The sequence below is a fragment of the Heterodontus francisci genome, chromosome 47 (genome assembly GCF_036365525.1).
Source record: "Heterodontus francisci isolate sHetFra1 chromosome 47, sHetFra1.hap1, whole genome shotgun sequence".
In the NCBI taxonomy this organism is placed as follows: Eukaryota; Metazoa; Chordata; class Chondrichthyes; order Heterodontiformes; family Heterodontidae; genus Heterodontus; species Heterodontus francisci.
In genome coordinates, this window is record NC_090417.1 from 6,279,393 (window position 1) to 6,423,571 (window position 144,179).

The following is a 144,179-nucleotide window of genomic DNA, read 5'->3' on the forward strand; positions in this document are numbered from 1 at the left end:
TTTAATGATTATCTTGCGGCACCCTAATTTGAAAAATCAGCAAGGAAATTACAAGGGAGAGAGGATGTGATGAACAATTGGTAGTTCCTCCTTTGATTGCTTCATATGTAAATAGATTGCACAGTTTGCTACTGAACAGCAAAGTCTTATGTTTGAATTAAACAATGATGCCAGATCAAACATCACAAGGGGAACAAGCATTGAACTCAGCATCCTTGTGAGGCGAAAGGAAATCAGAACGGTTCTTATTTCTCTGCAAGAAACTATATCTATGGGCTTTGGCTGATGACTGGATCAAGCTTGGTTGTGATGCACATCATGATTGAATTACCTGTAGACAGTCACATCCAGTTTGACACATTGGAGCATTTGATTGAGGTCTAGGTGTTTTTCCTTCTTGTGAGCTGTACTCAAGGCTTCAGGGATAAGAGCCATCTGAATACACACACAAAAATAAAAAGACAGCAAAAAGATGCTTTTACCCCAGGAAGCAATTCCCGTTAGGAGAGAAAAGCAGCAAACTGGGAACAATGATTTACCAGTGAACTTTAGCAGAAGATGACAAGGGACTGTGACTTCCAGGGATCTGGTGAAACCAATTGCATTGGCATGGATCATTGCAATTGACCGACTACGTGGCTGTTCAGTCCCTGTTGCACAAGTCAAGATATCATTTGTGGTCTTGCAAATGAGGGTGGGATTGTACAACAGATGTTGAACGAAGGTTACATTTTTTGAATCTGAGCAACAGTGGGGTGACAGTGATACACCCAAACAAAACAATTCTTTCCTTCTTTGTGGCAGTAATAGAAAGCCATCAGCTTCCCCTGCATGCACACAGACCCAAAGGAGTACAAACTGCTGTACACAAAACTCCTCCTTAAAATGAGTACAAAAGCTGTATCTACATACCAATATTCATAGAGACACCAGCAGTGTTCCGTACCTCAATTACAAATGCAGTCACTGAGCTGCGTGAAGGTGTCAGGTTTTGTTCCTAACCTCAGCTGGGATAGAAATAGGGGCATACCAGACCTGGTTAGTAATGGGAAGATAGCAACATGCCCACACAGGGGGTGCCAGATAATAAGCCCTACCGCAAGCGTATGTGTTAATGTCAGATCCAGTTCGCATTAGTCTTGGCCATGAAGCACTGTGCAGTCAAACAGTCTGCTAACACTAAGAGTGGCCTCATAAGCGAGGTTACTGGAGGCCACTCAATGCCTGTGGGACGGCACCCTGGCTGAAGAGTCTCAGAAAGGAAGGGAGGGAGAGACAAGTGGCAGAGAAAATCAGAAGAGAATTATCTGCAGTGTCAATTAAAAAAATAAATAAATGAGCTTGGGAGCAAGACTTTAGAGCATGAACCTGCAAAATTAAAGGGAATTGATTATATATAAGAAATGCTAAATATTTCCTTCCTGACTGTCATCCTTAGCAGGGCCTTGACATCCTTCCTAAAATGTAATGCCCAGAATTCGACACAATACACCAGCTGAGGCCTAACCAGTGATATATAAAGGCGTAGCAAAACTTTTGTGCTTTGTACTCTCTGCCTCTATTTATAAAGGCAGGAAAATGGTAAATTGAATATGGCAATTGATATGAAAGTGTTGCATTTTCATATAAAAATGAACCACAAACTCTGGAGAATGTTTGAAGGCAGAATGCATTCTCAGGCTTGACATCATCTCAATGCATCAATGTATTACTGCCTTATCACACACCCTGCAGACTCTGCTATCTTGTAATGGCAGGGAGAAGGAAAATGAGGCAGGGTTCCTACTGCTTATCACCCGCCTTCATGAACAGACTCACTGTCTGGACCACTTGAATGAGGAGTGTTGCCAACTGAGCCAAGCTGATGGGGGGAGAGATAAGGATATATTATGCATTTAGAGGATTGTCTGCACCTGGAAAAGAGTCAAATGCTGCAAATCACTCCTGATAGCGATTTCCTGCTGGCAATTAAGAGTATGTGTGTATGGATATCGGATCATGATAGGATTGTGCTTAGCTGTGATAGCCTGCTTGGTTGAATAGCCTGTCAACATACACTTTACATGAATGATGGTCACATGCATGAGGTATGAGAGCCTGGAGGACTGATGATGCAGAGGCCACAGTAGCCCCAGCTTGTGTCAGGACCTGCAGGAACACAGGCGAGCAAGGAGGTACAAAAGTGGAAATTTAAAAAAGGTCTTAACATCTGGCAGCTGAATTCAAAACTCTGAGGGATTTTCAGGATAAATAAAGAGAAACTGTTTCCACTGGCAGTAGGGGCAGTAACTAGAGAAGTCAAATTTACAATAATTTGCAAAATAAGTAGAAGGTGAGATGAGGAAGATTTTTTTTTCAATACAGCATGTTGTGATCTGGATTGCACTGCCTGAAAATATGGTGGAAGCAGATTCAAATGTAACTTTCAAAAGGGAATTGGATAAATACTTGAAAATGAAAAAAAAATTGCAGGGTGAATGGGGAAAGAGTAGGGGAAATGGGGATTAATTGGACAGCTCTTTTAAAGAGCCAGCAGAGGTATAATGGGTCAAAGACCCTCCTGCTGTGTTGTATGATTTTATGCAGCTTGTCTGAAAGGGATGTTTGGAGTTCTGATCTCAGTAATGTACTATTTCACTATTCCATGTCTCAACATTTAGCTACCAAAAAGGTCACAAAGGCAGGAATAAGAACACACATAAAGAAAACAGAATATATTCGAATTAATTTTCATGTCATGTGAATTCCATTTGCAATAATCATCAGACAATCTATTCTGCAGTCTACTTCCAGACTCCTTAATTAGTACAACAGGCAGATGAATAGGAAGGCTTGGTGCACTTTGCTATGACCAGGATAACAAAGGTGCCATTTTCTCTGCTAATGTGGCTAGACAAGCCTGGCGAAGCTGTCTTAGAAAAAAACATGTGCAGACTTGCTGAAAAGGGTCAGTGTTGACTGACAGACAATCGAAGTGACAAATTGTTTAATTGTCTTTTGCCAAGAGGGCAGTATTCGACAATTATAGTAAGCAGTGAAGCAAAAGGTTAAAGGTCAGAAGACATGTCTGACCCCCCACCCCCCCCCCCCCCCCCTCCTTGTTCGCTGAGAATCTAGATTTAGCAGGGTAGAATGAAACATACTGACGTTCGCTAACCCTCCACCAACTGCTAAGTTGGAACCTTGGAATAAAATACAATCAATCCTTTCTTTGTAGCTCGGTATCACTACAATTCATGTGAAGTGCCTTCGGACGCTTTCCTAAATTAAAGATGCTATATAAATGCAAGTTGTTGTTGGTGATGAGAGTTCCACATCACCTCACTCCTTCAGCGGCTCTTGTCAATTTACAAGGAACCACTGTTAGTGCGGCTGCATCAGACAAGACAACATTCTCAGCCACATGTGGGGCACTGGGTGTAAACAATCCAGAAAGGGGGAGGAGAAGAAAGTGTTTTGAAAAGGAGTCTCGGACCTCAATAAAAAGATCATGTCATGTTCCCTCATGGCTCACTGAGTTCATCCAATGGGGCACTGAGCTACACAAATCATAGAAAGTCCCCTGGTCAGTGCTGAGATTGCCGATGAGGCGAGACCATGTAGTGTGCAAACCAGTTGCTAGTAACTGTATCTTGCAAGTAATCTACCAGTTCTGAAGTGTTTTGGGACGTCCTAAGGATGTGCTAAGGTGCTATATAAATGCAAGCATTCTCTTGGCAGAAATTGCCTAGAATTGAAATGATATTGAATTCCAATATGTTTGAAGTGCAACATTTTTCTATGCAGGTCAGATCTGTGGCTGTGCATTGGTCCATAAGAGTGAGCTCAATAGGGGATTTGCACTGTGCTATTTTTACAGAAATCATGAAATACTACTTTTAAAAGAACTTGTTCAGAATTTTCCCACAAATAGAGGAAATCTTCCCCACAGATTGTTTAGCACACGGTGTTACATTGTCCAAGGTGTTGTCTTTTGGTTGAGATATCAACCAAAGCCCCATCTGCCCTTTCAGGCGGACATAACAGATATTATGATACTATTTCAAAGAATAGCATGGGTGTTCTCCCCAGTGCCCTGGCCAATATTTATCCCTCAACCAACATCATTAAAAACAGATTATCTGGTCAGTATCACGTTGTTTGTGGGAGTTTGCTGTGCGCAAATTGTCTGCTGTGTTTCCTAAATTACAACAGTGACGACATTTCAAAAGTATTTGATTGGCTGTGAAGCACTTTGGGGCGTCCTGAGGTCGTGAACAATGCTATATAAATACAAGTGTTTCATTTTTTTCTTTTCAATAAAAATTGTAATAACAGCAGGCTGGATTCTCTGATTCAAGGAATGTAACAAGTGCTTGGAACCTCCCGTCTATCATGTCTGTCAAAAAAAACTCAAGAAAGATGTAATAAAATCCTCCACCCTTTGCATGTGCAGTTATTTCCCCATTGCTGGCTGTGTTGTGATTTCTGCTTGCAATATATAGATGGTGAACTCAGAGCAGCAATTCATGACACCTTCAACAGTACAGCATTCCCTCAGTATTGCACTAGAGTGTCAGCCTAGATTTTGTGCTCAAGTCTCTGGAGTGGGGCTTGAATCCACAACCTTCTAACTCAAAGGCAAGAGTGCTCCTACGGCTGAAGAGAAAAATTCCATTTTTAATCTTGTTTAAAATGCAAAAAAAAATTGTTGCAGAACTCTATCCGTGGGAAATTAACTGCAAATTTTCTCTCTCATACTGCTGTATGTTGTCTGAACACCTCAATTCAATAAGTTTGTTCATTTCAAAGGCGAGTTCTGTGTGTTGCAGCATGGTGACAGGCAATTTCAATTGTGAAAACAATCTGATTCCTCACTTCCCTGTGTTTTTTTTAACATAATTAGTTTGTAGGTAGATAATGACTTCCAAAAGCTTTTTAAAAATATAGAAGTGTACAGTGTGATTTCCTGCTCTGAACAAGACTGTTTATTTGACAAATTTGTCACGTCAGAAATCTCATTCGCAAACACTGGTGGGTTATTATTTATACACTGGAAACCACCAGGTCCCGAACTGTTCCTTATCATCTCAGCTGGGTCAGTCACCATGTTGCTCTGTAGATGAACAATTAGGGAGTGGTTACAGAATTCTCTCAACTTGCCATATCTTTGAAAGATCCTTGTGCCATGCCCTTGTACCGTACCATTGTACCATGCCATTGGGTCTCAGTCAATTTGGGGAGAGACAGCCTGATTTTAGTCTCCATTGAAGTCACTGGAGAGTAATTTGGAGCAGGATGTAAAACCAGCATTCCGACCAATCCCATGGCTTTACCACTTGGCGAGTTAAGTGAAAATTGCTCCCTATAGTTTGTGTCTGAATTCTACCTCCTTTGCAAGTGTCCACCTAGGTCTGGCACTTCAGTACAATACTGACCGAGTACCATTCTTCAGATGAGATCTCAAACTTAGGCCCTGTCTGCCTGTTCAGGTGAATGTATAATTATTGGTCGCATGAACAATGCATTTCTAGTAAGTGAGACTCCAAAGTGAAAATACACAATTAGAAAATGTATCCCTCCATGTCTGAAGAAGGCAACATTCATCCTATGGTTCTTAGAGTATTGATAAATAAAATTGTTTCTTGCCAAAACAAAGATTGTTCTTTATTAAAAACAAAGATGCTATGGATCCCCTTTATGGATTAGCCTGGTACCAGGTTTCTGTTAAAAATGAAATCCTCTAATCCCAGCAAGTAGGGACACTACAATTGCCTTAGCCACTCTGGGTTATGGAACACAAAACTAAACTGAGTCACTATCATTACCCAGTGATCCCATTTGGAAAGTGTGCTGGTATGGCCAGTCAAGGGCAGGATGGGGCACAGTGATAAACTCCAGCAGATCCAAATCGCCTGTCACAGTCTGGAGTCACAAATAGATTTTCCAATCGATTAAGTCCCTGTACGAACACTTAATATACTCATACTTAGGGTTGCCAAGAGGATTGTCCTTGAATTTCTTGTATTTAAAGATTAGCTGCAAGGCACCCATGAGAAAATAATAGGGGCATTAAAGAAAAATTGTGTCCCCATTTCCTATGGAAACATTTGATCAAAGTTATAAGAATATTGAAGCTGGGAAAATAGTTGTTTGACTGACGGTCAAGAATCATCCAATCAGGTAATGAACAGTCTGTTTGCTTTCTAATTGATCTGGGAAGGCAGGATGCTGCGAGGTCAGACTTGCCCAGTGACCAATGGTGGGAGTGTGTGGGGGACAGGGGCAGAGCATTTGGAGATGGGAGGTCATATAATGAAACCTCCAGGAATATATCCAGCCCTACACATCCAGCATTCCTGAGTGTACATTTTAGAGAAGAAGTAGCCTATTTGAAATAAACAGGACCATGCCTGGAGACAAGAGAAAAGAACCAGAGTTTTTTTTAAATTCACTTAGATCAGTTTGTTATTTAGCTGCTGCGCATTTTGATGGTCTCATCAGTGACCTTACACCATAACATCCAGGACAATGCATCCTATTAATCACCAATAGTCACACAATCAGAGTGTGTTAATAACCTATTATTAAGGAGACAATCCAGTCAAGTTTCACCTTGCTTCGGTGGCAAAGGTTATTTTTCAAATCAGGGCCAATTTATCAGATGCAGCATCCACGACTAGACAGAAATGAATAATGTAGCAGCTTAAATTGAGTATAGTTTTGTCCATCCTGAGTTACATTTTAATTTGTTATAACTTAATTAACAAATTGTTTAAAAATGGCTCTGCTTTTTAAAAAATACTTCTGCTTATTTTTTCAGTGGATTTACAAGCATTTTTATCATCACATTGACAATGGTGCAACCTTGACATGTTTTATACATGAACACAGAAGTTGTATGCCATTTAGACAGATGAACACTATTTACACATGGACACTATTAGGCATGCTATCACATACCTCATGGGACACAGCTCATCTAGCCTTTATCTGCTAAGCTGCAGCCCCTCTAACCCTAACATGGGATATGGCCATTGAGCATGTGTGGTTTGTCATTTCACCACAAAATGGAAAGCATGGTGGACCCATATGTTTACAACTGTCTCTCCCAGGATGCTGATTGTGCTACTACAATGTCAGCCATAGGCCAAATGACACAACACTGGTATCCACTCAGAACATGGTTTCTCCCTCCACATCCTGTTCGGCAGAGCTGCTGCCAAATGAGACCCAAGGAATTGGAACAAATAATTTTCCTAGCACAGGGGCGGCACAGTGGCGCAGTGGTTAGCACCGCAGCCTCACAGCTCCAGCGACCCGGGTTCAATTCCGGGTACTGCCTGTGTGGAGTTTGCAAGTTCTCCCTGTGTCTGCGGGGGTTTCCTCCGGGTGCTCCGGTTTCCTCCCACAAGCCAAAAGACTTGCAGGTTGATAGGTAAATTGGCCATTAGCAATTGCCCCTAATATAGGTAGGTGGTAGGGGAAAATAGGGACAGGTGAGGATGTAGTAGGAATATGGGATTAGTGTAGGATTAGTATAAATGGGTGGTTAATGGTCGGCACAGACTCGGTGGGCCGAAGGGCCTGTTTCAGTGCTGTATCTCTAAATCTAAAAAAAAAATCTAAATCATAAGAGAAATTTGCAGCTATTTTTCTTCCCTTCTCAGCTCCATTGGGTACTCCATTATCTGTAATACCTTGAATATTCTTTGTGTGTTAGAACATTAGAACATTAGAACATTACAGCGCAGTACAGGCCCTTCGGCCCTCGATGTTGCGCCGACCTGTGAAACCATGTGACCTACACTATTCCATTTTCATCCATATGTCTATCCAATAACCACTTAAATGCCCTTAAAGTTGGCGAGTCTACTACTGTTGCAGGCAGGGCGTTCCACGCCCCGACTACTCTCTGAGTAAAGAAACTACCTCTGACATCTGTCCTATATCTATCACCCCTCAACTTAAAGCTATGTCCCCTCGTGTTTGCCATCACCATCCGAGGAAAAAGACTCTCACTATCCACCCTATCTAACCCTCTGATTATCTTATATGTCTCTATTAAGTCACCTCTCCTCCTCCTTCTCTCCAACGAAAACAACCTCAAGTCCCTCAGCCTTTCCTCGTAAGACCTTCCCTCCATACCAGGCAACATCCTAGTAAATCTCCTCTGCACCCTTTCCATAGCTTCCACATCCTTCCTATAATGCGGTGACCAGAACTGCACGCAATACTCCAGGTGCGGTCTCACCAGAGTTTTGTACAGCTGCAGCATGACCTCGTGGCTCCGAAACTCGATCCCCCTACTAATAAAAGCTAACACACCATATGCCTTCTTAACAGCCCTATTAACCTGGGTAGCAACTTTCAGGGATTTATGTACCTGGACACCAAGATCTCTCTGTTCATCTACACTACCAAGAATCTTCCCATTAGCCCAGTACTCTGCATTCCTGTTACTCCTTCCAAAGTGAATCACCTCGCACTTTTCCGCATTAAGCTCCATTTGACATCTCTCAGCCCAGCTCTGCAGCCTATCTATGTCCCTCTGTACCCGACAACATCCTTCGGCACTATCCACAACTCCACCGACCTTAGTGTCATCCGCAAATTTACTAACCCACCCTTCTACACCCTCTTCCAGGTCATTTATAAAAATGACAAACAGCAATGGCCCCAAAACAGATCCTTGCGGTACACCACTAGTAACTAAACTCCAGGATGAACATTTGCCATCAACCACCACCCTCTGTCTTCTTTCAGCTAGCCAATTTCTGATCCAAAGCTCTAAATCACCTTCAACCCCATACTTCCGTATTTTCTGCAATAGCCTACCATGGGGAACCTTATCAAACGCCTTACTGAAATCCATATACACCACATCCACTGCTTTACCCTCATCCACCTGTTTGGTCACCTTCTCGAGAAACTCAATAAGGTTTGTGAGGCACGACCTACCTGTCACAAAACCGTGTTGCATGCTCCTTGCTTGGATATCACCTTCTGTGACACCAAGTCACAACTGCAGCTGCACACGTTGACCACTAGATGAAGCTTCATAAGCTTGGGAAGTGGCAGATCCTCATAGGTATACCTGCAGTATCACTAACACACTCAAAGGAATTTATTTTGTTCTGATTTTGCATTGGCAATGCCACGTGTGATCCAGGAATATTAAAAGCACCTGCTCCTCACCATGCCTTCATAGTAACAATTCCTTTATAGTGAATACTGAATGCTCTCCCAATAGTCCATAAAGATGTGGCACAACATGGTACTGAGCTGCGCAGAGCAGGAGGTTTCAGGTTGGATCTTTGATTGGGATTGAGTTAATGATTTGAGATGGCACGATGAGGCACTGCCAGGCTAGCTAGCCAGAAGAATAGCCCATTGGGTAATTTATTGGAGCAAGAATGGTGACCAATTAACCCCAACCCAGCAACACTGACTTAGGAGAGGAGGACAAAAAGTTGAAAGGAGAGCAAAGTGACTGTCAGATAGTTAGGCATTTACTTCATTGAAAAGAATCAATCTGCAACTATCATAATTCTCTCCCCTGATCAAGGTACCAAATTTCTGAAGTGTTTTTACAAAGCCAGATTGCACATATTACTGGATTTTTAGCCAAAGCACAATTAGGGTTCTGTAAAACATGTTGTATAACAACAATCTGCCACATTGCAGCAAGTTAAAAGCTACAAGGTGAAGCAGTTCACTCTTTGGAATACCAGCTGTAACACTAAAGGGCTAAAGACAGTTCCTCGTATACCTGCATGGATCTTCACAAGGTTTGGCAACTGAGCTCGGCACAATATAATTTTATGGATTGTGTCTTTCATTAAAAATCTGAGCCCCAATTTAATTTGGGGAGCGAGTAATGGGGCAGTGGGGGGAGAGAGAGACAGAGGAAGAAGCTCGCATGGTCGAGAGGAATGGGCCATTTTAAACCCCTGGCCTCCCTGTTATTTTCCAAGATGGATGCCCACCCAAACCTGGCCGCAATGATGAGGAAGCTGGGGTCAGGAGCAGGATTTCGGGTGGCAGGAGGTTGTTGTAGGGGTTGGGAGAAGCAGGATGTGGTGGGAAAGCAGGAAATCTCAGGGAATTTAATGGTAGGACCTTTTTATCATTATTTTAAAATTCTGTTTTCCATCCAGCAGCTGGCCAGATTAGCAGGCTGGCCAAATACTGGGCAGGAAAGTCATGGTAGAAGGCTGCAGCTACTGGCGTGTGAGGTGGGGTCGGAACCGCAATCGGAGGGAATGGGGCCCAGGAGAGATTGAGGGAGAAAGCTCAGGGGAGGTGAGGGTGTCAGCTGATCACAGCTGTAGATCTTCTTGAGAGGCTGGAGGCTTGGAAAATACTCCTACTTCTCCTGGCTCACAAGCAGTGAGGAATCTGGAACCTGCCTGTTTGATCCAGCTGCTCTCATCTCCATTTTGCTGCCAGGATTCCCAAGCCCTGGGATACCTGACCGGCAGCCATTATACTTGAATCAGGCTTCCAGCTTCACTATGGAATCTGATTTAAGTATGATAACGATGTTTAAGCCACGCAACATGCTGCCCTAAAAATGGCAGCAGGCGACTACTTGTCAAGTTGGGGTTAAAATTCTGCCCTGTCCCCAACTTAGTTTCTGTTGTTTAATTGCCTACATGCAATTCCTGCCAAGACTCACAAATGAATGATGGCTACTCGGACAAGGTATAGGAGGATGCCCAACACCCTCAGTATTCAGCACAACCAAGGAGTCAAAGCAGGAGAAGAGAAAATTGGCAGAATTATACTGACAGGATACAGGGACTATGTGTAAATGCCTTGCACACTTGCACACTTCACGAGCCTACGCTTTCACTCTTCAAACTAGCAGGCCATGAGGATGTGCCTGCAACCCCTATTCACTACTTACGATAACTATGAACTCCACATAAAGACAATGCTGGTGATACCATCCACTCCCAGCTACCATTGACAGCCCCCCGATCAATTAGTACAAAAGGGCTTTTACCAGCCTGACGCTAACTGTCTCAATCTCTCAGCTCAAAGCAATGGTTAATCTTTTTGTTGGAATAATTTCTTGATGAGAATTTAAAAGGATTGAAGATAGTTAATGCAGGTTTTGGGAGCAAGGCCACTCCTCGCAGGGAACTCAACATTTCTTTGAGATTTTTCCTTTAAAATGCAATCTAGCTGAAATGATTTAAAAATATCAGTGGTTCTCCTTCTGTAGATTTTGGGATCAGTAATGGATTCATTATGGAAAGAAGGTACCAGCCCTTCGCTTTGCAAGCTGGAACGTCAGAACTATGTGTCCTGGCCTGTCGGAAGACCTTACACAAATCAACGATTCTCGGAAGACCGCCATCATTAACAACGAGCTCAGTAGACTCAATGTGGACATTGCAGCACTTCAGGAGACTCGCCTCCCCGCGAGTGGCTCTCTAGCAGAGCAAGACTACACCTTCTTCTGGCAGGGCAGGGATCCTGAAGAACCAAGACAGCATGGAGTGGGCTTCGCCATCAGAAACTCCTTGCTCAGCATGATAGAGCCTCCCTCAAATGGCTCGGAACGCATACTGTCCATCCGACTGCTCACCACCTCTGGTCCAGTACACCTACTCAGCATCTATGCTCCAACACTCTGTTCCGCACCTGAAGCTAAAGACCAGTTCTATGAACAACTCCATAACATCATTAGCAGCATCCCCAACACCGAACACCTATTCCTGCTGGGGGACTTTAATGCCAGGGTTGGGGCCGACCATGACTCATGGCCCTCCTGCCTTGGGCGCTATGGCGTTGGAAGGATGAATGAGAACGGGCAGAGACTGCTTGAGTTGTGTACCTATCATAACCTCTGCATCACCAACTCGTTCTTTCACACTAAACCCTGTCACCAGGTTTCATGGAGGCACCCAAGATCACGTCGTTGGCACCAGCTAGACCTCATTGTCACAAGGCGAGCCGCCTTAAACAGTGTTCAAATCACACGCAGCTTCCACAGTGCGGACTGCGACACCGACCACTCCCTGGTGTGCAGCAAGGTTAGACTCAGACCAAAGAAGTTGCATCATTCCAAGCAGAAGGGCCACCCGCGCATCAACACGAGCAGAATTTCTCACCCACAGCTGTTACAAAAATTTCTAAATTCACTTGTAACAGCCCTTCAAAACACTCCCACAGGGGATGCTGAGACCAAGTGGGCCCACATCAGAGACGCCATCTATGAGTCAGCTTTGACCACCTACGGCAAAAGTGCGAAGAGAAATGCAGACTGGTTTCAATCTCATAATGAAGAGCTGGAACCTGTCATAGCCGCTAAGCGCATTGCACTTTTGAACTACAAGAAAGCCCCCAGCGATTTAACATCCACAGCACTTAAAGCAGCCAGAAGTACTGCACAAAGAACAGCTAGGCGTTGCGCAAACGACTACTGGCAACACCTATGCAGTCATATTCAGCTGGCCTCAGACACCGGAAACATCAGAGGAATGTATGATGGCATGAAGAGAGCTCTTGGGCCAACCATCAAGAAGATCACCCCCCTCAAATCTAAATCGGGGGACATAATCACTGACCAACGCAAACAGATGGACCGCTGGGTTGAGCACTACCTAGAACTGTACTCCAGGGAGAATGCTGTCACTGAGACTGCCCTCAATGCAGCCCAGCCTCTACCAGTCATGGATGAGCTGGACATACAGCCAACCAAATCGGAACTCAGTGATGCCATTGATTCCCTAGCCAGCGGAAAAGCCCCTGGGAAGGACAGCATTACCCCTGAAATAATCAAGAGTGCCAAGCCTGCTATACTCTCAGCACTACATGAACTGCTATGCCTGTGCTGGGACGAGGGAGCAGTACCCCAGGACATGCGCGATGCCAACATCATCACCCTCTATAAAAACAAAGGTGACCGCGGTGACTGCAACAACTACCGTGGAATCTCCCTGCTCAGCATAGTGGGGAAAGTCTTTGCTCGAGTCGCTCTGAACAGGCTCCAGAAGCTGGCCGAGCGCGTCTACCCTGAGGCACAGTGTGGCTTTCGTGCAGAGAGATCGACTATTGACATGCTGTTCTCCCTTCGTCAGATACAGGAGAAATGCCGTGAACAGCAGATGCCCCTCTACATTGCTTTCATTGATCTCACCAAAGCCTTTGACCTCGTCAGCAGACGTGGTCTCTTCAGACTACTAGAAAAGATCGGATGTCCACCAAAGCTACTAAGTATCATCACCTCATTCCATGACAATATGAAAGGCACAATTCAACATGGTGGCTCCTCATCAGAGCCCTTTCCTATCCTGAGTGGTGTGAAACAGGGCTGTGTTCTCGCACCCACACTTTTTGGGATTTTCTTCTCCCTGCTGCTTTCACATGCGTTCAAATCCTCTGAAGAAGGAATTTTCCTCCACACAAGATCAGGGGGCAGGTTGTTCAACCTTGCCCGTCTAAGAGCGAAGTCCAAAGTACGGAAAGTCCTCATCAGAGAACTCCTCTTTGCTGACGATGCTGCTTTAACATCTCACACTGAAGAATGCCTGCAGAGTCTCATCGACAGGTTTGCGTCTGCCTGCAATGAATTTGGCCTAACCATCAGCCTCAAGAAAACGAACATCATGGGGCAGGATGTCAGAAATGCTCCATCCATCAATATTGGCGACCACGCTCTGGAAGTGGTTCAAGAGTTCACCTACCTAGGCTCAACTATCACCAGTAACCTGTCTCTAGATGCAGAAATCAACAAGCGCATGGGTAAGGCTTCCACTGCTATGTTCAGACTGGCCAAGAGAGTGTGGGAAAATGGCGCACTGACACGGAACACAAAAGTCCGAGTGTATCAGGCCTGTGTCCTCAGTACCTTGCTCTACGGCAGCGAGGCCTGGACAACGTATGCCAGCCAAGAGCGACGTCTCAATTCATTCCATCTTCGCTGCCTTCGGAGAATACTTGGCATCAGGTGGCAGGACTATATCTCCAACACAGAAGTCCTTGAAGCGGCCAACATCCCCAGCTTATACACACTACTGAGTCAGCGGCGCTTGAGATGGCTTGGCCATGTGAGCCGCATGGAAGATGGCAGGATCCCCAAAGACACATTGTACAGCGAGCTCGCCACTGGTATCAGACCCACCGGCCGTCCATGTCTCCGTTATAAAGACGTCTGCAAACGCGACATGAAATCGTGTGACATTGATCACAAGTCGTGGGAGTCAGTTGCCAGCATTCGCCAGAGCTGGCAGGCAGCCATAAAGACAGGGCTAAATTGTGGCGAGTCGAAGAGACTTAGTAGTTGGCAGGAAAAAAGACAGAGGCGCAAGGGGAGAGCCAACTGTGCAACAGCCCCAACAAACAAATTTCTCTGCAGCACCTGTGGAAGAGCCTGTTACTCCAGAATTGGCCTTTATAGCCACTCCAGGCGCTGCTTCACAAACCACTGACCACCTCCAGGCGCGTATCCATTGTCTCTCGAGATAAGGAGGCCCAAAAGAATGGATTCATACACTTAACAAAACTTTTTTAAAAAGAGAATTTACTTGTTCGAAGCAGGCCCACTAATACAGGTTTACTTGGGGGATTAATGTCTGTGAGCTGTGCAATTTGGGGTGTAAGTTTTAAATCTGATTTCAATTTAATCAAAATCCATAGATTTAACAGATGGGTCAGGTGAAGAGTTACATACTATTTCCTAGTTTTCAAACGAAAACAACCCCATCAAAACTGCTTCTCAAAGCTTCAAGAATGCCACATCACTAGATCCATCTCTGGGCATTGGATTTTGTTCCGAGATGTTTATGTCAGCAGCATTGCCACTAAATAGCTAAAGCGACTTTGCATTCAGTTCCCGATGACTTACAGAGTGCCTGTCCTGAACCTTCTTGCTCCCGAAACAAAAGAGGTTGCTGAGTCATGTCCCTGTGCAAGGAAATACAACCCTCCTTTTTCTAAAGAGGCTCCTCATATCACCAGATCGCTGAGAAGCATCATCCTGTGACGTGGGCCATACAATGCTGCCTCTCTGCTGCTTTCACAAACCCTGCACTGTTTGAGGTTGCCAAGTCCAAATAACCAATATTAATTTTCAGTGTGATAATGCTGATTGGCTTGTGGAAGTGCTGATGTGAGTTGCAATTAAAGGCTTCACTTTATTCACTGGGTTCCAGAGATTGGATCTTTTTTTGGGTTTCTTACATTTCTTTATTTGATGTGATATAGGAAAATCTGAAGCACAGAATCTGAAGCAGAAAATCTGCTCACGACAGCGCAACTAGAATCATAGAATCATCTGGCACTGAAGGAGGCCATTTGGCCTCTCAATCTAGTGCTGGCTCTTTGAAAAATCTCTCCAATTAGTCCAATTCCCATGATCATTCTCCATAGCTCTGCAAATGTTTTCTTTAAAAGTATACATCTATTTCCTTTTGAAAGTTATTCTTGAACCTACTTCCAACACCCATTCAGGAAGTACATTCCACATCATAAGAGTTCACTACGTAAAAAATTCTCATCTCCCCTCAAGGTTTTTTTGCGAATTATCTTAAATCTGTGTCCTCTGGTTACCAACCCGACTGCCAGTGAAAACAGTTTCTCCTTACTTACTTTTTTAAAACCCTTCATAATTTTGAACAGCTCTATTACATCACCCTTTAGTGTCAGCTGTGGCACAGTTGGTAGCACTCTTGCTTCAAAATCGCAAAGTTCTGGGTTCAAGTCCCATTTCAGGTCTGATACACAAAAGTCCAGGCTGACGCACCAGTGTAGTACTGAGGGGACACTGTCTCTCAGATGAGATGTTAAACTGAGGTCCCATTTGCCTGCTCCGGTGGCTTTAGAAGATTGTACGGCACTATCTTGAAGAAGAGCAGGGGTATTTTTCCTTGCGTCCTGGCCAATATTTATTTCTCAATCAAAAGCAAATTATCTGCTCATTATCACATTACTGGTTGTGGGAGTTTGCTGTGTGCAAATTGGCTGCTGTATTTCCTACATTACAACAGTGACTACACTTCAAAAGTACTTCACTAGCTGTAAAGCGCATTGAGATCTCTGCTGATCATGAAAAGTGCTATATAAATGCAAGTCTTTCTTTCTTTCTTAACTGCCTCTGCTCTAAGGAGGACATCCCTGGTGTCTTTCTGGTAAATCTTCTCACCCTCTCCGCTATCACACTGTAACCTTAACCCTTGTTTATGTTACATATCACCCTGGATTTTAAAGCTTCTTAAATGAGGGTGATGGCTGATCTTGGGTGATGTATCAGCACATTTTTTTGAAGGAACATTATTTTGCCACACAACAGGAGGATGCAGGATCGATATTCCAAACGATCTCACTGTTGACCAAGGCTAAACACTTCCCAACAGGGAGATAAGGACAATCAGAGGGAGTTTCCTTGTCTACTCCCAGAGTCCTTGGAGCAGGCAATTTTCTCATTCTTTTAATCGCAGATGTATTATAGTGGGGTACACCAGGGATTATGGAGAAAAGCAGCGGGAGTTTGCCTTCACAGGTTAAAAAAAGAATACACAGTAGTTGATTCCTGCTGAACGACTGCCATCTCCTTTAACTCTGCAACACGCAGTTAAAATGACAGTACAGAGCAGCCTAAGCTACAGTCCAATACGCCAACTTTTCGATTGTATTTTATAAAGCTCAGATAAGCCAGTCTTGACACAGAAGCTTCACCATAAATGTTGCATCAGCTATTTTCAAACACTTTATCAGGGCCATGCTGAATGCTGCCAAGTCGCCAGTTTGCATGATTAATTCTTAAAGAGTTCGAGATGGCAAAAATCTCCATTGGAAGTGAATTTCAATCCCTGCCAAACACCCTGAATGTCAAGCAAGGCTTTTTTCAAGAATTGATTCATAGAACCTTACTGTTCAGAATGATGTCATTTGGTCCTTCATGCCTGTGCCAGCTCTTTGAAAGAGCTATCCAATTAGTTCCATTCTTTCCCATTTAAAGTATATATCTAATTTCTTTTTGAAAGAGAGCACATATTTTGTAGCACAGGAGAAATCAGTGCCAAATTGGGCTTGTTCAATTCCCTTTTGAAAGTTAGTAGTGAATCTGCTTCCACCATTCTTTCAGGAAGTGCATTCCAGATCACAATAACTGTTTACGTAAAAAAAAAAATCTCCTGATCTCCCCTCTGGTTCTTTTGCAATTATCTTAAATCTATGTCATTTGGTTATCGACCCTACTGCCAATGGATACAGCTTCTCCCAACCTACCATATCAAAACCCTTCATAATTTTGAACCACTCAATTAAATCATTCTTTATTGAGATAAAGAATGCAGTCTGAATCTAAAGAGTATATCCTTTCAACCACCTGTCCTGCCAAATTATATGTGCATGTAGCCAGCACTTAAAATGACAAATAACATCTCAGCAATTGAAGGACCTGATCACTTGACAATAAATATTCCAATTCTAGCCTCTTGAGCATTTCCGATTTTAATCAATCCATCATTGGTGCCTGTGCGTTAGCTGCCTAGGCCTTAAGCTCTGGAACTCCTTCCCTAAACCTCTCTGCCGCTCTACCTCTCTCTGATCTTTCAGACGCTCCTTAAAATCTACCTGTTTGAACAAGCTTTTGATTATTTGCTCTAATATCTCTTTATGTGGCTCAGTGTTAAATTTTGTTTGATAACGCACCTGTGAAATACCATGAGGCTTTATACTACATTAAAGTAGCTACAGTCGTTGCTGTTGTGTGCAGGTGAGAGGGTTCAATTCAAAACCAATGGAGAGGCTTTCTCCACTTTTTGGATTGTCTCGATAATGGAAAAGCTCAGGATCTGTGGCCATGGAAGCATTCCAATTCAACTAACATGGATTGGGAAAAGCATGTTAAAACATCCTTCAGTTTCTAAGGAAAACATCTTGGCATAAACCTTTGTTACCACAAAAATACAGCATCCCATGTCACTTCACAGACTCCTGAGGAAAACAGGAGCTAAAGAAGGGGAGGTTGGGAGGGGTAATCAAAGAGATGAGTTTTAAGAATATGCTCAAACAAGGTGGGCAGATAGGTTTAGGCAGTGAATTCCAGACAGCAAGCCTAGGTGATTGAAGGCATAACTGACAATGTGAGGCCAAGGTGCAGGGTGAGGAAAAAAAGATGCCAGTCAGGAACATGGAGAGTTTGTGGAGGGCTGGAGTGCTTAGAGAGACAAGGAGAGGGCTGAGGAGGGACTCAAATACAAGAGAGCTGATTGTAACCTAACCTACCTAATGGGAATGATGTAGATTTGGGTGGGACATCCATTTTACACCTCATCTGACTTTATAGTCCACTAAAGTCAATGGAGAGTAAAACAGAGCAGACCGTGATGCAGGCCTCCAACCCTAACCTGCACCATTCAGGCCAAGATGGCTTAAAATTGGTGCTTAGATTTAGATTTCTCCATGTACTACTCCTGAGCAAGAAGATGATCGGTTCTCAGACCTGGAGAATTGACAGCTGCAAAGTCTTGGGTGACAGCAATCTGAGATGGTGATCATTTTTCCTGTGTTATAATAATTCAACTTGAACATTCTCGCTAACTGTGGAGAATATAAAGTTTTCATTCGATAAACATTTGACAGAAATATTTGGGTTAGTGTGCCATGAGGTGTGGTACTGCATGGAAGGGTGGTCCCAGATCTGATCTGTGGTCCATATGTATCCAGTGCTGACTCAATCTCAGCAGCATGGGTCTTGGAATAGGGAAGCTTTAGAGCCAAGGTCAGGGGACATAATCTTAAAATAAGAGTCATGCTATTCAGGAGAGAAGTTGGGAAACAGTTCTTCACACAAAGGGTAGCAAAAGTGTGGAATTCTAGCCCACAAAAAAGCAGCAGATACTAACTCATTTCATAACTTTAGATCTGAGATAGATAGAGTTTTGCTTGCCAAGGATATTAAAGGAATTGGAGGTGGATGGAGTTAAAATAAAGATGATCTCACAGAATGACAGAGTAGGCTTGGGGAACTGAATGGCCTTCTCCTGTTCCTATGTTTACATCAGCCAGGCTTTCCATTTACAATTCCCTGTCAGGATTGTCTGTATTGCAGTTGTCAGGCTCGGACAGAATCAGCTTCAGCACACCCATGGCCAAATAGCACTTGTGTTCAGGGTAACATACACAACAAAAACAACAACTTACATTTATGAAACACCTTCCATGTCATAAAATGGCCCAAGGTGCTTCACAGGAGTGTCATCAAACAAAATTTGACAGTGAACCACATATTAGGACAGGTAGCCAAAAACCTGGCAGAGAGGTAGAGAGATGGAGAGGTTTAGGGAGGGAATTCCAGAATTTAAGGCCTAAGTAGCTTGAAGAAACAGCCGCCAGTAGTGCAGCGATTAAAATTGGGGATGAGCAAGAGGTCAGAATTGGAGGAGCACGGATATCTCAGAAGGTTATAGGCCTGAAGGAGATTACAGAAATAAGAAGGGGTGAGTCCATGGAGGGATTTGAAAGCAAGGAGAAGAATTTTAAAATCAAGGTGCTGCCAGACCGATAGCCAATGTCAGTCATCAGACACAGGGGTGATGGATGAGTGGACCTTGGTGTGAATTAGGATACAGGCAGCAGAGTTTTGGATTAAATATCATTGGGGTTCCAAGTCATAGCCCTCACTTCAACCACCACAGGTGCTCAAGTCACTGTATATGGACAAAGATTTTTTCGAGATGATTGCAACTGTTCTACAGTAAAAAGAGACCAAAATATGCAACTATGCTTCAACCTGTAAATTATTTTTTTTTAACCAGCAGAGAATGCTTTCCACTTTGTGCTCCCAAATGATAGACTTTACCTGCACTCCATCAGAGAATTTATTAGCACCTGTGGAGGTGACAGAATCAGAGGTTTGAAGTGTGATAGCTGAAGTAAGACATACAAATGTACAGTGTAAATGAAGTCTGTACTTTACGCAAGACTTTTAATATAATGTAGACAGGGTTCATAATGGAACTTTGATCTAGCAAGACATTTCAATTGATGTAACAGTGAAAGGTGGCACCAGCACAAAGTCTTCGGGATCTTTGTCAGCACCTCAATATTTCCTCAATCCTTTCTCCCTGTAGAAAAACATCTGATTGTTTCAAACTCATTTACACTCGACTTTATTTCCACTCTAACGGCCTTGCTAAGTTATTCGACAACTCTCCTCCCCTTTGGGGTGAAAAAGTAAAGGATTCAGGCCCTTCTGCCTCCACACTTACTTTTTAATGGGGGTTTCCTGCTATTTAAACATTTTTCCAAAGTAAGCAATTTGATAACAATTTTGTTCATTTTTTTCATGGAAGACTACTGTCACAGGTGCACAGTTGACCTGGAGCACAAACGTCCAGAGCCTGTATCCATCAACCATAACTGTGTGTACTTTTGACAAGTAAGAGCATGCATTTAACAATTGGAGTGATTTACATCTAACCTGAAAAAGGAATGATAAGAATTTTGTGAACGAGAGGCAAGTCATCAAGGTGCATAAAATATTAAATGAGACAGATGAGATAAGTCCTGAATATCACTGCAAAATAAGTAAGAAAGTGGAACCAAAGGGCTTAAATTTAAAATAGTGGAAAGTAAATTGAAAACAGATATATGAGGGATAACTTCTGTACACCAAGAATAATAAATGTTTGGGATGATCTGACAGACAGGAGAGACAAAAACATGATGTTCAAAATAATACTTGATCCGACAAAGCTCACTGAGGTTGTATTGAGCTGATACAATTCCAATGAGCAATGATGGGTCAAATGATCTTTTCTCTTCCATGGCTTTTCATCTTTCTTGCTCTCAGGCCCTTCCAAATGATAGGCTGGAATTGAGGGAACTCATCCAAATGGAGATATATCACCGTTCCTTCACTGTCATTGGGTAAAAATCCTAGAACACCCTCCCTAACAGCACTGTGGGTGTACCTACGCCACATGGACTGCAGCAGTTCAAGAAGGCGGGCTCACCACCACCTTCTCAAGGGAAATTATGGATGGGCAACAAATGCTGACCTCGCCAGCAATGCATTCTTCCTGGGAATATTTTTTTAAATGTCCATTCTACATATGTGAACCAAAACAGTGAGTGTTAACAGTCCATTCAACCATGGGCAAACCTCGCAGCAAAGCCCAATCCGTCAAGTGAAGGTCAGTAATAGCCAGTCAGGACTGATTTTCCTCCTCCAAGCCAGGGGTTGAAGTGGCCCAAATGTGCTGCCCCCTACTGGAAACGACCGATCCAGGACAGGCCAGGAATCAAGAGGGGCGACTTTTCGAACTATTTAACTTTGGGCTACGACTTAGTATTTAAGCCACTAGATCAGTGAGGGAGTTGGATTTATATGTGATTGTATGTATAAATGTCTGTTAATCAGTGAATCTTGATTGGGTAGAGGCTGAGCCGTTATGTTAACCTGAGTTCGCATGTACATTGTGGAAACTGCTGACGTTAAGCTGTTTTACCGACAGTGTGACTGGTGATGCAAATTGAAATTCCCTACACTCATCCAATTCCCCCAAAGTAAATCATCCTCTCACCACCAAAACCTAAAGCCTTCACGCACACACAGAAGGGGGAGAAAAGCACAAAAGGTGAAGAATGTTGACATTCATCAGAAGCCTGGCAGTGATTTGATTTGAAGAAAAGATTGTGACTACTCTTTCAGCTCATTACGATCCTGACAAAGTAAATGATATTTCATTCACAACACTGAGCACAGTCGTTTCTGCTTGTAAAGTTCTATGGACACAAGTTTATTCGTGAAATCCAGAGGAAAGACAGTAGCTTCGTCCCAAGGGGCAAATGACACGCTTTTAGGTGCAACTTCTGTTAAGCAAGTTGGGGAAGTTGAAACAAAGGAACGGATTTTCGATTCTTTAAAAATGTCTTCTTGGAATAAATCAGCCCCAATTGTCACGTATATCTGTACTTTAACAAGTTTCGCTGAGGTTTTACCAGCAGTAATTGCAGACTGCAGTCTTCCTTCTTTCCCTGAGAGGGTTGAGTGAAAGAATTACTGTGTGAAAATAGCTCACATTAGACCAGAGTGTACTGGGGTGGGCTGTTTCTCTTTTGTTGAATTTATGAAATTGACCTAAAGCTGACAAGTAGGTCATTGGGAAAACACATGCCAGGACTGTAACCAAGTTAAACCAAACTTACTGAAACCATGGCAAAACGTGTCTTGCAACTATTGGGACTCAACAGATTTGCAAGGGGGAAAAAAATCACCTACATTTCATTTCAATATTTTACCGCAATTGCCCACAAAAGCTTACTTTTGAAGGAAGAAATGAAAGCTTGGAGCTGGATGGTGGGGAGTGGGGTGGAGAGTCAGGGGAACTGCCTGTCACTTCACTTACAAAAAGCTGATTGGTGAATAAAGGCTGCAATTGACACTTGCAGGGAGTGCAATGGGGGACGGTCAGAGGCTGATTGGTTGGTTTGCGAGCCTCATCGGCTGTGATGAAGTCAGAAAGCTGCACATTCCGAGCAGTGCAAACTTGTGGTTAGAAGCTGGATGCTGACATTCGGACAGCAAGCTTCAGAATCAACACTCCTTTTACACATTATGTGCACAGAGGATTGGAAGGTGAATTAAAAAAGAGAGTGAGCCTGGCTAGCCTGGATAATGAAAAAGCAGAGACAGGTACTGATATCTTCGAGGCGTTCCTGTTTCTGAAGCATAAAACCAAACACTTACTGCTGTTTTCGATTGAAGCTGTTTCTCAGAGAGAAGCTTAAAAGCCCAGCAGTGCAAAGCAGAAAAAAGTAACCTTGCCACTTGCATACAAGACTGTCCAACATCAAAGAAACCAAAGGAAAATGGGAGAGAGAGGTATTTCAAGCAAGAGTTGCTGGAACTTTTACACTCTGTTTCTCCCACTGAGCATGGGACTCTTTGCCTGCTGCACTGCGATGGGAGAGGAGGAACCCAGTTGGCAAGCAGACAGCCGCTTTTACATCAAGCCACCGCACTGCGTGGATATTCCTTTTGCCCTAAGACTTTGCAACAACGTCGGTTATCACAAGATGAGCCTGCCCAACTTGCTGGACCATGAGACCATGGAGGAGGTCCAGCAACAGGCCAGCAGCTGGGTGCCGCTACTGAACAAGAACTGCCACCCCAACACCCAGCTGTTCCTGTGCTCGCTGTATGCTCCCATCTGCCTGGACAGACCTATCTACCCGTGCCGTTCACTCTGCACGGCAGTCCGAGATGCCTGCACACCTGTCATGGAGTTCTTTGGCTTCCCGTGGCCGGACATGTTAAAGTGTGACAAGTTTCCACTTGACAATGACTTGTGCATCGTCTTCCCAAACCCGAATGCCACTCTGTCGACCAACTCGCAAGGTAATATCTGGTCTTTTCGCTGTCCTCTAAAGTATGAAACCTTCGATAAAAATGCAGTTAGAAACTCCTTGATGGTTGAATTACTTGCCTAGACTTAAAACGAAGGGGTTAATTTTACTGACAGCGCAGGAATAACCCTCGCGGTCTGCCTTTTCTCATTGGTGACCTTTATGTACGAAAGCTTAACTTGTACTATATTCTTCTTTGTCTTTAGGCGGGTGTTCACCTATTTAAAATAAACAAGTTAAAGGCCACTTAAAAATAGAGTGTAGAGAAGTATATCAAGGTGACGTTAAGGACTCAGGACGAGACCAGGCGCAACCACTACAGTTAGCACCTTTTTCAATGAGCGGTAACACAAGAGGTGCAGTGACTATTTAATCTGCAGAACAGTTTGACAAAGAAAATATCTTTTTTTTTTGAGAGTGGGATTGGGGACGGAGGGGGAGGCAGAGAGAAACAATGATACTTGTCCCACTTGGTCATGGTTAACGGGTTGTCCCTGATCTGCGTGTGGACTTTCCGATTTGCCTTTACCTTTTAAAGTGTCCATGTTTACTTAAGACAATCTGCTTGTGAGAGAAGACACATTTTGTGTCTCGACTTCAGGCAATTAGAACGGCTCATCGTTTTTGATGGGTAGGCGACAAGGTATGCCAAAGACAAGAGTTGTACATCCGCCCTGCAAGATTTTTCCAGCCTCTCAGTTCTGAAGGAAACTTTAACCCTTCAGTTGCCTCAAAGTAGTCCCTATGTGGGTCTCTGCTTCCAAGCACAACTTATTTCAGCTCTGGAGCAGAAACTAACCACGAACTCTCTTTCCCTCCTCCTAGTTTTAAGGGACAGTTGTTTGTCAAATTGATCTTCCCTACCCTCTGGTAAATTGGTAGTGAAAATGGTTAAATCAGTTAACATGTATCTGGAAGTGATTTCAAGGTAACCATCGAATCGATATTAAGATATTGAGCAATATATTATCATCATTTGAAGCCTTTGATTATATTCATGCTGTAGGACTTCTCCATCTTACTAGCTTCACATTTTGCGATGTGTATATGATTTTTATTTTTCTGTGTAAGTTATTTTTGTATTTGTGTTGTAAAGGTAGAACATAACTATCAGTTCTACTCTGTTACATCGAAGTAGGATTATATTTACATTGCTGGATAATCAGCATCATTACAGAATCTTTACATACCAACAAACGAATTAGGAGCAGGAATAGACCACTCGGCCCCTCGAACCTGCTCTGCCATTCAGTAGGTTCATGGCTGAACTGATGACTCGACATTTCCACCTACCCACCACAACCTTCCACCCCCTTGCTGATCAAGAATTTATCTACCTCCGCCTTAAAAATATTCAAAGACTCTGCTTTCACAGCCTTTTAAGGAGAAGAATTCCAAAGGTTCACGACCCACAGAGAGAGAAAATTTCTCCTCATCTCTGTCTTAAAAAGGCAACCCATTATTTTTAAACAGTGACACTGGTTCTAGATTCTGCCACAAGGGGAAACATCCTTTCCACATCCACCCTGTCAAGACCCCTCAGGATCTTACATGTTTCAATCAAGTCGCCTCTTACTCTAAACTCCAGCGGATACAAGCCCAGCCTGTCCAATCTTTCTTCATAAGACAGCCTGTCCATTCCAGGCATTAGTCTAGTAAACCTTCTCTGTACTGCCTCCAATGCATTTACATCTTTCCTTAAATGAGGAGACCTGTACTGTACACAGTACTCCAGATGTAGTCTCACCAATGCCCTATATAGCTGAAGCATAATCTCCCTACTTTTGTATTCAATTCCCCTCACGATAAACGATAACATTCTATTAGCTTTCCTAATTACGTGCTGTACCTGCATACTAACCTTTTGCAATTTATGCACTAGGACACCAGATCACTTTGCATCTCGGAGCTCTGCAATCTCACCATTTAGATAATATGCTTCTTGTTTATTCTTCCTGCCAAAATGGTCTCTTTCCCACTTTCTGACATTATACTCCATTCGCCAGGTCTTTGCCCACTCACTTAACCTACATATATCCCTTTGTAGCCCTCTTATGTCCTTTTCCAAGTTACTTTCCTACCTATCTTTGTGTCATCAGCAAATTTAGCAACCATACCTTTTGGTCTCTTCATCTAAATCATTTATATAAATTGTAAAAAGTTGAGGTTCCAGCACAGATCCCGATGGCACAACACTCACCTGATCTTGCCAACCAGAAAATAACCCATTTATGCCTACCCTCTGTTTCCTGTTGGCAAGCCAATCTTCTATCCATGCCAATCTGTTACCCCCTACACCATGAGCTTTTATTTTCTGCAGTAACCTTTGATGTGGCACCTTATCAAATGCCTTCTGGAAATCTAACTGCAACACATCCACAGCACATGTAACTCCCTCAAAGAACTCCAATAAATTGGTTAAACATGATTTCCCTTTCAAAAAACCATGTTGACTCTGCCTGGTTACCTTGAATTTTTCTCAATGCCCTGCTATACTATCTTTAAGAATAGCTTTTAACATTTTCCCTAAGACAGATGTTAAGCTAACTGGCCTGCAGTTTCCTGCTTTGTCTCCCTCTCTTTTTCAATAAAGGAGTTACATTTGCTATTTTCCAATCTAGGAATTTTGGGAAATTAAAACTAATGCATCAACTTTCTCATTAGCCACTTCTTCTAACACCCTAGGATGAAGTCCATCAGGATCCAGGGACTTGTCAGACCGCAGCTTCAACAATTTGTTTAGTACCACTTCCCTGGTGATTGTAATTTTCTTGAGTCCCTCCCCTCCTTCCATTTCCTGACCTACAGCTAATACTGGGATGTTACTTGTATCCTCAATAGTGAAGACCGATGCAAAATATCTGTTCAATTCATCAGCCATCTGCTTATTATCCATTATTAATTCCCCACATTCACTTTCCAATGGACCAACACTCACTTTATTAACTTTTCTTTTTAAAATATCTATAGAAATGCTTACTATCTGTCTTTCTGTTTCTAGCCAGCTTTCTCTTGTACTCTAATTTTACCTTCCTTATCAATCTTTTAGTCATTATTTGCTTTAATTGGGATGTTGTTTCCTTGGAAACATGGTATAAATGATTGGGCAAGTAATTAGATTAGGCTTATTTTATGAACTCGTGCAGACAACCAAGTTTCAATTTTCTGTTTCTGCTAAGCTAACGGTTAACAGTCAGAGCAAGAGTTGGGGTATATCAGTGGGGAGGAGGGAGGGAAACAACCAAGATTCCTGTCCCTGTCTACAGGAAAATGCATATGCTCAGTCATCAGTTGAGGGCCATGCTCCCACCAAGCTCTATGGTTGAAGAGCCTGAAGACATTTGAGTGAGCTACTAGAAGGCTAGTGACACCTGGGAAATGATAGCCCAATAACAATCTATACTTCCTAGTAAGGAAAGAAGGAAAATGCCATTATTCGGCTGAATATTTAATCAAACTTCATTAACAATGTGAATGGCAATGGAACCAGTCCCCCTGCTGGGCAATGAAAACACTTAAACCATTTTTATTCCTTCCATTTTGCAATACGTTCCACAAACATAATGCGTGTGGAACCCCATATGTCTCAAAGGGACAACTGTTGTATTCACTTTATTCAACAGTCGACTAATTTTATTGAGCCCTCAACAAGTATCCAAATAACTGGTTTTGTTTGCCTTCTGTATAAATGCTGTTGAATAATTGCTGTTCAGTAGTTCACATTCAATGCCAAATCTTCCACCAATTTTCTCCCCTTTCCCTCTCCTGAAGGCATTGGCTTCTTGCAAGGATACAGGTCCCTGGATACCAATCATCTTATTGCCAAGGTCCATTATGAGCCTTGGTTATTTAGGCTAGTCTGCTTTTGACAGCCCTGCCTTCATCTGCCTAAGCTTTGGAATTCCCTTCCTGAACTCTCCACCCCTCTCTCATCCTTTTGAAGATGCTCCTTGAAAGCTACCTTTTTGCCCAAATCTTGGTTACCTGTCCTAATATCTCATTATATGTTAAATTTTGTTTGGTAACACTCCTATGAAGTGCCATGGGATGTTTCATTACATTAACATGGCTAAAAAAATGCAAGTTGTTGTTTGGGTCAGTAGCTTACTGCATAAACTTGTCAATCCATTGGTGTAACAAAGCCTCGTAATATTATAATGTTGCAGTCTGAAGACCAGAATTTTCAAGTCATGAAAGTTTTAACACCGGCAGCGACCCATGGGCTCGAGCCAGTCTTAAAGCAATTGGAAAGTCTAGGATTGATCACATGAATTTGGTTCAGTCTAAAAGTAACATTTATATTTAACTAAAACGATTCTCTTTACAAGTCTATCGAAAGAGATGTTTCCTGGTCATAAAATATAATTTAAACTGCGTGCGGTGAAGAAGAATGCAATGGTACAAGATGTCGTGCATTTGGAAGAGTGTTGTTTATATTTCTAACAAAAGTGTCAGCCTGAACTGCTTAACAGTCTGCAAGCGTAATGTTTATCTTGGCCAGATTTTGGAACACCGATGAATAACTATTAACAGGCTAGCATTTGGGTCTGTGAATGGGAGTGATAGCTGTAAATTAAACAGTCCCTTTATTGCTGTTTGCTTCACAGAACAAACCTCCAAACACATTAATGAAAGGAACTGGTGGGTCGAGCTTCCGATTTTAGCGCAATCGCAAAACAGGCGCAAATTGCGCTCCTCTTGTAAAGTGTTTTCTCCACTTTAATTCCTCTAAAACTGATTTGCATATCAGCGAACAGAATCTCTGCCGTAAACCAAAACAGTCACACAGCGTTTTTAAGTCGTATTTTTGGGGGAAAATAGTTTGTTTTAAAAAATATAGATTGATAGAGTGATAATTGAACTTCATTAGATTAATCCAGTTGAAAACAGGTTTATCACAAATAAGCATTTTAAATCACGTTCATCCACCACCTGTGAGTAATCTGATTTTAAATAATGAAAAACGACTGCTAAAGTATACAAAACTTAGTTATATTAGGGCATAGTTGGCAGTTTCTTCATGTATTGAAGAAAAATACTTTTAAAACTTAGATCAAAATGTACTTCGTGTCCTTGCCCGCCCGCACAAACCATCCAGCTTAATTTTTGGATCAAACTCCCAATAATTCAATGAAAGCAAAATACTACAGATGCTGGAAATCTGACATATGAGTAGAAAATGCTGGAAACACTCGGCAACTCACGCAGCATCTGTGGAGAGAGAAACAGTTAACGATTCAGCTCTGAGCTTTTTTGAATCATGGGCAGTTTTGTGGGCTGGGTCCAGCTTCGAGCACTTCAATCTCCCACTTGACCAAACGCACCTGTTTTTTTGAGGGGGGGGGGGGGGGCGGGGAATTAAAATTCTCCCCTGCGTTTCTGAAGAAGAAACTTCTGTAAGGTTTACGCATTTTTTTCATAGTATTCGCCATACTCCATGCAAAGGTGTAGTTTCAAGGCGACTGAGCACTCCACCCACCCAATAGCTGAGATCAGCCAGTGTGTTTCAGCAAGCTATTTGATTCTGTGGGGCGTCTCAGTCCAGCCATGTATTTGCTTGGCATAAACATGCACAAAGGAGTGGCCGTTGAATAGCAATTAGAAGAAGGCATCGTATTTGACTACTTTGTGTTTCCACAGCTTACAGGCGTTGAGACCAATTGGAACTCCATTCCAGTTGCGATCAGCTAACTCAATACTGGCCAGGAAGCAAACCTTGAATTTGCCTGATTTGTACGACACAGTTTCACACTGGCTAGAACAGTTAACAACTATTGGGTTTCCTTGCTTTTAAGTTGAAGTTGATAATATGGAAAAGTTAGCTTCATGTTGTGAGTTGCATATGCAGACACTGGCTGCAATTTATTGGGAATGACCAAGGCTGTGGTCCTGTTATTTTACTGGTCGCACAATATGTGTCAGAAACTGGCAGTGCGAGTACTGATCTCACTGGGCGCGAACCTGGTTTCAGCAGCTTCCTAATAAAAAAAAACTAATTATGCCTGCAGATATAATAAAAGGGCACTGTCATTTTCCTGGGGCATTTTTAGACTTGCTCAGTTCCCAATGCAAAAGCACGAACTGGCTCGGCTGATGCATAGCTTTGATACAGATGCCACTGGGGGGCGTCAATAAATTTTGGGACACAATCTCTGTACGAAAACATTCTTGAAATGTTAAAGGTGGAAGTTTTTTTCAAATGCTGAATGCATTTTGCAAATGGGGCGAGGAGAATTAATTGTACTTTTCTGCTCACTAACCTCATTGAGTTATTTCGTGAGACTCTTGACCTGACCGGATAGCACAGTGAAGAAACAAATATGTGCCCACGTACATGCAGATGCATACACACTTATATAAACGTCATACACAGAAGATATGTACTTAGACACATGTATACATGTATTCAAAACAGCACATCTACACACACCCATATTTTATATATATATATAAACAGATTATATCCATACACACAAAGGGCAAACACATACATAGACAGACAAATTCACACAAACACTTTTTCATTCCATTATTTTCTTATATTCACAGACAGAAACAATTGTTGGATATTCCTTTTTGTAATTTCTAAATGACCTATATGATGAGTTGTGGAGGTGGGTGGGTGGATGGCTTGGGGGGGGGGGGGGGGTGGTCATTATGTTCAATTTTTATGGAGAAAGCAGAGTCTTACAGCAGTGCTGCAGAAGTATTAAGGCTCTGGTTTTAATCACAGTGCAGTGAGTGCATGTTCTGTTCATAAAGTGACCTGCCTTGAGGTATATAAAACAGTCTCATTTCTCAATGACAGTGTTTGAAATAAAAACAGCTGTAGAAATGTGGAAGCTTAGAGTGAATGGAGCTACAGAACTAAAATAAAGACATGCTGATTAGAACATTAAAAAAGTAACATTTTATTTTTATAATAGAATTTCCTGGCTGTGGTCTGCCTGTTTGGGGGACTGGGGAAAGTGAACATAATTGTCAGGGCACATGAAAAGAGATGAACAGATAACAGAAATAAGAGGCAGATCAGGAAGCATTTCTTCACACAAAGAGTAGTGGAAATCTGGAACACTTTTTTTCCGCCCAAAAGGCTGTGGCGCTGGGACAATTGGAGCTTTCAAGACTGAGAGATTTTTCGTTAGATAAGGGTATTAAGGGATATGGAACAAAGGTGGGAAAATGGATTTCAGAAGCAGATTAGCCATGATCTAATTGAATAGCAGATCCAATCTGAGGGGCTGAATGACCCACTTCAATTCCTAATGTTATTAAGTTGCCAAGCTGGGCTTTGGGGAGGGAGGGGGCAGGGGGTGGGGACCAAGAGAGAGAGTGAGATGAGCCCTCCTGTTGCGGATCGGTTGGCAGAGAGTATCTATTTAGGTGAAATATCAAGAATGACAGAACCATAGAGGTTTACAGCATAGGGAAGTCACTGGCTCGTCACTGAAACAATCCAAAACAAATTCCACTGCCCTTTTCTCCCTCCCCAAAAAAGATGATCAACACAGGATGAGGAGAGAGGTGGGGGTGTTGGTGGAGGGGGTCGCGGGAAGAGAGAGAGTTTGGAAGGCAGTAAGAGAGGGGGTGAGAAACCTTTCTGAGTTTGAGGGACAGAAGATAATTCCTTGTTGACATTAAATGCAAGTTGTTGGACCTCCGGTATTATTTTAAAAAGTCAGCAACAGAAGCAACTGAACTTTAGGTAGCATCATCAGTCTGTGGTGGAATTTGCACATAGCTGAGCCCTTTGAACAGTCTGTGCTGAAAAGTCAGTCTTGGAGTCTACTCTGGTACAATCTTTCCAAATTATTTTTGGCAGTGAAGAAGTAAATTTTAAATGTACTTCAAAAGAATTAAGAGCTCCTACAGCTGACATAACATCATTCCTTGGACAAAAATTGTGAATGTTGAGTATGCACAAATGCGGAAGAACTTAGGAGTGGCAAATACATAATATATTTTTACAAATATCCTTCTCTCTTGGCTCCTCTTACTCCATGAAGCTACCACTATCTTCTCTGCGAACCTTTTAACCTTACAGCTGATCCCTGGAGAGCAATGCTGTAATCACCTCTCAGCATCACTCATGCTAATTTATATTTATCAGCTTCCCACAGACTTGTTGAAGGTCTAGTTAGAAATCCTTAATGCCTGCTGACATGCAGAATAAACACTATGCACTTAATGACACAGCATTGGAGGAGGCTAATCCAACAGCTCATGGAATGCGGAAAGAAAGTGTAGCCTCCTTGGTGTTGGAACATTTCAAGTTGCATTAAGGCAGGAAACTACTGGCTGAATTTTAACACCCAAAAATGGGTGGGTTGGCGTCAGGTCATATGCTTAAAATTTTAAACATCTCAAACCTGAACCCAACCAGCCTCCAGTAAACCCACCTCTAGGTTTAATGGAGACAGAACAAGGGATGAACAGTCAACCTGCTCCAAGGAAGTGGGATGGCAACTTAAATATTCTAATTAGGCTGGCAGTCTCTCTGGTTTAACCCTTTTTGCAGGTTTAACAATAGCCAGTTGGCTTTCCCAGACCTTGGGGAAACCCAGCAACTGAAGAGAGGTGAAGACAGCTTCGGGAGAAGGTAAGTGCCTTTACAGCACTGCTTGTGGGCCAGGAGGAGCAGGAGTGCTACCTCCAGCCGCTCAAGCCCCTCCCGCCCCCAACGTCCCCCAACCAGAAATCACCTGACCTGTACAAAGGCGCTTGGAGCTGGGGATTGAAACCCTCTGGAAGTAAACACCCCACCACCACTGTTAGGAATTGGGCCTACCTGCTCCTGCTCAACTGTAAGCCAAGCCTATCAATCAGGCTGACTTCCAGATGGGGAAACCTATCGAGGAGAAAAGATGCAGGCTGTGAAGTTAAAATTCCCATTTGAAACTCTGTGCCTCCCCCACCCCCACTGGCACAACCTGCCTCTGTTAATCCCCAGACCTACATGTCTGCAATCAATTGAAGAAAATCAAGACTTTTATTTTTATGTAGCGCCTTTCACAACCTCAATCTCCCAAAGTACTCTTGACGTATTGTAACATAGGAAAGCAATTTTGACATTGCAAGTCCCCCACCAACAGCAGCGAGATCATGACCAGATCATCTGCTTTATTGATGTTGGTTCAGTCATAAAAATTGGCCAGGATACCGAGGAGATCTTCCCTGCTCTTTAAATAGTGCCATGGGGTCATTTACATCCAGCTGAAGGGACTCCGTTTTACACCTCATCTAAAAGATAGCACCTCTGACTGTGCAGCACCTCCTCATAGTGCACTGAGGTGATGGCCTGGATTATGGGCTCAAGCCTTCTGAAGTGGGACTTGAACGCACAATGTTTTGATTCAGAGGGGACTGTGCTAAGGGACCTAAGGCTGATCCTCGCTAATAGGACTCTTCTGAGGTAAACCTACCTTGAAACTGGTACTTATTCCGTTACCTGTCGAAATGTAGCATTAACCCTTTCCAAACTTGATGTGAAATTTATTTTTCCCCTCAGCGATTTGTGAACTGGATACATCAATCATCCTTCAAAAGAGAATTGAGTAAATACTTGAAGAGGGAAAAGTTGCAGGGTTGTGGGGGAAAGAACAGGTGTAGGACTATCTGGATAGTCTAATGGACTAAATGGCCTCCTTCTGTGCTTTCTGATTCTATGATAAATAAAGTGAGGCAACCAGTACACCCTTTTGATGGCTGCTACTCTTCAAATGCAGCAACCAACTTGCCAAACTGCCTTTTGTGCCTATGCAGCTCATTACAACTCCACTGCAATTACTACAAAGGCCCCTGAAACAGGAGTTAGGTTCCTGTAATCATGGGCTCAGCAAGCAGGGTGACCTGGTGGAGTCAGTCGGACTCGAGGATTTTATCTTGAAAATTCACTCCTTTGTCTGACTTCCAGTTTCCCTCACTTGCATGTGCTGCAGATGGTGCTGTGTATTGGGACAGAAAAATATAACAGGGAGTTGTGCATCAGAAAACATACGCAGATATGCTCTGTTTCAGGCATCGTGTGTGTCTACGTGATCCAAGGGTGACCAGCTGTTCCTTGCAATGTACACAGCAGACTCGTGTGGATGACATTTAACAAGATGTAGTATAGAGATGGACTGCTGTAATGAGCAGAATATGCAAGTGAGTGGACGGGAAATGAGGTTGGTACTTAAATACCAACTAATAATAATAAGATTATACAGGAGCAAGAGCAAGTCAGTCGATCAGATATATTATAGCATTGCATTTAACTTTACTCCACCTGTTCTAAAATGTAGGACTGGATTTTACAAGCCTCCCTTCCCCCTGCTCAGTATCACAAGGTTAAAAAAAAATAGTTTTTTTAAAGGCAATCTTTTCTTAAAAAAACAAATGAATTAAATCAGAACTTAAATCACGCACGCACGTGCACACACGCGCACACACACACACACAATTGATACAGACCTTCCCTTCACAGATTTCTTTCAATAAGTGTACAGTGAATGATATCACAACTATTCTACGTTGTGAGTCATCCAGCATTAATCATGTAGACTGTTGGGGTCTGCGCTATAATCCATTGCTGGCACAGAAACAAATCCACAATGTGACTGATTATGTAATACAACAGATACAAGGGAGGGGATGTCAAGCCAGCAGTCTGATCTCGAGCTTCAGATACTGATTCTCAACCACTAAAGCGATTATTTCCAGGATGACATTTCAATACCTCAATTAGATTACAGCTTGGTAATACTCAGTTCTGAGATTTAATATCTCTGCTTCCTAACTTGTCCATGTCGTGGCCTCTGAACTCCTTGAAAGTATTGTATTTAGTTAGCATCTTTCATGATATCAGAACATCCCAAAGTGCTTTACAGCGAATTAAGTACTTTTGAAGTGCAGTCACTGTTTATAATGCAGGAAACTCCTACCTTGCATCTACAATTGCTATCTCCATAACTGAAGGTTATAATGTAGCTGGCAGTGTGTGCTGCATGGTTATATGCAATGCAGTTTTTCAGGTGATCTCGTAAACTGTGTGAAAACAACTGAAGTATATAAGCCAAACATTAAGGGAATGTGGAGCTGCTTTCAATATGTACACAGACAGTGCTTACTTAGCTGCTTTTTAAGTTGCATTTTACTGCTTCTCCTCCCACCTCTACATGTCCAGCAGATGGTACATCCATCTTAGAAACCCAGGCTACACTCTGCGGCTAACTGTTTTATACAGGCGCCAAGTCAAATGTGGCCTGAGTGCACAAGTGATGCTCTGGCTGGTGCTGCACCTTTCCTGCCCTGTTAGCAGTCAGGAGGAGGACAGTCCTGTATCAAAACAAACTGGTCCCCTGGCTATCAGCTGCATGAGACCCATGCTACAAGAGCTTACAACTGAAGAACAATGAAGGGGTGAGAAAAGGAGAATGGAATTGCATAGTACCGTTCACGATTTCAGGTTATCCCAAAGCACTTTAAATACTTTTTGAAGTGTAGTCACTGTTGTGGTAAATGTGGCAGCCAATTTGCACAGAGCAAGATCTTACATATGGCTGAGTTGGTAGCACCCTTAGCTAACAATAAAAATCTGTCAATCTCACTTTCAATTTCACAAATTTCAACAGATCCAGCATCCAAGGAGTTTGGGGAGAGTTCTAGATTTCCACTACCCTGATTTAATTCCTAAATGGCATAGCTCTAGTTTCAACTTTATGCCAGTTTGCTCAAGGTTTCTCTACCACAGGAACAGGTCTAACTTCACAGGGTAATGGCTAATAAATGTGAACTCGTCATGAAGAAAAATATTAAAGTTATACACAGCAAGCTCCCACAAATTGCAGTGAAATAAATGACCAGAGCATCTGTTTCTTCCACCGTATCAGACCTTCCATCTTTTTCTCTTTTCCACCATCCTCTCTTTCACTTGCTTAAAACCTACATTTCTCACTTTTCCCAGTTCTGATGAAAGGCCATTGACCTGAAATGTTAACTCTGTTTCTCTCTCCACAGATGCTGTCTAACTTGCTGAGTATTTCCAGCACTTTCTGTTTTTATGATCTTTTTTAGGTGTTGTTCAATTGACAAATCTTGGCTAGGACATCAGGGAAAACTCTGCTGCTCTTTTTCACACAACGCCATGGCATAGTATATGTTCACATTGGAAGGCAAATGGGGCCTTGGTTTAATATCTCATTTGAAAGATGGCACCCCTGACAGTGCAGCACTCCCTCAGTACTGCACTGGTGTCAGCATAAAAATCTAAAAGAGTAATTGTGAAATTCTGGAGAGATTTTCCCAAGAATGGTAGAGACTTGTATTTCCCTTGTTTAAACTGACAACAACAGTCACAGCACGTCAAAGGAACTCATCCATACTGGAATTATTTGAGATATTCGAGAGATGGAATAGGGCTCAACATAAATGCATCCTGTCTTTCACAAGCCTTCCCAACAGACAAGGAGTGTATGTTGCTATGGTTCTTTGGCTGGTATGGCAATGAAATGAGCTTTGAAGGAATAATGCAAGTTATATACACAGGTGTTTCATACAAAGCACTGCAATGATTCTGCAACTCTAATGGAAATATACTGCTGCTGTTTGTTCCACAGATTGAATTTATTTGAACCAATAGTTGAGGTTTGAGCAGTGGGTGGGAAACTGAGTTCAAATCCAGGCCAGGCTGAAGGGATCCACTCTCGTGGATATCAGGGCCTAGAGTGAATCTCACTGAGACCCAGCAGAATGGAGTGTGTGGGAAAACCTTAGGGCAGGTGGGTAACACGTGAGCTAGCCACGCTCAAACTGAAAAAGAACATCATTTTTCCCTTCCTTGTTCTGAGCATATTATCCAGAATGAAAAGCACTGGGAATTTCCTCAGGAGTTCCCCACAATCAAGGGAAAAATATGTTTGCCAGGATGTTCCTCCTGATCGGTTGTCAGAACTCTGGTAGAAGATTAGTGGAAAGCATGGTGGTGTTGTGCTTCGCTGGGGTTTTCTGCTGATGTTATGGCATCCAATTAGCAATGACGAGTCCCAGACCCACCAACTAAGGAAAATCCTGACAAAGGTTTTTTAATAATCAATGGAGCACTTTATCTGCTGATCCAGGTTATAGTGCAAAACATTTTCTCTGCAATTCTCCACTCATGGGCACCATGGTGCATCCTGCCATGGTGGATATTTTCTTCCCTTAGAATAAATGCCAAACCAGAGAACAAAAAAAAACCCAAATGAACAAAAGTTCCACTCCCAGAGCATTAACTCCTTTGTTCTGTCTCCAGATGCTCTGAGTGTATCCAGCAACTTTCTTGCTGTGTAAAAGAAATAAGAGTTTGATTTAAATAGCCTACAGTACCTGCTTCCCTATGAAGTAATTATTTTTTTAATACTGATGAATCATTTTCAAATATTTATTGTGGTGATCTGGTTGCTGGTTTGGACCTGCTTCTGAATTGAACTCGTAGAAATTAGTGTATTGTTGATTGCAAACACAGGAAAGTTTCCCCAGGTAGATCTGGGAGGATTGGGAAAGAGATATTGGAACATTTACAGGGCAGGGGAATGAAGGACTGGTTACTCACATCCGGTTTTACATGAATATAAATGAAAATTTCCAGTTTCAATTTGCCAGTGATGCTGCACCTGGTAATATATTGACAGAAATTTATTCCAATTTTATTGGGAACAAATTTATATTAACAATGTGCTGATAGCTCCATGCTGGTTCAGAGAGTGAAGGCAGCATGCAGCACAATACTGCTTGCTATTGACCAGCCAGCCCTAGGTTTGATCCTTGCCCTCTGCTCACCACCACCTTCTCAAGGGCAATTAAGGATGGGCAATGAATGCTGGCCTAGCCAGCAACACCCACATCCCAGGAACGAATAAAAAAAGTTAACCAACCCACCACCTCGGAGTGGCTACTTGACTCACCTGAGTAAAACCTGGAAATTGGTAGCTTGGAGCCGGCTTCCTGACCTGTTTCTATTTTCTTTTGTCCATTTAATCCTCCACCTACTAAGCCACGGTGAAATATGGTCCTTTTGAACATTCTGATTTGAAATTTTCTTGATCGTACATGGGGGGAAAAAAAGCAACCTTAGTCTGGGGGAAAATCCAAATCTGCTTGAAAATAAAAACCAACAAAAAAAGAGCGCCTGCCTTTTCTGTCAGTTGATGAAAGTAATACAATCACCCTGAGGGTAGAGTGGGGGGGGGAATAAAACGTTGATGCAAGTTTTATTTTCTTCACTTGTGAAATTGTGCATGACAAGTAAAACAAACAGCAGCATGCAGCAATAGGCTGAAGTCTGCTTTATCAGTGTGTGATGTAAATGGCTCTGAGCTGTGTGTGTCAGGAAAACAGCAATCCAGCACAATCAATCTTTCACTATACACTAGCTGATGGAATCATTACAGTGCCTTGCATGAAGCACCTTTTGTATACAACATTTCCTCAAAGCTCATTTCATTGACTTTTTCAGTCAAAGAGTTGGGTTCCACTGAATCTGAACCGTGTGGTATAGGTCTGGGTGTTGGGCTCTTAGCTTCACATCATTTGCTTTTCTATTACTTGCAAGGAAATGTAGGTCAGTCAGTAGTATTCTTGCCTTTGAGCCAAAAATTTGAGTTTAAGTCCTAATTTGGAGCAAAATCTAGGTTGCAGTACTGAGGGAGCACTGCAATGCTGGAGGTGTTTTTGGCATGGAAAGTTGAACTGAGGCCCCACCCTGCCCTTTTGAAGAAGAGCAGGCGAGCTGGCCAATATTTAACCCTCAAACAACATCACAAAAACGAGATTATATTAGCATTGTGTGCAAATTGGCTGCTGTTACCTACATGACAACAGTCACCATTCTTCAAAAGTACATCATTGGCTGTAAAACGCTTTGAGATATGAGGTTATGAAAGGTGCTATATAAATGCAAGTCTTTATATGGTCTGTTCCGTACATGTATCACTCGAATGTCCTCAGCCATAAATACCAGGAAGATCTCAGATCCCTGGCTGCACTGTTAGCTGCTCTCCTTCATAAATCGCGGGGCTGGGTTATTATAATTGCCTCACCACATCTAGACTTGTGAAAATACGTCAGCATGATCCTGTGAACCCTGTCAGAAAGTTAATGTTGGGTGAGAACAGGACAGGATAAACGTGGAGTCTTCTGCGCTCAAATAGTCTGCTAACCCATACCAAAGATTTCGTGACACTTGGGAGTACTCCAGATAGGGAGTGAGCACCTCAGATTGAGGAGGAAACTGTCGTGGAGTAAATGCTTTTCCAAGTAATAGGCCAACTTGAGCTTTGAATAATACTGACAAATGGTTTGATGTTGTCTTTCACTCTGTCTATAGAATGTCGTACATGCTGTGCTGCCTTAAAGCTTACTCTCTGCCAAATGTCACCCTATCTGGAACCCTACCTCTTTGACCAAGCTTTTTCTCCTTCTCCTTTAGGTCGATGTCCATTTTTGTCCAATTATACTGCTCTGAATCAGATTGGGACATTATCCTACTTTTAATGGCGTTATATAAGTGCGGGTTATTGTTGCTGTTGTGTCAACAATGTCTGTGTACTTAGAGTGCTGCTTTTTCTCACCTCCCCTATTCTTACTAACCATGACACTTGTTTGTCTGTTTCTTTCCCAGCAGCATCAGAAGTGTGTCCACCATGTGACAATGAGATGAACACAGATATTATTCTGGATCACCTCTGTGCAAGCGAATTTGGTAAGTAACCTGCACTGTTAATGGACCCAACTATTTGACCTTTTTCTAGATTAAATTTTTTAAAAATTCAATTTCAAGGCATCTTCAGTCAGCAATGTGTTGAACAACCTTCTAAATGAGGTCAGTTTTGTTTAGGGTGGGTTGTGGGGTAAATTTCAGCATTCTCTACTTTACCAGCATGTGCAATTCAATCAACATATATTTCCATTTCCAGTAGATAATGGAGTTTTTCAGCTCTCCAGTGAAATGGGCAGAAAATTGGGGGCTCTGGCTATTTGGTTTTCTGACAATGTGCTCCCAGGTTTTTGTCAGGAGTGCTGAGATGAAAGAAGATCCCATCTTGTATCTGCCTGGGTGTGGCCAAATGCACCCTCCAGATGTGGCGTAAAGCATGTTGATTTTTGTCTGTGGGTGAGTGGTGTTGGGGAGAGAGGGATGCACAAATTATTAGAAGATAGAATTGAGAAGCTTATCAGTAAGTTTATGGTTTTTCTGATTTATTTAATTTTTCATATCAATACATATTTAAGCTTCTTTTTGTAGGGTCATTGTGGGTTCTGCAACAGAAGTGTATCCCATGGAAATTTTATTTGCTGCTATGCAATTGGGAAGATTGTTTTGTTGCAACGTGATTGGGAAGATTTTGTCTTTTGGGGTGCTTTGTGCAATATGATTTCAGTAAGGATAAAATAGCCAAATAGAGAAGAGATAAACACAGCAATGAAACCAATGAAAAGAAATTTGCTGGATGTTCATGATAGATATGAACTCAATGCAAATACAAAGCTTGTTATCAGAAAGAAAATTAATTTCGCTGTGGTGCAATGTGTACCAAACTTCCAATCTTTAAAATGTGAGTTGATAAAGAGAATGTTGCCTGGAGACAGCACTGAGTGGGAAACTGTAGGCCTACTGCTCGTAATTACTGTCATACACACTCTTTAAGTGGCAAGGTTCCCTGGCACAGAAGTTGCCCTTCAAATATCAACAACTGTGTACATAAGACTTCACACCCCATGGATAATGTGGGCAATGATGTGAAGCGGGCAATATCTATTCAGTCGGCTGTTGGACTTTTCGCACTATTTTTATTTCCGATGAAGCAGCTGGATCAATCTCGCCCATTTTAATATCATCCAGAGTTGAAAATTAACCCCCATCGTCATTCAGGCTATCCTAACTTTAAAAAGTAGAAACAACAATTGCAACATATATTCTGGAAAAAAAAAGGTGGTTCGAACCATTTATTGTGCAAATTACAGGGGTTCAGCTGCAAAGAATCTGCTCAAATGTATCAACCTCTCAAAGTGATATATAAAAGACCCACCCAGAAAATAACCTGTGTAATTTGTGAGATCTCTGGTAATATCTTGACAGATGTTTCAACCCAGAACATCGAGATTTGTGTTAACCAAAGGTATTGAGCAATATGAGGGGGGGAAAAGCAGGTGTATGGAATTAGGTTACACATTAACATTGAATGGTGAAACAGGATCAAGGAACTTACTGGCCTCCTGCTGTTTCTCTGGTCCTAATCTGTCATTCAGACCAATATTGCGAAAAGTAACATTGGTCTGAATGATAGAGGTGCCTCTCTCTTAGTTTAAATGGTCAAAGGAAAAGAACTAATGCACTGGCAAGAGATTTCTAAATACTATTTTTGGCATTTGAAGTGACATTTCACAGAGCTGAATGACTGACTTGTTTATTCACAACTATCAGAAGTGCCAGTTCAATTAAAATGCTGCAGCAGGAATCACATCTGTCCAAACATAAACCACTTCTGTTTGACAGGTTCGCAAAACCTGAAGCTTATTAAAGTGCGATTTTAACCGCTTGGGAGCAGGGTATGACAGGAACTTTGCTATTTCTTTTGGCCCTGCTTCTCTTCTTTCACTGACATTGAGGACTCTGCCCATTAACTCTTCACACAGATTTCAAATATTCACTGTTTCTATAATTCTGCATTCGAGTTTTCCCTGAAAAGTTCCATTTGTCGTCTTAAAATTTGTCCACTCAGAAAGACCAACAACGTTCTGAATTTGACAGCAGGTTTGGTAAACTGAATAACTATTCAAGCTTAACTCCTGATTATTACTAGTCACTCAGTTTTCTCCCCCACCTGCCCCCTCCTTGCTCTGAAAGAGGTGTGACGTACAGGTATCTACCACTCTCCAGTGTCTCGTCCAAGTGGCTTTGCATATGAGCCAAGGTAGTGACGACAAAGATTTACATAGTGCTTTTAATGTACAAGATTCCACAAAGCTTTACAGAAAGATAACAAAAGGAATGGATGCTGGGCCATGGGAGAGCAGTTAAGAGAGGTGACTGAAGGTCAGAAAAATGGATGATGAAGAAATAAAAAGAAATGTTTAAGGTGGCTGGGGTGTGGGGTGTGGCAGCCTGTGGGAGTTCCATTCAAACTGACTGAAATCTGTTGACAATGATGAAGTGAAACAAGGGGGCCAGAGTTGAAGGGTGTGTGAAGGGATGTATTTGTTGGCATGTGTTGCACAGGTAGGGAGATACTATAGAGGAATTCAAAGGTGAGAAAATCAGATTAGAAATCTGTTTTGATCATGGTGTAGTATTATAGTGCAATATACACTAAATTGGCTCATTTCATTTAGAAACTGACTTCATAATGAGGTAAGTGGAAAAACATAAAACTTACCTGATGTGTGGCAGCCTCCAACAGTTGTTTAAAGGACCACAGGCCGCCCTGTGCCTTAAATGTGCCAAGCACCGATTGTGCCTGCTGAAGTAATTCGCAGTCCGATTTTTGGATAGGGGCCTGAAATGGACATTGAGCTGTGATTTACATATGCAACAGGTCTAACATCAGTTTTCTGCCTTAAATGCCTATGGAGGAGCACTATCCAATATGGCGGGCAGCACACCGCTGGCGAGGAATGAGTGTGCACCTTTATCTGCCATATTTGATGCTTAGAGGCCTATTTTACACTCATGTAATCCAATTCCTAGGCCATGGTGTGGTAAAGCCATCCATACCAGAAAGCTCCTTGATTATCTAATTTGCCCCATTATCCGATCTTATCCTGGGCGGTGTTAGAAGTGTTACAGTTGACCAGAGCACCTTCATCATGTTGAAATATCTCAAAGCTTCACACACGGTGTGAATCACTGAGTGCAGCAAGTGACATTATATAGGGTCCCTGTGATCTCTGGAAGACCAGCTATGGTGGTGGGGAGAGACTGGGTCTGGCTGGGCTGGGACCCAAGTCAAATCAAGTGACCGTCAACCGTGGAATCCCACCTGCCAGTGAGTGAGTTTGTGCTTTCAGAAAAGGATTGGAGCAGAAAAAGACAATATGAGTGCAACGTTCAAGAGAGGAGCTTGCACTTCTCAGTTCTGCACTGAGAGCGTTTCAGTTCTCAGCATGGGGCTGGTAAAGGGTTAAATCAGAAGTGTGTCAACAATTTCTCTACAGTCAAAAGTAAATAATGAAATCCAACCCGAGCAAGTGACCTCACTTTTGATGAATTAGTCTGGATCGATTCTGCTGCACACAGTTCATGACCACAGAAAACTGTTTCACACTGAACAACATTGAACACTGCTCCTCCTGTTCGTCCATATGTGGCGGGTTTTTAAAAGCATATAAGCAAAATACAAAATGAAAACCACGGAGTGTTTTATTTACCTCAGACACTTCATATAACATTTAACTAAGTTGCTCTTAGTCCTTCCACCACAGCAGCCTGTATTTAGCTTGGCAAAAACTCAGGGTTCTCTATTTCCCTGCCATCTCCTGTCTTGTCTTTGCCCAAACAAGTACCAACTGGCAGCTGTCTGCCACCTTGCTGTTAACAGCCAATCTTGCCTGAGCACAGGCAGTATCACCAGATCACTGAGCTGAGGTCATTACTGTCCAATCTCAACCAGGAGGTAACTGGCTGGCTGAGGGATAGAGATGGCCAATTGTAGTGCCTACTACCTATCAATGTACCTATCTAACTCAGCACAGAATAGCAAAATCAATATGGAATCTTCCTTGTCTCTGTTTCCCCATGGAACATTGGAAAATGTACCACCAATGGCCCCTGACATCTTTCAATTTGTAAGAAAATTGTATATTCTTACATCCGCTTCAGGTCTTCCTTTACTTTTTGGCTGAGGTAAACCAGCAAGAGCATGAGTGTGATTTTTTTTTCCTTATTGTGAAGTGTCTGGCAATCAGTCTGTGACTGTCTCAAATGGCAAGGTAATGGGAACCACAAGTGCCAATCCGTTTGCCATTTCTGCAAAACAAATACAACTACAGGAAATCAAAGAAACCCTCTTCAGATACAACTGCCAAACCTGGATGGCATTCTGACACTAACTTCACGAGGTCAATTCATATACGATTTACACCACCCAATCACACTTGACACAGTGAAAGGATGCCTTCACAGTGTTACTGAGTTAATGTCACATGCTTGGGTATTACATCAAGTTATACTGAGTCTACAGAGAGGCCATTTGGCTCAAATGGTCTATGCTGGTGTTTCTGCTGCACACAATCCTCCTTCCCCCCCCATCTTCATCTCAACCTATCAACAAAACATTCTATTCCTTTCTCCCTCAACTGCTCTCTGTGGTTGTGCTTTCCCCATTCTGACCATTCTTTTGAGTAAAGAAATTTCTCCTAAATTCTGTATTGGACTATCTTATGTTTAAGACCCCCTAATTTTGGTGATGAATTGAGATGTATATGCCCTGATGAAATTGCTATTTTATTTGACTTTTTTTGACTCCACTCCTGAAGATGTTGACTCCCCACTGTACATTTTGTTATGAAAGTGATTTTTTTTTGTTAAAATGCTTTTTGAGGAATTCATAGTCAAACTGAAAAGGAGTTGGACCAGTTTTTTAAAAGAGGGTAATTAAGAGGGCTGTGAAAGAACCAGTTTGACAATGTATACTGGTTGTCACATGACTCAAGTTTAAAAATAGAACAGAAACACTGGTAACAGGGAGATGTAGGCAGAGAAGTCAGTCATGCGTCCCTTGAGCGGACAAGCAGCAGAGCAGCAAACTCTCAAGTTTTTGGTTGTGTGTCAGTGCGTTTTACTTTATGGAGTGAGCGGCTGATAAAGTTAGCCTGCTGCTGAAGAAGTATCAAGGAAAGAGAGAAGACCACAAACTAGCTCGCTTTCCAGCATGTCTAAAAGACTGAAGTCCAATGTGTCAATTCAACTTGTCTCCTGTCAACACTGCTTGAAAAGAAATGCTTTAAAAGATCCTAGTAACATGTCTACATGTACGCGGAGACTTGACTGTATGCCAGTCTTGGAACACCATGCCTCATCTGCTGCTTTCTTCAAAGATGAGCAAGTAATCAGACCAAGTGTTTCTTTGTGTGCGTGTGTGTGTGTCCTATTTAATTGACAGTGATTTAAGCACCAAGGGTGCAGACAGTAAATGGTTGGTGATTTTTACACATAAGCCATCGAAGCAGTCTTGTTTGGAATGTTCTTGAAAAGTAGGGATTGGAATCCTGGTAAATCAGAAATTGGCTTGAGCCAAGATCATCCATCAGCTTTATCCTAATGGGATGTAGACCTGGAGAGATGAGGAGATGAAGAGAAAAATTCAGAGGAGAAAACAATGCTGAGCCCCAACCTAACAATAGCGTGCACCAAAGATGGTGAACAGAACCAGGCATTTAACATCATTTGTATGTCCCTGGAAGTTTCAGGAAAACAATTAAAGATTATCTGGGTGCAGTGTGTGAGCACATCTGTGGGTTGATCTCTGTGATCTGGATTTCAAACCTGCCCAAAGCAAAGGGTTCCAATTCTTCATTCTTGGCTAATTCGTGTAAATTATTCCCTTCATTTTTTGGGTGAGATGTTAAACTGAGGCTCCGTCTGTTCCTGCGGGGATCTTGTGGCGGTGTTTCGAAGAAGAGTAGGCATATTCTCCCCCAATTTCCTCGTCAATATTCTCCCACGACCAATGTCACAAAAACAGATTATCTGGTCATAATATCACTGCTGTTTGTGGGAGCTTGCTCTGTGAAAATTGGCTGGTTTATTTCTCCAATGCAACAAGTTCAAAGGTACTTATTGGCTAAGAAGTGTTTTGGGAGATCCTGAGGGCGTGAAAGACGCTATGTAAATCCAAGTTCTTTCTTTCTCATCTGCCTCCTGGTATGGCCCTTGCCCAACAGGAATTCACATTTCAAAAATTGCGGACCAAAGACGCAGTTGGATAGAAGGTTTTTGAGCATGCTTGGAAAAGCAAGGAGAGAGGTGGCAAGGAGAAGAGAAGTTGGCAAGGAGTTCCTGAGACCACCAGTGTCGTGGCTGAGTAAACAGCAACCAGTGGTGTAGTGAGGGAAGGAGAAAACTGGTGAGGTGCAGAGGGGGCAAGTGGGATGGAAAGGTAGCAGAAGGCCATAAAGTGATGAACAAGATATAAATAAGCCAGGCAAAAGATGTTGATTTTTTTGTGATGCTTTAAACCACCAAGAGTTAATATTCATGCCAGATATGATTTGGACAGAGACCAGTTAAACTTGGCAAGAGGGCGCATAGCTGCTAATGAAATATTTTTACAATCGAGTCACTTTGAGTTTCAAAAAAAAACTTGATTTCATTAAGATTTCAGGTTGCAACTTAATTTTTTTCAACAGTAGACTGATAATGCTGGTGACTTTGTAATTTAGGACTTTTCCAGACAGAAAAACTAAAACATTGTGCAGTCCGAATGAAGGTGCTGCTTGTATGTACTTTGAAAAGAGCACTCAGTTAAACTGGGCAAGCACATAATAAAACCACTTTTGTCCTGCCACAGTCTCACTCGTGATGAGTGTTCCTGTCAGCTAGTTTATTACTTGTCTAACTCTCTTTCCGTCAAACATACCAGGCGTCTAAACACAGTGCCTCGATCAGATTTACAACAATGCAGTCCCACATCTTGAATTTACTGCCTTGCTCTGGCTCAGCATTTTAAAGGACACTGAGCCCCCAGGAGATAGATTGTGATTGCTCCAATCGTCTTATTTTGTGAAGGGGCCTTCATGAATGGCGAAGCCCATAGTGAAGAAAACTGCCAAGATGAAAGGGAAGAGGCAGTAATTCTAGAAGTGGTGGCTCGCTGATGCCAAACTTAGGTTTTGCAGTTACAGTTATGGCATCCTGGGATGGCAATAAAATTACAGTTCGAAACCGGGCTGGGAAACCAATTCTAAGAGGTGCATTTATAGTTTAACACATGTAAGAAAGGAAAGCTCATACGAACATACGAGCATACAAATTAGGAGCAGAATTAGGCCATTCGGCCCCTCGAGCCTGCTCCGCCATTTAATAAAATCATGGCTGATCTGTTTGTTTCGAATTCCACATTCCCATCTGCTTCCGATAACCTTTGATTCCCTTGCCGAACAAGAATCTATCTACCTCCGATTTTAAAAAGTATTCAATAACCCCACCTCCACCATGTTCTGAGGCAGAGAGTTCCAAAGTCGCAGAGGAAAACTTCAGCAACAGAGCATGCTGCAAAGCTTCAACTGTGCCAGTTGTAAATGTGTGCAAGCAGACCCCATGCAAAATTGCAGGTCAAAGCCATAAATCTCTCAAACCCTTCATTCCTTGCCACAGTACATGCACAAATGTGTTTTTGCAATCTAGCCGTAATCTCAATGTGTTCTGTTTAGGTCCCATTGCATTGTTCTCTGATGAAGGGCACAAAGGAAGCCTCCCAGTAGGGGTTAGTGACTAGGTACAAGAGGTACACTTGAATGGGCAGACTGGCTTGCTCCTCACTTGTTTTCTTCCTTCTTGATGAGGACACTGTTTCATGTGCCTCCGTGGCCCCTTTCAGGGATAGATTTGGAAAAGCCCAATTCATATCTGGCAGGGGAGATAAAAGGCAGTAAGACTGTTCTGTTATGTTCACATTGTTCACTGGCTTCTGAAAATAATAACACATTTTGGGGATCAAAACCTTGTGCTAATTTTGCTTTGTCTCTGTGGAAAATAAATGAACTTTAAAAAAACTGCCACGCTTTTAAGGCTTGTCAAAAAATATCGTACTGAAAAGAGAATCCAAATGTAAAATGTAACCAACAGATGCATTTTCTTCCCCACCTAAATATTAGGTAATCTTTGGCGACAGAAAAAAATACACAACCTTGTCCACAGATGAATTACATGCATTGACCTCGTCATCTTTTCCCCCTTCTCTCATTTACTCCACACGTGAAGATTGGTTTTGCAAAGACTTGCCATTCCTCTTCATGACTGACTGCTTGAGAAATATGCAACTGGTTTCATGCACTTACTGAACTGATGGCTTGACATCTAAATGTATTCATTTCAGCTGAAATAACCCTTAGATTGTTCCTGCTTTCATTTTTTTTTTTTGGAGGGGTTATAAGTAAGGACTATATTTCTTAACTTTCAAACTGTATCGACGTGGAAGCCAATATGTTTTCACTGGCTTCTCTGTGACTGATGCCACTTCTCCAACTCCTCCAACCTTGGTTACAAGCCAGAACTCAATTAGAACAACGAGTGGCTCGCGCCAATTGCCACAAATACATTTTTTCCCTTTGTTGTAAAATGAAACGAGAATGACTTGTATTTATATAGCATCTTTCACAACCTCAACACCACAAAGTGACTTAGTCAATTAAATGCTTTTCAAGTGCAGTCACTGTTGCAGGAACTGTGGCAGCAAATTTGTGGATAGCAAGGTCCCAGAAATAGTGATGTAATAACCAGATAATTTGTTTGAGTCGTTCGTTGAAAGATTAACATTGCACAGTACACTGGGGAGAAATCCTCTGCTCTTCTTGGAAATAGTGCAGTAGAATCTTTTATCTTCACCTGAGAGGGCAGCTGGGGCCTCCATTTAACATCACCTCCGATAGTGCAGCACTTGCTCTGTACTGCCATTGGAAGCTTCAATCTGGAATTTGTGCTCTCGTCTCGAAGTGGTACTTACACCCATGAGGTTCAACATTTTGACTGGAGGCAAGGTGAATGCCCACTAGCCATCGCTGATGTGCTTTTTCTTTTAAATAGGCTTAAGCTTTTGTCACAGAGAGGGTAAGAGATAACTTTCTTTGTGTCATTGTTTCTGGAACTAGGAAGTCCATGTAGGACCCTGTTGAACTTTCAAACAATCTTAAAAGGCACATGCTGATGGGTGAAAATTCTGCATTTGAAATGTCATGACGACAGAATGTCATTTTGGCATTCAAAGTTATAAGTAAAGAGAGGGGTTAAAAGATGCACAAACCACAAGCATTTTATATGTCCTATAAACCCTGAAATTAGATTACACTACCATAAAATTATCACTTGTAGTAAAGGCACAGTTAGTTTAGAAAAAAACCTTTTGTCCATTTTGTGCAGATGGTGACAATGACTGCAGATGTTGATGTGCAGTATGTTTTGTCATTGTTATGCCAATTCTTATGTTAAAGCTTAAGAATTGACAGCTGCAGTGACAGAATTGCAAATATATGGAAAAATGACTGCAATTGAGCAACAAAAAATGTTATCATCTGGACATGATCGATATTCGATGGTTCTTCGATTGATCTTGCTTGTCACAGCCAGGGAAGGAATTTCTTTACTGAATCAAAGCAAGCAGAGCATTACCTCCAGAGCAAAGTAGAAATGGGAGTATCTGATTTAAGGTCATTTTGCAGATCTCTCTCTCTCTCTCTCTCTCTCTCTCTCTCTCTCTCTCTCTCTCCTTCCCCCACCGCCCCCTCACTGGTTTCAACACCCATCGGCTCTCCTCAACAGCTCCCTGCTCTCCTGATTGATGCTGGAGCATAATTACACAAGGTTCCTCACCCAATGGACATTTTTCATATGACAACAGTGAGTCTATGGGTAATTAAACAATTGTGGCATCACAGGCCTGCTCAATGCTGTCCTCACCTGGCATTCACACATGTAGGTTATTGAATGGGGAATTGCATGGAAGCCCAGTAATATGCTACTATGTAGTTATAGGATACTAACTGTAATCCTCAGATCCATTTAATATTCCAGTAATCCTAATGAATACAAAAGGAATTATATGATTGAATTTCCATTGGAAGATAGTGAATTGTCACTCTGATTGAAAATCGGGCAGAGTATAAAATGTGCTGCCAATTCGTTATTGTGATTCATTTATATGACTGACCAGGACTGATTTCACCCGAACACAGCTACTCGCTCCCACCTCACTGGCTGCTCTCCCCACTCGGCAACTTGCTCCAGACCTTGCTGCTTCCCACCCACCCCCCCCCCCCCCCCAACCCCCCACTCCCCTGGCCGAATGTTCCCTGCTCGCGCCACCCCGCTGTCTGGCCACTCGCCTCCAGTCGCTAGCTCCAGGTGCACCTCTTCACTCTGCGGCCACTCGCTTCGACGTCTGATCAGTTTCAACGCGCCGCTCAAAGAAGCAAGGCGGGCTGCAAGGGGTGATGTAGGAGTGAGTGGCCGAGAGGAGGAAAGCGGCGCAGCCTAGAGCTAGCGGCTGGCCAAGGTGTGGGGAAGCGGGGAGTGAGCGGCCGGAGGGTGCAGTGACCCGAAGCGAGAAACAATCAGCCAGGGGAATGGGGTGGGGGAGCAGCTGGGTCTGGAGTGAGCGGCTGAGAGGAGGAAGCCTTGAGGTCTGGAGCGAGTTGCCGAGGTGGGGGGGATTGAGCTCCAGCCTCAAAGTCTCCCATTCAGCCGCTTCCTCCAGACGAGTGGGGGGGCGGGGGGGGGGGTGGGTTGGATACCTGATGACGTTTTATTGCGCATGCGCGAAGATGGGCCAGGCCCCGATACGTGATGATGTTGGGGCTGCGTGATGACGTCATCTCGCACATGTGCCACTTAGTCCTGGCTAGAAGTAGCTGTGCATGTGCGCATCTTGGCTCACTCTGATGACATCAGCAGGCCGCTGCGTTGTCAGGAATCACTTTGTTAATTTAGCACTATGCTTTGTGCTGTGGAACCTGGTTCAAAATGGTTCTTGTGTTACATATAACAAGACTCCCCAGGGCAGCTGTGAATGAGGCCCCCCACTGGCACACTTAACCATAACAACTAGTTCCTAGCTAATTAGTTCCTAACACTTTCCAGATGGTATAACAATATATACAGATATAACACTTTGCAATTGGAGCCAGCAGTGCACATCCCTGCAACTTTGCACTCTGTGATGATAGCTGGCCTTGACTGGCTACTGTTACTGTGATAACAGCGTGAAACTCAAACATGACAATGTCACATCAGCAACTCATTTCATCAAGTCATGTCTTTAGCCCAGATCAGCAAGAGACAATGCAGGGATCTTAATCCACAATGAGTTCAGGTGGGCGGGGAAGAGTGTGAGTGAAGAGGGAATGCATTTCCAATGCCTAGAGCCTGACTGTATTCTGATAGCTTTGTTCTGTGGCAGCTGCTCATTTCATTTTGTTGGCTGGCCTGAGGTGGCAGTGTTGATGCAAAGTCTGCTCCTTTGCTCCTACTTAGTCTCAGCCCAGTGCCTGAGCAGAATTAGTTACAACAAATTATACCTAAACCTCTTGGGGATTAAGTGTCCCTAAACTGTTCAAATTTACTAGTGTTCATTTGTAATAAGTTTTTCCTATGCAACATGATTTCAAGTGGGGGAAATCATAACTTGTGAGATAGCTGACGAGGGTCAGGTAATAAGTGATTGACACTTTTCTTGTTACTTTAGTAGTTACAGTCACACCTCCCATGTAAGACCCTCTGTCCCACACTTCTGGGATCATATGTTGTCTTAAAGCATCAAGTTGTTCCTCCTCAAATGCGTTAGTGGGTAAAAGGCACAGGCCAAGGAGGCCCTGGGACTGATCCCTGAGGTGTGTGCAGACTGAAGCAACCTCATCTAGGATAATGGTAGTGGGCTACAATTGACGACAGTGGATCTGGGCCTGAAAGAGGGGCAATCGGCTGCGAGTTCTGCTCCTGATCGCTATTGTATGGCGATGACTGACTATGCAAAAGACTGGATGTCAGGATTCCTAGAATAACAACTTGTACTTATTTAGCACCATTAAGACGTTAAAATGTTCTAAGATGCTTCACAGGAGCGTCATCAGACAGAATTTGACACGAGTCTCACAAGGAGATATTCGGACAGTTGAGGAAGTTCAAAGGGGAAGATTTTAAGGAACATCTTCAAGAAGAAGAGAGAGGTTTGGGGAGGGAATTCCAGAGCTTAGGGCCTAGGCAGCTGAAGGCACAACTGCCAATGATGGGATGAAAGAAATTGGGGATGCACAAGAGGTCAAATTTGGAGGAGGGCAGAATCCCAACTCCCTAAGCACTACACCCAGGATAGTCACTTCATTGATGTACTGGAGAGACTGCACACGCCAAAATGAGTACATGGCATCAAGGCAAGAAGTGGGGAAATTGTGGAAAGGAACATGTTTTCTCACTTTGATGAGCAACTGAGCCAGACACACTAGAAGTCGCTAGCTGGTGTGTGCTCTGTTTGCTGATCTCACCACAGGCAGCGATAGTGTCACTGAAATTGGACTCTTTCCTTCCTATCCCAGGGACACAAATCGGCTGGATTCCAAAAGCTATAATGCAACCCGTGTTGGATCATCAGGTGAGAATAAGGTCACATTTGGAAGTGATGCACCCTGTGGTTAAACAGCCTGTCACTACTCATTGTCAAAGCATACACATGAATAAGAGGCATTTGCATGAAATAGCAATGCCATGAATGAGACCCATGGTATCATACGAGCAAAGAATCAATATTTTGAAGGCAGGCGGGAAAGGGATACAATTAGAGGGGAACAATTGTTGAGAAAAAAAACCTGAGATGCATTCGAGACTTTCAAAATCACATTCCAATCGATGCTCCGTGTTCTCTGAACATGTATGAATCGTTTCCTTTCAGGGCCATAGAAAGTCCACCAAGTAGTCACTTCACGTTGGGAGAAATTGATCTTGGCCCTAACACAAAACAGACGGTATCTTTAAGTCACCTGTAAAACATTCAACCCCAAATTCAGTTCCACTTCAATGGAACAGAATATTCAGGAGGGCCTATAACTGATGGCTGAGGTGATGCCTCTCACTTTCTTCTATCACCGAGGCTAATTTCTAGACCACATTGTGTGCATAAAACCAGTTGCTTCGAAATGACTGCATGATATGCTTTGAGACTTTTCAACTTGAATGACACCATAGAAATGCAAGTATTGTGTATAGAATTCTGGGGAAAATTCAATTTCTGAAGAAGCTGCTTCTTGCATTGGAAAAGATGTTGTATAACAAAATGATTCTCACCATGGATCTGAGTTTTTTTTCACTTTGCAGCTTAAAAAGTATGACCCCAAAATGGAAGAGACACTTCTTCCAAAAGCTTGGCCATGGTAATCGGTGAGAAGAAACCTGCTCATATTTTCATCCTGTTATTATGACGAGTGTCTGCTTTTTGTGCTATTACTGAGTCCCTTAGAGAGGTGAGGACAAATCTCAGAATTGTAACCAAGGTCATACAGCTTTTCTGAACACTGCTACAAGGAGAGTATTTTGATTTTAAAAAAAATACGGTTTGCATGGGAGGAATATACTGAATGTCAGGACATCAAGGGACAGCAACATAAACAAGGCTATAAAAGTACCAACAAATGGCACATATTACTCCTTGACAGATTGGCCAAAGTCACTTAATCTCCATCCTACTCCTGCTCAGGTCTGACCCCAATTGTGAAGTACTTTGGGACATTGTGCTCTGTTAAAGTTTCTGTATAAATTTAAGTTAATGTTGTAGGGAAAAAAACAGCCACTATAATCGTCAAGGGACTGCACAGCTCTGGACTCTTCATCAATAAAGCTTGCCTGCCACTTTGTGATTTTAAACCTCCTGACTGCTCCCATGTGTGTCTGTGGTGTCCCTGCAAATGATTTACATTAGGTGTCTTTTTCCTCCCATCTTGAAAGCATTATCCATTTTATCCTTATTCAGCAAATTTTCCTGCATCCTGCACAACATCATTCCCCAACCACGAGGGACAAAAGTATCAGTTCCAAACCCAGTGCAGGAAATCCCTGCAAGAGTCAAGTGCATTAATGCCCTCTTGCTTTCTGCAGAGAAAGACCTCACCTGACTTGGCCTCGTTCCAGTTTTAGTCAAGCAGCTTCCTGCATATGGAATCACAGCTTTACACGTTGCAAGCACTGAATTTTGCACGGCAATACTTTCTGAATAAACTCAATCTTGCATGTAAGGATATATTGGGTACCGATCATTGTATAAGAATGCAGGAACCTAATTAGAGAGGCAGTTCAGGAAATGTCATAAAGAAGAAGCTTTTCAAGTAGCTTGGAATTCTGAGATTGGATTCATGCCTTCAGCTTGTTCAACAGTATTGATCATCATTTTATAATAGGCTGACAGACAGTCACACTATTTGTTTGATATGCAGTTTTCTAATGGCAGTGAAGGTGAAAGGAAATCACATGAAGCAGGATAATGATCATTATTGACTTTTATAATTTAAGCCTAATGGTATGTTGTTACAGGACCTGTAGTAATACCAGACCACTTTTAATGGATTACAAGAAAATTCATTGTTTGAAATATCTTCTTTTAATACTTTGGTGCAGGAATGTTGCTACCTGGAATTCTCTGAAATTAGCCTGTTCATCAGCCTGTCATATGACAGCGTAATTACAGAAGGATAGAATGATACTAATTCAGGTTATTTTAGATACCTTGAGGAGGCAATGGCCAGATGGAAATTCACCAAAGAATGCTGTGTGTTTTCAACACTACCATTTATTCTCCCTAGAATTTTCTTATCAAAAATCTCTTTCAAAATATGAGCCTAAATATTTACCTGCTCTACCATGGGGGCTGTAATTCAGCAGGGTGTCTGCCATTTCTATTGTGGGGGGGGGGGGGGGGGGGTTTGGTGGGGAGGGGAGAGGATTTGTCGCTTTACCTCAAAAGGTAACAGCAGCAGACTTGTTGAACCCTTGAAAAATTTCAGACTCTCCCCACTGCCATGAACTTTGTTTTCAAAAAAATCAAATGAAAGCTTCAAAGAGCTACAGAAAATGCAATCCAAATTGAACTATTTAAAAAAAAATATTGAAATGCAGATGACAAATAAGAATATTTCTCTCTCTGTTTAGAAACATGAAGATAAATAAGAAGTGTTCATATTTTGTTGTCTGGAGTGTCAGGCTGGTGAAAACCATGCCTGTATTCATCTTCGAAATGAGGTTTGCTGCACAAATTGAGCATGTTACTTCAATGCCTCTTGGCAAACCAAGTAAATGAGGACAGCTATTGCTGAAACCCTGGAGATCACATTTCAAACTAGGATCACTCTGACCTGAGCTGAATGCAATCTCAGTGGGGTTGAAAGAACAAGCAAGGCACTATCTATTATGAAAATACTGCATAGAACCCACAACCGTAGCAGATAAAATCTACAGACAGAAGGATAAATTTAACAAATTAGTGCTCCAGGCTTTCCACTGCTACAGACCATCTTAATCCCTCCAATCAGGTTTCCGCCCCTGCCACAGTACCAAAACAGCTCTTATCAGAGGAACAAACAGCCTCCTATTTGAAGGTGATAAATAGAAACTGTTGCTCCTTGTCTTTCTCCTGCTGTCTGCAGCTTTTGACACAGCTGATCACGCCATCCTCCAACGCCTCTCCACTGTCGTTCAGCTGGGTGGGACTGCTCTCACCTGGTTCCATTCTTGTATCTCTCATCTCCCATCATAGCCAGAGAATCACCTACATTGGCTTCTCTTCCTGTTCCTGCACTATTAGCTTTGATGTTCCCCAAAGATCTATCCTTGGTCCCCTCTTATTTCTCATCTACATGCGGCCGCTTGGCAATGTCATCTGAAATATACAGTCAGTTTCCACATGTATGCTGACAACATCCAGCTCTACCTCACCTCTCTTGAGCAGTCCACTGTCTCTAAATTTTCAGGCTGCTTGTCCAACATCCAGTACTGGATGAGCAGAAATTTCTTTCAACGAAACATTGTTTTTGCTCTCCTTCAGAAACTCCCTAGTTCCCTAGCTACCAACTCCATCCATCTCCCTGGCAACTATTTGAAGCTGAACCAGACTGTTTGCAACCTTGGTGTGATATTTGACTCTGAGATAAGCTTCCAACCACATGCTCACATCATCACTAAGACCGCCTATTTGCACCTTGGTAACACTGCATGACTTTTCCCTTGCCTCAGCTCATCTGCTGATGAAACCTTCATCCATGCCTTGGTTACCTCTGGACTTGACTATTCTAATGCACTCCTGGCTGACTTCCTACATTCTACCCTCCATAAACCTGAGGTCTTCTAAAACTTTGCTGCTCATTTCCTAACTTGCACCAACTCCCTTTGCCCCTCACCCCTCTCTTCTCTGGCTTATATTGGCTCTCAGTTAATCAATGCCTCAATTTTAAAATTCTCATCCCCACTTTCCAACCTGTCAATGGCCTTGCCTCGTCCCTGTCTTTGTAATCACCTCTAGCCCTACAACTGTCCGAGATCTCTGCACTCTTCCGATTCTAGCCTCTTGAACATCGCTGATTTTAATCGCTCCACCATTGGTAGCTGTGCCTTCAGCTGCCGAGGCCCTAAGCTCTGGAATTCCCTTCCGTCTCTCTTTCTCTCTCTCCTCCTTTTAAGATGCTCCTGAAAATCTACCTCATTGGCCACCTGCCCTAATGGCTCCTTGTGTGGCTTGATGTCAAATTTTCCTGTGAAACATGTTGGAACATAGTTTCACTATATTAAAGGTGTTATGTAAAGACAAGTTGTGGTTGTTGTTGCTGAAATTCAGGAATTGGAATGCAGTCAGCAGCATGTTCAGTGATCTCAGCACCTGGCAAAGACACTCGCACAGTATGGAGTGTCAGTATCTAGATGTTCCATCTCCGTGGTCACAGGGTGCTGAAGTACTGTTCACGGATGTTCATACGTTTGTATAAATGATGGCAAAGGTGGCTGAATGTAGCACAGTGGTTTATACAGCAGTGCAGCTTATTTCAATCCTATTGACAAAATGTCTTGTATCAAGAATCAGGATTGCAACATGGCTGGTAGAAGTGGCCCCCTTGGTTCAGGGTTGACTTGGAGACAGTGATGTATGTGGCTTTCTCCCTGGAGTCTCTGTCTGTATCACTGATAGACTTGGATGTTCTGTAGTCCACAGACAGGGTTCGAAACTTGTAGTATTACCTGGAGAGAGAGACACACACACAGCCCCACCGGGGTTCTGCACTGATTAGCTTTCAAAGTTTGTCTCATGTCCAAAAGGAAACTCCAAGTTTTCACAGAGATGGACAGACTGTCACATGATTGTCTCCGTGTAGTCTCTGTTGCACTTTAATGAGATTCAAGTCTAAGAATTCTAATCTCTCTCAGGCCTTATTGTTTCAATTATTACCCCATGGAGGTTTATCTCCACTAGGGTTAATCTTCCAAGATGGCTTTGAATGTCTTGCTAATGAAAGCGATATCAAGTAGTTCATTCAACTGTTCAAGTAATTGTTCTGGATGAGAGCTATTTAGACATGCATCTCCACTTCAATAACTTGGAATGTGAGTTATTTCAATGCAAATTGTGGTGGCCCCATCTTAGCTGCTTGCCGGGCATACATGTTAAGACTGGCCACTTGGAGAAGGCAATGGAAGGAAAATGACACCATGGAACTGTACCCCAATTTGAATTGCAAACATTAAATGATGAGAAAATAGGTAAAGTAAGGTAATAAGTAGTGGTATACCATTTTCATGAGATTTTGAGCTCATTGCTCTGGGCAGAGTGTTCATAACCGAGTGGATGATCTTTTCTTTGCTCCCTCTATCACAGAGGAATTTTTTCATAGTATTCCAACTGTAGCAAGTGTTTAAATGTGTCCTTTATAACTGAAGGTACAATTTCACGATTGACATCAAACAGGGAATCTGCTCTTGCTGTTGGGATGTGCTTGATTGGCAGTCAACACCTCCCATGCATGTTGTCACATGCTAGATTGGAAACCTACCATATAGGCAGATAAAAACGTAAACTTATGTACTTCCTCCCAGTAGCATAGTATGCCAGAAAGCCATGGGATTTTCAACATTTTCATTCTTAAGGGTTTGCAGCACTTCAGGTGGAAATAAGTGACCTCAGTCATGGATAGGATATACAGCTTACAGTTTAGTTGATCAGATTCGTCAATAGTAAATATCTGGGAGTGGGGAGGAATCTGTGGATTGGGTGGAGATTCTATGGCACGGCGCTAGAAGTGATGGCTTCGGTAGCATTTAGTCGGCTTTGCTTCGCCAAGATTGTATTGTGTGGCTTTCAGTTCTGTGACTCAGTGTAATGCAATTTTCTACATCCTGTACGTTAAACAGTCTTTATCAGGAACAGATTTTCTCAAAACAGAGATAAGATGGGGCGACTGTGCCTGTGGTCATCCACATATTTTCTTTGGAGTTTGACTGATGGTTGTTTTGCAGAACAGATGGGAAAAATGGTTTCCAATAAGAAAACATTGTGCAATGTTTTGGGGATGAAATTGTGCTGAAATTGTGCACGTGATACTGTTCACACATTTGGATGAAATCCTCCGGCCCCAATTTTCATGATGGTGCTAAGTCGATAGTTTAACACCTTGGTTAAAATATCAAAGATTTTTTGTTAAATTTGTTAAAACATTATATGTTAATGTCTCACAGCATGATTTCACCCCACTTGTAACTTAGTTTAGCAGAAGACAATGTTGATTGGGTTGTCTTTGCAGCTAAGTGTACAGCTTTCAGATAGCCAAACTGAGACAGCAAATTTTACTTGGTCTGTGGAGAAGAAGACTCTCGGCATTGTTCTCCTCCTCCAATGTTTTTCTTTATCTCCTCTATCAGAACCTTCAAAATCTTGAACACGTATTAAATCTCCCCTTAATCTTCTCTGCTTTAAGGAGAACAATCCCAGCTTCTCTGTGCTCTCCACAGTTCAGCACAAACTTCTGCATTGAAGTTAAATCTGAGTGATTTTTCTTTATTCTGCTAATTAAGTGGAATTATTCATCATCCTTCCACAACTCCACTCCCCCAGAATACTTCAAATCAAAATCTAGGAGACCCGTGCCGTTTGGAGAAGACTTCATTAAAATCTTAAATATTTCTTGCAGAACATGAGGTTACTGCCGTGTTCCTGAATGTCAATGAGCTGAATTTGATACTGTATTCTCTGATGAGAAATATGTACAGAGCAATACCACCTGTATGTATTAAAAATCTTTGAAAGAAGTCATTATTTTGTTGCCAATTTTTTTTTCGAAAACTGCTCCTTGAGGGTTGAGTGCAGAGAAGCTAGGTGTTTTATTTTGAAGTGTGCTTTGCATAAAATTCAGAGCCGGGAGAGTAAGTTTTAATAAAACATGATTTTATTTCCCAAAAGTTAAAGTAACAGAATCAACAGAGGGCAGAATAGAAATCAATTCAGGTTGTGTGAGAGGAGCAGGTTTTAGATTAAGCTTCATTCCATTCCAGTTGAACTGCAGCTGCAAAGTATACTTTGGACAAAATGTGGGGAACTATTTTTTTTTAAAAGGCGACTTGTTGACTCAGCTGATCTCAGTCATGTCAACATTAGGGATACATCAGCAGCCCCAGGTGAGGGAAGGGAGGGGAAAATTGGCCAACATTCCTTTCCCTGATTACTCTCTAGTCATCACCCATCCCTCTGCACTTTCTGGAGAGTGCACATGTTTCAGCCATGCCTCATTTGGAAGCATTCTTTCCTCTTAGTCAGAGGGTTGTGGGTTCAAACCCCACTTCAGATGCTTGAGCACTTCATCTAGGCTGACACTTCAGTGCAGTACCAAGGGAGAGCTGCACTGTCAGAGGTGCCGTCTTTCAGATGAGACATCTGTCCTCTCAGGGACGTACAAGATCCCTGAAAATATTCGAAGAAAAGCGGGGGAGTTCTCCCCAGTGTATGTACTGGCTAACATTTATCAATATATATATATATATATATATATATATATATATATATAATATATACATGCATATGACCATTTATCTCAACATTTCATGGGAACTTGCCATGTGTAAACTGCAGCGTTTCCTAAATTGCAACAGCGACTACACTTCAAGTGTATCGAGTTAGCTGTAAAGTGCTTTGGGATGTCCTGAAGAAGCTGGCCGAGCGCGTCTACCCTGAGGCACAGTGTGGCTTTCGTGCAGAGAGATCGACTATTGACATGCTGTTCTCCCTTCGTCAGATACAGGAGAAATGCCGTGAACAACAGATGCCCCTCTACATTGCTTTCATTGATCTCACCAAAGCCTTTGACCTCGTCAGCAGACGTGGTCTCTTCAGACTACTAGAAAAGATCGGATGTCCATCAAAGCTACTAAGTATCATCACCTCATTCCATGACAATATGAAAGGCACAATTCAACATGGTGGCTCCTCATCAGAGCCCTTTCCTATCCTGAGTGGTGTGAAACAGGGCTGTGTTCTCGCACCCACACTTTTTGGGATTTTCTTCTCCCTGCTGCTTTCACATGCGTTCAAATCCTCTGAAGAAGGAATTTTCCTCCACACAAGATCAGGGGGCAGGTTGTTCAACCTTGCCCGTCTAAGAGCGAAGACCAAAGTATGGAAAGTCCTCATCAGAGAACTCCTCTTTGCTGACGATGCTGCTTTAACATCTCACACTGAAGAATGCCTGCAGAGTCTCATCGACAGGTTTGCGTCTGCCTGCAATGAATTTGGCCTAACCATCAGCCTCAAGAAAACGAACATCATGGGGCAGGATGTCAGAAATGCTCCATCCATCAATATTGGCGACCACGCTCTGGAAGTGGTTCAAGAGTTCACCTACCTAGGCTCAACTATCACCAGTAACCTGTCTCTAGATGCAGAAATCAACAAGCGCATGGGTAAGGCTTCCACTGCTATGTTCAGACTGGCCAAGAGAGTGTGGGAAAATGGCGCACTGACACGGAACACAAAAGTCCGAGTGTATCAGGCCTGTGTCCTCAGTACCTTGCTCTACGGCAGCGAGGCCTGGACAACGTATGCCAGCCAAGAGCGACGTCTCAATTCATTCCATCTTCGCTGCCTTCGGAGAATACTTGGCATCAGGTGGCAGGACTATATCTCCAACACAGAAGTCCTTGAAGCGGCCAACATCCCCAGCTTATACACACTACTGAGTCAGCGGCGCTTGAGATGGCTTGGCCATGTGAGCCGCATGGAAGATGGCAGGATCCCCAAAGACACATTGTACAGCGAGCTCGCCACTGGTATCGGACCCACCGGCCGTCCATGTCTCCGTTATAAAGACGTCTGCAAACGCGACATGAAATCGTGTGACATTGATCACAAGTCGTGGGAGTCAGTTGCCAGCATTCGCCAGAGCTGGCGGGCAGCCATCAAGACAGGGCTAAATTGTGGCGAGTCGAAGAGACTTAGTAGTTGGCAGGAAAAAAGACAGAGGCGCAAGGGGAGAGCCAACTGTGCAACAGCCCCAACAAACAAATTTCTCTGCAGCACCTGTGGAAGAGCCTGTCACTCCAGAATTGGCCTTTATAGCCACTCCAGGCGCTGCTTCACAAACCACTGACCACATCCAGGCGCGTATCCATTGTCTCTCGAGATAAGGAGGCCCAAAAGAATATATATATATGCATATGACCATTTATCTCAACATTTCATGGGAACTTGCCATGTGTAAACTGCAGCGTTTCCTAAATTGCAACAGCGACTACACTTCAAGTGTATCGAGTTAGCTGTAAAGTGCTTTGGGATGTCCTGAAGTTATATTTTATTTTTTTATTTATTTTATTTAGAGATACAGCACTGAAACAGGCCCTTCAGCCCACCGAGTCTGTGCCGACCAACAACCACCCATTTATACTAACCCTACAGTAATCCCATATTCCCTATCACCTCCCGACACTAGGGGCAATTTATAATGGCCAATTTACCTATCACCTGCAAGTCTTTGGATGTGGGAGGAAACCGGAGCACCCGGCGAAAACCCACGCAGACACAGGGAGAACTTGCAAACTCCGCACAGGCAGTACCCAGAATCGAACCCGCGTCCCTGGAGCTGTGAGGCTGCGGTGCTAACCACTGCGCCGAAAGGCACTAGATCTTTCTTTACGCGTGGATGTAAAATGAGAACAGGATCGGGCTTGGCTGTGATGCATTCCATATCAACAAGCCTGCAGGCACACACATGACTTGCACCCACTTCAGTGCAGTAGTCTAGTGTGGACACTATCCATGGAATGGCCTCTCAGCAGGAGTCAATATCTTGAAAAGGGACAAAACAAAGGGGTTGAATACAAGACATCAAAGATTTTGGTGGAGAATGGTTGGGGGTGGGGGGGGGGGGTCAAGATTCGGAGCAGATTATTGTGAATGAGCCCATAGAAAGTAGTTGGAAAGTGTTCAGAAAGGCTTGAGTGTGTGATGGACCTGGTTCAGCTGAGGATCATGCTGACACTGAGATGTTATTTCTGATGGCCAATCTGAAGGTATGCCCAGGAATAAGACAGCGTCAGTATGCAGTGTTACGGGCTTCAGTCTTTAAAAAAATCCTGCCTGGGTGCTGATTCATTACAATGGATTTCATTATTCTTGGAGGCAAAAATGTCAAACAAAAAAAATTCTTTCAGCAAATGGATGGAAACAATTATTTCTGCAGGTTGACCATCATGTTCCACATAAAGGGCAGTTGTGATTTAATCAGCGGAGAGACGTGGGGGAGGGGGTGTTAAATTTCAAAGCCTCCAGAAAACGGGTGGGGGGATCGCAATGCACCAGTTGATTGCAATGCAAGCAGCCCGCCAACGGGGTTTCCTGCTCATTTGAATAATTTCTGCATCCAGCCAGTACTAACCTCTCTGGTTGGCTGCATCAGCAAGGGGTCAATATCGTGAGTAGCTGGACCAGCGCTTATAGCTAGCCTGCACCTCTTAAAGGGAGGTACATTCTGGCTGGAGTAGGTGCTGGAGTCATGGTTGAAGAGAAACTGACCTGGAAAATGATGGGGAATGGCACAACATGAGAGAAAGCAGACTCCCAAGATTTTCAGATGCTGCACTGGAGGCCTTGTTAGAGGACATGGAAAGGAAGAGAGATTTCCCACATTTGTAGGAGGAAGGAGGTTCTTGAGACACATAATCAGGAGGCTTTGGGAGCAGATAACCTTCAGGGTCAATGCCAGGAGTCAAGCCCAAGGACCAGGATGCAGTGTCAAAAGAAGTTCAATGACCTCACGAGTGGTCAGGGCCAGTAAATGCATCTTCAAATGCCATATCCTACCAACTGTACCACTAACCTCACACATTGCTCAGTCACCACATCTCCATCACTCACCTACCCACAATGTCTATCAAGCAGGCCTCATATCTCACATTCATAATTTCACTTCACCCTCTTTCACTTAGCACTGCAGCAAGCTTTACACACACATCTCACAGCGTGCACACGCTGCCAGCTATTCAATCATGATGGCCACATCAGCCAAACAGATTGCACCACACTCACTGACACACTTCACACTCTCTTGCAGGAGAAGATGGTGCACAACCAAAGTCTGAAGGAGCTAAACGGAGGGTGAGAGGCACAATTGCATGTCCTAACCCCAGGGAGGCCATTACTGGGATGACCATCGCTGAGGCCATAGCTCAATGGAATAAAGATGATATCCTTATACCTAATCCTCCTCCTCCTCCACAGCTCACTTCCCCCTCATCCCATACTCTTCTGATTACAAGCTGCAGATGGTATCAGCATGCACATCTTATTCCCTCCTGCCCTGCACCACAACTTTACTCTTGTACATTTTTCCTTTCAGGTAACCAAGAGGTGCAACTTGGCCTGGTGATAGAGGAACGCCAAGATCAGAGTGATGATGAAGACACAACACTATCACTTGATTTCACACTTGCAGCCACCAGCTCAGATACTGAAACTGTGTGTATCTTAGACGATAGATTAGTGGTGGGAGCTGCACAGTGGACTGCTGCAGAATGAAGGCATTATGACTGCTGCTAGGATACCAAGGATTAACCTGTATGAGGTGCTACCTATGGTCACACACCAGCTGGACAGTGAAGGAGTGAAATCCTTTTTTGTTCCAGTATAGAGCAAATTTGACATGTGACGCCCACAAAGCGATGTGCGTGCAGTCAGTGGCACTTTGTACCACGGGAAGCCTGCAGTCCTGGAGAAGCTACATGCTAACTTCACCTGCTTGTCTCTGGCAAGAAAGAATGAAATATAGTTGTCCCTCTTTTTAATAGCAAGCCTCAGTAGCTTCCGTTACACAATAGTGCATGGAAAACTGTGAGATGTCGGAAACAACTGCAGCCTGGAAAAAGCCGGATACAGAAAGGTTCATTACCACAGCCACTTGCGATGTGGTCCTTGCCCTGGTCTGAGCTTGCATTATGACTGAATTCAGTGACGAGTGTCCTTACTGAAGTTCAGATGTCTTGCACATTCCTCTTGATTGAGGTTCAGCTAGGAAATTTGCTCCCTGAACTTCTGAGGCAGATAAGGCCTCACGTTGAGAGCTCTCCACCTCCCCCACCACCCCCCCACCCTTCCAGCAGCTTGCCCTGTTTTGCGTTCCCTCTGTTCAGTCCCAGTCATGCTGTGATTCCAAGGGGAATTTCTACTAGTGAACATATATCTGGGAGCAACTGGTTTGTACAGAGGCTTTGAAGTCAGCAGAAGTCCTTCAGCATCTGCCACACCACTCCCTGTAGACTTTTACAACTTGAAATAACTTTAGATAGCACCAAATTCTTATAGAACTATAGAACCAGACAGAAGAAATCATCCAGCAACTAATATATGCATTTAAGGGGAAGCTAGATCGAGCTGGGGGAGAAAGGAATAGAGGGATATGTTGACTGAGCTAGATGAAGAGGGGTGTGAGAAGCCCCGTGTACTGTATAAACACAGGAAAAGACCTGTTGGGCTGAAAGGCCTGTTTCTGTTCAGTAAATTTTACATAATTCTTTGTGAATGAAAGTAAAGTTGCCTTCATCTGCTCTCACACACGAGCCCCATTTTAATTTAACCCTCCCAGCAAGGACTGGATGTGTGGGTCAGTCATCCCTCCCCTCCCCACCTGATTTTACACAGCACTGGGTGTATGCTGGGCAGGCAAAGTTTAAAACTGAGCACCATACTCTCCCACTGGGCCAAGTGTAAGTGTGCTATCAGAAAATGTTGGGAGCAGTTCTGTTCAACCATGTTGGGTATGCTACACAGTGGGTAATGACATGAGATTTGAAAGATAGAAGGAGTTTACAGGTGATAGTCATTCATGAAGTAAAAGATGAACAGAGGTTAGCACATTTCATTGAACATGTTTGGTGTTTAATTAAAAATTAATGTGTTATTTGCTCTGTAAAACAAATCTGTTACAACCTCTCTTGTCCTGAATCCAGAAACCAAGTTTGCCATCCTTCATGTGTGCACCCTGTTAATTAATCAGTGCAGTCTATTTGGTTATGAGGAGCATCACAGCTGAGTCCGATCCCGCTTTCCTTTCCAAGCAGAGATAGAAATCTGGAGCGAGAAAACAGAGTGGTTTCTCTTGACTCTTTATTTGCTGAACCAGTGATAATATCCTTCTCCTGTCCCATCTGAGATCAGCTCTTTCAGACCTGGGGCTGAACCTCCCAATGTCTCGGTACTTCATCAAATGGTGCTTTTATCCATTGATTCTTCAGAGCAGCCCAAACATTCTGAAACATTTCAACACTGTTCTGATGGGAAGATTAAGAACATAGGACCATAAGTGGACCATTTCAACCCTCGGGCCTGTTGTAGATTTCCACTACCTTTAATGCAAAGAAGTGTTCCTGATATCACCCTGAGTGGCCTGGATATAGTTATCAGGTGATGTCCTCTTTTTGTGGACTCACCCCACCAGAGTATATAGTTTCTCTCTATCTACACATCAACTCCTTCAATCACCTTGCACACCTTGATCAGATCATCCCTTAATCTTCCATACTCAAGGGAATACAAGTCTAGTCTCTTTAACCTGTCCTCCTAATGTAACCCTTTTAGCCCCAGTATCATTCTGGTGAATATGGCCAGTATTAAAGTCCTGCTTGGGTCTGGAAATGAGACCCGACCTGAGCCCGACAGAGCACCATCCCAGCCCGAGCTGGCCCAAGTCATTCCATTTTTACCCGCACCTGACCCAACCCAACCATCTGTTAACTTATCTTCCATTATTCACTTTGCTCCTTACCCTGCACAAGCTTAAAATAACAGTAGCAAAAACACCTTTAAAGTCCAAAAAGTAAACTAACATTAGAGTCACTTACCTGAGGTGGTGCTAGTGTGTGTCTGATCCGGCCCGACCCGACCCGAGCCTGAATACCAGACCTGGAAGTGCGACCGACCTGACCCGATCCCGACACACGTTGTCGGCTCCATCAGGTTCAGGTCGGGTAGCAGGCCTTAGCCAGTAGATCCTTCCTGAGGTGCCAGTGCCCAGCAACTGAACACAATGCACCAGATGGGGCCTCATCAGAGTTTTATAAAGCTGTAACATAACTTCTACCCCTTTGTATTCCAGGCCCTGTGAGATAAAAACTAACATTCCATTGGTGTTTTAAATAATAATTTGCTAGCTGTTCAGATTTCAGTACATGGACTCTTAAATCTCTCCCCTCTTCAGTTCCTAGCCTCTTAGCCTTTAGAAAATACTCTGATCTATCTTAGATCTAAAGTGGATGACCTCAACTTCCCCACATTAAACTCCATCCGCTAGTTTTGCCCACTCACTTAATCTATCACTGTCCCTTTGCAGCTTTCTGCTCCCATCTACTCTCCTTGTTGTGCCAACTAATTGTTTTCCAATTGCAATCAGCCATGTCGCAAGCACTCGAGGACTATTGATTATTTTTAAAAAATCATTATCTTTTAAATTTATTTTCAGTATACGTTGGAGTATAAAATCAGGCATAGACCTGTTGGGGGCAAATGGCCTGTTTCAATGCTGGAAAATTTGATGAATTCACTAGCTGAATATTTGATGATTTGATGATTGATAAGATTTGTATCATTTGCATCTTAAGTATTCTGGTGCAGTTTTCATCTGGATACCCAGTTGGACTGTAAATTGTGGAAGTATAGGTTTGGAAAAGCTACAACAGGTTGATTTGTTGCTATTAACATGTTGAGTCAGAGTGACAGGCAATTCTTTTCTCAGTGCTTTTGCTTAAACCTGACCATACCTTTTAAAGTTTGAATGACTTGGTGATTTAATACAGGACAGTGCTTTTGGAAGTTACAACACTGTTTTATTTTTCAATCCGACACAAGTGGGAAAAAAATCTTTTAATCCTTCTCTGAAGTGATACTGACTCAGTGGAAAAAAGCAGTCTTGTTCACTTGGACAATTTTAATACATTTGTAATTGTAAAGCTCCCTTTTAGCCCTAATATCATTCTGGTGAATCTGTGCGGTGCCCAGAACTGAACACAGTGCACCAGATGGGGCCTCATCAGAGTTTTAAGAAGTAACATGTCTTTCACCCCTTTATATTCCAGGCCCCTTGAGATAAAGGCTAACATTCCATCAATGTTTTAAATAATATTATATAGTTGTCCATGAGCTTCAAATAACATTGAGTTCTCATGTCCTCATGAACATTTCTCCCTCAATGAACACCACAAAAAGCTTACACCACCAATCACTCTTTTCTTGTGGTTGTTTGTGGCTATTACTGAGACAAAATAGCTGACATGTTTGCTGACATAATGACAGTCAGTGCTCTGATTAATTATGTGATGTGCTTTCAGATATTTTGATAGTATAGGAACTGGAGTAGGCCATTCAGCCCATTGAGCCTGTTTTGCCATTCAATTAGATCATGGTTGATTTGTATCTCAACTCTATTTACCCATGTTCATAACCCTTAATACCCTGGCAATGCTGTAGAAATGTAAGCAGTAGTTAAAATTGAATTCAAGAGAGAGGACTCACTATGCCTTCTGTCACTACTGTATCTTATTGCTGGCCCTGTCCACAAGTATTGATTCCCAGCCTAACCTGTATAAGTTTTGACCTTTCGGGAGCACGGCCAAGAAAAGGCAGAGGGTCAGTTGCAAAGCTGGTTCCAGAAGCTACATCACCACATCCTGCATCCTAACAGGCCTCTCCTCATTCCAGGGAATGCTTCAAATAAATTTCTAAAAATCTCAAATCCCAATCTACCGCCCTCTGCCCATGTCCAGATTTAATGGTGGCGGGACAAGGGGTGGACAATCAACTTGCTCTCAGGCGGTGGCTTGACCATTTAAATATTATAATGAGGCTAGGAGCATTGTATTTAAATTGCTTCACACGTTCCCCACTTAGGATACCAACAGCTGCAGAGAATTGAGCACAGCTACAGGAAGATGATGTGGCTTTACAGCACTGCTTGTGGGCCAGGAGGAGCAGAAGTGCTTCCCCCAGCCTCCCAAGCTACCTGCTTCTCTGCCATTGGACACCTGCATCACCACTGGAACACCCCATCCAAAGACTACCCCCTGCCCCCACAACCCCACCAACCCCTAGAATCAGATGCTACAAGAATTGGATTCCACCCCCCCCAAAGAGATGAGACACCCCCCCCCCCCCAACCCCCAAAAACACTCTGACTTGGAGCTGCAGGCTCCCTACTTGCTTGTGCGGGTCTTGCGGAGTGTGCCCCACCCAACAGGGATCCAAACCTTTCGATCAGGCTGACACCTGGGAAGGGATTCTCTCTTAAAGAAAACTCTCACTGAAACGCTCCCCCTCCTCTCTGCTTACAAAACCTGCACCTATCAAACTGCTTTAGCCAAAATAAATAAATTGAACCCAAACCTTCAGACTGAACCCTACCTTGACTCACAGACCAAAGCCTGGTCCTCAGCCCAAAGCATTGCCTCAAAACAGATCATGTTTCCCCAACCGTAATCCAGGATTATTTCATACAAAGGACCAGGCCACCAGGAAGAAAGTAAGGCAAATGATAGCGATAGCATTGAGAGATGCAAGATTAATTTAACTACACTAGTCACGTGTGACATTGGAATGCGTGGCAGTAAGTCTGTAGAAACGGGTTAGCAAAGATCTTTTGATCATTGTGCGCAATCTAACAGACAAATGTCTTTGGAAATCTCACAATCCAGTACTATAAGCATCAAGTTAGAAATAAATGAGAGTGATGTCCTGGGCTGTCCCAACCCACTTCAACCTCCAGTGGCAAATTTTTTTTATGATTGATCCCTAGTAGTTAGGTGACGGCTCATGGAAAATGTGCTACAATTGCACTTTAAAAACCACAAACATCCTGCTCTATTTTAAGTTGCTTTGTTCTAAACCACAAAAATTCTTATTTGTGGGTTTCTCCAACAGCCATAATTGTCACCAGAGGCAATAATTGAGTATAAAACCTATCCTTTCAGCAAATCTTCAAACCTTCTCTCTCCTTCCTGCTCCAAGTTGTGATGAGATGAAACAGCCAAATTTCTCCATCATAAAATAAAAGCAAAATACGGTGGATGCTGGAAATCTGAAATAAAAACAAGAAATGCTGGAAATACTCAGCAGGTCTGGCAGCATCTGTGGAAAGAGAAGCAGAGTTAACGTTTCAGGTCTGGTCACTGACCTGAAATGTTATCTCTGCTTCTCTTTCCACAGATGCTGCCAGACCTGCTGAGTATTTCCAGCATTTCTTGTTTTTATTCCAATTTCTCCATCATTTTGTTTGTGATTTTTACAGTACATGCAGAGTAATTAACTGCTTTATATAAAAAAAATTGTTGGAGGAGAAAAGACTTTGGAAATTATAACTCCCCCTACTATTCAATTAAGGCAATAAAAATCTGTCAGGTAGCTCACCTCCCCAGAGAGAAACAGACAAAATATAATCTCCTCCCCTCATCCCAAACAATCAGTGAAAAAAACTGACTTGTGGTCCCTAACAATGAAATACAAGTCTCTGCATTTAAGCCCTTTAGTACGAGAACTGAAATGCAATATTTAAGCAAAAAGCAGATTTGAACACCTTTTTTCAATTTCACTGTCCCCCGAGCAATCACAATAGTTCTTATTCCAATGCAAAAATGTTCTTGACATCCCCACATTCCCTCCCCCTCCACCCCCAACAAGGCAGAGAGCAGGAGATAGTGAAAGCAGTAAAAATGTCAGCCCTGATATTGCTTTTTAATGAATGCTCAAAGTCCTGATATCAACCCATCAATTTGCAGCAATGAGGAGGAAAATTCTCTGAGCAGGAACAGACGGTGAAATAGCCTGACTATTGTTGCATGGCTTCAGAATAGTCTGTTTGGAGCAATTACACTGATAAACTAAATTATGGCACAGTAAGAAACAGCACAGGTTAAGATGCATGACTGGAGAAGGACACAACCACCAAATGAAGGAAAGTCTTGCAAAGCAAGTGAGCTTTTTTACGCACTAGAGTCTTAAAATATAGAATGATATTAATTAAACATTGAAAGATTATGGGTACTGTCGGTCACTGTTGCAACCAACATTTTGTCCCTGCTTCCTGTGAAAGGATTTGTGGCACAGATAGGTTTTTAATTTCGTGTGTCATTGGAAAGATCAATTCCCTGATGCAATGCACTGAATTAGCCGGAAGTAGAAAATAAACTGTTTGCTGCTTGAGAATTTTCATAAGCAAGTGACTGAGTCCAATCTAAATGAGGGAGGAAAGGATGCTTCCTTATATTATCTTTGTTTCACACAGTAAAATCAGAAAGAAAGCAAGACTTGCATTTATATAGTGCCTTTCATGGCCTTATGACGCCACAATGTCCTTTGCAGCCTGTGAAGTACTTTTGAAGTGAAGTGTAGGAAACGATCAGCCATTTAGCGTACAGGTCCTACAAACAGAAGTGTGTTAATGACCAGATAATCTGGGTTTTCTTTTTAATGAGGGATAAATGTTGGCCAGAACACTGGGGAGAACTCCCCTTCTTCAAAACTGTTCCAGCCCAGATTGTGCTGAAATCTCTGAAGTGGGGATTGAAGCAATGGCCTTCTGACTCAGAGGTGAGATTGCTACGATCAAGCTGTTGTCAGAGCCATCATTGGCTGTCTCTATCATTTATTTTATTTTGTTGAACCTTTGAACTATAAAAATGTACTAAAACTCAGTGCAGGTTGAGAAAGGAATGGTAAATTGTACTGAATATCAGAAAAAGATCAATCTCGAGAACAGTTTCAAAGTATGGCTTCAATGTAGAAGGAGAGGATATTGGGTCAAACCGGTGAAATGAAACAAATGTTGGGGTGTTTTCCTCCTACAAGAAATAACCAACATTTAAAGTGGATTTCTAGATACTGTAGTGAATGCAAACACCATGGTAGCATTTAAGAAACAGTTTGATGCAATATTGAGAGGATTGTTGCGTTTATTAGATGAAGTCATAAAAATCAAATAGCTTTATTCCTCCATATCTACCTTGCGGTCTCATAAAGGATTCCTTTCTGCTGGTTTCAAAAGAAACCTATCTCACTGACACCAATGGTTCAAAGTGTTGAATCATCCCTGAGCAAGTTTGAGTGATGAAATGAAGGGTTTCTCTGCAAAGTCCTTAAAATTAGAGTAGCTAAAATGTTACGAGACAACTAGAACTTTTGAACCAGTGTCCATTGGAAGAGGTTGGAGAGATGTTAAATGGTAACAATATATAGATTGGGTCTCCGCTTATCCTTTCTGCTGTCTTATCTGCTCTTCCAGACCCATGTACCCTGGGCATGGATTACCGTACAAGTGGATGATTGCAAAATTCAGTCAAAGCTAGTCCGTGGTCAACTGGTGGTAGTAGTGGGGTGATGGACACACATTGAAATCGAAGCAAAGTAAAATTCCCCCTTTCTGTCAGTTCGGCTCATCATCTTTGGCACAGTTGAAGACAATGGAACAGTCCATTCATCTGTGTCAAATGGAACAAGCTCATTTGGTTTTTATGACTTCATCTAATAAACGCAACAATCCCCTCAATATTGCATCAAACAGACCATGATGAAAAATGCTGTGCTTATTCATACATTTATCATTTAGTGAGAAAGCAAGGTCATGATGTAGGACACTAACCAAATTTGAATGAATTGAGTGAATCAGGAAGGAAGATGAGGTAAATCAAGGTGGTGGTTGAGTAATGTTAAGCTTATATTTTACAAAAGCATGAGATTACTGGAGGCATGAAAGAGAGAAAAGTAAGAAACTCTACAGTTCTGAGATCCTGGGGAAGTATCATTTGGAGTAAGACATGATGCAAATTGTCTTAATTTTCAACAGTGAAGATGCAGGTAAGACTGCATGGTGAGAGCTTTGGAGGAGCAGAACAAATATCACCAACGGCATGAATGAGATAGAGAGGTACAGGATGGAGTTGGAGGCTTAAGGTGAGAGAAGAATTGTCTATCAGAAGATCAATTGTTTCTTGTACCTTGTCTAAGATTGCAAGAAAGCTACAAAGGGCAGGCAAAGAGATGATCTGAGCGCACTACGCTATCATTATTATAGAGTGGTAGAATCATAGAATGGTTACAGCACACAGGGAGACCTATCCAGCCCTTGTTGGCTCTCTGCAAGAGCAATTTAACTTGGCCCACATCGTCAGGTTTTCCCCCATCAGGTTCAAATTGGAGGGAGGAAGGAAAAGCAAGCAGCTCAGTTTACTAACACATACATTTAAAACAAATCATAGCATCACAAACTTGATCAGTGTGTCGCAGATTAAGGCTTAGGGGGGAGTTTCAAATGGGGGTGCGGGTGGGGTGAGAGATTAATTGGACAAAAGATCCGAGCGCATTGGGAACCTGGCTCCAAGCTGCAGACTTCCAGGTTTTATGGAGGTGGGACAAGGGACGGATAGCCAACTGCTTCCAAGAGGGGGGGTTGACATTTTAAATATGTTAATGAGGCTAGCAGCCTCAGATTTCACCTACTTTTCAGGTCGTTTTGTGCCCGGCTGGATTTCCCAAGCCTTGGAAAACCCAGCAACTGCAGCGAGAGAAGGAAAACCTCGGGGAGAAGGTAAATGCCTTCATGGCACTCCTTGTGGGTCATGAGCCTGAGTGCTACCTCCCAGCTTCCCCCCAATGCCCCCTCCCCACCCTTGGATCGGGGCACCCCTGCACTGGGCCCTCACCTCCTCTGGAGTACTCCGTGCCCGACTGGAAGCTAAGCCAGTCAAACAGGCTGACTTCCAGGCAGAGAACCTGTCTGGGACAAAAGTCACACATTGTGGATTGAAAACTCCACAGCATGCAGGCAAACCCATACTTCGGACTACCTCAACCCCCAGCACCCCACCATCCACTCACAGCGTGTTGGCAAGCAAAAACCTCCCCTTTACATTCCGTTTAATTTGCAACAAGCTGCATGAACAACAGTTTCCGTTTTCTTTGTTTGGGCGAAGTTAGACTTCAGCAGATATCTATCGGCAATTGGCATGATCAGCAAATGTTTACTTTTTCAAATTATCAGGAACATATTTCCCTTTCTTTTCATTTTGAATGTTCTGTTTTAGTCAGTGAAGGATGATGACCAAATCAGGATAAATGAGCTTGAAGGAGGAACAAACTAATGTTTACAATGTGTGTGGGAGATGAATGAACAGCAGAGATACAGTCCATGAAATTGGTGGGGGTGCACCGGCAGTATTTTATTTCAACTGTGCATGTTAATTCAGTTCCTTCAGCTTGTCAGCCTCCAGAAACTGGCACAGGACCAGGAAAAAGGGCAAATATTTAGTTTATCCAGCTGTGGAGCATGTAAAGCTTCAACAACCCAGTCCAACAAAAATTTTGCGAGGTCCGTTTTACAGACGTGTCCTGTTACATGGAAATGTGCATTGCTCAAAGCTTCTGGTCTCAACCTGACCCAAAACAACTCATGAATTTGTGGGCCCCAAGATGACCCAACATCTATTGGTCAACTCTGACCTCCTGTGACCCAACTCCCAGTGGCAGCTTGCACACAAAGGATGAACTTACAACCAACAAGTCAACTGCTCTACACATGGGAGTGCTGAACATATATGGGAATGCCGTTAGGAATGAAAGGTTTACAATACACATTCAAGTGAAGAAACTAAAAGTTGATAAGTCAGCTATTCTCAGTTTCGAGAAGATAGATGCGTATGGGATGTGAAGTTGTAAGTGCTTAGGTATTAATGATAAATGAAATATTCATGTGTAATGCTGCAAACCTCTGCTTTGTTGCATTGTGTATTGGTGATCTAATGCATACTCTTATTGTGCTGATCCAAATATGAATATTTTTATTTTCATTTCCCTAACACCAGTTGAGAAAATACAAATTCCAAAGGCATCTGTTGGAAATTCTGTTTCTAAGTAGTGCTGAAGATGATTCAATTATGACACATTATCAAGTAGTTTTTTTTAACATACCAGTGGATTTTCATGAGCCAGATTTTCAATGAAAATGAATTTTCGCAATAACTCTTTGCTATTCTTTGTCCACATTGCACAAGAAGCTAGTTTTCATAGTTTGAAATCCCTGGCCCTTATCAGTGCCTGAATAGTGCAATATGACTGTGCCATGGAAACATTGATCTTTCGAATCGTTTCAGATTCACACTGGACATGTGACACAGGCAGAGCATGTTTTGCTTTTATCAGTAGAAATGAATCGTATCGCAATTGTTTTTGACAATTTGTATTTTCTCAACTGGTGTTAGGGAAATGAAAATAAAAATATTCATATTTGGATCAGCACAATAAGAGTATGCATTAGATCACCAATACACAATGCAACAAAGCAGAGGTTTGCAGCATCTTTTGAGACAAAGTGCTCCAGACATCTGGCATTGCAGACAGAGCTGAATAGGGAGTGAGGCTTGGAGGTCAAAAGCAACTTGTCTGTTTGGGAGAAGAGCAGCTTGGAGTTGCTCTTTCAGCTGAATCAGGAGAAATAAAGCGAGTTGGAGGCAGAGATAGAGAAGAGATAGGGCTTCCCTTATGGTTGTGTATTTGTGCATTGGTCAGGAAGATCCCAAGTTTATTCACTAGTCTACTATGAGTTGATTAACCTCAAAAGAAATGCTAAATTAGCTTCAGGCCTCTGGGTCTGGAAGGGGAAATCGGTGCTGGGGGGTTGGGGGGGTGGGGAAGGGACATTGGGGGGGGGCGCTGCTGGTGTAGGGTTGCCATTTCTGATGATAATTAATGAGCAAGGCCTGTCAAATGTTTGTGTGACCAGTAGACAGTGAGACAGTCAGCAACAGCCGTGATACCTCTTGTAGTGGATGACCACTTGTCTGAGCAGCAGGGGCAGCCATTGATCCAGAACACAGCAAAGAGTCGGCATCTTTCCGGGAAGGGAAAGATCTGTCAAGGGAAGAAGGGATGAAGCCAGAAGGGAGATTGTTGGAAAAAGAAAATGAAAGGCTTGGAGTGAGGACAAATGCTTGTTAGTCATAGGCTGGTGGGCTCGATTTTTTGCTTGCTAAATCGAGAATTTAAGTTTCTGTTGGTGAGCTGACAGGCAGAACTTTCCAAATTGAATCTGAGCTCTATGCATCACTTTAACTGTAGTCATTAGAAAGCTGAAGGAAAAATGGGAAGAAAAGGCCTGAGATCCTCCAGTGAGATTACCGGCAGTGGTAAGCTTCTGGAAATAATGGTCAGACATCAAATGGACGATTCTGAAAAGTGAAAAATCAAAGCGTCAATCATTGCTGATTGCGTGTGGAACTGACTGCCTCACCTCACTGAGAACGAAGCCTCACATTGACCTTTCCTAGCATGCTGGAATGTTCTAGTTTGCTGATTCAAAAAGAGAAGCACTGAGAGAGATAGCAATCACACACTGATGGAGATAGAGTACTGAGAAAGCAATAGGCTACAGTCTCCGAAGCAGTAGCCCAACTTTATCGAAAATCAAGGCCTCCAACACAATTACATTGCAGACTTTTAAGTGATTAAAATTACAGGACAGAATTTATTTCTAAGGTGCTGAAAATGGATTCCAGATTCAATATGACGGAATGATGAAATCTGACATAATTTTTATTTGTTCTTTATATCTGAGTTAAGTTTTAAAGGGGCATGCTGAAAAAGCATTTGGTAAATTCCCTTTCTTGCTTGTGGAGACTTGAGCTGGATGTCATGTTAAAGTGAATTGGGTTGAAAATGGGCTCTGCGTCATTGGCAACAAACCAGTCTTTCTGAAATCCCTACATTTTTAAAAAATTCATTCATGGGATGTGGGCGACGCTGGCCAGACCAGCATTTATTGCCCATCCCTAATTGCCCTTGAGAAGGTGGTGGTGAGCTTCCTTCTTGAATCGCTGCAGTCCATGTGGGGTAGGTACACCCACAGTGCTGTTAGGAAGGGAGTTCCAGGATTTTGACCCAGTGACAGTGAAGGAACGGCGATATAGATCCAAGTCAGGATGGTGTGTGACTTGGAGGGGAACTTGCAGGTGGTGGTGTTCCCATGTATTTGCTGCCCTTGTCCTTCTAGTTGGTAGTGGTCGCGGGTTTGGAAGGTGCTGTCTAAGGAGCCTTGGTGCATTGCTGCAGTGCATCTTGTAGATGGTACACACTGCTGCCACTGTGCATCGGTGTTGGAGGGAGTGAATGTTTGTAGATGGGGTGCCAATCAAGCGGGCTGCTTTGTCCTGGATGGTGTCGAGCTTCTTGAGTGTTGTTGGAGCTGCACCCATCCAGGCAAGTGGAGAGTATTCCATCACACTCCTGACTTGTGCCTTGTAGATGGTGGACAGGCTTTGGGGAGTCGGGAGGTGAGTTACTCGCCTCAGGATTCCCAGCCTCTAACCTGCTCTTGTAGCCTCGGTATTTATATGGCCACCCCAGTTCAGTTTCTGGTCAATGGTAACCCTTAGGATGTTGATAGTGGGGAATTCAGCGATGGTAATGCTGTTGAATGTCAAGGGGAGATGAGTAGATTCTCTCTTGTTGGAGATGGTCATTGCCTGGCACTTGTGTGGCGCGAATGTTACTTGCCACTTATCAGCCCAAGCCTGGATATTGTCCAGGTCTTGCTGCATTTCTACACGGACTGCTTCAGTATCTGAGGAGTCACGAATGGTGCTGAACATTGTGTAATCATCCGCGAACATCCCCATTTCTGACCTTATGATTGAAGGAAGGTCATTGATGAAGCAGCTGAAGATGGTTGGCCTCGGACACTACCCTGAGGAACTCCTGCAGCGATGCCCTGGAGCTCAGATGATTGACCTCCAACAACCACAACCATCTTCCTTTGTGCTAGGTATGACTCCAGCCAGTGGAGGGTTTTCCCCCTGATTCCCATTGACCTCAGTTTTGCTGGGGCTCCTTGATGCCATACTCGGTCAAATGCTGCCTTGATGTCAAGGGCAGTCACTCTCACCTCACCTCTTGAGTTCAGCCCTTTTGTCCATGTTTGAACCAAGGCTGTAATGAGAGCAGGAGCTGAGTGGCCCTGGCGGAACCCAAACTGAGCGTCACAGAGCAGGTTATTGCTAAACAAGTGCCGCTTGATGGCACTGTTGATGACACCTTCCGTCACTTTACTGATGATTGAGAGTAGACTGATGGGGCGGTAATTGGCCAGGTTGGATTTGTCCTGCTTTTTGTATACAGGACATACCTGGGCAATTTTCCACCTTCATCTGCTATCTGAACAAAGATTTCAGTTGCTTTTATTTTAAATGAGTTAATGCCTTTGATCAAAATAGAGGGCAGGGGAATTTCAGACCAACACAAACAGCCCGATTTGAACCACATGCATCAGTGGCACAATGTGGCTGTAACTCCTCTCTGTGTGCCATGTGCTGATGTCAATTGTGTCAATTTTCTGTGTCTGTTGCAGTCACCTCACGAAATGAAGAGTGGTGTAAGCAAATCAGAAAGAAAATGAATCCTTTTCTGTGAAGAAAATGGCCCTTTAAAATATGTATTTGAAGATTTATGTCTTTGGGACAGTGAGAGTGGGAGGTATTATTTAATGTGTGACTGTGTGAGGGAATTACTGTACACTGTTGCTGAATTAAATGTTTGTTGATGTCTATGTTTACAAATGATAATTAGACTCCTTAACCGTGAGCCTTGAAAAAGCTTTCAAGTCCACATTAACACTGACTGACTGCTCAAAAATGGATGGACCCCTTTTCCCCCTCCTCAAAATATGTTAAAGTCAGCGCCATGTGGTATTACACTGAACGCTGCAGACTGTGAATGGCCCAGATTTGATAATCTGATCTGTCCTGTATCAGTTGACCTCAGCTGAGCTGACAACAGAGGTGCCACAATTGGCCTTGATGCCCCAGGATGGAGGTGCCGTTGGGGGGTGGGAGGGTGGGGGTAGGTGCTGCTGTCAGAAGAATCAGCTCCCTCTCCTGATCACTATCCGATACCTCTGTATGGGTGCCAGCTGAGGATTTAACTGTGCTTGGCTGTGAAGCCCCAGTTGCTAAATAGCAAACCAACTGATTGTTCAACATGGAAAATAGCCACCAGACCTTGGAGTGTGAATGACACCTGTAGAATCAAACCCCAGCATGCATCACTGCTTGTGGATGAAGAAGAAAGAGAAACAGGGTGGGAAATGAAGAAAAGATGTTAAAATTATTCAGAATTCTTGACGTAAGTATTTGATTTTTTTTTATGAAGGGTCTGATGCCAAGATTCTATCTTTGATTGGTTCCTTATATTCGCTACCTCTCCCCATTTTGTTGCCAGGGCTGTGAATTCTATTATGGAAACAAATCTGCATTCATTTCAAGTCCGAACCTTGTGCATAAATATTCCCAAGCAACAGAAATCACTCGGCCATTACTGCCCATTTATTTTGATGCAGAGGATTCGCATCAAGCTTCTTGTGTAAATGCCCAAAGGGAATCTCCTGTGGGTTTCAGCCATTAATCAGTAAGTCAGGGACTTAATGGGGTGAAATTTAACATCCAAAAACTGGTGGATTGGGGTCGAGTCAGATGTTCAATTTTAAAATCTAAAACCCAACCCCAAACTGTCTCTAACCTGCCTGCTTCTGGGTTGAACAGCTGTGGAACAAGGGGCGGGCAGCCAACCCACTCCTAGGAGGTGGGTTGGCAATTTAAATACTTAATGATGAGATTTAAACCATAGCAAGAGAAAAAGAGAAACAAAATTCACTGTCAGTATGTAAATATATTCTGGGGCTGAGGGAAGCTGCAGAAAGGGTCAAACACAGAAAAGGAAGAAATAATAAAAAATTGGGGGGTAGAGACAGAGAGCGAGACTGGTGTTCATTGTAAGCTGGCAAAATGCTTGTGCTATTTCTCAACTCGTTGAAGTGGCTAGGAAACTTTTACCTCCGGGATTAACTGCTTATACTCACTGAAAGGGTGGCAGAAATGGTTAGGAAAGCTCCTGGGACTCAGTTGCTAACAATCTAATAAAGCAGAAGATGGGTGGAAAAGGGAATAATTGATTAAAAAAAGTGACAGTAAATTTATTTAAAACAATTTCAGATAATGTCGTGACAAAAATATTCAAAATTGGTAACAATAAAAAGAAAGAATGCTAAAAAAGTTACTTTAAAAAACATACAGGGTCCCAGGTTCTATAATTAAGCATCAGGATAAATTGAGATAAAGTAAGGTTTGGTTAGTCTTATTTACTCAAATCTTTTTGGGTTTTTTTCTGGCTGTTGCAGTGCAATGCTCCAATTCATCATTATCTCTACTACACCACCACTCCTCTTTAACCAACAGATGCAATGGCTCCAAATAGTTTTGCTGGGCAATTTAAACAGCCAATAAAATGAACTGCTTTGGCACAGCTCAGGAAGTTTATTCAATAAGTGCCTTGTCCATACTATTCTCACTTCAATCCCTGGTTTGCCCTGAGTTTGCTGAGCTGGTCTTGGAAGGGGTGTGCTGTTTAACCTCAGTGCTCTGGGTCAAGGAGAGGACAACTGGCCAAGGTTTCTGCCCCAGCTTATTATCCAGGGACCACTGCTGGAAATCTGTGTGCTTGAATGCATAATTGGAGGTCCTTAGGTGAGCAACACTGCATATGGAGATTCAGAACATTTCTTGCTCATTGACAAGACTCGGACATGAAGAATAGACCTTTGGACTAGATACCTGGGGGAAGGGGGAGAATTTCCACATATGCCCCAGTGGGAAGAGGAGGATAATGCTAACAAAAAAATAACAAAAACTAAATTAATATTTTACAATGGTTAATTATTTCTCAAGAAGATCTATTTTTTGCTACTTTGACTCCTCTTTTTCACTTTGACTTTCCAAATGTTGCAACTCCTTTTGTCTCCTCATATTTTATTGTTCAAAGCTGTTGCAAAGGGCATTATTTTCCATCCACTCACAGTCGACCTTCAACATTGATTTTTTTTTTAATGCATAGCCATTTATTTGACATTTTGACAGATTGATTTTTTTAATCGCTGCCCCTTTTTCTTGTCCTGTTCCTACTGAAAAAAAATGAAACTGCTGTGAGGTCTGGATGAAGCTTATAGTGTTTATTTGACAGGAAACTATTCCATTTGAGAAAGCCACACAAAGGCTACTACGTGGGAGAAGGAGATCAGAGCTGAGAAATGCTTCAGAAAGGCTGTTGTATGAAAATGAAGTGTATTTTCCCATTTGGTGATGAAAATGATATCCGATCATTACGACCAGGTGAGAAAGAGATCTAGGGGTCCCTTTCAGCCTTCACCTGGTCTTACTGTCACGGGGTTTAATTTTAAACATACCATTTTTTTTTAGCTCCCCTTGGTGAATCCTTGTTCACCGCTTTCCAATTATAAGGCAAAGAAACCAGCACACAGACTTCCTCAGGTTTAAAGGAGAAAAGTTGAAATCTCTTAAACTTAAACTCTAATTCGGTTAATGCCTATGAATGCACCCCGCGCCCCATGCTAGCATGCATATGCGATACACACGTGCAAATAGAGACAAAAAAGTGCAGAAGAAAAATAAAGTGGAAAGGTTTGAGGCAATATCTGAAAGAGTTGTTGTTACCGTTCTTTGAACTCACTGTAGAGTCCTTGATTGTAGGTAGATGTTGCTTTTCGTTGGGGACTATTATTTTTCTTAAACCTTGTTCGCTGTAGGAGACTTTTCTCTCCTCGGGTTCATGTGTCTTCAGTGGATTCAGAGGCTTGTGAGAAAGAGATGGGAGCAGACAGGAGAGAGATCTTTTCAGTCCAGGAGCAAACAGCTTTCTGCACAAACGGTTCATACAAATTCAAAAAACTCAGGTTGCCCAGCAGGTTTAAACCATGTTCGCTTGTCAATTCAGCCATCTTAGCAGTCAACTTGGAATGTGAGCTCCCCTACCATCAACGTCAGGAAATGGCTGCCACTGTCTGTTAATAGGCAAATATCTTTTCCAGCCACAGCTGATCTGTTTAACAAGTCCTCCCCTCACTCCAGTAACAGTTTAAAATCAGTGTTCATGCCAAAATTAATGTGTCTCCTTCTTGGCAGGTGGGGGCCAAGCATGATACCCGTATAATTTGCAGCAATTAAAAAAATGCATTTCGGGGTGATAAAATCTGACCTCAGCATGGGTGCAAAACAGGCTTTAGTGGAATGTCTGGCCCTTGTCTACTTTGTGCAAATTTTCCTGTCCATTGCTATCAGTAGAAAAGCAAACTGGGTGAGATTTATAACAAGTGGTTGATCCACGACTGCTTGTTTTGCACCCTGACAGAAGTTGAATTTTACCTTCCCTTAGCTCTTAATATCGTACTTGGCCGACTAAAAGCACTGCCAGCATGGAATCCCCATATCACTGTGGGCTTTAGTGATTATAATTGGCGAAGTTCAGTGATGCTGTGTACCATAGTGTGGATCCTTACTGAACAGGACTGCCACTTGAGTGCCAAAGATTAACACCCACTATTCACAACTCTCCCAGTCGTCTGGTGATTGAGATGAATCACGAGAAAGTTGAGTGTGGTGGGAATTGTCATATTGCCATCGATGCCCAATTGTCTGTTCCATGGGCTGTTCAAATTAGGTCCTGCACCTGGAGTGTCCCCTCACCAGAGTTCATCCTTTGTCATGTCACTGCTGAGTATGCCCTGGGGTGTAGGAAATCCAGGTGCAACATTACAAACTAGACTCCTCTGGTACAGGCAAAATGGGCAGAATGGCCTCATTCGGTACTGTAAACCTTTGTGGTTTTTTGATTCGACAGCAGCACCAGGTTCAGAATATGAGAAGAGGGACTATGTGGTTCACAAAATTTCAAGAGAAAGCCAATTTTATTGTGCTGCATGGTGTGGACAGTGTTGGTTTGGCAGTGAAGCCTTCCACAGTTAAATAGACTTCTGACACCTGTCTAGGTTCACGCTTGAAGAATGGCCATTTGAACAAGGTGCTGGGATTATATCCTAGAAAAAGGAGGAATTCATATTTTAAAAAATTGTGATTTCTATTATCTTTTGTTTTTGAAACATTTTTGGAATTGCTCATATCTGAGAGCTTTCTTCTAACCTGGAGTATTTTGAAGATGAAAAATTTTGACAATTTTTAAAAAAATCAATTGAAATCTTTCTTTTAACATTATCCCACATTCCAGCTTTGCTTCAGAATCTATGGTCAGATAGAAGTCAGATGCTGCAACTTTAATCTGTGGATTCATATATATTTGCTGTCACTTCAGTTTCTTTGGAGAATATTTAAGGCTCCTTGTCTACTGGATCTGATCTTAATAATTCTACTATGATTAATGTATTTTCAGCATGCGGGTCCTCACTTGTCTGGCCAATTTCAAATTGTTGTTTCTGGGAGCTTGCTGTGTGTAAATTGGCTGCTACATTACAATATTGACTACACTTCATAAGTTATCTTTTTCTTTGACTTTTGTAGATATTTTCTTTATTTACCATTTGTACTGCCCCTGCCCCCATTTCCATCCCCCCACAACAGCAATAACTTGTATTGAGGTAGCGGCTTTAATATAATGGAGCAACTCAAGGTGCTTTGCAGAAGCTTTATAAAACAAATTTAGTTTTATTGTTAAGGAGATAGGTCAAACAGGTAGGTTTTAAGGAGTAGGTCTTAAAGAACAAGAGAGAGGCAGAGAGGTTTAGGGAAGGAATTCCAGAGCTTAAGGCCCAGGCAGCTGAAGACACATCCAACAAGGTACAACAATTAAAATCGGGGATGTGCAAGAGGCCAGATTTAGAGGAGCATGGATATATCGAAGAGCTGTAGGGCTAGAGGCCATGGAGCAAGCAGAAATTAAGGATGAGAATTTTAAAATCAAAGCGTTGCTTAAATCAGGAAATGGAAGGGAGGGAGGAACTCCAGAAAGTTACATTCACCAGGGACGTGGTACTGGCAAATTGTGGGCTGACAAGCCCTCAGGTCCTGATGAACTTTATCCTAGAGTCCTTAAAAAAAAGTGGCTAGTGAGATAGTTGATGCTTTGGTTTTTATTTTCCAAAAATTCCCAAATTTGGGGAAGGTTCCATTAGATTGGAAAATAGAAAATGTAACTCCTTTATTCAAAAAGGGAGACAGAAAACAGGAAACTACAGCCAGTTAGCTTAACATCTGACTTAGAGACACTGTTAGAAGCTATTATTAAAGACGTTATATCAGGGCACTTAGAAAATTCAAGGTAATCAGGCAGAGTCAACATGGTTTTGTGAAAGGGAAATCATATTTAACCAATTTATTGGAGTTCTTGGAAGAAGTAACATGTCCTGTGGATACAAACATACAAATTAGGAGCAGGAGTAGGCCACTCGGCCCCTCGAACCTGCTCCACCATTCACTAAGTTCATGGCTGAACTGATTACTCCACATTTCCACCTACCCCCGATAACCTTCCACCCCTTTGCTTATCAAGAATCTATCTACCTCTGCCTTAAAAATATTCAAAGACTTTGCTTCCACTGCCTTTTGAGGAAGACTCAATTCCAAAGACTGATGACCCTCTGAGAGAAACAATTTCTCCTCATTTCTGTCTCAAATGGACGACCCCTTATTTTTAAACAGTGACTCCTAGCTCTAGGTTCTCCCACAAGGTGAAACATCCTTTCCACATCCACATTGTCAAGACCCCTCAGGATCCTATATGTTTCAATCAAGTCACCTCTTACTCTTCTAATTTCCAGCAGATACAAACCTAGCCTGTCCAATCTTTCCTTCTAAGACAGCCTGCCCATTCCAGGTATTAGTCTAGTAAACTTTCTCCGAACTGACTCCAACGCATTTACATCCTTCCTTTAATAAGGAGACCAATACTGTACACAGTACTCCAGATGTGGTCTCACCAATGCCCTGTATAGTTGAAGCATAATCTCCCTACTGTTGTATTCAATTCCCCTCGCGATCAACAATAACATTCTATTAGCTTTCCTAATTACGTGCTGTAAAGCATGGATAAAGGGGAACCAGTGGATGTACTGTACTTAGATTTCCAGAAGGCATTTGATAAGATGCTACATCAAAGATTATTGCAGAAAGTAAAGCTCATGGCGTAGAGGGTTACATATTGGCATGGATAGAAGATTGGCCAGCTAACAGGAGACAGAAAGTAGGTAGAAATGGGTCATTTTCTGGTTAGCAAGATGTAACGAGTGGTTAGTGGATCAGTGCTGGGGCCTCAACTTTTCACAATTTATATAGATAGCGTGGATGGAGGGACCGAAAATATGGTTGCTAAATTTGCTGATGACACAAAGATAGGTAGGAAAGTAAGTTGTGAAGAAGACATAAAGAGGCTAAAAGGTGATTATAGGTTAAGTGAGTGGGTAAAGACCTGGCAAATGGAATATAATATGGAAAAATGTGAAATTGTCCATTTTAGCAGGAAGAATAAAAAAGAAGCATATTATTTAAATGGTGAAAGATTGCAGAGCTCTGAGATACAGAGGGATCTGGGTGTCCTCATGCATGAATCGCAAAAAGTTAGTATGCAGGTTCAGCAAGTAATTCGGAAAGCTAATAGAATGTTATTGTTTATCACGAGGGGAATTGAATACAAAAGTAGGGAGGTTATGCTTCAGTTATACAGGGTATTGGTGAGACCACATCTGGACTACTGTGTAGAGTACCGGTCTCCTTATTTAAAGAAGGATGGAAATGCATTGGAAGCAGTTCAGAGAAGCTTTACTAGACTAATACCTAGAATGGGCGGGTTGTCTTATGAGGAAAGGTTGGACGGGCTAGGTTTGTATCCGCTGCAGACTAGGAGAGTAAGAGGTGACTTGATTGAAACATACAATATCCTGAGAGGTCTTGACAGGGTGAATGAGGAAAGGATGTTTCCCTTTGTTGGAAAATACAGAACTAGGGGGTCACTGTTTAAAAAATAAGGGGTTGCCCATTTAAGACCAAGATAAGGAGACATTTTTTCTCTGAGGATTGTGAGTCTTTGGAACGCTTCCTCAAAAGGCAGTGGAAGCAGCGTTTTTAAATATTTTTAAGGCAGAGGTAGATAGATTCTTGGTAAGCAAGGGGGTGAAAGGTTATCGGGTAAGTGGGAATGTGGAGTTGAGGTTACAATCAGATCAGCCATGATCTTATTGAATGGCGGAGCAGGCTCGAGGGGCTGAGTGGCCTACTCCTGCTCCTAATTCGTGTGTTCACATGTTAACCAGGAGCCACTGTAGATCACTGATCACAGGGGTGGTGGGTGAACATGACTTGGTGTGAGTTAGGACACAGGCAGCAGAGTTTTGGATGACTTTTAAGTTTATGGGGGGCGGGGGGGGAGCGGTGGTGGAAGAACATAGGAGAACTGCCAGGGGTGTGCTGAAATAGTCAAGTTTAGTGTTGACAAAGGCATGGATGAGGGTTTCAGCAGCAGATGATCTGAGGTAGGAGCTTGGTGTCAAGCTTTCGCAACTCCAGTTTTATTGTAAGAATTGCATTTTTCCGATCTCTCGCATCCCCAGATATTACAGACTTTTGGCTATGTGGTTTAATCTCATGCAACTAGTTGGCACATGCATTATGTGGTTGATACGTCAGTTGGCAGAAGCAACACACTTCACTGTAATTATGCCTCAGAGCTGCAAGTATTTTTCAAAGTGATAGGTGCTGGTATCTCAACAGCCATACTTAGAGGCTTCAACGTAACTGTGAAGAGCAATTTTAAACAATGTCATTGAGCAGTATCACATGCCTTTTGGTACAGGAGTACTGCAAATTTGTAGAACAAAATATGGCCAAGGTCTAAAGCACAGTATTGCACATTGCTATTTAAAAAAAAAATACTTGAGAAGGTGTAAAACATGTTCCTTGTAACACAAAGTGGTTGCCCATTATATTGGCATGGCCATAGCTCTAAGGGCTGTAGCTCGATCGTAACTCCGGCAGGTTATAGCACTTTTATGTACTGATAGTTATATAGCAGTCTCCTCATTCTATATTTATGTTGCTGTTTACCAGTTCTTTACTGGAACATTGTTTTGCTGACATGTTATAGAAAATATGTCCAAGTTGAGGCTTAACACACATGAGGAATAGAGGGATTCTGGGGAAGGGAGAAAGAGGTAGTTCGAGTGGGAGGAGGCTCGTGTGAAATATAAACATTCCACAGCATAGACCAGTTGGGCCAAACAGCCTCTTTCTGTGCTGTACATTCAATGTAAAGTTAAATACTGCAAAGATTATTCGGAATGTAACAAGGGTAAATAAATGTATCTTGTTTCTCTAAGCAAGAAATTCATTTTCATAGCCCTGGTATCATTCGGGTGAATCTGTGCTGCACTTCCTCCAAGGCCAATATACTCTTTCTGAGATGCGGTGTATATCTGGCACTTTGCTGAGTCTTTTTATTTGGAGTGGAATAATTATTAATATTTTACCACATATTTGAATTCATGACCAATAAGTTTTGTCTTAATAAAGAAAGCTATGTTTTTTCAGAGTGCAAACTTTTCCTCAATGAACACTTGTAACCACAATCAGACCCAGTCTCAGGGAGTTAATTTCTTTCTCACAAAGAAACAAGAGACAGATCCCGATCGTTTCCTCTGGTTTTTCCATTTTCTTGTTTCCCCATCTCTCCATTTTAAAAAACACCAGAAGCAAAAGGTTAGACATTTCCAGTCTGATTATTATCCTTTGTATTTCCTGGAGATATAGACATTATAGTAGTATATGGTAAATTAAAAAATAACTCTGAAACAGCACAATCATTCCAAGCCACTACAATAATCCACTTTAGTGCAGGGATCAGCCACTACACTTTAGCAGGGGGTCTACGAGGTTCATGCAGTCTATTTGAGATTCACAACCTGTTTCACATTATAGCAACAATTTTGCACCATCTATTAAAGAATGCCTTAAACACAATGCAGTGCTCATTCGAATGACATGAGAATGTTTTTGGGAACAGTTTCCTGATGTTTCCCACAGCTTGAGGCTGTGTGACCATGAGTAAACAAGAAATTATATTAGTTGAAGAAAGAAAGAAGTTGCATTTATTTCTCACCTTTTACCACCTCAGCAAGTCAAATAGTAAAGTTACAACACCAAAACAGACTTTTCGGCTGAAGCATGCCATGTCGTTTACCCCAATTCTCATGATATTTACTGTCCTGTTCCCATATATCTTCAATCTTTTTTATTTCATTCACCTATCCAGTCCCATTTTGAATGTTGATATAGTTTCTGCCTCAACCACTAACTCTGGAAATTAATTCCAAAACCTCTCAACTCTCTTGTGTAAAGAAATTTCTCCTGCCCTCTCTTACATTGTATGCATCTTGCATCTACAACCCTGAGTTCTTGACTCTGAAACTGCTGGAAGAGTCTGCTTCTCTTTACTGTCTCTTCCTTTCATCATTTTCAACATTTTCATCATATCACCCGGTAATCTGCGCTGATCAAACAAAAACTACCCCATTTTTCAAATCTTTCTTCATATTTGTGTCTTCCAATAACAGGCAGCAACCGAGTGAATCTGCATTATACCCCCTTTAATGCCTCAATGTTGTTCCTATTGTGTGGCGCCTAAGATCTTAGTAAAGTTTTATATAGATTCAACACTACCTCAGCTTTTATATTCTGTACCTCATGACAAACCTGGCATTTCATTATGTTTTCTTTACAGCCTTAACAGTCCAAGATCCTGCCTTTAATGTCCTGTGAACCAGTACTCCAAATCTCTTTGCTCTTCTACACTACGAAGCCTCCTTCCATTTGGGGTATATTTATTGTATTACTTTTACACTTACTGATGTAGGATTCCACCTCCCACATCTTCGTCCATTCCCCCATCTTATCCCTCTACAGCTACCTTTGGTGTTCTCAACTTCATATGCAAATTTTAACACCATTGCTTTGATGCCTATATTCACAGTCAGTGAAGTGCTGTTGAAATGGTATCACACAGCAACCAATTTGTGCCCACAAACAGCAATGCAATAAATGACCAGCTAATCTGTTGTATTCATGTAGGCTGAGGGATGCATGTTAGCCATGATACTAGGATAACTTAAACACAAACAAAAAATGCTGGAAATACTCAGCAGATCTGGCAACATCTGTGGAGAGAGAAGCAGAGTTAATGTGTCAGGTCAGTGACCCTTCATCAGGAGTTCTGATGAAGGGTCACTGACCTGAAACATTAACTCTGCTTCTCTCTCCAAAGATGCTGCCAGACCTGCTGAGTATTTCCAGCATTTCTTGTTTGTGTTTCAGATTTCCAGCATCTGCAGTATTTTGCTTTCAAACTAGGATAACTTATTTGCTCTTTGTCAAAGGTTGCTACAAGATCATTGATGTTCCGCTGAAGCGGCATACAGACTTCGGTTTACTATATTATCTGAAACACCAACTTGCATTTATGTAGCGCCTTTGACATAGTAAATGTCCTAAGGGGAAAGGCATCTCTGACAGCAAAGAACTCTCTCAGATCTGCACTGAAGTGTCAAGCTAAATAATGTGATCAAGTCTCTGGATTGGGCCTTGAACCCCAAACCTCTGACTCTGAGTCAAGAGTGCAACCATTGAGATGTGGCTGACACATGAAATATCTATACAATAGGCTGAAGATAAGGTTGACATCTTGGAGGGTCCAAGAGCAGAAATAAAGCATATAAAGTCCAGCCATAATTAAAGTTCACCTTTTGTTTACTTCATACTATCACTCGACAGGGGCAATGAGAACCAATTTAAAATAAAATCATGTGTAAAAGTAGCATTTGGTAAAGACTTACTAACTAGTTAAAGTGTCTTCAGAAGCCTTTTACCAAATGTTTTTTCCCCAAAGATTTTTGTTTGTGTTCGGATCTACTTTAAACTCATGACAACCATATCTATCCAACAAAGCGATAAAACCTCCAGATGCTAGTTAAATTGAAAAGACATTGTCATTTTTAATGAATTCCAGGACTCCAGAACTTTGTGTGGTAAGTTTAGCCCATATCTCTGACATTAGTACAGGAACGTCACGCTGCTCAATACATTTCAGTGGGGAGTCAGACAGTGAGATCACAGTGTTGGGAAGCTTGTGCAGGGCATTGCATCTCGGACAGCAACTTCTGGATTTTCGTGTTTAATGGTCACTAGAAGTTACTGTCCAACTTGCGCATAAATAACAGTGAGCACCGTTAGCCTCAAAGCACAATCCGGCTCAGACCTTATGTTACCATGTGGCTTGCTTTGCAATTTGTGGAGACAGGAAATGTCAAACAACCTTCAGACAGAAGAAATCTTGCCATAATTTACTCCATTCAGAACGAGCCAGTTCTTGAAGTTTAGTGGATTGGTCATCACAGTAAGACATTGTAGCAGCTACAAAGAAAAGGAAGACTGTGGAGGAAAGCAGTCATTCCTTTGATGATGCAATGCTTCTACAGAAAGATCAGATAAATGTATAACATTCTTCTCACAAGCAAGGTTGAGGAGTATGTCAGTGATTGTTATTGCAGGAAAGAGTTCTGTGAAGCACAGGAGTCAACCAAGTCACTATGCAAGTTACAGATGCATTTCTTTTGATATCCCAGCCCAGCTGCAATGCTTCATCTTGATTTTATACCTTTTCATTATGTTGACATCCAATTATCCAATCAGTTCAAACCATTGTTTTGCAAGTCACCTCCTGATGGTATGTGACTTAAAGCCTGGCTCAGATATAAAATTAAAACCCGACCTGACCACAGCCAACCTGAACCCAACCTGAGTCCTTTCCTTTTGTTTTCGCGCCCGAACGACACAAATTTCCTTAATCTGTTTGGGCAGCAGGCTATTCCTGCTGCTGGAGTTGTGGGGAATCATGGATAAGCCTGATCCATGACTTCCCGGAAGCAGTGTCCAGGAGGTCGGGTCTAGTCGGGTTCGGGTCGGGTAGCCAGGCTTTAATGTGACTACTTGGAAACAATAATCATTACTCATAGTAACCAACTGATGACTAATTTTAATTCCAGGAAATGCTCAGGCAGTGGTCATGTTGTGTGGAAAAGGTACTGTGAAACATTGCTCCAATGTGTTCCTCCTCGCCAATTTTATTTTATCTTATTTTTATTGAATTAGGTCTGAGCTTTATTCGTAAAATAACAAACAGATGTGAAGTTGTATTACTTAAATGCATGGAATAGATGACAACACAAAGAGAGATTGTTGGGGCTAAATGTGATATCTCCCGAAAATGGGCACGATTTTAACCCATGCCAGCTGATTGCAAAACAGGCTGCCTGCTCATTTCTGTGACTTCAGCCAGCGCTAACTGTGCTGTTGACTGGCTAGACACATCAGCAGGGTGCGAATGTCATGAGTGGATAGCTCCATTTAAAGCTAGCCTGCATTGCTTAAAGTTACCCCTTTTAAAGGGATGGCGCATTGTGGCTGGAGCAGATGCTGGCAGGCATGCAGGAAGTGACTCTGACCTACGAAACATTGAAAAATGGCACAACATGGAAGAGCAGGCTCCAGGGATTTCAGACACTGTATTGCAGGCCTTGGTAGTGGAGGAGGAAAGGAGAAGAGATGTCCTGCATCTGTAGGGGGTCAAGACACCTTCCAGACAAGAGCTCAAAAGGCAGTGGGAACAGATAGACATGTAGGTCAATGTCAGCAATCAAACCCCAAGGACCTGAGTGCAGTGCCAGAAGAAGTTTAAAGATCTCACACAAATAGCCAAGGTCAGTGCCAGATCCTACCAACTACAATACCAGCCCTGCAGCCACTGCTCAATTCAGCACATGCCTATCACTCAGCTATCAATACTCTCGACCGAGCACAAGGGAAGATGTTTGTAGTTGTTGGAGGCCAGTCATCTCAGCCCCAGGGCATCGCTGCAGGCATTCTTCAGGGTAGTGTCCGAGGACCAACCATCTTCAGCTGCTTCATTAATGATCTTCTTTCCATCATAAGAGTGAGGATGTTCGCTGATGATTGCACAGTGTTCAATACAATTCGCAGATCCTCAGATACTGAAGCAGTCCATTTCCACATGCAGCAACACCCGTACTATATTCAGGCTTGAGCTGATAAGTGGCAAGTAACATTCGCACTACACAGTGCCAAGCGATGACCATCAACAAGAGAGAATATAACCATTTCCCCTTGTCGTTCAACAGCATTACCCTCACTGAATCACCATCAACATCCTGGAGGTTGCCATTGACCAGGAACTTAACAGGACCAGCCATATAAATACTGTGGCTACGAGAACAGGTCAGAGGCTGGGAATTCTGTGGTGAGTAATTCACGTCCTGACTCCCCAATACCTGTCCACCATCTACAAGGCACAAGTCAGGAGTGTAATGGAATATTCTCCACTTGCCTGGATGGGTGCAGCTTCAACAACATTCCAGAAGCTCAATACCATCCAGGAAAAAGCAGCCCACTAGATTGACATCCCATCCACGACCTTCAACATTCACTCCCTCCATCACTGATGTACAGTGGCAGCAGTGTGGACCATCTAACAAGATGCACTGCAGCACACACCAAGGCTCCTTTGAAAGCCCCTTCCAAACCTACGACCTCTACCACCTAGAAGGACAAGGGCAGCAGTTCTCCCAGTCAACAGTAATAACTGCCTGATGATGGGACTTGGTGCGTGGTTCAGTCAGACAGGTTTCTTTTCCAAACCAGGAGCCCTGTCGCATTGATTCTCTTGCAGGGCTGCTGCAGGTGACTGAAATTTGTCCTTTGAGGTAGGAGAAACAAGAAATTTTTGTTTTACAGTGTCTACTTGACATTGAACATGCACCCGCTTCCCTTCCCAAGACTATTGTTGCTGTTTTCACAACTGAAAGTCAAAAAGAAGTGTTCGAGAATCATGAACTCATTCTTTCTGCGGCACATCTTCGCTCAGCCATAAATGAAAGGGATGCACAGATTGGAACAAATTGGCTTTGAGCTGCTTCTTCCAACTGTTTCAAGCTGTCACTGATTAAAAGTTTAATTTTTCTCTACTATCCGATGGCATGACAGCATTAGAAAGAAAAGGTAATATCAGTGAAGATGGTGGTCGCGTAAGGCTGGGAAAGGAATTCACCGCAGAGAGAGGGTGAACGGCTGGCAATCCGGGAAAGGACTGCTGACGAAGACCCTGCCAGTTGTGGCCAAGCTTGCAAGGTCACTTGGCTATGTTCGGGGAGCCCGTCCACGGCGACGATCAGGAGGTAGAGCGGCCACATGGTCCCGGCAGCGGCTCCCGCTCCTCTTCATATTACTACCAGCATGACCTGAACAACTGTGCATCATCGAGGTGACTAAATCTGAGGAGCTGGCTATGATTCATCCAAGTATCAGGAATAAAATAAAGGGGGAAATTGCAGGAATTCTGGAACACATCTTCCAGAAATCACTGAATACTGGAGATGTGTCTGCTTCCACACAAACTTTCCCCACAACTCTGGCTCGGCTCCCGGATCCTGATCCCGATCCCAGTGGTAGTACACCATTGTAAAAGGGACAATGGTGGGAGCTGATGCAATGTTTTATGACCTGCACCCCCTTCCCCCCCCCCACCCCCGCTCCCAGCTCCTCCCGTGCACCATCTTCCCCTCGCACCCCCTCCCCCTGCACCCCTCTCCCCTACCCCCTGCAGCCCCCCTCTCAGCTCCCCCCGCACCCCCTTCCCTTTCCTCCACCCCTCCCTACCGCACTCCTCCTCCTCACAACCCCCCTCCCCCGCACCCCCTTACCCCCCTTCCCTCCACCTCCTCCCACCGGCATCCACCTACCCCTGTGTAGGGGCCCCAACAACCCCACTGCCTTGCGGGCGTCTCGGGAGAGATCAAGGCTAAGGGAGTAAACCCTAACAGAAAATCCGGAGCGGAACCCAGAAGGCGGTCATGTGTCAACTTTGGCATGTTTCCGGCAGTTCCTGCAGCCATATCGGTGCCAAACGTCGTGCTCTGCACTCCCTTGGACCCCCACCAGGAAGGCCGAGAGGCGAGTTTTGATGCTTGGGCAACTCACAACCTCCATACATCCGCCCAGGCATACGCCATGGAGAGGTCACTCCATAGTCGCCTCACAGCGACCAAATCAACACGGAAGGCAGCAGTTACGGGTTATACGTCCACGGGTGTCACGGGTTGCCTTTGTCGGTGGGAGAGGTCATCGCATCTCACTGGACAGCTACCGCTTGCCTCAAACTGGGCAGCCCCCGGTCAGTAAGGTTCTGTCCCGCCACAGTCCACCTGCTTCAATGGGTGCTTGGAGCTGAGGGTCATTGCCCGACAAGTGGACTGTAACACCGCACCAAACAGCACGACCAAATAAGGAAAGAAGGTACCAGCCCTTGGTTTTGCAAGCTGGAACGTCAGAACTATGTGTCCTGGCCTGTCGGATGACTTGACACAAATCAACGATTGTCGGAAGACCGCCATCATCAACAACGAGCTCAGTAGACTCAATGTGGACATTGCAGCACTTCAGGAGACACGCCTCCCCGCGAGTGGATCTCTAAGAGAGCACGACTACACCTTCTTCTGGCAGGGTAGGGATCCTGAAGAACCAAGACAGCATGGAAAGGGCTTCGGCATCAGAAACTCTTTGCTCAGCACGATAGAGCCTCCCTCAAATGACTCGGAACGCATACTGTCCATCCGACTGTTTACCGCCTCTGGTCCAGTACACCTACTTAGCATCTATGCTCCAACACTCTGCTCCCCACCTGAAGCTAAAGACCAGTTCTATGAGGAACTCCATAACATCATTAGTACCATCCCCAACACCGAACACCTATTCCTGCTGGGGGACTTTAATGCCCAGGGTTGGGGCCGACCATGACTCATGGGCCGACCATGACTCATGGCCCTCCTGCCTTGGGCGCTATGGCGTTGGAAGGATGAATGAGAATGGACAGAGACTGCTTGAGTTGTGTACCTATCATAACCTCTGCATTACCAACTCGTTCTTTCATACTAAACCCTGTCACCAGGTTTCTTGGAGGCACCCAAGATCACGTCGTTGGCACCAGCTGGACCTCATCGTTACAAGGCGAGCCTCTTTAACCAGTGTTCAAATCACACGCAGCTTCCACAGTGCAGACTGCGACACCAACCACTCCTTGGTGTGCAGCAAGGTTAACCTCAAACCAAAGAAGCTGCATCACTCCAAGCAGAAGGGCCGCCCACGCATCAACACCTTCAGAATTTCTCATCCACAGCTGTTACGCAAGTTTCTAAATTCACTTGAAAAAGCCCTCCAAAATACTCTCACAGGGGATGCAGGGACCAAGTGGGCCCACATCAGAGACGCCATCTTTGACTCAGCAATGACCACCTATGGCAATTGTGTGAAGCGGAATGCAGACTGGTTTCATTCTCAGATTGAAGAGCTGGAACCTGTCATAGCCGCTAAGCGCATTGCACTGCTGAACTACAAGAAAGCCCCCAGCGAGTTAACATCCGTGGCACTTAAAGCAGCCAGAAGCACTGCACAAAGAACAGCCAGGCGCTGCGCAAATGACTACTGACAACACCTATGCAGTCATATCCAGCTGGCCTCTGACACAGGAAATATCAGAGGGATGTATGATGGCATTAAAAGAGCTTTTGGGCCAACCGTCAACAAAATTGCCCCCCTCAAATCTAAATCAGGGGACACAATCACTGACCAACGCAAACAAATGGACCGCTGGGTGGAACACTACCTAGAACTGTACTCCAGGGAAAATGTTGTCACTGAGACCGCCCTCAATGCAACCATGTCTCTGCCAGTCATGGATAAGCTGGTCGAACAGCCAACAAAATCGGAACTCAGTGATGCCATTGATTCTCCAGCCAGCAGAAAAGCCCCTGGGAAGGACAGCATTACCCCTGAAACCATCAAGAGTGCCAAGCCTGCTATACTTTCAGCTCTGCACGAGCTGCTTTGCCTGTGCTGGGATGAAGGAGCAGTACCACAGGACATGCGCGATGTCAATATCATCACCCTCTTTAATAACAAGGGTGACCGCGGTGACTGCAACAACTACCATGGAATCTCCCTGCTCAGCATAGTGGGGAAGGTCTTCGCTCGTGTCGCTTTAAACAGGCTCCAGAAGCTGGCTGAGCGTGTCTATCCTGAGGCACAGTGTGGCTTTCGAGCAGAGAGATCCATCATTGACATGCTGTTCTCCCTTCGCCAGCTACAGAAGAAATGCTACAAACAACAGATGCCCCTCTACGTTGCTTTCATTAATCTCACCAAAGCCTTTGACCTCGTCAGCAGACGTGGTCTCTTCAGACTACTAGAAAAGATCGGATGTCCACCAAAGCTACCAAGTATCATCACCTCATTCCATGACAATATGAAAGGCACAATTCAGCATAGCGGCGCCTCATCAGACCCCTTTCCAATCCTGAGTGGCGTGAAACAGGGCTGTGTTCTCGCACCCACACTTTTTGGGATTTTCTTCTCCCTGCTGCTCTCACATGCATTCAAGTCCTCAGAAGAAGGAATTTTCCTCCACTCAATATCAGGTGGCTGGTTGTTCAACCTTGCCCGTCTAAAAGCGAAGACCAAAGTACGGAAAGTCCCTCATCAGGGAACTCCTCTTTGCTGACGATGCTGCATTAACATCCCACACAGAAGAGTGTCTGCAGAGACTCGTCGACAGGTTTGCGGCTGCCTGCAATGAATTTGGCCTAACCATCAGCCTCAAGAAAACGAACATTATGGGACAGGACGTCAGAAATGCCCCATCCATCAATATCCGCGATCACACTCTCGAAGTGGTTCAAGAGTTCACTTACCTAGGCTCAACTATCACCAGTAACCAGTCTCTCGATGCAGAAATCAACAAGCGCATGGGAAAGGCTTCCTCTGCTATGTCCAGACTGGCCAAGAGAGTGTGGGAAAATGGCGCACTGACACAGAACACAGAAGTCTAAGTGTATCAAGCCTGTGTCCTCAGTACCTTGCTCTATGGCAGCGAGGCCTGGACAACGTACGTCAGCCAAGAGCGACGTCTCAATTCATTCCACCATTGCTGCCTCCGGAGAATCCTTGGCAACAGGTGGCAGGACCGTATCTCCAACACAGAAGTCCTCAAGGCGGCCAACATCCCCAGCATATACACCCTACTGAGCCAGAGGCGCCTGAGATGGCTTGCCCATGTGAGCCGCATGGAAGATGGCAGGATCCCCAAAGACACATTGTACAGCGAGCTCGTCACTGGTACCAGACCCACCGACCGTCCATGGCTCCGCTTTAAAGACGTCTGCAAACGCGACATGAAATCCTGTGACATTGATCACAAGTCATGGGAGTCAGTTGCCAGCGATCGCCGGAGCTGGCGGGCAACCATAAAGGCGGGGCTAAACTGTGGCGAATCAAAGAGACTTAGCAGTTGGCAGGAAAAAAGACAGAAGCGCAAGGAGAGAGCTAACTGTGTAACAGCCCCGACAACCAATTTTATCTGCAGCACCTGTGGAAGAATCTGTCACTCTAGAATTGGCCTTTATAGCCACTCCAGGCGCTGCTCCACAAACCACTGACCACCTCCAGGCGCTTACCCATTGTCTCTCGAGACAAGGAGGCCAAAGACAATATCAGTATATGAAAGTGGGGCAGTTTTCAGAAGCGAGGGTTCATACTTCTAAACGTATACTGCAAAATCAATATTTTGTCAGTTGAGAAGGATGTTGGATGATTCTTCCTTCCAATTAGAAACAAAAGTCTTATGATACTGAATGCTTGTTAAGAGGGAGTTCACTGAAATCTAAAAGTGGATGGCATAAATGAAAAGAAAAATGTGTTCTTACAAATGTGCACATTTGCACAAGACTTTTGTTACACCTGCTCCAGTGCAAATATACCCTGGGACCCGATGCAACAAAACAGAGCGGAAAATTTGGGCCAGCCTGGTCCAGGAATTGTACGTACCAGCTGTGCATTGTGTCATCTGTTCCAGGGAATTCTGCTCAGAGAAGTAAATGATTTCTCTTGCACTTAACCTTTTTAAAAATTCCCTTTGCTGCACAATAAAATCTTCAAATCAAATAAGCTGGGGGGGAATTGTAACCTGGAATTTAGAGAGCTGGGTTGCTCCACTCTCCAAGAACTATGCTTTTTGTTGTTGCTCCTTTTGATTAAGTTTTAAGGTTCAAAGAGCTCTTACTGGAGTGAACCCTTTTATGCCCTCACTGCAGTCACACACACACACACACGCCTCTCTCCAGCAAATAGCAAAACATTGAACTATATTCCTTAGCATTGAATTTGGTTGTCAAAGCAGGATAGTTAGCTCAACAGTTGTATGCTGCCTTGTTTTCGATCACTTGGTTGTTTTGGTCACGTTAAGGCACACTGCAACGCATAAAACACAATACCACAACTTATTCAGTGCTGTCAACGTGCAACTGATTAATTAATACGATGAAAGTAAGCTGAGCTTTGTGGGAGGCCTGTTTTGATTTACAACAGACCAATCAGTTCTGGCTGTAACAATGTTCTATTGGTAAGAAATCTTATTTTTGTTTTCGTTGCTGCCCAGAGCACAAAGGCAAGAGTGTTTTGACAATGTGTCATGCTACTTTTACTTTTACTGTGTGGTGAGAGATTATTCTTCACATGAGGATCAGTATTTAACTGGTTGAAACATGCACAGTTTGACTTTGGTTCTGTTACAGTGAAATGAAACATTGGACTGATTTAAAACTTTGCCTGGAGCTAACCCATTATCTGAATGGTCTGAGAACATTACAAGTGAGAAAAGTAATGATTTGGACTTTGGGCTGCGGATAAAATGTGAAGTTTGGTTAATTCCATCAATGCCATTTGCACAAAATGAGAGAGTTTATTATTGATTTTTAAATCATCTTCCTGGAAGGTGATAGCTATTTTCTATTGGCATGGCAGTCCAATAAACCAACTCCACCCATCCGATTACTGAGGCAGCTCCCTCTGAGCGTATATGGACACCAATTTCAAAAGGCATTTGGTTAAAATAATTGAGTGTTTGTAAAAATAAGTAATAGAACAAGCGAGGAAAAAACAAAGCTGAATCAAAATGAGTTTAAATTAACTGAATCTTTAATTGGAAGAAAGCTTTAATCCCCTCTTAATCTTTCTTGTGGTCTTCCAACACCGAGATCACAGGCAGCAAGTAAAATGAGACAGTGGATGAAAAGGTAAAAACTGATGGCAAAAATCTGCTGAAAAAGATGAGTTTTTTTTCCCTTTTGGTAATATTTCAGTTCATATTTACAAAAATCACCATTTTCATCTCTTTTAAATTAGAGAGTTGGAGGGGGAAGGGAAGCAGACAGCAGCATGTGGGACAGTTAGCTCTCTGTTTGGAAAGGGGCTGTGGAGGATGGAGATGTGAGTCAGTATGATGGCTGAAAGCAAACTCTGGTCTGGTCGAATAAATTGTTCTTTCTCTGTGTTGAAATACCATCTGTATCGTAGTGAGTGGATGACAGCTGGCAAAGAAAACCAGAGAACAATATTTAAACACCTGAATCACAATGATGATTATTCTGTCGGCTGCATTGCCATTGCAAGACTGAATTGTGTTCCACTTACTTCATGTGCTGATGCTCTCTTTGTTCTTCCTTTCCCTCCTTGCTGATGTACAATTCCACAAGTGCCTTCAAATACTTAGTCTGAGTGCCATTCTTCACACGAGGTGCCTCGTATTGGTGAAATATTTGACCATGGTGGCACAGCCATCACAACTAAGCCTGGACCTGCCTTGACTCGACAGCTAAGGGTTGTTGAATGGTAATTAGTAGCAGGAATCCTGGGTGATTTTACACTTCCTACACTTGAAAGCAGTTGTAGCTCTTCACCCTACCCCAGCCAAGCTCAGCTAGTCCAGCATGAATTTGTGATCACACGTTGGACTCTCTCAGTCTGTATAGCTGTTGCATCTGGAGAGCCAGATATGTTTAAAGTTAGCATTTCATGAGAAATAATTCAGAGAAATTTTTTACACCAATTTCATTTATGTAAACAACAGCCAGATGTACATTCATACAAAAAGTTCAGAAGGATGAATCGATTCTTTGTGTTTGCTGGAATCAATGCATATATTCAAGCAGCCGATGGACATTTGACATTTTAAATGAACAATATAGAAACGATCCAAGTGTCTATCTTGTGAAGATAATAAAAGGTGCAATATTGATGATCTGTTTCTCTCTGTCACAAGCACCAACAGTATTATGTGTGTTCAGTGCAGATGAATGGAGTCCACTTATCAGGGGCACGAAGCCTCAACTACATCAGCTCATGTGGCACAGACTGGGAATTGAGCCTGAGGCCTTCTGGCCTAAATGTTTCAGTGTACAGGCTGTGCCCTTGCTCATTAGATGGTCAGTGGAGATGAAATGTTGTCACTATAAAATAGCAGAGAAAATATTCCTCTCTGAAGGAATTACAGGATTTGAAGAAAATTAGTATGTGGAGATCTGAGCAGACTTCTGATTGAATACCAATTTAAAAATAAACACAATCTTTTCTGAACAAGATCCTACATACACAGTTAATTTCTGAATATTATAAATGGAAAGATATCCAGTGAAAAAGGTGTCTTTTAGTTGCCTCATTTTGCTACTTGAGATCGCTGGTCAGAGATAACGTTGGAATATGCTTTTTATTTACTTCAGTGACGACAGCAATGAGCAATGTGCCTGTTGGCTGTTATCTTCCATTCAGGATATTACATTAGAGATTTTAAAAAATTGTTCAGGAAGGAGTATCTGTGACAGGTTTGTCTAGCATTCATGACCAACATGGTAATGTCGACATGTGTCGTGCATTTTGTCCCAGAAGTGGAGTTGACTCATATTCACTCACTGAAACAATAACATCCATTTATGCCACAGGAGCAGGATTAATGCCACTTTAATTGTAAAGTACTTCTGAAAATTACCTTCACTTGAATTTTTTTGAACAAAACCAATCTAATCCTCCAATTCTCTTGAATTACTGAGATTACATGAATGCAACATTTGCATCTGTTTAGCTTTGAAGTTGTCAGTTAGCATTACCTAAGATCACATGTTCTGTCCTAACATCAGAGTGCTGACTGACTGTGCCATAGGCAGACAAAAACTTTGCTACATTGCTCTATCATAGTAATTAAAGAGAAATGGAAAATAATTAATTTTTCCTTTCAAGTTAGGATTACTTCTGCAGTAACTTTAGAATTCAATGTTTTTAAAAAATGCATTTCAGCAATACACTTTCCTGATTAATATCAAGGATGGTGCTGGAATGTGGCTCCTTGATTGTAATTTTCCACAGGGCAAGTTTATCATCTCAATTTTGCTCTCAGAAGAGAGACGGCATATTATCGTGGCTCTTCTGCCTCAAAGCAGCGATTAGCTAAAGCTTACACTGTCATCCACAATTTTTATCTAAGTGGGTGTAAGTAACAATTCAGCCTTGATATTACATATTACACTCTGAGAATATTAGCCCATAAATGCTTAACTCATTTGCAGGAAATTCCTTGTCTGCTGCTTTAATGGGGATATTATGATTCGGGCTGTCTCTTCATTCGCAAACATCAAACACACACCCACACCTCATCATCCAAAACCCATAAATTTATGCATGGAGTGAATAGATTAGTATGTCATGGGATTAACTATTACTCTTTTACTTCAAAGTTCTGCCTGGGTATTTATACAGTACCTTTCATGTCCTCAGGACATCCATAAGTACTTTACAGCCAATTAAAGCACTTCTTAAGTGCAGTCACTGTTGAAATGTATGAAATGCAGCAGAACATCGACGCACAGCAAGGACAATCTGTTTTAGGTAGGAATCTTTTATACCTACCTGAGAGGGCAAGAGGCTTGGTGTAATGTCTCATTCAAAAGACAGCGCTGCAACATATTACAGGACAATATAGATGGGTTGGTAAAATGGATGGAGCAGTGGCAAATGGAATTTAATCCTGAGAAGTGTAAGATGATGCATTTTGGGAGGACTAACAAGGCAAGGGAATATACAATGGGTGGTAGAACCCTCGGAAGTACAGAGGGTCAGAGGGATCTTGGTGTACTTGTCCATAGATCACTGAAGGCAGCAGCACAGGTAGATAAGGTGGTTAGGAAGGCATATGGGATACTTGCCTTTATCAACCGAGGTATAGAATATAAGAGCAGGGAGGTTATGATGGAGCTGCAGAAAACACTAGTTAGACCACAGCTGGAGAACTGTGTACAGTTCTGGGCACCACATTATAGGAAGGATGTGATTGTCCTGGACGGGGTGCAGAGGAGATTCACCAGGATGTTGCCTGGGCTGGAGCATTTCAGCTATGAAGAGAGACTAAAAAGGCTAGGGTTGTTTTCCTTAAGAGCAGAGAAGGCTGAGGGGGGACATGATTGAGGTGTACAAAATTATGAGGAGCATCGATAGGTTAGACAAGAAAAAACGTTTTCCCTTAGTGGAGGGGTCAATAACCGGGGGCATAGATTTAGGGTAAGGGACAGGAGGTTTAGAGGGTATTTGAGGAAACGTTTTTCACCCAGAGGGTGGTTGGAATCTGGAACACACTCCCTGAAGGGGTGGTAGAGGCAGGAACCCACACAACATTTAAGAAGTATTTAGATGAGCATTTGAAATGCCAGAGCATACAAGGCTACGGGCCAAGTGCTGGAAAATGGGATTAGAATAGATAGGTGCTTGATGGCCAGCACAGACACGATGGGCCGAACAGCCTGTTTCTGTGCTGTATAACTCCATGACTCTAACAGTGCAGCACTCTCTCAGTACTGCCCTGGAGATCTTTGTGCCTGAGTCTCAGCAGGACTTGGAACCACAACCTTCTGACTCAGAACAGAGAGTCATGGCTGACACAGACCATGCCTAGATCCTTCCTCTACCCGAGCTTTAAAAAACATCTCGCATGACTTTTATTACATTCAGAATAGGATTAACTGAGGCACTTATTTGATGTTTTACTAAATACCACTGTATTGTTTCTGTGCTTTGGCAATGGTGCTTTTGCAATGTAATGTAGCCAATTAGTATAAATAAATTGGAGTCATCGAGAGATACAGCACCAAAACAGGCCCATTGAGTGTGCCCTGACCATCAACCACCCATTTATACTAATCCTGCATTAATCCCATTTTCCCTCACACATCCCCACCTTCCCCTACCACCTACCTTCACTCGGGGCAATTTTTTAAAAAACAATGGCCAATTTACCTATCAACCCACAAGTCTTTGGCATGTGGGAGGAAACTGGAGCACCTGGAGGAAACCCATACGGTTACAGGGAGAACTTGCAAACGCCGCACAGGCAGTACCCAGAACCGAACCCCTGCCGCTGGAACTGTGAGGCTGTGGCGCTAACCACTGCACCACTGTCCTACCCAGAATTGACATTCCATTTCACTTTATTTGCTTCCAACACTTGTTGGAGATTCTACTCAAATAAAAGGTGTCCATATGCTTGCATTTAGCGCATTTAAATTCAGATGCAATGCAGATTAAATCCTCTATGCAAGTTCAATGGCTACTGTTTTCATTGCCAACTAAAATTATCTGGAGTGTTCGAATTGTGCGCTGATGCAAGATGCAAAACCAGACACATGCACAACTGAGATGTTTGTTTTTGAGAATAAATGCATGCGACACCACAATGCACAATTCCGATCGGCAAGAAGTAAAATTAAAACTTTTAAAAAAAGTACCTATGGGCAGCAGAATTGTTAACTGCACAACTGTGTTTGTACATTTATAAGCCTGTGCTTTGTTTTTGCTCTCAAATCTGTTTTACATCTTGAAAACTATTTCAGCGTTAACTAAGGAAAATAGTGCATTATGCAGATGGAAAATCAAAATGTAATTTAAAACTTGTTTACAAGGCACAAAACTCTAATCACCTGTCACCTTGTTAAACCATCCCTTTCTGGAAGGGAATCATTCAGGATATATTATTATCCCTGGTGTGAACAGAGAGCAACTTGCTGCAAATTACTTTCCATCCTATTTTATTTATTAAGAAATGCAGAAAGAATGCTGCTGTTTATCTGCTGCCTGAGAATTTGGCAAGACTCCAAAACCATTGCAACATTGAGCAAATATTGCTTCACTCCTCGTGCACACTATTCCTTCTCTTTATTGTAGTGTGTATAAAGCATGACATGAATCGTTGGACACTATCACAGGAAACTCCAGAAACTTGCATACTGCCACTGGTAAGGTCCTTCTCAAAATGTAACACTTTTTTTTTGTCTTTGCTTTAACTTCCAAAGTAGAACGTGTGTTGCAATAAGATATCTTGAGTAACTGCTGCTTATTTATTCCTCAGCTGTACTTCATATAACTCGGAGTTAAGGTAAAGTGGCAGGATGGTGGTGCTATAACAGTGTTTTGGGTAAGAGTTCCTTTCCATAATCTGCTACATGGCTGACTTCCTAATCTTAGCATCAATGCTTAGGGAAACAGAGTGGGCAATCAGATATCTCTTTAACAAAAAGAATGCTCATTAGAACAGCTGTCTCTGGACTGCTCTTGTACAACTCTTGATAACCCAGGGTGGAGGCTACTTGCCCATCTCAAGAAGCTGCTCTGGGACAGAGCAAATAACTCGACAATAGAGGGCTGCATATGTGCCTTTAAAAGTAGGGTGGGATCAGGGTGCAGTGGATGCCTCCAAATAAAGGTTCCATAGAGTGGTGAGATGCATTTATTGGTATGTGTATAAGTTCCTGACGTTGTCAAGGAAGCAGTGACTGGTAAAGGCCAAGCAATTTTCAACAGAGGAGGAGAAGTCAAAGGTTGGTTCGTGTGTGAGTGCTTGCCTAGGTCCCACTAATTTAGTCAAGAGTACCATTGACAAAGGCTTCAGAAAAGTTTGCCTGCCTATGCCACACACCAGCCCATGTGCTTCCCCCCACCCCCACCACACCATTGCCCCACCCCCCACCCCCAACCTCACTAGTGTTGTCTAGCGAAACTAAAACAGAGGAGTGAAGGGTGGCTGGGAAAATAAGAGTCTGTGCATTAAGATTATAAAATAGCTCATGAATATATGCATTTGTTGCTGTGAAGTAAATTCACATCATTTGATGAGCAAACTTGATTTCACTTCTTTAAAACTTTTTGAAACTTCAATTATAAACTCTTTTTGTTGAGAGTACTGATGGAAATGATGAGTACAAAGGGACTGATAATTTTTAGCAGGTCAATGAGTGTTGTAGCACCCGGCTTTGGGATTTTATAGAATACTCAATGGGGACGGAAAACGGTGAATGAAACGAGAACAAGCTTGCATTTACATGGCAATTTCCACATCCTCGGCAGATCCCAAAGCACATTGGGAAGTTTAGACACTGTTATTGAGTAGGTAAATATGGCAATCAATTTTTCACACCAAGGTCCCAAAAACAGCAAGTGAGGCAAATGACCAATTTTTGATTGCATTGAATGAATGATTGAAGGAAATTGAAAAGGACATCAGAAGAATTCCCTGCTCCTCTTGAGATAGTGCCATGGATATTTTATGTCCATCTGATCAGGCAGATGGGGACTTGTCTCATTATCAAAAAGGAGGAGGTGTTGGGTGTCTTGCAAAGCATTAAGGTAGATAAGTCCCCAGGGCCTGATGGGATCTACCCCAGAATACTGAGGGAGGCAAGGGAAGAAATTGCTGGGGCCTTGACAGAAATCTTTGCATCCTCATTGGCTACAGGTGAGGTCCCAGAGGACTGGAGAATAGCCAATGTTGTTCCTTTGTTTAAGAAGGGTAGCAAGGATAATCCAGGAAATTATAGGCCGGTGAGCTTTACGTCAGTGGTGGGGAAATTATTAGAGAGGATTATCCGTACAGGATTTACTCCCATTTGGAAACAAATGGACTTATTAGCGAGAGGCAGCATGGTTTTGTGAAGGGGAGGTCGTACCTCACTAATTTGATTGAGTTTTTTGAGGAAGTGACGAAAATGATTGATGAAGGAAGGGCAGTGGATGTTGTCTGTATGGACTTCAGTAAAGCCTTTGTTTGACAAAGTCCCTCATGGCAGACTGGTACAAAAGGTGAAGTCACACGGGATCAGATGTCAGCTGGCAAGATGGATGCAGAACTGGCTCGGTCATAGAAGACAGAGGGTAGCAGTGGAAGGGTGCTTTTCTGAATGGAGGGATGTGACTAGTGGTGTTCCGCAGGGATCAGTGCTGGGACCTTTGCTGTTTGTAGTGTATATATAAATGATTTGGAGGAAAATATAGCTGGTCTGATTAGTAAGTTTGAGGACGACACAATGGTTGGTGGAGTTGCGGATAATGATGAGGATTGTCAGAGGATACAGCAGGATATAGATCGGTTGGAGACTTGGGCGGAGAAATGGCAGATGGAGTTTAATTCGGACAAATGTGAGGTAATGCATTTTGGAAGGTCTAATGCAGGTGGGGAGTATACAGTAAATGGCAGAACCCTTAGGAGTATTGACAGGCAGAGAGATCTGGGCGTACAGGTCCACAGGTCACTGAAAGTGGCAAGGCAGGTGGATAAGGTAGTCAAGAAGGCATACGGCATGCTTGCCTTCATCGGTCGGGGCATAGAGTATAAAAATAGGCAAGTCATGCTGCAGCTGTACAGAACTTTAATTAGGCCACACTTAGAATATTGCGTGCAATTCTGGTCGCCAAACTACCAGAAGGAAGTGGAGGCTTTGGAGAGGGTACAGAAGAGGTTTACCAGAATGTTGCCTGGTCTGGAGGGCATTAGCTATGAGGAGAGGTTGGATAAACTCGGATTGTTTTCACTGGAACGACGGAGGTGGAGGGGCAACATGATTGAGGTTTACAAAGTTATAAGCGGCATGGACAGAGTGGATAGTCAGAGGCTTTTTCCCAGGGTGGAAGAGTCAGTTACTAGGGGACATAGGTTTAAGGTGAGAGGGGCAAAGTTTAGAGGGGATGTGCGAGGCAAGTTCTTTACACAGAGGGTGGTGAGTGCCTGGAACTTGTTGCCGGGGTAGGTGGTGGAAGCAGGTACCATCGAGATGTTTAAGAGGCATCTTGACAAATACATGAATAGGAAGGGAATAGAGGGATATGGACCCCGGAAGTGCAGAAGGTTTTAGTTTAGGCAGGCATCAAGATCGGCGCAGGCTTGGAGGGCCGAATGGCCTGCTGTACTGTTCTTTGTTCTTTGTTTCAACATCATGTCTGAAAAAAACAATGCACTACTCCTTTAGCACAGCACACCACAGCACTGAACTATCCTGGCAAGGGTCCAGTACCCATGACCTCTTGAGTTAGAAGTGAGTGTTACTTCTTAGTAAACACATGTTTTGGCTATTCTTAATTTGTGTTTTTCATTGATGCCCAAATAAATATTTGAAGCTAACAAAATTCCAAGAAACATCAAGCACAAAAAATGTAAAAGAGTGTTCCAGGCTCCTAATGGAAATGCACAGTATTCATGTTCTGCTGTTCACATAAAGATCTAAATATGTTCTGTGTGGTCCATGTAATAAAACCCCACTCATGAAGCACTCTGGCAAACGTTCCTGGGCCACCCACCACACAAGTATTTCTAGAATAGAATTCTGCAACAGTGTTCAAATCTAAACAACTTTCATACTTTAAGAACAATCCCATTTATTAGAGCAAATTGTCAGGCAAGGAGCCAAAAGCCCAAAATGAATTTATGGGTATCCAAGACATTTGGGGAGCTCATCTGAAAAAGGTTTAACCTCCTGTCTTAACTATATTAGAGCTTGCACTCACACCAGACGAGGAAAGGAGGGGTCAAATAAAATCATGTTGAGTAACAAGAGGGTTCGAGAGCATTAATATACTGTGGAGTTCAGATAACCTTACACTGTAAAAGCAAAACATTCAACAGTCATCCAGATCTCATATTTTAAGACATGTACAAGTTAGTTGTATTTGAATTTAATGTCTTTAATCAAAGAGTGGTGAAAATATAGAACTTGCTACTGTGTGGAGTGATTGAGGCAAATAGCTGCATTTAAGGGGAAACTAGATAAACTCATGGGGGAGAAAGGAATAGTAGAATATGCTGATGGGCTGAGATGAAGGAACATTCGGACAAGGCTCATGGGCAGCAAAAAAATTGGCATGGACCAAATGGCTTGTTTCTGTGCTGTAAAGGCCATGTAGCTCTTAAGCTTTCCAATTGAAATGTTGACACAGAATTAAGTCTCATCTTGTCTTACCATTAATACTAACAAGTATCTATATTTGGCTTCATGTTGCATAATGGGAAGGAAGGAAGGAAGTTCTATTTTATTTTCACACAGGACCAGATGAACAATGACCTCAAATTGTTTGACCCTAGCTGCTTAATTTTCGCACTTAAAGTAAATCAGCTAATTTACAGAGCTCGATGGAGCATTTGTGAACTTTTGTTAACTATTTTATTTTTTAATTGATAGCTCAGAATGAGAATATTTCTGAAATGCTACATTTTTGGGAGGTGGCGGTGGATCAATAGTTTGAAGTTAATCATCTCAAAGCTTCAGTGTCAACTCTTCAATCATTTAGATAAAGTTCTTCAATTTGTTACAGGAATTTGCAAGCTCAGAACTTGAAGATAAGATCATTGTAAGTAAATGTAGCTTACAACTCAGATGCTAATCTACACCACCTTCCCCACCCACCACAGCCCCCCAAACATCTCTCCCCCTCCATGGCATAGCACATAAAAAGGTCAGGGCTAGTGTAGATAGGAACATATGGACCAGGAAGGATTTATCTTTGATGATGGACATATAATTGATCTATTCAAGGGAAACACTTGGGATACTACGATTGGTATCAGTGCTCTTGGGATAAGAAGAGGAAATATCAGACAGGGTTTCTTCCATCTCCTCATTGCTCTGTAACAATGTCAGGTGATGGGATCAGGCTCATCTGTCTACACAGCTCAATACCTTGCCAACATGCGCTGTCTCTGGAACCATGTAATAGAAATATCACTTGAGCAAGTTACTGCCAGTCTTTGTGGAACCTTACCCAAACACGAGCAAATGCCTGAAAGGAAAGAAAATTGGGGGAAAGGTGGGGAAGGAGTTTGCGAAGCAAAAGATATATAACTTAGGTTGTTCTTATTATCTTGATACCCTACACCCATGCCCATCTCATTCTGATGATAAAAATGATATGCTATTTCTACAATGCACCATTTGGTGCAGTACTAAGTGCTTGCTGACAAATGTGATTAAGGAGCCATGGTGACTCTCTTCACTTATAACTCTGTGTATGGTGGTGTCACTTTGCAGAGTCAGACTCCGATACGTAGCAAAGCTTTGCTCACCAGACTCTGCGGTTCAATTCCAGCAATTGAGAGGAATCCACAACGCTTAACAGCTCCATATTGGTAGAAATGATAAGGCGGCTTGCCACATTGCTAGAATTAAAAGTAATAAAAATAATAACTGGTATTGACTCAGCTCAGCACCTTTCACATAGTAAAATATCCCAAGGTGCTTCACAGATGTGCAATCAGGTAAAAATTAAGAGCAGAGGTAATATATTACTCATAGAAAAAATTTGTAAACAACAACAGAAAATGAAACAATTTAATATCAGTAATTAGTTCTGGATTCCAGAAAGAAATAGTTGGATATATGAGATCATGACAAATTTATATTGAATATAAGTATTCATTTTAAATGATTCAGTAAACTACTTTTCCTTTGGGTTTGTCGAAGGGTCATGCGTCATTGATGATACCACAAACTCACCTGCAAGTCTCAATAGGGTGAGTTTGCCTGCTTGTAAACAAAAACTTCTGCCAAATATTTTTCACAAAGATGCACTGCTAAAGAATTCCTTTGTTTTTCCATTCATTCATTGGAGCTGCGATATAAATACAAACACTTCCTCCAGAGATGGGACAACTTGCAATGAGGTGCACAGCTGTCTTTTATTATCAAATATAGATGCCAAAGCATAAGAATCATAAGTGGTTGCAGGCAGAAGGTCAAGAGGTTTTTAGTTCCTGCCTTGCAAATGTTTGCACAAAAACTATATGTTTGCATGAGCAGTAATGATATAAAGTGTGCATTATATCAGACTTTGAGGTTGCAGTGTGTAAATAAATTCTGCGCGCCCCAATTCCTAATCCTCTCCTCCCCTCCATGTCTTCTCCATTAAGATGCTGTATAAAACCTACCTCTCTTGACCAAGCTTCTCCTTTGGCTTGCTGTCAATTCTTGTCCAATTATGTTCTTGTGAAGGGCCTTGGGATACTTCACTGCATTAAATGTGCTATGTAAATGCAAATTGTAGTTGGCTTCATGATTTTCTTGTGCACAAACGAAATTCCTTTGTTTCAGAATGGTGGTATTGTTTTGTAAATTATCTGCCTGGCCAATGGCACACAAACCAATGAGTAATCTCCAGGCATTCAGTCTGATGCACATGATTAACACAGTGAAGATGCAGAACAGATAGAAGCTGCACAGAATTCAACAACCTTTTTTGTACATATTAACTAAATATCAATGATGTCGGCGCGGGGACCACAAAACATGTAGAAACATAGAATATAGAAGCAGGAGTAGGCCATTCGTCCCTTCGAGCCTGCTCTGCCATTCATTATGATCATGCCTGATTATCCAACTAAGTAATCTGTTCCCGCTTTCTCCCCATATCCTTTGATCCCTTTCGCCCCAAGAGCTATATCTAACTCCTTCTTGATAACATACAATGTTTTGGCCTCAACTGCTTTCTGTGGTAGCGAATTCCACAGGCTCACCACTCTCTGGGTGAAGTAATTCCTCCTCATCTCAGTCCTGAAGGGTTTACCCCGTATCCTTTAGACTATGACCCCTGGTTCTGGACTCCCCCACCATCGGGAACATCCTTCCTGCATCTACCCTGTCAAGTCCTGTTAGAATTTTATAGGTTTCTATGAGATTCCCCCCTCACTCTTTTGAACTCCAGCGAATATCATCCTAAGCGACTCAATCTCTCCTCATAAGTCAGTCCCGCCATCCCAGGAATCAGTCTGGTAAACCTTCGCTGCACTCCCTGAATAGTAAGAACATTCTTCCTCAGATAAGGAGACCAAAACTGCACACAGTATTCCAGGTGTGGCCTCACCAAGGCCCTGTATAATTGCAGCAGGACATCCCTGCTCCTGTACTCGAATCCTCTCGCTTTGAAGGCCAACAAACCATTTGCCTTTTTTACCGCTTGTTGCACCTGCATGCTTAGCTTCAGCGATTGGTGTTTGAGAGCACCCAGGCCTCGCTGCATATTCCCCTCCCTCAGTTTATAGCCGATCACATAATCTGCTTTCCTGTTTTTGCTACCAAAGTGGACAACCTCACATTTATCCACATTATACTGCCATGCATTAGCCCACTCACTCAACTTGTCCAAATCACCGTGAAGCCTCTCTGCATCCTCCTCACAACTCACCCTCCCACCCAGTTTTGTGTCATCTGCAAATTTGGAGATATTACATTTAGTTCCCTCATCTAAATCATGAATATATATTGTGAATAGCTGGGGTCCTAGCACCTATCCCTGCGGTACGCCACTAGTCACTACCTGCCATTTGGAAAAAGACCCATTTATTCCTACTCTTTGTTTCCTGTCTGCCAATCAATTTTCTATCCATCGCAATACACTACCCCCAATCCCATGCACTTTAATTTTACATGCTAATCTCTTATGTGGGACTTTGTCGAAAGCCTTCTGAAAGTCCAAATAAACCACATCTGCTGGCTCCCCCTCATCAACTCTACTAGTTACACCCTTGATGAATGTGGGCGACACAGTGGCGCAGTGGTTAGCACCGCAGTCTCACAGCTCCAGTGACCTGGGTTCAGTTCTAGATACTGCCTGTGTGAAATTTGCAAGTTCTCCCTGTGTCTGTGTGGGTTTCCTCCGGGTGCTCCGGTTTCCTCCCACAGCCAAAGACTTGCAGGTTGATAGGTAAATTGGCCATTGTAAATTGTCCGTACTGCAGGTGGATGGTAGGAGAATGGTGGCGATGTGGTAGAGAATATGGGATTAATGTAGGATTAGTATAAATGGGTGGTTGTTGGTTGGCACAGACTTAGTGGGCTGAAGGGCTGTATCTCTAAAATAAAGAATTCTAGTAGATTTGTCAAGCATGATTTCCCTTTCGTAAATCCATGCTGACTTTGTCCGATTCTACCACTGTTCTCCAAGTTCTCTGCAAGAAAATCTTTCATAATGGACTCTAGAACTTTCCCCACTACCGACATCAGGCTGACTGATCTATAAGTCCCTGATTTCTCTCTACCTCCCTTTTTAAATAGTGAGGTTACATTAGAAACATACATAATTGGAAATGAAGGAGGAAGGATCATTTGGATGTAGCTTCAGGCCAAGGGGTTGGCATCTATATTTTTGATTTCACATTGTAGTTATTGGGGTTTAATTGACTGCTTCAGCTTCAATCCCAGCTTTGGCATCAACTTGAGTGCGTTGTGGTCTGGTAACATTCCCACCCAGCTGGGTTCTCCAATATTTATTTGTTTTCCACAATTGAAAAACCTCTCCACCAGTAGAACAGAATAAGGTTACAACTGTAAGTTCAGAATGAATTTGAGATGTTCTAAAGTTCAGACTCGATGGATTTTCCATTCAAATTTATATTATCTTGTATTTACAAGTATACGTGGAACAACACTTTTATGAAAAAATTACAGGATGAAAATTTTTGTGTCTTTGAAAACCAGTGAAGGTTTCCAACATACCAATAAGTTAACAAAAATATGATAGGATGGGCTTTAGAATCTTGTACCACGTGTGTAATTTTGTCACCAAGACTGAAGTGTACCCTTCAACTACAGTCAAAAATGGTTGTAATAGGTATAGTCAATTGTTTTTAGACATTGTACATATAGGGAAACATTCAAATTTAGTTTTTTTTCTCCTGAAATTAAGACCCTGAAGCTAAAGTTATTCCTGCAAGCACTTGAGTTAACTATTGGATCTTTTACTGTGACAATCTCAAGAGCGAATGGTGCTCCACTATTAATCCAAGTGGTGAGAAAAACTTGTACTTAATAGGTGATTATAATGGATAACAGTTTATTTCCTAAGAGCAGAGACCTAGGAATGAGCAGGAGCTTGGGCGTGAGTCAAGGTGAACAGCAAGGCAAAAGCAGAGAGCAGGAGGCCAAATGAGTTGAAGTGAGGTGGTGAAATGTGTGGATTCAAATGTGGATGAATTGATCAATAGGTAGAGCACAGACAGACTACAGAATGAGCAGCTCACAGACTGGCAGACAACAATTCGACTACATGTGTCTTGCCATTTTCAAGATTTGATTGATCTGGGCTGACCACACAACCATGGTCCATGCTAATAGGCGTTCTAGATACTGCCTGTGTGGAGTTTGCAAGCTCTCCCTGTGACCGCGTCGGTTTCCTCTGGGTGCTCCGGTTTCCTCCCACATGCCAAAGACTTGCGGGTTGATAAGTAAATTAGCCATTGTAAAAATTGACCCTAGTGTAGGTAGGTGGTAGGAGAATTGAGGGAAGGTAGGGATGTGAGAGGAAAAAATGGGATTAATGTAGGATTAGTTTTAATGGGTCGGCATGGACTCAGCAGGCCGAAGGGCCTGTTTCGGTGTTGTATCTCTCTGACTCTAACCATGTGATAATCATCAATGAGCACCCTCTAATTTCCACAGAACGACAACTCCACAATTATACATTCTTACAGCTACAAGAGTTGTAGGTTTGTTGAAGGTGTGATTCTATCCATCAATAATATTGATGACACATCATTATTTACAGCATTGAAGACAGATCTTTAAAAAGAACAAAATTGATGAATCAACACTTGAAGATCTGGATTTGTTGACTATCAGTCCATGTACAAACACGGGACAACACAACACTGGAATACTCTAGAAAACACTGTATTCTTCTAGGTGCATGTGCACTTGTATCAAATAAACAAAAAGCATTCCTCCACCATAGAAGTTTTGCAAAAATGAAGCTCTGATGATGTGGAAAACTGCGTGTGAGGTGGTTGCAGTCTATGTGCTACTTTTTCACAGCCGCCTGTTTTTTCTTTCACAGTTTCTCATTGTCAATTTTTAAAGAAAAATGTTGTCCTTAAATAGCAAATGCTTGATGGTGCCATCTATGTTGGCCAAGAGGAGTCCACATTGCAAGGCACTAGCAAGGCCACAATGAAGCTGAAGCTTCGCCTGCTCAGTGATTGCAGCCATGCTGAGATTAATTCGGTCCCTTAAGCTTACAGGCTCACTCACTCCTTCAAGTCAGTTATCTTCAAAGACCCCACAAGTACTAAATACTTTACAATTAAAATGAAAATAAAATCCACAGAAGTAGACAGAGGAACAAGCATTTAATGTGAATGAGCATTCATTGTAGCTTCACGGTCTCTACAAAATATAATTCCCTTTTTATTCTTCTGCATGCAGTCTATTAAATGTGTTGCACAAGTACCAACTATATGATTGTCTGTAGAAGTGGTCTAACCACAGAAATGACATGCATTTTTTCAGTTAGGCATTTAAAAAAACACTTTTGGCCTAAATAGGAAGCAGTTAAAATGCATCATCAGTCAAATCTGACACTCTTAATAAAGAAAGAAATTCTTTTTTTCTTTCTTTGGCCTCCTTGTCTCGAGAGACAATGGGTAAGCGCCTGGAGGTGGTCAGTGGTTTGTGAAGCAGCGCCTGGAGTGGCTATAAAGGCCAATTCTAGAGTGACAGACTCTTCCACAGGTGCTGCAGATAAAATTGGTTGTCGGGGCTGTTACACAGTTGGTTCTCCCCTTGCGCTTTTGTCTTTTTTCCTGCCAACTGCTAAGTCTCTTTGACTCGCCACACTTTAGCCCCGCCTTTATGGCTGTCCACCAGCTCTGGCGATCGCTGGCAACTGACTCCCACGACTTGTGGTCAATGTCACAGGACTTCATGTCGCGTTTGCAGACGTCTTTAAAGCGGAGACATGGACGGCCGGTGGGTCTGATACCAGTGACGAGCTCGCTGTACAATGTGTCCTTGGGGATCCTGCCACCTTCCATGCGGCTCACATGGCCAAGCCATCTCAAGCGCTGCTGGCTCAGTAGGGTGTATATGCTGGGGATGTTGGCCGCCTCGAGGACTTCTGTGTTGGAGATACGGTCCTGCCACCTATGCCAAGGATTCTCCGGAGGCAGCGAAGATGGAATGAATTGAGACATCGCTCTTGGCTGACATACATTATCCAGGCCTCGCTGCTGTAGAGCAAGGTACTGAGGACACAGGCTTGATACACTCGGACTTTTGTGTTCCGTGTCGTGCGCCATTTTCCCACACTCTCTTTGCCAGTCTGGACATAGCAGTGGAAACCTTTCCCATGTGCTTGTTGATTTCTGCATCGAAAGACAGGTTACTGGTGATAGTTTAGTCTAGGTAGGTGAACTCTTGAACCACTTCCAGAGCGTGGTCGCCAATATTGATGGATGGAGCATTTCTGACGGCCTGTCCCATGATGTTCGTTTTCTTGAGGCTGATGGTTAGGCCAAAATCATTGCAGGTGGCCGCAATCCTGTCGATGAGTTCTCTGCAGACATTGCTCAGTGTGAGATGTTAATGCAGCATCATCAGCAAAGAGGAGTTCCCTGATGAAGGACTTTCCGTACTTAGGTCTTCGCTCTTCGACGGGCAAGGTTGAACAACCTGCCACCAGATCTTGTGTGGAGGAAAATTCCTTCTTCTGAAGACTTGAACGCATGTGAGAGCAGCAGGGAGAAGAAGATCCCAAACAGTGTAGGTGCAAGAACACAGCCCTGTTTCACGCCACTCAGGATTGGAAAGGGGTCTGATGAGGCGCCGCTATGCTGAATTGTGCCTTTCATATTGTCATGGAATGAGGTGATGATACTTAGTAGCTTTGGTGGACATCCGATCTTTTCTAGTAGTCTGAAGAGACCACGTCTGCTGACGAGGTCAAAGGCTTTGGTGAGATCAATGAAAGCAACGTAGAGGGGCATCTGTTTGTGGCATTTCTCCTGTAGCTGCAAAGTTTTTTCAAAGATGCAAGATTTTCTGCAAATACGTGGGATTTCTTCAAATATAGGAGGCAACAGTACAACCTCATGCAGGGTTTGCTTTTCAAGAGCAGGGATTCTTCAAAGACAGGTAACAGTGGTCTGGATTTTTTTCTGATCTCCTGACAGGTCAATATGCAGATCTCCAACTGCCTCTATTCGTCCAAAAACTAGCTGGCTTTTAACAGTTCAAAATTAAACTTTTTTGCCAGGCAGGTCCTATGATGATCATAAATCCTGTCTTGTCACAACACAACCCCCTACTATATTTACATGAAATCATGTGCCTTCTCGTAAAAACTTGTTTATTTGTTAACCTTTTGTTGACCTTCCTTTTAAAATAAACACCCACAAAGTTCAGCAATCTCCAGATGATTCAATGTCCATGAAATCCTTTTCAGTTTTTGAAATATAGATTCTCAAGATTTAACAAAAAATATGGCAACCTTGCAAGTCAAGTAAACAATTTATCCTTTAAAAGCTAAATAGTAGTCAATATTATGAGAAATTTGGCAACTCTGGAGATATCAGCAAAACATGCAACAAGATGCAATACAGATTGTGGCATTAACTGGGTTCAGAATCAATAGAAACAACAGCTAAAATAAGGTGAGAGGCTGCAGACTATATCCTGACCAAAGGTATTCGGTATGAATTCAACATGTCTTGTTAATCTTTCTTGGGTTATGGGCATTACTTGCAAGGCCAGCATTTATTGCCTTTCTCTAGTTGCCCTTGAGAAGGCAAAGGCAAGATTGAATGTCGTGGGAAGGTGGCTGAACTTTCTCATTGGAAATTTTCATTGCCTGGCTGTTGTGTGGCATGAATATTACTTGCCACTTAAAAGTCCAAAGTCAGGTTGTCCAACATTTTCTGAATGTGGGGATGGACTGCTTCATTATCTGAGGAATTGTGAATTGAGTTGAATACTGTAATCATCAGTAAACAGTTTCACCCCGGACCTTATGATAGAGGGAAGGATATTGCTGAAGCAGTTGAAGACAGTTGGGCGTAGAATGCAGCCCTGAGGAACATAACATAAGAAATAGGAACCCCTCGAGCCTGCTCTGCCATTCAATGAGATCATGGCTGATCTGATCATGGCCTCAACTCCACTTTCCTGCCTGCCTCCCACAACGCTTGACTCCCTTATAATTCAACAGCGATGTCCTCTCTATTTACCCTATGAAGACAACAGCAATGACCTCAAACAAAGCAGTATTTCTTGAAGAACTCAAAGGGCAGCGTTGTAAATTCAAAACATCATGTGGAACATCTTGGCTTATTTTTAAATGAACAGGACTATAATCGATGATAAATGTATCATGGATGCAATTGTTATACTGCTTGTATTTAATTTCTCTTTTGCTTTAATAAATGGTTTTTTTTTGAAGAGTAAAGACAATGTGTTGAAGTTTTGGTACTTCAGTTGATGCAACACTGCTTGTCGGATAGATTTGCCAGAAATATGAGAGTAGTTTTGGAGCAAGTTGCTTTAAAAACTGAACCAGCTTGCAATTAGAGGCAATAACAACACTTCTTCCAACAACTTTTCGAGAGGAATAAATTTGTGGGAGGGAATGGTTACTATTTCAGTAGTTGGGGAGTTGACTAAATTCTCAGGCTTGGTGAAATAAGTACAAAGAGACCTAGCAAGTCACTCTGTTGTGTCACAGTGTTATTAACAGTTCAAAAAAAACACCTCAGAGCAGTGAGAGATGGGCAATAAGTGCTGGCCCTGCCTTCAACACTCACATTGTGTGAGAATGAATTTTAAAAAATCAGTTATTTCTGTGTCTGTCCTTCTGTCTTCATTTGTATTAACTTCATTAACATTTCACATCAAATGGTATTTCTTAACTGGAGACTACATGAAAGAAAAATGCAAAGCAACAAATACTTGAACATGGGTTTTCACATGTCAAACATAACTTTTCTGCTGCTGGAATTCAGTATCATATCAAAGAACCATTGAAAAGGTGAACAGTTATATATATTTAATACATTTTATGAATTTTTGAGGGGAATTTTTTGTATCCATTTCTGTTCTATATTTTGATTACTCTATTCATAGCAAGAAATTGAAAATTCAGATCCCTGGCAGTAATATAAATAAAGTAGAAATTACAGGTTAATTACTATTTTCATCAATGTTAATTAAGCTCCTTCAGAGTCAGTTGCCCTTCCAAGACATGTTTCCATCCCCTTTGGATCGAACAACTGCTTAGCATTCCATTTAGATTTTTAAAAATGCCAAAAATATTTAAAATGCCAAAAGGACTTTGAAGTTTACCCTGATTAATTTTTGCACTCTGTCCTTCTTGTAATGTTTCGGTGTTCTAGTTCGAAGTCGAGGGCTCTTGCTGATTGAAGGGTCTCCTGGTATCCTGGCCAATATTGCCCTCTCAGCCAGCACTAACAAAACAGAATACTGGTTCAGTCATTTGCTGTTGGTGAACTTACGACTTGGCAAATTGGCTCCCACATTTGACTGGACTTCAAAATAATCTTTTGGTTGTAAAGCACTTTGGAACATTCTCAGGATGTGGTTAAGCACAATGGAAGTGAACACTTTCTGTTTCTTTGACAGTGCAATATGAGAATAAGGGCTTGTGAAAAACTTATTTCTGGTTATGCTATGGTGATAGATAAGTAGTACAACGAAGTTAGCTGCATGAGGTCAATGGATGATGAGGTTCTGAACACCTTAAAAAAAAAAGTATAAATGATTTTTCACGTTCTATGAAATCAATGACAAGAAGTACATGGCAGGGCTGTGCAAAAGTTCAGATTCATAAGATGCTGTGACTCGAGTATTGTGGTTTTGGCTGTTGATCTGACCCTTGGAATGCAACAGCATGAAACTGTCCAAAAATGGAATACTGCAGATGATAGAAATCTGAAATATAAACAGAAAATGCTGGAAATACTCAGCAGGTCAGGCAGCACTCGTGGAAATGACATTGACCTGAAACATTAACTCTTCTGTCCACAGATACTGCCTGACCTACTAAATATATCCAGCAATTTCTGTTTTTATTCCAGAACTATATTGTCTTTGGGCAATCTAGGTCTGACATCTGTTTCTGAAGTTTATGAACCCTTGGGAAAATTTTAGTTTAGATTCACTCGAAACCCAAGAAAAGTCATCCTTGGTGAGCCATCATTTTAAAAAAATTAAAATCCATTGAGTATTTCACTCTCTGTTGACAATGGGGATAGGGAATAATATCTTACAAAATTTGACATATACATTCTCCAAGATGTATGAAGCAGGGTTAGAAAATATGGAAACCTCATGGAAAGCATGAGGAAGATGACTTAATGCCTTAGGGTTTCTTCTGAAAATGCCACATTTACACCCGCTGCTGTTAAAGTCTTGTATTGTCCCAAGCATCCAGTGTAGTAAGGGTTCACTAGATCGCACATTACTTATGAGAGAAAATTTTACGAAAGCATGTTGGAGAAACTCTTGTGTTCTGCTTTTAAAAAGATGAGCAAAGTGCATTGAAACTTCAGGTTATACTGAAGCCAAATAACTTGCCTACATCTTTTACTTAGATGTAGAGTAGATGTTTCCACCTGTGGAAAAGACTAAAAGTATAGAAGAGTCACAAATAAATCCAATAAGGAATGTAGAAGAAATTTCTTTACCCAGAGAGCCTAGAATGTGGAACTTGGTACCACATAGAGCAGTCAAGGTAAATAGCATTGATGCAATTATGGGGAAACTAGATAAGTACATGAGGGAGAAAGGAATTAAAGGATATGCTGACCGGGTTAGATGAAGTAGGGTGCGAAGAAGCAAGTGTGGAGCAGAAATATCAGCATAATCCAATTGGCCCAAATGGCCTTTTTCTGTGCTGTAAATTCTATGTAATTCTGTCCCCTCTAAAAAGATGCATCAAACTATTGCCTCCAGCCATTCAAAATATTTTGTATGTGTTGTACTTTAGGTTGTTCTCCAAAACCAGCCAAAGTGGATCCTCCAAGCTGGATTCTTACAAAACTATTGCTTACCACAATATTTATCCTGGAATCCAAAGGAACTCTATTACACTTAGTAGCTGAGCTCAAAGCTCACCAATACAAATCTCCTTGATGAGTAGTTCAATCCCAAAGGTTTCTAACAATTAAGCAAGGTTGTAAATTGCACTGAAATCAAATACCCAGGATTGATACCATCCATGAGACATGTTGTCAAGCACACAGTCCATAAGAGTCTTGAGCTAGTGGAAACAGATTAATAAAAATGTGTTATCCATTACTAGTAAAAGTCTCATTTGTTGGATCCTCCAATTAATAATTGTGCTATTTTATTCAAGCTCTAAAAATGAAGATCAAGGAAGTCAAGAAGGAGAATGGAGATCGGAAAATCATACCACAGAAGAAGAAAAAGCCTCTAAAACTGGGACCACTCAAGAAAAAGGACCTGAAGAAGCTGACCTTGTACATTAAGAATGGGGCAGACTGCCCTTGCCACCAGCTGGACAATCTCAACAGTAACTTCCTCATTATGGGCCGCAAGGTGAACAAACAGAATCTACTAACGGTTATTCACAGGTGGGACAAAAAGAGCAAGGAAGTCAAAAAAGCTGTGAAGAAAATGAAGACTCATGTCTGTCCAACATTCCAAGGTGTCTTCAAATGATTATCTGCCTTGTTCTTTAATCAAACAGCAATGTCTGAACTTGCACATGCTTTAAAAAAAAATTAAACTGATGTTTTTCTAAAATAGGATGTCCTTTTTTGAACTATGAATTTCCCCTTTTATTTAGATCATGTGTGTAATGAAAACAATTCTTTATTTCTTTCTGTTAATCAATATGATAGCATAGACTATTAAGCCAGAGAGAGAAATTTAAAGGGAGGTATTCGGATGAATTCTATGGCTTATATGTTAATTCGATGGCAGCCAAAAATGTCCAGACAGATAGAAAGGGGGTCATATCTAAGATCCTTCAAAAGTGTGAGTGGATGGAATTTAGAGTTAGGAATAATATTTGGAATATAACAGAAACTGATTTAGCATTTAGCACCCCATGCCCACTCCCAATTCCTGAATGAACCCCTTCGATCCACAAGAGACAAACAGCACAGGCTTATAAATTTTATTGATCAAGGCATTCTCATCCAACAGTAAGTAATGGCCAAGATTACAGTGTTCTGGGTTCCCCTTGGAAATGTAAGGTCTGCTCAGATACTCTGGGTATAACAGAGTTGAGAGAAAACCACTGAACTTCTGCCCAAAATGCTGAATTGAAAATGCTCACTGTTGCAGATTAGAATTAACATCTAATCATCACTTTCTCCCTCAGCACAATTGCAAGACTAAAAAACTCCTTGAAAAACTCAACAAATCTCACGTGCTGTAGAAATTGGACTATTTCCAAGGACTCCCATCTCCTTCTGGCACTGCAGCTTCACGCTTTACGGACTGACAGCTTTGAACTTCTCGAATGTTAACCTAGCCTTAACAAGTAATTTGGGAAAAAATGAGCCTTGTGTAATGGACAAATTAGGAAACTTGGGAGAAGGTTCAGTAAGAACTAAGTTTTGTTCTTTGTAGATTTGCGAACATGAGTTAGGAAAGTTATGTTACACGCTTTTTAAGATAGGGCTTCATTGCGGTTGGTGTTTGCCACGAGATGATTTTCATACCAGAACAAAATAGGTTTATGAATTACAATTAAATAGCAGCTTCATCATTTCTTGTTTACTCTTTTGTGTTTTTATAATCATTTATGATTTTTCTTACAGATTTACATTCGCTCAGTAAAGCAATGGTACGATGGTGTTTCTTCTGTATCACTGATTTATTTTCATCTGTTTTAACTTGTTATCAATTCATTTACTCAAAGTTATGGAAATTAAGGCTGTAGACACACAGCTTAGAAATGTCAGTGTGTTGCGTTTTTTGATAAGTGCACTGTGAATATATCATACTGCCATGACAAAATATCTGGAGAAGTATTGCTTTCAATAGGCTTTATTTTACTTATTTCAAACAGCTTGGATAATTGTTCGGATAAAGAGCTGCTTCCTTTGTAGTTCCTTGTAATTAGACCGGCTTTTTGAAAATAAATTGGTTCAAAAATTGAACTTCGCTTCATATTTCAAAATCTAATCTTTTAAAAATTGTTTTTTTTTTCGGGCACCATGGTGCAGGAAGATAAGACTTTGTTCGTGCAAACCACCCCGTACATTAAAAGCTAGGTGATCTTCAGTTGCGATGGAGAACTGCCAAGCAGAAGTTAGGAAAGTTGGGCGGTTTCACCTTAGGTTGCCCTTGAGCGTATGTCCTAACAACTTTTGTATAATATATCACTAGGAGTAGTTGTCAGAGGAAGTCACTTGTCCTTTTTGGTCTTTAATGACAATGCTGTTGGAAGGGAAAGAGAACTCATCCTGTGACTCAGTGGCAAATTCACTGTCCTATGCAAATGAGGAAAACTGCTCTCTCCTGTCTGGAGGAAGTTGGGCGAAAAAATCAACCCGATTTCCCATTCTTAATTGCCATCCAGTATCGAGCTGGGAAAGAGTGAATTGCATAATTCAGAGACGATCGCTTCCACAGCCAAACAGCCCTACCGACACTCTCAAAAAAAAAGTCACTTAGGTGATATGTGGAGCCATCCCTCAGTGTGAGCAACCATACTCAGGAACAGGAGAAAACTCAAGAAACTAATGGGTAGGGGAGAAAGTATATCAAATATCTTTTTTGTGAGGTTGGAAACCAAATTACAACCTTGCTTTTTATTCACATGACAGCAGAGAAATGTTTGGTCAACCCTAAAAAGAGTTAAGCAAAATGCAGAGATGAAACCTCATGTAATTTCATGACTAGAGCCTTCACCACAGAAAGCCAGCCTGGATGCACATGGAAGCAGTCCCTCCATCAAGTGACGTCCATATTAAGTGGATCCACATTTTTTTTAGAGCAACTGGTTTTTCGGGTAATTTGATAATTAATTGCATATGTAGCGAACAAAAATATTAAGGGGTGTTTCATCCTCTGACATTCTAAGGAAAGGAGATATTCATTTTAAACCATTCAATTCAACACAGCTGAGGAGGAAACAAAAGTTCGCAACATTAATGTGGGAGGTAAAAATTACTCTGGCTATCTCCCTGACATAGGTAGGTTAAAAACACTATGTAATACTTAAGTACATGCAATATTTATTCCGCAGATGTGACAGCCTAATTCAGCTGCTTTCCCACAGGCTAAAACAAGTTGGAACAAAAATTAGCTGTGGGTTTACACCTGCCATTGACAAAAACCGAGCGGAATCACTGCTCACTGAGTGACTGCTCTACTTCATAATACTCCAATCAAATGTTATCCTACATGTCGAAACCACGCAGCTGAAATATAAGTTTATTTTCAATAAAATGTGAAGACATACACATTGCAAATGCAATACTGGCATCACCTCAGCGGGGAATGAAACCTGCCTAACCTACACTTTGGGAAGTGCAGTAATATTGTACAGCCATATCATGCTGTTGATATTTAGTGAATGAAGAGATCAAGGTACCACCCATCAGAACCAGTACTTGAGTTACCTGTGAAGCATGGTTAATCCTGCAAGTGATTCTTATGTTGGCCTGGTGGGGCACCAATGTAGAAAGGTTGCAGACATTGGGAACTATGGCTTAGGTTGGCTTTGCATGTTGTATCAGGAGATGGCACAACTCTACAACTGGCTGACCCTCAGCGGGTAAATATGACACAGGCTTCAGATATGGTTTGTGCCCTCATGCTAAGTGTGGTCTGGTGCCTGCTGACCTCATCCTGATTCCTTTCATCATGTATTACTTAATATGAAATATTGTGATTGGGATTCCTTGAAAGCAGAAGAAACAACTGGCCTCTGCTTAGCATGGGATGTCTGCTTCATTAGGTTTCTACTCGGACAAGCTAGATTGCACATTTGTACTTCATTCAGCAGGATTTGGGCAGCAGGTCGGGCTGGCCAATTTCCCAGTTCCAACTTACCCAAAATCCATCCAATAGATATCTACCAGTTGAACAATTCTTTCTCCAAAAGGTCTCCCAATGACATAGTTGGTAAAAACAGCATATTGCAGAGCCATACTGACAAGTTCACCGATTCACGCATCAGGCATGTGAAGTTTGCAGTTGTCACCCAAGGTAGGAATAAGGGTCTTACAATTGTTCTCAGCATCCCATCAGAGGGGAGCATACAATCCAGAAGCGTTTCCAATCTCTGCTTAGGTGCATGCCCATCACTGTCCTGCTGCTCCTTTAACTTAAAATATCTCAAGAATGACAAAATAACATGAACCGAAGGGAACAGGTGCAAAGTGGAGAAGGGGTTCACAATCAGAAGCCTTAGGCTCACTTGGGAGAACCTATCCTGGACAACTTTGTATATTAGAGTATGGAGGGGACAGTTAGGCGAAAACACCAATATGCAATCTGGGGCCCGAGTGAGGCTATGGCACAAAATGTGGGCAAGCACTCTATCTTGTACACCAAATTTTGTGTAAGGGAAATTGTGGGCTAAATAAAGTCTGCCCAAACCATGCTAAAACCTACACCTTCAATTGGCTAATTCCTTGCCTGTTCTGCACCTTTACAACTGGTGCATCTGAGAAAATCTATCCTTTTCCCTTGACTCCTACCTTTCAGCTCAGTCTACCTGTCTTTAATTTTCACCAAGGTAGCAGGCTGGAATCTACTTCCAAATCTCGTGACTTATAGGTATAGAATCAGCAAAGGAAGAAATATGCTTTGACTCTGTACTCCCCTTGCTTCAATACTTATTGAGAAGCATTCGGTTTTCACAACAGGTCAAGGACTCAGGTTTGTCGAATATTGGGCACAAGTTTGCCCTCTGACAGAGCATATGAAATTTGCAAAACTATTTGCCATTGGCTTCCCTTCAACCTTTGTTTTTCCCTAAGATCTTTAACTGTATGGCAATAAAAACATGAATTGTTGCTGGCACAACAATTAATAGCAGGCAACATATCGCTGAAGCATTTATTTGGGGATTTAAAAAAAATTAAAACTGCAACAGACACACTTCAAAGATAAATTCTGACTGCAAGCATAGTGTGGTTATTCAATGTGTCAGACAGCCCAGCAGGTTTGCATTAAGCAGAGGGGAATAAAAAGCACAAGAAAATTCTTCCAACTGTGCAATGTGATATCATACACAATTGTATTTTCTCTTTAAAGCATGCATTAAGAAAAATTGTAAATTCCCTGTAGCACACCAATTTTGTAGGCTGTTTTTTCTGAGAAAATGGCTTTCATTGGACCATCAGCAATATTCTAATTTATTCTGATACATTTGTAATTGTTTTAAGAAATATGAGGTTACACTCATCAACAAACAGTGGTGCAGTGGTTAGCACCGCAGCCTCACAGCTCCAGGGACCCGGGTTCGATTCTGGGTACTGCCTGTGCGGAGTTTGCAAGTTCTCCCTGTGCCTGTGTGGGTTTCCTCCGGGTGCTCCAGTTTCCTCCCACAGCCAAAGACTTGCAGGTGATAGGTAAATTGGCCATTGTAAATTGCTCCTAGTGTAGGTAGGTGGTAGGGAATATGGGATTACTGTAGGGTTAGTATAAATGGGTGGTTGTTAGTCAGCACAGACTCGGTGGGCCGAAGGACCTGTTTCAGTGCTGTATCTCGAAATAAATAAAATACTGTTTTTCACTCATAGCAGAGTACATAATCTTACTAATGACATGTATTACTTATGCATCTTTCCAGAAGGTCATGCTAATTATTTTAGGCATTTACTTGCAGCTAACATACAGTCGGAAAACAACCAATGAGTGCAAACACGAACTGGGAAATGGGCAATTTGACTTTATTTTACAGAAACAGATAGCATCATCACTGATGCATCACTGTGCGGTAGCATAGTGGTTAGATAACTAAAGTAATAGTCCAGGGAATCTGGAATGAAGAGCTGTTGTCAGTAAAAGTAACAATGAAGCTGCAGAATTGGTTAACAAATGTTTTTGGTGAATGAAATCTGCCTTTCTTATTTAGTCTAGGCTATGTCTAACTCTAGTACCATAACAACATGCTTGACTTTTAATTGCCCTCTGCCGACAAAGAGCACGAATAATAAAACTCGGCTACGATCTAGACATCGAATTAGGTCATCACAAAGGTACACAAAGCACAATTGACTCTGCAAAGACTGGTTCACTAATATCTGGGAACTGGTGTCAAAGTTGAGTGAGTTGTTCAATAGACTGATTAAGCCACAATCTGACATTCTAAATCAGATAGATTGAGAACAAATCTTGCAGATCAAAACTTGGCCATCTATGAGGTGCTCTGGATCATCATCATCAGCAGAATTGTTCACCACAATCAGCAACCTCATGATCCGGCATACCTTGCACTCCTCCATTGCCATTAAGCCAATTGAAGCAGAGATTGACAGATTTCTAAATACCAATGACGTAAAGGGATATGGGGATAGTGTGGGGAAAAAGGCATTGAAGTGGATGATCATCCATGATTGTATTGAATGGCAGAGCAGGCTTGATGGGCTGAATGGCCTACTCCTGCTCCTATGTTCCTATGACCAATCCTGGTTCAATGTGGAGTGTAGGAGATCATGCCAGGAGCAGCATCAAGTGTACCTGTAAATGAAGTGCCAACCTGGTGAAGCTACAACACAGAACTATACGTGCTGTAAGCAAAACAGCAGAAGTGGCATGCTATCAGATTTAAGCAACCCCATGTATCAGGCCAAAACTCTGCAATCCAACCAGATCCAGTAGCAAATCGTGGTGGACAATTAAGCAACTAGCAGGAAGAGGAAGCTGCATGAACATCCCTATCCTCAATGATGGCAGAGCAAAAGACAAGGCTGAATGATTCACAACCATCTTGAGTCAGAAGTACCGAGTGGATGATCCTTCTTTGTCTTCTCCTGAGGTCTCTATTATCACAGATGACAGTCTTCCTTCAATTTGATTCACTCCATGTGATATAAAGAAATGGCTGAGCGCACTGAACACAGCAAAGGGTTTGGTCCTGACAACCTTCCACTATAGTGCAAAAGACATAGGCTCTTCTAGCCAGGCTGTTCCAGTGGAGCTACAACATTAGCAGCTATCCATTTTTGTGGAAAATAGCTGAGGTATGTCCTGTCCAAAAAAAGCAGGACAAACCCAACCCGGCCAATTACTGCCCCGTCAGTCTACTTTCAATCATCAGCAAAGTGATGGAAGTTGTCATTGACAGTGCTATCAAGCGCTACTTCCCCACCAATAACATGCTCACCTTTTCTCAGTTTGGGTTCCACTCGGCTCCAGGCCTCATTACAGCCTTGGTCCAAACGTGGGCAAAAGAGGTGAATTCCAGAAGAGAGGTGAGAGTTACTGCTATTGGCATAGGCAGCATTTGATTGAGCGTGGCATCAAGAATCCCGAGTAAAGTTAGCCAATGTGAATCAGAGGGAAAGCTCTTCACTGCTGGAGTTATATCTAGCACACAAATGATGGTTGTGGTTGTTCGAACCCAATAATCTCAGCCTCAGGACATTACTGCAAGAGTTCCTCATGGCAGTGTCCTAGCCCAACCATCTTCAACGGCTTCATCAATGACCTTCCTCTCATCCTAAAGTCATAAGTGGGGATGTTCACTAATAATTGCAGTGTTCAGTTCCATTTGCTATTTGTCAGATAATGAAGCAGTCCATTATCGCATGCAGCAAGATCTGGACAACATTCAGGCTTGGGCTGATATGTGGCAAATAACATTCACACCACACAAGTGCCAGGCAATGACTATCTCCAAGAGAAAACCTTACCATCTCTTCACATTCACTGGCATGATCATTGTCAAATCCCTACCATCAACTTCCTAGGGGTCACTATTGACCAGAAACTCAACTGCACCAGTCATGTAAATGCGATGGCTAAAAGAACAGGTCAGGGAATTCTGTGACAAGTGACTCACGTCCTGACTCCCCAAGGCCTCTCCACCACCTACAATCACAAGTCAAGATATGATGGAATACTCTCCCAACAAAACTCAAGAAGCTGAACATCATCAAGGACAAAGTAATCTGCTTGATCAGCACCCTATCTACTCTTTGTACATCATGTCCTAACTATGGGATGCATTGCAGCAAGCCACAAAAAGCTTCTTTGGCAGCACCTCCCAAACCAGTGACCTCCACCACCTGGAAGGACAAAGAAACCGAGCGCATGGGAACACCAACATCTCTAATTTCCCCTCCAAGTCACACACCTTCCTGAGTGGGCATGCATCACTGTTCCTTTATTATCATTGGGTCCACATTCTTGAACTTCATACCTAATATCAATGTGGAGTGTCTTCACTACATAATTCAAGGAAAAGTCTCACCACCACCACCTTCTTAAGGGCACCAGGGATGGGCAATAAATGTCGGCCTTTCCAGTGATGCCCATAATCTGCAAATGAATTGAAAAGAACACGTGCCAAAGTGCATTTCATTCACTAAAGCCAATATCGTGGAGGGACATTACTAGTGAGGTCCCAGTCACGAGCTACAACAATGTTTCACCATAGTGTGTGCTTATTTCTTAAGTAATGAACATCAAATAATGGAAATTATTATGTAGTTTCTGCAAGTGCAGAATTTATTGAGTTTGTTTGCACGAATACATCAGTATTGCTGTGAACTGTTAAAGATGTCATGTGAATCTGGAGTTAGTGTCTGAAGTGTAGCTGGAGATAAGTGAATTGAGACTCCCGGGAGAGAATAATCTCAGTGCTTTGGAGCCCATTTCCAGTGTGGTGTGAAACTGGGGTTAGAAAATGTCCAGTAGGGATGAGGTTTCAGTTGAATGTCCAGCACACTTTTGAAACCTCCTTGCAATGAGTTTACTGTTTAGAGATTGCAGACGCATGGGCCCCAATTTTACCAGGGAGCGGGTGAGTTGGGTGGGAGAGGTGGTGGAGCGATGATTGGATATTGTGTAGGAAATCTGGAAGTATGCTAAGTGCATCTATCAGTGCCTTTTTAATGCAGCCATCTAATTATGAATACAGTTCCACATTCACCTACATCCTGCTGTGCGTGTCACCCTAACCCTCACTCTGCCTTCTCAAGTGTACTCCATCAAATCACTCCTCTCACCCACTTACCTTACAGGTGCACCTATCCCTTTCTCTTTATGAATTTCCTCACATCCCCATCCATCCATGTACCATTGACACTCTCCCTCATGCTGATGTAATGTCATTCTTTTCCCTGATACTCACCCTCACCAAATAGTATCCATCCATCAGATGAACACAAGCCAACAAGGTTTGTTCTTTCCCTCCATGAAGGAGAAGAGATCACAGAACACCAGGGAGAGGCAGAGAACAGCACAGATCAGAGGAGACTCGGTGTGCCTGGCTATTGGAGATGTGGAGATGGAGATGTCCCAGCTATCAGTGACACAATTAAATATCAAACATGTCATGTGGCACTCAGTCACATTGACTTGATGTCAACAGTGAGTGAGCTCTGAGTAGGCAGTGCTGAAATTGATTGACAACCCCCAATTGCTGCTGTGTTCTCATCTTGCTTTCACTGGCGAGTTTTAGGAAGCATGGGAAACCCGTAGATCACACAATAATTTCACAAATCTGTGTCGATATTGTTCTAATTGAACAATTAACGTTTGGTTATGCTAACCCAGGGTTGCACGCACTTCGTCCAACGCACTGGAATGAAACCTGCAAGTTGGTAGGTTGGAGCTGGCTTCCCACAGGCTGTCAATTTCACCAGCTTAAAACCCCTCGAGCCCTTCCAAACACACTCCTCCATATTAAAATTCCCCTCATGCTGTGTGCACTGTCTACATTTAACTGGTGGAAGAAGAGTTTTCCAGGGCAGAGCTCCATCCAGACTTTTTAAACAGTGTTCTGTACCAGAATATAAAGGCCACGTAAGCTAACTGAGTTGCTTGGATTCTGATTCCAATGTGTTGACCCCGTCAATATTTTTTGGGGGGGCATGGGAGGAATAAAATAAAATAGGATTTTCTGTTTTTAATGAAATAACTGTGAGCAAAACTTTTTTTTTGCTGCAGATTGTTCTGTGAAGGATCTGGATAACAGATCAGTCACATTTTAGTAATTATAAGGTATAAGAGGTCGGTTAAAAATGGTAAATTCAGTTGTAATTGCTCACTGGAAAACATTTTATTCTATAATTTATGCCCTGTGGTAACTGTGGTTTGCTCATTTATAATATAAAACAATGAGGACAAAAAAATGTTTTGAGTTTCAAAAAAGTAGTAAAATGTGGGCTAATCCATAAAGCCTGATTCCCTATTGTGCGCTGCTAGTACAGAGTTCTGGTCACAGTGAGGGCTGCTTGGGAAATCATGGGCCCCCAGCTTCTGTCCTGAATTAAAATGAATAGTAAATAAGGAATGCAAAAGGAAAGACCTTGCATTTATATAGCATTTTCCACGACCTCAGAACATCTAAAGCGCTTTACAACCAATTAAGTAAGTTTGTAGAATAGTCATGTTGGAGACATAGGTAATTTGAGCACAAACAGTATTGTGATTATGACCAAATAATCCATTTTAGGTATTGGTTAAGGTATACATGTTGGCCAGGGCACGAGGAAGAATTCCCCTGCTCTTTTTTGAATTAGTGCCACTGGATCTGAGAGGACAGATGAGGCCTCAGTTTAATATCTCATCTGAAAGACGACACTTCCAACAGTGTAGCACTTCCTCACAGTACTGCATCAAAGTATTACCAGAGATGATGTGCTCAAGATGCTGCAGTGGGACTTAAACCTATAGATTTAGAGACAAGAGTGCTACTCACTGAACCTTGATTGGCACTAATCATGTAATCATTTTGAGGCGGCTTGCAGTCTCCTTTTTGGCTCCTGGTGGGGCTCTCGGCCTTCCAAAGCTGCAGGCCCTCCGAATGGGGCTGCAGCCTCAGAAACCCACCCACTATACTTAATTGGATGGTGGACATGGTGGTGGCCAATTAGGAGGCCAACTCTCAGAGGTTTGTGACGGAGGGCTCACTGCAAACCCATGCGGGGTCAGGACCCGGAAATGGTCCCAACTCCTGAAAATAATCTATCATCATAAGATTCCACCCTATGTTCCATCAAGCTATCATTCCTATGAATTTATCAGAAACAGCATACTGAAGTACAGGTCAATTATGTTGCGTAGACCTAATTATTATAAAGCAATTTTGCATGCATATTTTGTTATCTGCTCATCGGGGTGAATGATCTTGAGTGTAATTTCCCACTCTTTCTGCACTATTCTTTTTTTTTTCTTAATCCTCTTCCGAAGCACAGCAATTATAAAAAGGACTCTTCAGATGTCCAGAATACTACCAATCACTATAGCAATTCTACAGTGACTAAAGTTTAGGATCAGGTCAATTCAGGTCTGCAACTGTGACCACAAATGCCATCTCCAGCTGTCTCTGCTAGCTGCCAATAGGTCTTGGTCCAATCAAGAACCTTGCATGATTATTACGTCAGAAATCCATCTCACTATCTTGCCCACATATATCAATATTCTAATGGCAAGACAGAGTTGGATGCCTGAAGGCACAGTTAGTTGCAATGGACACCCATCAACATTTACATGCCTCAGTGAATCTCTTGATGCTTCACAATAACATGTTACAATGCTATCACCGTCACTGAACCTAGAATATAAATATTCTTCCACTGAATCTCCACTGGGGGCTTATGCACATCCTCCTTATTCACCGATGGCTGCAGTTTCAATTTTGCCTGTCATCTGAGACATTTGCCCAGGATGTGGCTCCTGCGAATCACAGATGGGAGCTAAATGTTGAGTGAGGGAGGGCCAGTTGGAGGATGCGGCTGTTCACTAAGCACCCCTAATCATCAAGCACACTCAGTCAGATTCATCTTTCTTTCACAAGCATATGATAGCTCCACCAAACCTGATCTAACAATGTGTTTTAATGAAATGAATTTTAATCACAAAACAGCACCCCAACATCTGGAGGGGGATCGGGAGCAGTATGTGTGGGGGGGCGGGGGGTGGGGTGGCCTGATCACAGGAGGGCAGAAGGTAAGCTTGTTGGACCTGGGGGGAAACATTCCTGCTCCTCCTATCATAGAATCATAGCATAGTACAGCACAGAAGGAGGCCATTCAACCCATTGGGTCTATGCCAGTTCTTTCAACGAGCAATCCAGTTTGTCCCACTTCCCCTGCTCTTTATCCATGTCCCTGCAATTTTTTCCCCTTCAAGTATTTATCCAATTCCCATTTATCCAAGGCTACTATTGAATCTGAATTCATCATCCCATCAGGCAGTGTATTACAAATCCTAACCACTTGTTGTGTGAAAAAGGATTGCTTCATGTCGCCTTTGGTTCTTTTGCCTGCCATCTTAAATGTGTTCCCTCTGCTTAAATCAGCTTTTTAACCATTGGAAACAGTTACTCTTTAATTATTCTGTCTAAGCCCTACATGATTTTAAACACCTCTATCAAAACTCCTCTTAGCTTTCTTGGATCTAAGGAGAACATTCCCAACATCTCCAGTCTCTCCATGTAACTATAATCTTTCATCCCTGGAACCAATTTAAAGTGAATCTCTTCTGTATCCTCTCCAAAGCCTTCACATCTTTTCTAAGGGTGGTGCCCAGAATTGGACACAATAATCCAGATGGTCCACAAGCAGTGCTATAAAGGCACTTCCCTTGTGGTGCCAGCCCTCTTGCCTTCTTTTACCTGCCAGGTTTCCCAAGGCCTGGGAAATCCAGGTAAAATAGGTGAAAAATAAAGAGCTGGTAAAAATGGAGACACGCATCCTGAGAGTGGCTTGGTCGTCCTCTCCACTGCTCCAGCCTACCACCATTAAAACTTTAAGTGGGAGGGTTGTGGTGCGGTTTGAAATTTTAAAAACTTTTAATTCTCACCCGCATCCAACCCAAAGATTCGTTACGTTTCAAGGTAGCAATGCTGTAAAGCAGCAGATATACAGAAAGGTAATATTTGAAATAGTCAGTAACTGGAAACAAATCAACTAACCACAGTGATCGGAGCAAACCAATCCAGCCAGATTTTCCTTCAGTGAGAACAATCAGTGGAAACTGTAGAAATGAACCATTCCATTGTGGCACAAAACTCTGGTGGAAAATCAATTTTCATTTGCATGATTGCATTTTGTTTTATGAACACTGTAACAACAAAGTTATATTTTAAACAATAAAGCCTCTGAAATTATGTGATTTTCATTTTCATTCACCAATCACACCTGTGCTTGCTGACTTCTTCACTGACTCCCTGTTTGACAACACCTCAATTTTAAAATCCTTATCTTGTTTCCAAAGCATTCCACGGCTCCCCCCCTCTCTATTTCGGTAATCTCCTCCAGCCGTATCAACCCTCTGAGATCTCTGTGCTCCTCCAATTCTGGTGTTCTGTGCATCCCTGATTTTAATCGCTTCAGTATTGGCAGCCATGCTTTTAGCTGCTGAGGTGCTAAGCTCTGGAATTCCCTCCCTAAACCTCTCTGCCTCTCTCTCATCTTTCAAGATGCTCCGAAAATCCTATCTCTTTGATCACACTTTTGGTCTTCTGTCCTGATTTCCCCTTCTACAGCTCAGTCAAAAATATTTTTATTGATATCGCTCTTGTTAAGTCCCTCGGGACATTTTACTATGTACCCTGAAAGAGAAAGGACAAGTTATATTTCCTTTGTGATCTCCATTCAAAGAATGACCTGTCCATTCTGCTGCAGTGGCTGATGGCCGTTCTGTGAATTTCCAGCTTCTCTGTGTTTTATTTCTGAAATTGTCAGTGTATTGGGTCACATAGCAGAATGAGTAAGCACATGGAAGCAAGCTTGTAAAAGTTGAACTAATCTCAATGCCAATGGAGAGATTCGATTAAAAGTAATCATATAATCTTTTCTAAGTCCTGGCAAAAGCCAAATTCTGTTTGCTGCAGATAGAATTTTGCAAGATGTAAGCACTAAAATAAAAACTGCTTTCAATATATAGTTTTTAACCATAGATTTCACATGTTGTCTGGCTGCATTATTTTGATTCTTGAGTTCTCTCCTCTTGATAGTAAATTGGTTAATTGTTTGCCTTTTCTTATGCTACTCACTGCAGAAAGCTTCATGTTCAGAAAATTCCTTTTTGAAGTGGCAAATGACCTCCGCCACCATGGACAGCCACCTCTTGGGAGGTTCACCCGATACTTCTGCTCACCTCCACCCTCTGTGCTGATATTACTTAAACACACTGGACATTGATTGATCCCTTCCTCCTACTGAGAAATGAGATGAAACACATTGCTAGTTACCATGGAGAGGTTCCCTTGGCTTTTGGAAGCTTGAAGCTTGATGGCTGACATGGAGTGGTGAATGCATGCAGAGAACCTCCCAAACATGCTTTCCATGACTAAGGCCTCTTCAAATCTCATGTTTCTCCTGTGCCTGTGTAAGTGACATGGGATTATGTTATGTTTTCTGTTTTTATTATTGGAATCACATCGGAACTCCTATAAAAAGCTGTCTTTCATGCAACCTCCATATCTCTGAATGTTCTCCAGAACTACAACCCCCCAAGAACTCTGCATTCTTCCAACTCTAAGCTCTTATTTATCCCCACTTCCTTTAGCTGTCCAGATCCTCAGCTCTGGAATTCCCTTACCAAACCTCTTTGCTTCTCCACCTCTCTCTTCTACAGTAAAACACTGCTCAGAACATACCTCCTTTGCCAAGCAATTGGTAACATGTCTTAATGTTGCCTTTATCTTTGTGTCAATTTTTGACTGAGAATGCCTTGGGACATTACAGGCACTATATAATGCAAGTTGTTGTTATTACTGTTGTAGAGTGGGGTGCATTATAGAATTGTTCTGGATTCTCAGTCAGTGAAGGATAATACATATAGAATCAGAGGTAATGCTCTGTCTGACAATTTGTCTGGCAGACCAGCATTTTAATTTTATTCCTGTTGCCTTCTGAAATAAATCTATTCTATATGCAACACAATTATCCCCTTGTTTAAAGCAGGCATTGGTGTTGTTCTCTGATCAAATTGCCTGCTCATTGCCTTGGTCAAGGAATGAACATGATCTCAAATGGTCTAAAGATTAAGAAGAAAGCCAAAATAACTCCTTTTCCAAATGTTCTTTATAACATAAACTAAATGGTCTATTGGAAGAAGAATTCTAATTAATTATTCAATAAGTCACCATTTTAACTTTTACAATTATTAAGAAAGCACTAAAGTCACTAATTTTATGTCAATCACAACAGAAATTTATGCTTCCTTAAATTGGCATTTAAAAACTAAAAGAGGTTGCAATTAATTGGGGAAAATTTTAACAATGTTATGGGAACATGTGATCCAAGCTCCCTTCCAAAGTACACACCATCTGGACAAATTATGCTATTCCTTTATTCTTTCTTTTGGGCCTCCTTATCTCGAGAGACAATGGATACGCGCCTGGAGGTGGTCAGTGGTTTGTGAAGCAGCGCCTGGAGTGGCTATAAAGGCCAATTCTGGATTGACAGGCTCTTCCACAGGTGCTGCAGAGAAATTTGTTTGTTGGGGCTGTTGCACAGTTGGCTCTCCCCTTGCGCCTCTGTCTTTTTTCCTGCCAACTACTAAGTCTCTTCGACTCGCCACAATTTAGCCCTGTCTTTATGGCTGCCCGCCAGCTCTGGCGAATGCTGGCAACTGACTCCCACGACTTGTGATCAATGTCACACGATTTCATGTCGCGTTTGCAGACGTCTTTATAACGGAGACATGGACGGCCGGTGGGTCTGATACCAGTGGCGAGCTCGCTGTACAATGTGTCTTTGGGGATCCTGCCATCTTCCATGCGGCTCACATGGCCAAGCCATCTCAAGCGCCGCTGACTCAGTAGTGTGTATAAGCTGGGGATGTTGGCCGCTTCAAGGACTTCTGTGTTGGAGATATAGTCCTGCCACCTGATGCCAAGTATTCTCCGAAGGCAGCGAAGATGGAATGAATTGAGACGTCGCTCTTGGCTGGCATACGTTGTCCAGGCCTCGCTGCCGTAGAGCAAGGTACTGAGGACACAGGCCTGATACACTCGGACTTTTGTGTTCCGTGTCAGTGCGCCATTTTCCCACACTCTCTTGGCCAGTCTGAACATAGCAGTGGAAGCCTTACCCATGCGCTTGTTGATTTCTGCATCTAGAGACAGGTTACTGGTGATAGTTGAGCCTAGGTAGGTGAACTCTTGAACCACTTCCAGAGCGTGGTCGCCAATATTGATGGATGGAGCATTTCTGACATCCTGCCCCATGATGTTCGTTTTCTTGAGGCTGATGGTTAGGCCAAATTCATTGCAGGCAGACGCAAACCTGTCGATGAGACTCTGCAGGCATTCTTCAGTGTGAGATGTTAAAGCAGCATCGTCAGCAAAGAGGAGTTCTCTGATGAGAACTCTTCGCTTTGCAAGCTGGAACGTCAGAACTATGTGTCCTGGCCTGTCGGAAGACCTTACACAAATCAACGATTCTCGGAAGACCGCCATCATTAACAACGAGCTCAGTAGACTCAATGTGGACATTGCAGCACTTCAGGAGACTCGCCTCCCCGCGAGTGGCTCTCTAGCAGAGCAAGACTACACCTTCTTCTGGCAGGGCAGGGATCCTGAAGAACCAAGAAAGCATGGAGTGGGCTTCGCCATCAGAAACTCCTTGCTCAGCATGATAGAGCCTCCCTCAAATGGCTCGGAACGCATACTGTCCATCCGACTGCTCACCACCTCTGGTCCAGTACACCTACTCAGCATCTATGCTCCAACACTCTGTTCCGCACCTGAAGCTAAAGACCAGTTCTATGAACAACTCCATAACATCATTAGCAGCATCCCCAACACCGAACACCTATTCCTGCTGGGGGACTTTAATGCCAGGGTTGGGGCCGACCATGACTCATGGCCCTCCTGCCTTGGGCGCTATGGCGTTGGAAGGATGAATGAGAACGGGCAGAGACTGCTTGAGTTGTGTACCTATCATAACCTCTGCATCACCAACTCGTTCTTTCACACTAAACCCTGTCACCAGGTTTCATGGAGGCACCCAAGATCACGTCGTTGGCACCAGCTAGACCTCATTGTCACAAGGCGAGCCGCCTTAAACAGTGTTCAAATCACACGCAGCTTCCACAGTGCGGACTGCGACACCGACCACTCCCTGGTGTGCAGCAAGGTTAGACTCAGACCAAAGAAGTTGCATCATTCCAAGCAGAAGGGCCACCCGCGCATCAACACGAGCAGAATTTCTCACCCACAGCTGTTACAAAAATTTCTAAATTCACTTGTAACAGCCCTTCAAAACACTCCCACAGGGGATGCTGAGACCAAGTGGGCCCACATCAGAGACGCCATCTATGAGTCAGCTTTGACCACCTACGGCAAAAGTGCGAAGAGAAATGCAGACTGGTTTCAATCTCATAATGAAGAGCTGGAACCTGTCATAGCCGCTAAGCGCATTGCACTTTTGAACTACAAGAAAGCCCCCAGCGATTCCTTTATTATCCCCACCTAAAACCACTGTGGAAGCACTATTGCCACGTGGCCTACAGCAGTTCAAGATGAAGGCCTGCCACAACTTCTCAGACCAACTAGGAAGAAACAATAAATGTAAACTTAACAGTGGTGACAACATGCTGAGAACAAAAAAAAAATTCTATGCCTCTTCCTGTGCAAAAATAATTTGGATCAAATGAGGAAGAAATGAACAATCGGTTTAAACTGCTTCAATTTGGATTTACATATTCTCCCAAAGGTTGTGACTGCAAGGATTAATTTGATTTCATGTTTACTGTTCTCATGCTTATTATTTAGTTGCTGTGATTTATGTTTGTCTGTAATTATCAGGTTTTGTTTGATAAAATGTGTGGCAACATCTGAGAATAGTTCTGCTCTGCCCCACTATGTTGCTCATGAGTATAGATGAAAACATGCTTTTACAGAGTGGGAATGGCTAACTGACACCACCACATCTTAAGGGAATACATTTACAAGAAGTAATGTGAAATATTGTCAGACAAATTGTATGAGGTCGGTCCGGAATATTTCCTCAAAGCTGGCAGAAGAGTAATGTTGGCAGAAGTTTCGAAATAGGCCACTGCTTATTGTATCTAGGCAGTACGGTAGTGTATTTATGTTACTGGGCTAGTAATCCAGAAGGCTGGACTAATGATAGAGAGACTTGAGTTCAAATCTGCTGGAGAATTTACATTTAATTAATTAAATAAAATCTGGAATAAAAGGCAAATTTCAGTAATGATGATCAGGAAAATACCAAATTTTAATAAAAACCCATCTGGCTCACTAATGTCCTTTGAGGGAAGGAAATCCTTACCTGGGTAACATCTGGCCGAGATGTGTCTTCAGATTCACAGCAATGTGATTAACTCTAAACTGCCCTCTGAAATGGCTTAATAAGCCACTCAGTTGCATTCAAAAAGGCAGCTCACCACTCGCTTCTCAAGAGCAATTAGGGATGGACAATAAATGTTGGTCTTGCCAGTGATGCCCACATCCTGTGAATGAATAAAAAGTCAACTGGAGAATGGTGATCAACATACAATGAACCTGGTTTTAATTGTGATCTATAGATATGCCCAGTTCCTTGTGCTTACACCATGTTTAACCATATAGATTATAGATTAAGAATGCATTGTGAAGTCAGCACGCATGTAAACACAAATTCTACTTTAATATTGAAGTGTTACAATTAAAACTCACAGGAGGTCACTGCAGAACCATCACCCTAAATATAAATCATGTGTGTCACAAAGACAATGCAGTTTTACTAATTATATACAAAAGAATTGGATGGTTTTCTTGAGGCAAGAAATCTCCAAGCTGGAAACTATTACTGCCATCTTTGTTTTTGAATTGAGAATAGTGTGTTACTGGATTATGATTTGCTCTTCCACTGTGATGATTTGCACAGAATACAGCACGACCTAGCCATAGTGCATTTCTGTCTATTTCGAAAACACCACGCTGTCACAATGTCGGCTAAAGCTTGTAATTGGATCCATTTATTAGAACTGTAATTACACAGAGAATAAATACAGGAAGAAACTATGGAGGCCAAAACAGTTCACAAGTATTTAAATATCAATTTTCGAACATTGCAGATTTCAAGATGTGGCTGAGCCAATGTTTATAGCAGCCACATAGAATCTTGCTACTAAAAAACACAAATGACAATTACGAGTAGTAGAAACTGCCATATGCCAAAAGAAGCCTTTTACATTCCAATTGTTAAACTTGAGACTAAGTGACAGCCTTACCTCTGAGTCAGAAGGCTGTGTGTTCAAGCCCCACACCAGAGACTTGGGCACAAAATCTAGGCTGACCCTTCAGTTTGGTCCTGAGAGAGTGCTGCAGTGGCAGAGGTGCCATCTTTTGGATGAGATGTTAAACCAAAGCTCCATTTGCCCACTCAGGTGGATGTAAAAGGTCCTGCGGAACTATTAGAAGAAGAGCAGGGGAGTTCTCCCCAGTGTCCTGACCAATATTTATACCTAAACTAACATCAACTGAACAGATTAACATTTACTTAATTGGTGTTTGTGGGACCTTGCTGTGTACAAATTGGTTGCCACACTTCCGATATTGGAACACAAGTTCAAAATTATTTCATTGACTGTAAAGCTCTTTGGGATATCCCGAGGTTGTGAAAATTATGAGACAAAGGCAAAGTTTTTTTCACTTATTCTGGTAATTATAGGTATATTCCCATAATATTGTTGAAAGATAAATTTTCCACTATTGTCCCCATTTATTTCTTTTTTCTCCCAGCATGAGTGGCTGAGGACAATAAAGAGTATAACTAAAGCTGATTTTTCCCTGCATATAACCTGGGGACACATCCTGATGAGAGAACTCAGAATAGCCTGAAAGTATTTATTCTGCATTACAGAAAACACTGTTACAAGCCAACAAACAACTGAGTGCGGGGAGAGGCAAAGCACCAGAATTCCAGTGAATAGTTAGGAAGGGGCAGAACTCAGGCAGATAGTTGGACTGGCCAGAAGCAAACACATTCATAACCTTATGAACTGAGAAAAACAATCTTCACCTACTGAGAAACACTTTTCCAGAGCAATTGAACTCACTACAGCTTGCCCTGAAATCTGATTAAACTTGATGCAAAGCAGATTTAAATCTGAATGTAAGAGTAGGATATGTTGCTTCGCTCTGCGGTAGGTAAAGAGATACATAGCTGCAGCCACGTAACTACCAACGTTGGTTCCAGTGTTAGCTAGGCAGCCACATTGTGGTTAATCATCAAAATTATTGTTGAGGAATAAATGGTAGCCAGTACTTCCCTGCTCTTCTTCAAAAAGTGCCACGGGCTCTTTTACATTCCCACTGGCCTCAGTTTAATGTCTGAAAGACAGTACCTCCTTCAGTGCTGGACTCTCAGCAACTGCACTGAAGTGTCAGCCTAGATTATGTGCTCCAGTCTCTGTAATAGGGCTTGTAATAGGTCACTGCCAGTCTTGGAAACAAAGACATGAACTCTTCTAAAAACTCTGTCAGCATGTAACAGATTGTTGCCACATGCCCTCAAGCACAGTGAACCCTGCTGTTTCTTTTGCTGGCTATGTTGCTATACTTTGCCCAAAGAAAATTTGGATTCAACTCAAATATATATGATTCTCCTGTATCAAGTCAAGTTAATGAATTGAAAAGAAAATAGCTTTGCTAATTTTCTCCAACTATATTCTCCCATCTCCTTATCTAAAGTCATTGACTCTTTGGTGAGGTTTGGTTCCACAAGCACCAGTCTCCCTGTGGGAATTCACTTAAAAGATCATCTTCCTATGTGATCTTAACCGTGAATGTCAGCAGACTATTTGATGGCAGGGCCATCACAACTGAGCCCAATTCTGTGTACACCTGATGTCCACATACATGCACTTTCAGCATAAGTCACTGTATATTGAGAAGATGGGGAAATCTGGCTGATATTTCCTTCCTAATTTATTGGCAGCAAGGTGAAATGAAGATCTCCAGCTACCATGCCAGCAGTCTCCAGAAAGACCAGAGATGCAATCTAGGATTTTCCTGATCTGCATAGCTTGGGCATTCACTGAACAAATGTATTAACAATTGGGGCAGCAAACACTGTTTACAATGTACTGTAATTTCATACCAATATGAAAAAAAATGTTGTACTGCCTAAAGCCTCAAATGATAAATTGAAAGTCCCTCTAGCAAAGTCATCCCTAGATTGGAAATATTTAGCTAAATAAAGATAAGGAAATTTATGAAGTGAACACATGTTCAGCAGCCAAGCAGTTAGAAATTAAATTAACTAAAGAAAATAAATGTGAATTTTGTCTCTTGCACCTGAGCAACAAATCACTGCCTTTGGTGGCAATGGTCCAGATGGCTAGAATTCCATTTCTAAAAGGTCATTTGAGTGGGAGTGATGACACAGTGTGACACTGCCTGTCAGGAATGGTAACTCATTGCTAAAATTCTCACATTGTCTCTTGAGGATAGGAAGTAATTACTGTAAAGCTGTCTGAAGCCATACATTTGGACAAGATAATTGTTAACATCCTTAACCTTATGCCTCTTGTTCCAATGAAACACTTATATTCTCTGGAAGAAAGTGGTATTTCAGGGATCACCTATACTTACCGCAAAACTGTCTTCAGCAACAGTGAGTAATTGTTTAATTGCCTCAAAAACCTTTTGCTAATGATTTAATGCAAGGTTCTAAATGGTGTAATCATAAGATACATTTTGCCTGTAGACCTTTGTGATCATGTTCAGTTGGATCATTTTTGATGCAAATTGAATGTGATTACTGATCATTCACACTGGCTGCTATGACCCCTGCCTCCTCACACCCACCCTACCCCACCCCACTCAGTCCATGTGCCAGCCAGTATTAAGTTACCCAGTACAATGCGTGACTAAGCTCTGCTGCTTAGTAGCATAGCAGCTTTATATGCCCCTGGAGGGATTCTGAGCAGTATCCTTAAATTAAAAATCAAAAGCCAAATGCAGAAAGTTCTGCCCATTTACCGTGAATCCGTTGCAAATTCACAACTGTTAATGTGCAAAGTGATGCAACAAAAAGGTTGATAACCATCTTTATGATGATGTTATCAGCCAAGCAGCAGAATAGTGAAGGGGAACATAGGAACAGGAGTAGGCCATTTAACCCCTTGAGCCTTTTCTGCCATTCAAAGAGATCATTGATGATCTGCGACCTATCTCCATATACCTTCCTTTGCTCCATATCCCTCAATACCTTTGGCCAACAAAAATCTATCAATCTAAGATTTAAAGTTAACAACCGACTAGCATCAATTGTCATTTGAGGATGAGAGTTCCAAACTTGTACCACCCTTTGTGTGCACATATCTGATCCTATTGGGATCAAGCTATGCATGTTCAAGTGAACAAGGTTAGGTAAGTGACAACACTTGGTAATAATTTGCCAAATGAAGGTCAATATAAATGTTTCAATCCTGACAGTGATGTCCTAAAATATATTATTTTGACTAAATCAGTGGGTAAAGCATCATTAATATGCACCCATATTATTCTGTGAATGTTTGAATCCATATTTAAGGGTTGCATTAAAGCAATATACACACTGAATCATGACTACCAGTTCTGCAGAATTCATTGAGTTGTATTTGTGAGCAGCACTGAATATCATATCACTTATTGATCACAAATTAGCTGTTTTAATTCGAGGAAAGGTAAGAACATTATATTCGCATTGCTTAAGTTTAAAAATAATTGAATATTTTTAACCATTGTGATGTGATAATTATCTACAAAGTTTCTTGTTCTCCAATCTGTTCTCCATTTTATAATTCTGGGAGGAAGAATTCACATTGTTGCATGAGAAAAAGTTTGGCATTGCAAACATTTCCTTTAAAACCCTGAAGGCAAACACTGGGTGGAATCTGAAAACAACGTGTTGTATTAAACATTAAATGCCGCCACTTTTATCTTCAAATTTACTCAGTCATTTGATCTCAGGTATCATTTAATGTGTGACTGCTTCTTATCCTACCTGTATCAAGTTCAGTCAGCGCAATTATGGGTGGGAATTGCATGAGCTTGCCAGTTACAGAGGGTACAGGTTGGGGTTACTAATGGTGGGCTGTGTAATCAGTGGTTGGTGAAGGTTGCTTGTTAGGGTAGGTGGTTTGGAGTTGCTAATTAGAATAGATGGGCTGCAGGTTGTTCATCAGAGCTGGCAGGCTGAGGAATGCAGCAAAGTAATGAGACATATGTACAAACTCTTACCTGAATATTGATATGAAGGTCATGACAATCTGAGATCATCGAAATTCAGCATCATTAACAAAATCTGAAATAAGTTTAAAAAGACAAAGAGCACATTACATCTCTAGAGCCATCCTGGGACTGACAGTTTAAACCAGCAATATGAGCTTAGTACCTGAGCTGCAGTGGATTTGTGTAATTTCAATAATCTAACAAAGAGATTTACTACATTTCTGAGTTTAATGTCATCTGCAAACTTTAAAACTGTGTTCTGTACACCTGAGTCCAGGTCATTAATATATATCAAAAAGTGCAGTGCTCCTCATACCTACCCTTGGGGAACACCAATGCACGCTTCCCTCCAGTCTGAAAATCAACCATTTTCACTGCTCTCCCTGCTTTCTGTTCCTTAGCTAATTCCATACTCACAAAACCGCTAAATCTATAATGCCATTGGCTTCAATTTTGCTCACAAGTCTACTATGTGGTACTTTAGCAAGCACCTTTTGAAAATCGATATCAACTACACTACCTTCAATCTCTTACCATTACTTTATCAAAGAACTCAATTCAAGTTAGTCAAACACAATTTTCCTTCGACAAATCAGTGCTGGCTTTCATTTATTAACCCATATTTTTCTAAGTGCCCATTAATTTTGACCTGGAATATTGTCTCCAAAAATTTCCTCACCACCTCTGATAGGATGACTGGTGTATAATTAACAGCTTTAACCCTCTCACCTTTTTTGAACAGAGGTGCAACATGTGCAATCCTCCAGTCCTCTGGCACCAACCCTATAACTAAAGAGGATTGGAAGATTGTGGCCAGAGCCTTCCCCATTTCTATCCTTACTTCCCTCAGCAATATAGTCAGCATGGTTTTGTGACGGGTAGGTCGTGCCTCACAAACCTTATTGAGTTTTTCGAGAAGGTGACCAAACAGGTGGATGAGGGTAAAGCAGTGGATGTGGTGTATATGGATTTCAGTAAGGCGTTTGATAAGGTTCCCCATGGTAGGCTATTGCAGAAAATACTGAAGTATGGGGTTGAAGGTGATTTAGAGCTTTGGATCAGAAATTGGCTAGCTGAAAGAAGACAGAGGGTGGTGGTTGATGGCAAATGTTCATCCTGGAGTTTAGTTACTAGTGGTGTACCGCAAGGACCTGTTTTGGGGCCACTGCTGTTTGTCATTTTTATAAATGACCTGGAAGAGGATGTAGAAGGGTGGGTTAGTAAATTTGCGGATGACACGAAGGTCGGTGGAGTTGTGGATAGTGCCGAAGGATGTTGTAGGTTACAGAGGGACATAGATAGGCTGCAGAGCTGGGCTGAGAGATGGCAAATGGAGTTTAATGCGGAAAAGTGCGAGGTGATTCACTTTGGAAGGAGTAACAGGAATGCAGAGTACTGGGCTAATGGGAAGATTCTTGGTAGTGTAGATGAACAGAGAGATCTTGGTGTCCAGGTGCATAAATCCCTGAAGGTTGCTACCCAGGTTAATAGGGCTGTTAAGAAGGCATATGGTGTGTTAGCTTTTATTAGTTGGGGGATCGAGTTTCGGAGCCACGAGGTCATGCTGCAGCTGTACAAAACTCTGGTGAGACCGCACCTGGAGTATTGCGTGCAGTTCTGGTCACCGCATTATAGGAAGGATGTGGAAGCTTTGGAAAGGGTGCAGAGGAGATTTACTAGGATGTTGCCTGGTATGGAGGGAAGGTCTTACGAGGAAAGGCTGAGGGACTTGAGGTTGTTTTCGTTGGAGAGAAGGAGGAGGAGAGGTGACTTAATAGAGACATGTAAGATAATCAGAGGGTTAGATAGGGTGGATAGTGAGAGTCTTTTTCCTCGGATGGTGATGGCAAACACGAGGGGACATAGCTTTAAGTTGAGGGGTGATAGATATAGGACAGATGTCAGAGGTAGTTTCTTTACTCAGAGAGTAGTAGGGGCGTGGAACGCCCTGCCTGCAACAGTAGTAGACACGCCAACTTTAAGGGCATTTAAGTGGTCATTGGATAGACATATGGATGAAAATGGAATAGTGTAGGTCAGATGGTTTCACAGGTCGGCGCAACATCGAGAGCCGAAGGGCCTGCACTGCGCAGTAATGTTCTAATTCTAATTCTAATGTTCTAATTCTAATTCTAATTCTAATTCTAATTCAATCTAGGCTGAATCCTATCATTTAGTCATTTACTTTTTTCATAGCTACACATAAAGATTTCCTGGTTCCGGGAATGTCCTGAACCAAAAAATATGGCTTAAACTGATGCACTATGAATGTTTGAACACAAATGAGCAATTATTATAGCATTGCCTCCTCCTGCCTAAAGCAATCCAGCACTGAGATTGATTGCAGTCATTACTAAGACTTAATAAT

At 42.5% G+C, this 144,179-nt stretch overlaps 1 protein-coding gene across 2 annotated transcripts; it reads left to right on the forward strand.

Moving 5' to 3' along the window:
- Nucleotides 1-22,476: 22,476 nt before the first annotated feature.
- On the forward strand, nucleotides 22,477-120,605 carry LOC137357272 (secreted frizzled-related protein 1-like). Of its 2 annotated transcripts, none has more exons than XM_068023493.1 (3): nucleotides 22,477-23,341; nucleotides 38,987-39,067; nucleotides 118,829-120,605. In XM_068023493.1, exons 1-3 carry the CDS (start codon nucleotides 22,813-22,815, stop codon nucleotides 119,152-119,154), a joined length of 936 nt encoding a protein of 311 aa, XP_067879594.1. In that variant the 5' UTR covers nucleotides 22,477-22,812; the 3' UTR covers nucleotides 119,155-120,605. The 2 variants fall into 2 exon arrangements, with proteins under 2 accessions (XP_067879594.1, XP_067879595.1); XM_068023494.1 differs by having other exon boundaries at nucleotides 38,990-39,067.
- The last annotated feature ends 23,574 nt before the right edge of the window (nucleotides 120,606-144,179 follow it).

Coding starts and splice junctions, on each gene's coding strand:
- LOC137357272 (XM_068023493.1), top strand. CDS start 22,813: ATGGGAGAGAGAGGTATTTCAAGCAAGAGTTGCTGGAACTTTTACACT. Junction 23,342..38,986: donor TCTGTCGACCAACTCGCAAG/GTAATATCTGGT, acceptor TTTCTTTCCCAG/CAGCATCAGAAGTGTGTCCA. Junction 39,068..118,828: donor CCTCTGTGCAAGCGAATTTG/GTAAGTAACCTG, acceptor ATTTTATTCAAG/CTCTAAAAATGAAGATCAAG.